Source organism: Notechis scutatus, chromosome 8 (genome assembly GCF_049901735.1).
Source record: "Notechis scutatus isolate UNSWTSFEM ecotype Mainland chromosome 8, rNotScu1.2, whole genome shotgun sequence".
Classification (NCBI taxonomy): domain Eukaryota; kingdom Metazoa; phylum Chordata; class Lepidosauria; order Squamata; family Elapidae; genus Notechis; species Notechis scutatus.
The window spans coordinates 18,025,743-18,169,426 of NC_142016.1; the positions used below are offsets into that span (position 1 = coordinate 18,025,743).

General features: G+C 44.4%; 2 protein-coding genes and 1 long non-coding RNA gene across 4 annotated transcripts; 2 read left to right on the forward strand and 1 right to left on the reverse strand.

Annotated features, from left to right (window-relative positions):
• Positions 1-13,516: 13,516 nt before the first annotated feature.
• On the forward strand, positions 13,517-64,241 carry NPHS1 (NPHS1 adhesion molecule, nephrin). 2 transcript variants are annotated; one of them, XM_026689780.2, is made up of 30 exons: positions 13,517-13,589; positions 14,689-14,892; positions 18,294-18,416; positions 22,010-22,141; positions 24,827-24,908; positions 26,167-26,270; positions 26,824-26,942; positions 30,451-30,622; positions 31,014-31,171; positions 31,412-31,553; positions 31,652-31,776; positions 34,991-35,065; positions 35,606-35,777; positions 37,056-37,185; positions 39,277-39,449; positions 42,122-42,262; positions 43,935-44,075; positions 45,824-45,939; positions 47,334-47,505; positions 47,718-47,874; positions 51,794-51,945; positions 52,056-52,167; positions 54,058-54,239; positions 57,374-57,430; positions 59,208-59,330; positions 59,509-59,533; positions 60,098-60,188; positions 62,365-62,425; positions 62,555-62,691; positions 63,684-64,213. In XM_026689780.2, exons 1-30 carry the CDS (start codon positions 13,529-13,531, stop codon positions 63,810-63,812), a joined length of 3,768 nt encoding a protein of 1,255 aa, XP_026545565.2. In that variant the 5' UTR covers positions 13,517-13,528; the 3' UTR covers positions 63,813-64,213. The 2 variants fall into 2 exon arrangements, with proteins under 2 accessions (XP_026545565.2, XP_087826989.1); XM_087970863.1 differs by lacking the exons at positions 13,517-13,589; positions 14,689-14,892; positions 18,294-18,416; ... (1 more) ...; positions 24,827-24,908; positions 26,167-26,270 and adding an exon at positions 26,386-26,701 and having other exon boundaries at positions 63,684-64,241.
• A 277-nt stretch (positions 64,242-64,518) lies between these two features.
• On the reverse strand, positions 64,519-105,457 carry NFKBID (NFKB inhibitor delta). The gene is made up of 12 exons (XM_087970860.1): positions 105,276-105,457; positions 84,222-84,313; positions 83,192-83,225; positions 79,628-79,926; positions 77,817-78,022; positions 76,433-76,538; positions 74,847-74,993; positions 72,518-72,569; positions 71,463-71,608; positions 70,953-71,069; positions 68,353-68,517; positions 64,519-68,249 (listed from the first exon to the last, which is right to left on the reverse strand). The coding sequence occupies exons 1-12, from the start codon at positions 105,295-105,297 to the stop codon at positions 68,184-68,186; spliced, it is 1,452 nt and encodes a 483-aa protein (XP_087826986.1). The 5' UTR covers positions 105,298-105,457; the 3' UTR covers positions 64,519-68,183.
• A 19,646-nt stretch (positions 105,458-125,103) lies between these two features.
• On the forward strand, positions 125,104-141,650 carry LOC148129910 (uncharacterized). Its single transcript, XR_015750483.1, has 4 exons — positions 125,104-125,400; positions 133,673-133,696; positions 138,131-138,277; positions 140,895-141,650. It is a non-coding gene; the product is annotated as an uncharacterized LOC148129910 (long non-coding RNA).
• Positions 141,651-143,684: the final 2,034 nt, after the last annotated feature.

Genomic DNA, 143,684 nt, shown 5'->3' on the forward strand with positions numbered 1-143,684 from the left:
TACTCTAGGTGTGGTCTTACTGAGGCTTTATAGAGTGGTATTAGTACCTCCCTTGATCTTGATTGTATCCTTCTGTTAATACAATTTAGGATTGCATTAGCTTTTTTGGCTGGCTCCTATTTAGCTGGTTGTCCACTAAGACTCCAAGATCCCTCTCACAGTTGCTGCTATTGAGCCTGATTGTTACTGCTATTAAGCCTGGTTAGGATTAACCTTAATAATCGGATTAACCTTCAACCATCCAGCAGCAGAGCTCATCACCTTGCACAATCTCCTGGGGCCATTGCATCACCCTCCAGGCTTCAACCAAAGTTAGCTCAGACAACCTATAGAGCCAGCTATGACCTCTACAACAACCAATAGAATACATGTTCTTGCACAGGAAGTTCAAGTGCAAAGCCCAAGAGAAGATGTAAAAGCCCCACACGCTCAACTCCATATGGTCACCTACCCAGAATCGAAAGTGCTTGGTGGTTCTGCTTCATCATTAAACCATCTACTCTTTCCCACTCTCTCTCTCTCTTTTCCACCTCCAGTTCCAAGGACAGAAGACTAGCCATAGTTCTTATTACATCACCTCCCCTCAATTTCACAATTTGCTACTGTACATACAGAACACCCCCTCCACAACTCTGTAGAAGGAAAATTCCTCCAACTCATACAGTAACCTGGTGTTTCACTGTCTTAAAAAAGTAGATTAAGCCAGGATTGTAATGTTCTGGTTGATTTGGGTGAACATGGCTGCCAAATCCACCATATTTTTCAGGAAGAAGCTGGAGAAGAATCCACCATGGCTCTAACTGATGAGCAGAGAGGGTTCAAATCAAATGCCGGCTCAGAGATGGGCATATATTCTATGTCAGTAGTCTGTAGAGATTCCCAGTCATCTAGGTCCTGGTTGTCCTAAAGGTGCTTTTTTCAGGAGGCAACTGGATTTTCTTATTTTTTTCTTTTGAAGACCCTTTGCTTCTCATCCAAGAAGCTTCTTCAGCTCTCACAGGATGGTGGGGATTGGAAAGATTTACATTCCTTGCAGACAGCTGGTCATTTGCATCCTTTTAGAGAGCCATTGAGGCCACTTGGAGGTTTATCTGTGTCCTCGGGTCACTTTAGTGGTGCTCCTGGTTCCTGCAGTCTGCAATTCCACTACAGGAACCGGAAGCACTACTCAGGTGACCCTGAGGACACAGATAAACCTCCCAAGTGCTTCAAGGACCCTTTAAAACAGGGCTGTCAAACTCCTAGCCCACGGGCCAGATGTGTCACGTGCTGGCCACACCTACACCTGATTTAGCAAAGGGGAAAAAAAATCCCGATACGTCATGTGATGCCGCCATGATGATGTGTGTTTGACACCCCTGGCTAAAATGATGCAAATGACCAACTGTCTGCAAGGAAGATAAATCCTTCCATTCCCCACTATCCTATCAGAGCTGAAGAAGCTTCTTGGATGAGAAGCGAAATGTCTTCAAAAGAAAAAAACAAGGAAGTCCTTTGGGTTCTGAGGCAGTATTTCTCAACAGCAGCAACTTTAAGATGTGTGGATGTCAACTCCCCAATTTCCCCAGCCAGTTATTCAGGCAGTTGATCTTAAAACTGACAAAATTGAGAAACATTGTTCTATGGGATTAGGGAAAGTGAGTTTCTCCTCTAGTTGAATCCACATGGCATGCTTAACCTGGTTACTGAATTAACCTATTTTCTGAGTTCACATACTAAATCAAGTTGTGAGCTAACCAACAGGTTTGATTTGCAAGACATACTAAGCCACACACACAAAAAAAATGCAAGCATGGTTAGGCCTAGCCAAAGTTGGTAAGCTGAACAGACTCAATTAAATGTGTTGTATAAACACAACTTCTCTCTCTTTTTCTCTCCCAGGCTCCCTGGGAGGTTCTCAGAACAACCATGAGAAGCAAACTGTTTAGAAATAGAAATAGAAGAGTATATAGGAGTGCAGAAATTAATAATCACCCATTAATTCTGTGAAGAAACACCTGCTGTGGTATAAATTTTGTTTCATTGCATCCACTCAAGAAAATGAACAAGTAATCTGGATTTTTCCATCAAAAGTTTTCTTCTTGAATGACAGGAAGGAGCCGTTTCTGCTCTACAATCACATCTCTGTAAATCTCTATGTGTGTGTTTGTGTGTATGTGTGTGTGTGTTTTGTTTTAAGCAGAACGCAGCTTACCAACCATGGCAATGGCTCACTTGAGATTAATAAACTGCTGAGTTTTGGTGCTTGGTGGGACTGCAAAAACTGTAGCAGGGGATGGGGAGTAATTGTCAAGCATCTGGCAGACCACAAAACACAATTAAAAGCTTGGGTGTGCCTTGCTGGGTCAGAAATCTTTCAGGTCTTTTCAAGACCTGACCAAGAAACCGAGCCAGTATCATGGAATGTTGGGATCGCCAAAGTAACGTTTATGGTTCCATTCATGGACCTTATTTACCCTCATTGATTTAATTTTTTAAAAAGTCTAAAAAGCACTCATACCTCTCTTAGGATGGAAGTACTGCTTTAGTTTCTGTTGAGCTACTTTTTCCCCCGGCCTCCTAGAAACAAGAATCTTCTGGATCTGGTCACATCCATCAGATGTCTTTTGATTTGTCCACAACTCACATTCAGGAATCCAAATGTGCTTAGCGGGACATAGTGTGTCAGCCCTTCAAGAGAGACCAATGCCGTGTAGGTCAGACTCAGGACTACATACTTTTATTGTAAAGCTATAGTACCAGAATCTTGCAAGTCTGGATGTGTTTCCCACTCTCTTCTTTTATCTTTGGGAGAACTAGCGGGAGGCTTATCTGAGATGTTTACTCGCATTACATTCTTGGCCTGGGCTCAGACCCCTCTCATCTGCCCCCTTGCAGATAATGTAGTGGCTCTTTTCCCACCCTTCAAGGCCATTCCCTCTGTCCTCTACTGACTGTGGGATTGACCAACCCGCCTTCCAACTTCTACTCACTCCCTGAGATTATCTGTTCTCAGCCAAGACTTGGCTGAATTCGCAAGGAGACTCTCAGCTAGTTAGGAATTTGGATTGCAGATTTGATCAAAGGCCAATCTGTGAAGGAAGGGTTTTTAAAAAATAAAATAAAAAATCACAAAGGTCACTGAGACCATGCGATTGAAGCTCAATTCTCTTTAAACATGCATCACAAATGAAAAAGGAGATGGGAATTTTGATTATATAGGCACGGCTGCCATCCTGACATTTTTGATCTTCTTTTGAAAAGGCAAATAAAACAGATGATTGCCTTCTGTCTACCCCTGGACTGGGATTTTCCTCTTGTCCCCATGGTGGTTTAAACCAGTGGTGGGATTCAATTTGTTTTTACTAGCGGTTCTGTGGGTGTGGCTTGGTGAGCGTGGCAGGGGAAGGATACTGCAAAATCCCCATTTCCCCTCCCCACCCCACCAACCTGCTTTCCAGCTCCGTTCTCCTGTGCAGGGCAACAAAAGAAGAAGACCCAGCTGATCAGCTGGGACTTGGGAGGCAGAGAATAAATGGGGCCAGGGCCAGTCACAGGTGGGACTTGCCGGTTCTCCGAACTACTCAAAAATTCCGCTACCGGTTCTCCAGAACTGGTCAGAACCTGCTGAATGCTACCTCTGGTTTAAACCCATTGCTTTTTTCTTTTCACCCTTCCGCCAAAAAAGTAAACTCTTTGCATATGTAGTGATAGCCTTGAAGTCAAAAGGTTGTTAAATGTTCTCATAATTGTTATTTGTGGCTTGGGAATGGCTGCTCTCAACTCTTTTCCTCCTAAGTTAGCCAACCTTTCAGGGATGTTGTGAGGATAAGATATTGGAAGTGGAGAACAGAGCCATATTATATATTGCCTTCTTTAAGCATTCTCTGTACCATTTTTATGGCTGGGGGCTTCCCTCATGGTTAGCAAAAGAAATATGTGGAACAAGGAGGAGTGACTTTTAGAACTGGGTTTAATGAATGCATTTAACCTGGCTTCCGGATTAATCCACTGTCTGGATTTGAATGATGCCCTGAAACATAAACTAGCCAAAGAATTTGGTTCATAGAACACACTAAATAAACCAATCAAAGCGAAACCAAATTGAGCTTACTATAGGATGAATGCAGCTGTTGGGTTTGCCACTGGTGCATTGATTGCAAGAGCAACCTTGGTGTAAAGTAAATGCAGGTCACCTTTGGGTAGCTGGTAGGGGGAAGTCACACGGATCTTACACATTTTTGGGGAAAGCCAGGGCCAGGGTGGCTAAGATTAGATTATGTGCTTGAGCAAAGCTCAGGATTTTCTGACATTTGTTTCCCCCTGGATTTCTGGACGGGATGGGGATTCTGGGTTTGGGTGTTGTTGTTTTTTTTTAAATGTCCTCTTTCTCTGAAACGATAACCATCAGTAGCAGGAAAATGGTTTAGCTCCTATTTGCTAAATATCCCTGGATACACCGCTTGAATTTCTCCCATATGATCTGTGAAGGGCTGTTGTTTCATTGCACATATTGGAAGGTGGAGTAAATCACAGCCCTTTACTTGAGAGACTGGAGTGGGAATAAAACTTTCCCCTTTGCTTGACACTGAGAGTGCCTGTGGGTTCTTGCCATAATAGATTGGCACTCTCCTACTGTCCTTTCGCATCACAATGACAGACAGTTTGCCAGAGCTGAATACAGATCCAGCTTGCAGGCCAGCCAAGTTTATTTGAACGGAGTGGGATGGCTGGTGCGCTCTGCTAAGGAGTATTAAAAGTGGACAACTAGCCAGCTCTTCTCCTGTGTAAGATTCGCATGTGCTACCAACCAGATCATCTTTTAGCGCAGGCTTGGGTTGGGAACTTGCAGCCCACGCAAGCCTCTCGTGGCTCTTAGGACTCTATGAAGCACCCTGCCCAGCAACCATGCTCTGGTTTGGCTTGAAATAAAGCCTCAGAGCAGCGGGAGCCGTTCTGCGAATGGGAACGATAGCCTTGAGTGTCATGATTATTTTAATTCTTTTCTCCATGATTGTATTTTGAATGATTGAATGCCACCCACGGGCCAAATGAATAGGGGCGGCGTATAAATATGGTTAAATAACACACCAATAAATAGCAAGCGGGCAAGCAGCCAGCCTGGGAGAAAAAATGGGCATCCCAATTCTATTTTCACAGCATGGATGGAAGGTGTGTGCGTGTGTATAGACACACACATACACAGATCACCCCTACATAAAAAGAGAGGCTGAATTCACACCTTATTCTAAGCAAGTGATGACAAACCTACAAGACACATGTCAAATAGGACAAGCCACATTTTGGGTGACACTCCAGTATTCACCAACACCCAACTATTTTCAAAAGCACGCGCTGTTCTCATGTAATTTTAGGAAGCTGTGCAAGAATGGGGTATACTCTAATGCGACCTTTGGAGCCTCTGAAAATCACATAAGACCATGCTGGTTTTTGGATGCTGCAGAAGAGCATTTTCTGAACCCACTTCGAGAATGAAGGCCCCGTGTGACCTGGAGCACCTCAAGTAGGCTGCAAGGGCCTTTCCATAGGAAGAGAACATTGCCCGAAGATAAGTGGGGTGTGGTAGATCTTGGGGAGGGGGCGCAATGGCTCAGCGGTTAAAGATACTGAACTTGTCAGCGGCAGAGCTGACATCCTGAGTTCAAGACCTGAGCTTTGCGCAATGGGGGTGAGCTCCTGTTACTTGCTCCAGCTCCTGCCAATCTAGCAGTCCAAAAGCATGCAAATGCGAGTAGATAAATAGGTACCATTTCAGCGGGAAGGTAACAGCATTCCATGGGCACCATGCTGGCAGCACGACCACAGAAATTGTTTTCGGATAATGCTGGCTCCCTTGGCCAAGAAATGGAAATGAGTACTGTGCCTAGAGTCAGACACAACTCTGACAGGGAAATCTTTACCTTTATTTTAGATCCTAGAGAGCACTGCGCTATGGGGGCAATTGGCCTCTTCCTCAAAGCTTGCTTACCTTGGAGAACAGCGTGAGGCAACCTTTTTGAAAAGCAGTGGTGGCACTAAGGCTGAATTCAAGGCCTAAGCCTTTACCTCAGGCCCAGCCTTGGAACTGATGTTCAGGGAATGCCTAGATAGAAAATTGTTTCTTTTGTCTCCCCACACTCTGTGTGTGTGTGTGTGTGTGTGTGTGTGTTGTGTACAATATGCAAGCAGAGTCAAATTAGGCATTATCCGAATTTTTGACACGCTGAGCCCAAAAGTTTTGTCTTCACTGTTCTAAACCATGATGTAACAAGATTGTAAAATCAGGCATGGTCACGTGATGCCTCATTAAACGACAGCACCACTTAGTGAATTTTGTTGATAACATTGGTGAAGGTACGCAGGATCTCTTTCCTAGTCAAAAAGGGGACGAAACATTTCTGAAGTTTAGAGCGGTGAGGTAATGTTTGGAAATACCACAGGCAGACACTTCCCTAATTCATGAAGTTATAAAGACGGGGGAGGAGATATAGCATTTGCAAGATTGTGCTATTACACAGTTTAGTCAATCTCAATAACAGTAGTTTTTTTTTTAGCCATCCTATGGAATTGATTTCCTGGTCTGGTCTACTTAAAGAGGCTGAGATACAGGGACTTAAGGACATGCCCTCCGAGAACAGAGTGAAAGAATTTGAGATGTTCGGTCCGAAAGAAAGAAAACTTTAGGGAGAAATGGTAGCTGTATTCAGACCCCAGAAAAGGAAGCTACGAACCAGAGCATTTTGATGTGCTTCAGACATGCGTCATTTGTACTGCCTTATGAATAGCTCAGGAACCCCTATTTGTCTGGCTGAAAACATGTCCTGGGGTTGAATCCACTGCTGGAGGCCACCCGCCAAGATTAATGTGCCTTCAGCAGGGTGCTAAATCTGTTGTATTTGGAGATACTTGGCGGAGCATTTCAAGATGACAAGCCAAAGGCCATGCTGTTACTCGTGTCCTGCAGGTCTGAAACGAAAGGTAGGGAGAGTGGGAGGATGGCCCCACATACATATTAATGAGATGCACTGCAGGATGACCTGGCTTGCGCTGGCTGTTTCCTGCAATCCATCCAGATCGCTATTAGGCGTGTGTGATTATGTCTGTACTGCAATGCAGATCGCTTACATTGGTGATGAAGCAGACCCCCCCACACACATACACACATCTTGTAGTAGCACGGAAACTGATTGTGCAGGCAGTCCGCAAATGACAGGCCGTGGTGGATATGGGTGTCAAATGACAGGCCGTGGTGGATAAGGGTGAAGCGGCCGCTTAAAGTTGCGGCAGGTTCCGCCAAGGAGAAGAGGAGAGTTTGTTGTTCTCAGCCTCTGAGTCGTGATTGCAAATTCTACATCAAAAGCATCTCATTTCTCACTTGGTGTTGAGAGCAGTGGTAGTGAGACCTTGGAAAGAGATTCATAGCGGCGCCTTCGTTGTTTCAGTGCCGACAACATTTGCTAGAACCAACCTTGCCCCTGAAGCGGTCACACTTTCCACTTTGTCCCTTAGCCAGAGAGACTTTGCTAGAGTCCCCTTCTTGGTGCTTAGTGTGTATGTGTGTATGTGTGTGTGTGAAGTGCTGCTGCCCTCTGCTGTCTACAACCTGCTTGCCTTCCGGGGTCTTGTGCATGTGGGTGTGTTTCCTGACAGCTTCACTAGGTATTAATTAACTCAACAAGGTCTTCCTTTCTCCAAGTTCTGCTATCACCTCCCATTTTGCAAATCCGAGGACATTCCTTTCAGTCTTACTTACCAGAGATAACAATCGGGCTAAAAAAACAGCCACAAAAGAGCTCTGGGTGATTCAGAAGGTTTTAAAGATTAATATACAATTGAGACCAGAGCTTTTTAAAATGTTCCTGGGGACAAATAGTTGGGGGAAAAAAAATCCACTGATCTTTGTTTTTGTACATGGTACCTGCAGTGAGGTTATTTATTGTAGGCACAAAGATGGAAATACTGGTGCATTACCCACAATGGAGGAAGGGTTGGTGAAGGCGATGGAATTTGCTGAGGTGGCTAAATTGACTTGTTTGGTTAGTAAAAAGACGCTATCTATAGTTACTGCGGACTGGAAACCCCTTGTGGACTTTTTTGGGTGTGAAACAGAAAAAATGAATATGATTTATGGCTTTGATGATTAGATAGGGTAGATTATAGAAAGAAGAGAGTTGTAACCATAAAGTAAGGGTTAAATTTATAATTATACTTATAGCTACTGCATACAAGATGGGAAGCTATTTTCTATTTGTTTTCTTTGTTATTTTTCTTTTTTCCCCCCCTTTCTTGAACTTTAGCTTCCTCTTTTATTTCATTTTCTTACTTTATATTGATTTGTATTAGTTTCGATCTCCCTTTTAAAAACAGCTTTAATTTATATTATTATAGAAAGATAGATGATAGCTACACATACACACAAACAGCGAGAGACACACACAAAACTTATCTCTCTTTTTCTCAACAAGAAGAGCTAGTGTGGTTTAGTGGTTAAGGCACCAGGCCAGTGGTGGGATTCAGCATTTTTTTTACTACTGGTTCTGTGGACCTGGCTTGGTGGGTGTGGCTTGGTGGGCATGGCAGGAGAAGGTTACTGCAAAATCTCCATTCCCTCCCCACCCCACTAACCTGCTTTCCAGCTCTGTTCTCCTGTGCAGGGCAACCAAAAAAGACACAGCTGATCAGCTGGGACTCAGGAGACAGGGAATAGATGGGGTTGGCAAGGCCAGTCAGAGGTGGTATTTGGAGGTTCTCTGAACTACTCAAAATTTTTGCTACCGGTTCTTCAGAACTGGTCAGAACCGGCTGAATACCACCTCTGCACCAGGCTACAGACCAGGAGACTGAGTTCTAGGTCCGCCTTAGACATGGAAAGCCAGCTGGGTGATTTTGGGCCATTCACCGGGAGAATGTGAGTTATAGTCCTGCCTTAGCCAGACTTTGAGCCTCTCTCTCTCTCTCTCTCTCTCCCTCCCTCCCTCCCTCCCTCCCTCCCTCCTTCTAGCCAGTCAGTCAATTTCTGCCCCAAACAATGCAGCAAAACTCTGTTGATTTAAAAACAAAAAATAGATAAGAGCTTTGGGTGGTATATCAGCTGCATGGCCAGGAATTTCTATTAAAGGGTCACCAAAGAAAACTAGCAACTGTTTAGTGGGAAAATAACACTGTGATTAGGTGTATACATCATGCTTAGTCATGATCTGTTAGACCTTGGCTTCCTAATTACTTCACAATTACCTAGCATCATGCATCACGCTGAGCTTAGCACTGGGCTTGGCCAAACCCAGACAGAATATCTTATCATTTTTTTCCCCTGCATAGAAAAACTGGGAAATTGTGTGTTCCTATTTTGATGATTTAATTCTGAATGCAAAGCAAATGGAGAAGGAGTTTTGCAGAACCAAACGTTCCCATTGAAAGAAGCCTCCAAGGACACTCAAAAGAAAATAACAAAATAAAAATAATGTTGTCGATGATGATGATGCAGGAGGAAGAGGACGAGGAAATGTAGATAAAAAGAATCGGTTGACAGTTGTTCTATACTGAAGAGTTGCTATGATCAGTTCAAGATCTCCAGCCAAGAGAAAGTTTCTATCATGGTGTAGTAGGTAGATCTCTCTCTCTCTCTCTCTCTTTTTTTTAATTTCCTTACATTCCTGGAAGGCCTAGAAGTGGGAAGATCATATAACACAGTTATGTGGAGGAGGGACAGAACTGGAATGCCAGCCATCTCACTGACTTGGCAGTCCCACTTCTGGAGTGGCTGTGAACAATCAACCTGCGGCATCGAACACACTGAAGAAGGTAAGAATGAGGGAAAAATGGGCTGGTGCTTCCAGAGAACATCAGAAGATGTTCTGATGCTAGTTTTATAGGGCTTAAGTCAACGGGAGTTGACTAGTTTTATTGGGCTTAAGTCAACGGGAGTTGACTTGAGCTGGAGAAATGTCTTAATGGTGGTGGGAAATTTAGAAATCTAACAGGCAAGGGATCTTCAGGAGAGACCAACCTCTCCCTTGCTGGGATCTTTAAGCAGAAATAGAAGTCAGGAAGGGGATCTTCTACCTCTGCATGTCTTGTAGTAAGAAGACTCTCTCTGATCTGTTCTCCCCTTGATGTATAAATTTAGGTTCCCTACCTTTGCAGTAGCTTCATTTGTCCATGCTTTCTATGGATTCTTCTTCACCTGGAAAGACACTTGTTGGAAGAAATGTCCTTCTGGGTTCAGTTCCAAGTGGGGGAAAAGACACTGGAAACATGGAGGCTGTTTGGAAAGATGCTTTAATGGTGGACAGGATCACATGCCTCGGAGGTCTTGGGCGAAGAGAGTCCCTGGGTTTTGTGCCCTCTCTGGGCTTTGAACTTCCCAGGGCACAGGAAGAGTATTCTGATTGGTTGCTGTCAGAGGTCATAGCTAGCTTTGTAGGTTGTCTGTGTGATAATTTGGGTTGAAACTTGGTGAGTGGTGCAATGATGGGCAATTGAACGGATCTGCCTGAAGGAGGCAGATCTTTGTTATGTAGAATAGACTGGCCCAGGCCTTAATGGCCCATTAACAAAGGTGGATGGGGGCTGAGTTTCTGCCTTTTTAGTATATCCTAAAATATTTCGTTTTTCTAGGGGAGGGGTGGGTTTTAACTTCCAACACTGTGAAGAAACAAATTTGATATCTAAGATAGATCAGAAAGGTTGGATTCAGACCCACGACAGTTCCATGCCCCCTCCCAAAAACAGATTCCTTCTTAAATACCCATCGGGGGAAGGGTAGGAGTGTATTAAAATCTCCCCTGTTCATAAGATTCCAGAGGGCCATTCTTGGAAAAATCGGAGAAATATTAAAAACAAACAAACCCAATTTCTTCCTCACTTTAGTTGCTCTACAGATAGGTTTGCCTAGTTATGAAGAATTTTCAGCTGATGTGGCCAAATTTCTGGGGGTTGGTAGGGCAAGCCCTTGAAAGGCAGATGTTTGGGGCAGAGGTGGTATTCAGCAGGTTCTGACCAGTTCTGGAGAACCAGTAGCGGAAACTTTGAGTAGTTCGGAGAACCGGCAAATACCACCTCTGAGTGGCCCCACCCCCATCTCTTCTCTGCCTCCCGAGTCCCAGCTGGGGGGCTTGGCTGGGTCTTCTTTGGTTGCCCTGCACAGGAGAACGGAGCTGGAAAGCAGGTTAGTGGGGTGGGAAGGGAATGGGGATTTTACAGTAACCTTCCACTGCCACGCCCATCAAGCCACGCCTGCTAAGCCATGCCCACAGAACCAGTAGTAAAATTTTTTGAATCCCACCACTGCTTTGGGGGAAAGCTAGACTAGATATTAAATGATTCTTTTCTTCTGATATTTTCCTCTTTTAAATTGTGTGTAGTCTTCTCCTTTGAGCTGTAACTCTAAGTTCCATCTGCTGAATCAGAGGCTGTGTGGTAATGCAACACACTTAACCAGGTCAGCTACAAACCTTGCAGATGCAATTTTTCCTCCCTAGCTTGGGGCTAAATGAGAGCCCACTGCACAGTTTTAAATATGGAGAGTTCAAGGGTAATTGTAGACCGAGCTGACTTTTCCTTTCTCATCAGCTTGTCTTCTGCTTCTGATAAATAATTATCCAGAGAAAATTAGCAGGTGAAGTGTTGATCCCTCCTCCCAGAATGAAAATAAGTAACAACCTACTGCACAGTTTTAAATAGATGTAATAACCTGAAGTTAGCTCCATTGTGCTCAATAGGACTTACTTTTTTTTTTTGTGCCTTTGACATTGCAGCTTGACTAACTAAGTCTCTGTGGATGAGATGGCTGTTTGAGACTCAAGAGCAGAGCGGGGGTGGAGGGATAGGAAGAGCTGACAACACAGTTCTTAAAACAGTGTAAAGATTCATTTGGTCTCTCCAATTCTGGATAACAGGAACTTATAACAGATTCTAACCTTCTGCATTCCTTTTGGTTTACCTCCTTCCCACTGCTTGGTGCACTTGCCATTTCTGAAAGAAACAAAGGAATAATTTGAGAATCGCAGCTCGTTGCTCTCCGGAAACCTGCAGTGGAAGTATCTGTCAATTTATTCAGATTTAATCAGATGCCTTTAAGGAGAAAGACAGACAGACAGACAGACAGACTCACTCCGGGAAGCCTATTTGCCTGCAATCTCAGAAATACCTGTTCTTATTATTAATAACAATTACATCCTAAATAAATGGCGCAGAATCCCACCTTTCTGAATGATTTCTGCGGGATAATTACAAGGTGTTTTTAGACAACAAACTCGGCTGGGTTAGTTAAAGCAGCAGAGGTGGTATACAGCCAGTTTTGACAGGTTCTGGGGAACCAGTAGCGGAAATTTTGAGTAGTTCGGAGAACTGGTAAATACCACCTCTGGTTGGCCCTGCCCAGTGGTGGGATTCAAATTTTTTTACCACGGGTTCTGTGGGCGTGATTTAGTGGGCATGGTGTGGCTTGGTGGGCATGGCTTGGTGGCCATGGCAGGGGAAGGATACTGCAAAATCCCCATTCCCTCCCCACCCCACTAACCTGCTTTCCAGCTCTGTTCTCCTGTGCAGGGCAACCAAAGGACCCAGCCGATCAGCTGGGACTCGGGAGGCAGAGAATAGATGGGGCGGGGCTAGTCAGAGGAGGTGTTTTCCGGTTCTCCGAACTACTCAAAATGTCCGTTACCGGTTCTCCAGAACTGATCAGAACCTGCTGAATACCACCTCTGGCCCCGCCCCCATCTATTCTATTGCCTCCTGAGTCCCTACTGGGTCTTCTTTTGTTGCCCTGCACAGGAGAATGGAGCTGGAAAGCAGGTTAGTGGGGTGGGGAGGGAATGGGGATTTTACAGTATCCTTCCTCTGCCAACGCCTACCAAGCCACTCCGCACCCACCAAGCCACACCATGTCCACCAAGCCACAGAACCGGTAGTAAAAAAAATTGAATACCACCACTAGTCCCCAGCCCAGACTCCAGGCCATGGATCAGCAGTGGTCCATGGCATACCAGAAACCAGGCCACACTAACAAGCGAAGCCCCATCTGTGGGATGCAGGCAGCACACAAAACCACACACCCCTGCAGATCGTGAAAAAACCCCACTCCATGGAACCGGTCTCTGGTGCCCAAAAAGGTTGAGGGCTACTGAATTAAAGACTTAGCAGCTTCATTCCCAGAAAAGGCTGAGTTTAGGGTTAACTTTGAGCAAAGGTCTTCAAACTTGGCAAGTTTAAGACTTGTGGACTTCAACTCCCAGAATTCCTGATGATTGGAGGAGGAATTCTGGGAGTTGAAGTCCAAAAGTCTTAAAGCTGTCAAGTTTGAAGACCTCTGACTTGGAGGATCTCCCTGTGCCTCTGTCTCCATCTCACATATCATGTTATGTGAACTCCAGCTAATTGTTTTTTCAATATATTGCATGGATCTTGATACTGTAAGTATTTTTTTTTGAACACAGAATGTGCCGACTGCTTTCATGTCCACTATTTGCTCAGTCAATTTGTGCCTGACAACTGTTTGCAGGATTGTTAACATCTGGTTTCTTAATCTCCAGATCATCAGCAAGTAGAAATGGCATATTGTGGCTTGCTTGTTCCCCTCAGCTTCTACTTTATTCTGGATGTGAACAAAGGTGAGAACATTCAGCAAAAAAAAAAACCAGCAAAAGGCTGGGACACTATTCTATGTTTTGGTCCTGATAAGAGGCACAGAGGGAGCATTTATACCTGGCTATATATATAAAGATACAGATGTGGAAAATCCACGCAGAGTGATATTTTCAGGTGGTTTGCTTTGCCTTCTTCCTAGGGCTGAGACAGAGAGGGACTGGCCCAAGATTACCAGCTGGTTTCGTGTCTAACGTGAAACTAGAATTCACTGTCTCCCACTTAATCTAGTCCATTTCCTTTAATCACTACATCAAACTGGCTACCAGTGTGAGCGCTTATGGCAGATAATATTACTTAAAATGATAAACGAAGGAGCAAAATGTAAATTTGCATTGGGCAAGTGCATCTTGCCTGTCTCCAATTTTTTGATCTTTCTCCAGCAGATCAGATAGTAGCAGGGAGAAGTATGACACAGCTGACAGACCAAAGGAATAATGTTTGAATGTAGGGTTTCCCCCCTCCCCCTCTTCCAATTTTCTCCTTTCTCTTTAAGCAGACTTTCTCAGCTTTTCCAAATTAAACATTCTTACACAGTTTGTGTGGCGCTTGGAACAGGATAGGCTGGCTTTGAATGAGCATCTCAACTGCTGAATGTCAGGTTTCCAAGTGATGAAATCCATTTAAAAAGAAAAGAGCAAAGCCCATCTTCCAAGACAATTTCTTTTATTTAGGAAAGCATCAAATTGGCAAAGTCTGTTGTAATTCCGGATCTGACACAACCTGGAATTACACCACATAATATTGGAAGTTAGAAACAACCCCCAAAAGTCACATTCCCCAATAGAAGTAAATCAATGTTGCCTGGTGTCATCAATCTCCACCTCCAGGTGTCAGCAGGGTCAGATTTTGTTCCCACGGGAAGAAGAACCACCTAGCCTAAACAACTCTCTCTATCTCCACTCCTCCCACCTTAGGAATGGGGCAAGCCCGAAACCCTTTCCCCCAACACCAGCAAAGAGAAAGAAAGAAAAGGAATATATAATAAGGCTAAATAAAATGGCTACGCATATGTCAATTTCGAGCTTGACACTGAGATTCATCCATGTTTTTTGGGCCTGGTAGGTTGCCAAGCAGAGGTGCTTCAGCAGGTTTTCCGCGTGGAGCCAGAGAACGTCACCGTTCTGGAAGGGGACACAGCCCTGCTGAAGTGTGAGGTGGAGAACCCTACTGGCACCGTGCAATGGGTGAAGGATGGGCTTTTACTGGGCCCCAACTGGACCATCCCTCGGTTCCCCCGTTACAGCATGGTGGGCGACACTAGCAAAGGTGAGATTTTGTAGAAATACAAATTGGCTTCAAACAAAAGTTCCAACTAGGCTGGAAAGTTCATGTAGTTTAGAGGTGGGTATTCAGCTGGTTCTGACCAGTTCTGGAGAACCAGTAGCGGAAATGTTGAGTAGTTCGAAGAACTGGTCAATACCAACTCTGACTGGCCCCGCCCCCATCTACTCTCTGCCTCCCGAGTCCCAGCTGATTGGCTGGGTCTTCTTTTGCTGCCCTGCACAGGAGAACGGAGCTGGAAAGCAGGTTAGTGAGGTGGGGAGGGAATGGGGATTTTACAGTATATCCTTCCCCTGCCACGCCCACCAAGCCGCACCCACCAAGCCACACCACGCCCACCAAGCCACACCCACAGAACCACTAGTAATTTTTTTTTTAATCCGACCACTGATGTAGTGTGCTGGAGCCTGGGCCCCCAAATTGGGACAGCGTTGTCTTTGCAGGCTAAACCAGATTGGAATCACAATCAGATGCGCCACTTGTACTTGATTGTAAACCTACATTGAGAGAATTTTGAAAGCCTGAAAGTACAAATCTGCCCCCACCCGTCTGCTTTACCCTAGGGAGAATTCCTTTTTTTGTTGAGTTTTTTTTGTGTGTGTGTGTTTCAAATTTTATTATTAATTAATATAAAATACCAAAACACAAAAAGAAAATAGTGGGAAAGTAAGGAAGGGTAAAGGGAAGAGAAAAGTATACGGCAAAGGGGAAAAAAAGAAAAGAAAAGGCGTTGGCTTCTGACTCCTTTTGGTGTAGTAGAATCTATATATATATAAAGCGAAATACCACTCAGGCATCATCACAAAATCTCCAGAACTGTAGAGCCTACAAACTTGAAATTTGGCACGTATGTTCCTCTTGGCTTCTAGGTGCTCACTAAGAAAGGATTTTTCTAAATGGCCATCAGAACATTAGTATTTCATGTATTATTATTAACACGCTCTGATGCTAAGGAGTTCTACTTCCCCTCCCCACCTGAAAAGAAATCTGTTTCAAATGCAAAACACAAGCAGAGAAGAGTTTCAGTTTCAATTTCACAGCACCAAGCAGCTTTAGTACAGAACAGTTGAGCTAAGCCACGCCCAGGCTCCTTGCTGTCTCCTTCTTGCTCACACAGAAAATACTGTTTCAGTTTCCAAACAGCCCTCAACTTTCCTCACACACTGACAGGATGCTAGCCAGATGAATACCGATGGAGGCTGGTAGGCAGAGGCAGAATTTTTCCCCTCTTATTTTCCTCCCCAAAAACTAAGCCCAACCACATAGTTTCATAGCGAAGCATGGGTATTGAGCTAGTAAGATAATAATTTTACTTTTATATAATAATGTATACTAGCCATTTCTACAACAACAAACCTATCTCACTAGCAAAACCCAAAATTAAAGTTTCATTTCCCCCCCATCCCAAGCACAAAGTCCAAAAGCAGTTTCCAAGGAGAGATAAAATTAGTTGTGTTCTATTCTTTAATCAGAGCAGTCAATCTGGCCGTCTTTGCTAATTCCATCAACTTTTGTAGTCATTCATCCATTGTGGGAAACAAAGTGTACTTCCACTTTGGGGCATAAAATAATCCCCACTAGGGAGAGTTCTTTCTGGGCCTCTTTTATTTTTATTATTTTATTATTTTTAATCCCTCAAACAAAAATTTACAAATTTGAACAAGCAAAATAAGAAAATTAAAATGCCATGGGGAGGATAGGCTTATCAGTGCACCTACACACGCCCCCTTAGGCACCTATTAAATATAGAGTGACATGCACAGAAGTCAAATTAGAATGAAAACAAAGTTAATAGCTGAGATAAGTGAATCAGGTATTCCAGGCTTTGACATCTCTGTTACAAATATTGAATTTTTTACAATCAAGTTTAGATCGGTTTACGTTAAGTTTAAAGCAATTGTTTGCATGTGTTACATTGATTAAACCTTAAAAAAAAAAGCCATTTACAAGCATTATGTACAATAGTACCCACCCAATACCCAGCTGTGGGCTGTGCTGTCTCTTATCTGGCCATTTTCTCAGCACTCGGTCTCCTAAAATGTTTCCTACATACCATCACCGATTGTTTTTGGCTGCTGTATCCTTTTATAGAGACGAGGTGGCTCAGTGGCTAAGACGCTGAGCTTGTCGATCAGGAAGGCTGGCAGTTCGGCAGTTCGAATCCCTAGCGCCGTGTAACGGAGTGAGCTCCCATTACTTGTCCCAGCTTCTGCCAACATAGCAGTTCGAAAGCAGGTTAAAAAATGCAAGTCGAGAAATAGGGACCACTTTGTGGGAAGGGAACAGTGTTCCATGCGCCTTTGGCCACATGACCATGGAAACGTCTTTGGACAGCACTGGCTCTTCGGCTTTGCAACAAAGATGAGCACCGCCCCCTAGAGCCAGAAACAACTAGCACGTATGTGCGAGGGGAACCTTTACCTTTATCCTTTTATATTTTGTGTTTCTTTTTTCTTTTTTAAAGTTCACTTTAGTATACATTTTTTTATTTATTTTAAACTTGTGAACCTTTGAGCATGGATCCTATGGGATACACTTGAGATATTTTTTTACTTGACAATTGTTCACAACCTTAATCCTGGAGGCCATTTATGACCTATCCAAAGCTTTGCTGAACCCCTCAGAGTCCTCTTAACCATTGCTTAATTGGGCCACCAACTGTGGCAGCAGTCATGAATAACTAAGTTCCGGGGGGGTGGGTGGGGGCACCCCAATGCCATTAATCAAGGCAACCTAAAAAAAGAAAGCCATTCTGACTTTGTGCTTACAGCCCGGCCGAAAGCTTTTCTCTCTCTCTTTCTAAGCAACATGCAAAACCGTTTGGGGATCCTCAGATTATATTAGGCAAGAATAAAAACCTCATTCAGGAGTGCTGCTTTCCGGTCATACTATTCCAGCTTTGATCGAGCACTTCCAGCCATTCCCTTGACTTCCTTGACTTTCCCTGCAGATAGCCTCGGCTTGAAAGCTCTTCTAAAGCAATCTTTGCCCAGCTTCCCATTACTTTGGCGAGAAAAAAAATTTCAAAGAAGACAGATGGGAGAGTGAGAAAAGGTTGGGAAGCCTTTCCTAAGTTTGACTCAGAAGTTATGAACGCTGGAAAATAATTGCTCGATTTGCTTTTGAACTGAGCAAATGAGTCCCAGTAATGCAATCCATTATTTCAGAGACTTAATGTTCTCAGGCCCCATACCTCCCATTGTAGATATGCTTCACCTCATTTACTTCACAGGAGGATGAGTTAGAAGTAGGTTGGCCTGTTGTGATTGGAGAGGAATCTGCCCCAAGGTTGTGTGGGCAAGAATTATGCTAGGGGTGTAACTCATGAGTAGAATTAATATGAACCAAAATGCACTTATCTCTTTGCTTGTGTCTTGTTGCTTTAGGGATATATAACCTGCAAGTGATAAAGAGCCAATTGGAAGATGATGCCATGTATGAATGCCAGGTTGGACCCACAGAAAAAAGCCCTGGCATAATTTCCAATAGGGTGCAACTGACAGTGCTTGGTAAGTATAGCTGGAGTCACACTGCCTTAGGAAGATCTCTGGAACTTAACTTTGATTATAGCAGGGGTGTCAAATTGGATTTCTTCGAGGGCCAGATCAGCATTATAGTTCTCCTTTGTGGGCCAGCGGAGGTGGGGGGACAGGGAGGAAGGGAGACGGGACGGATGCCTCCTGCAGCACCTTACTGGTCAAAATGGGGCACGTGGCAGCTGTGCGTGGCCTTCCTGCACCCTGTTTTCAGCCTGGACTGCAGCAGAGGTCTCCATGCTGTTGTGGTCCACTAGTGGCCAGCGGAGCTGGCAGCAGATTCAGACAGTGAGGAGGTTGGGGAGGAACGTGGGCCAGTTCTGGAATCTGGGGAAGGCTCTGATGAGTGCTCTGCATCAGAGGCAGAGATGGGGCCAGGGCTGCCGGACAGTTATCAGCTGCTTTCAGAGTTGGAGATCAGTGGGGAACAAGAATAGCTGGAGCCTGCTCCCGACGTGCGCATGCACAGAGCTGCCAGGAGAAGGGAACAGCTAAGGAACAAGGGTCAACTCGGGAGTAAAGGCACAGGTAGACGGTGAATGGCCCCTCCCATAGGGAATAAAGAGGAGCGAAAGGGGAGTGGTGTTTGCAGGAGACAATTAGTTCATTTAATTAGTGTGAAGATTTGTTCGTGACTGTCAGAGACTCCTTGCCAAGTATTTTCTTGTACAGCATTGCACTTGTAGACTATTGGCCTGGCAGCTCTCCAAGCCTGATAGATCTGTGGTTGTAATTCACCCTTAAAAGATGGTTTGCCAGGACTTTGCTGGATGTGAATGATAGGAATTCACATTAGCCTAATAAAAAGGGGTTTTGCAGACAAGGAGTCTGCTTTGTGATTTCGTGAAGCCTGGGTCAGAACACACGTGGCCCATTTTTGGCCAGCAGAGTGCTACTGGAGGTTGAGGAGGCCAAAAACAGGCCACGTGGGGGCATCCCGAGGCCTCCATGCGGCCCATTTTGGCCAGCAGAGGCACCCTGGGATGCTCCTTTGCTATTTCCAGGCCAGTCCCGCAAGCCAGATTTAAGTATCCCGTGGGCTGGATCCAGTCCACGGGCCTTGAGTTTGACACCCCTGGATTATAGGAATCATTGTTAATATGAGAGATAAAGAGAAACCACAATGACTTCTACTCAGAACAATGGGTTTAACCAGATCAGTGACCAATCTAATGGCCTGCGTTGCATCACATGCTCTGCTTTGGTTCGTTTTAACTTAGATTAGTTTTTGCGACCTGGTGTGTTGTGCAGGACATTTGGCCAATTTAAGGATCATTCAATGTCATGAGAAGATTGGCTAATTCAATGAGTGGATACGTCTGTGGAGCAGCCACAACCTTCAGAGGGCATCTAAGGGGCTTTGGTATCTTTGCTGTCCTATTTAAATTAGAACTAAGGAGAAATTTCTTGACAGTTAGAACAATTAATCAGTGGAACAACTTGTCTCCAGAAGTTGTGAATGCTCCAACATTTGGAAGTTTTTTAAAAGTTGTTGGATAACCATTTGTCTGAAGTGGTGTAGAGTTTCTGCCTAAGCAGGGGGTTGGACTAGAAGACCTCCAAGGTCCCTTCCTTCTATTCTATTCTATTCTATTCTATTCTATTCTATTCTATTCTATTCTATTTTCTAATCATTCTATTCTGTTCTATTCTCTATTCTATTATATTCTCTCTTCTCTTCTCTTCTCTTCTCTTCTCTTCTCTTCTCTTCTCTTCTCTTCTCTTCTCTTCTCTTCTCTTCTCTTCTTACAGTGTCCTCTCCCAGGATTCAAGAGAAACCAGTTCAGCACGACAGATAGTTCAATATATCACCTTCTCCTTCTCAATCTCCTCCAGAAGATATTCAAATCTTCTGCATCATTAATTGGAGGGATATTTTTAGAGGAGCAAAGGAGGTGGAGCTGAAAAAGCTCCACTCAGAATGAACAGGCAATAGTCTGCAGGCAATCTTTTATTTTTTAAATTTCCCCCGGAACTACTAGGATGACATCACACACCCTTTTTGGGCAGGAGACAAATAAAGTAGACATGTGAAATTTCTGATGGGCTTAGCACACCTTATTCACATTACGCTCACCTACCCTTTAGATGGAACACATCCAAACATTACCTCATCGTTGGGCCTTTGCTGCCAAAAGAAGTGATTTAAAATGTGCAACCGCCACTGCCAAAAGGTTGCTTGTCTCTGTTTTAATATAATCTAACCTAACCTAGTTTAACCTTTATTAAGTCTTCTGTGTTTCTACAGGAAAGTGATTTGTAGGAATGCCCACAGAAATTGAGCAGAAAATCCTTTTCTCCTTCAATCCAATCCAGCTAGAAATTTACAAGGCTCTAGTTTCAACGATAGCATACAGGTAGCGTTCAGCCTTGCAACCATTCATTTAGCAGTTTGTTGTTGTTTTTAACTTTTTTATTATAGAATAAAATATGAAAATATGAAAGCAAATAATAGGACACAGTAGGGAGGAAGAGGGGGAAGAAAAAAATGTTTTTTTAAAGTTAATTTTTTTTTAAACAAACACAAACAAAAACAAAAAAATACATTAAAAACATTGAACATGGTACAATCCTCCTAACCCACATCTTTGTCTTACATTGCTAAATCACATAGTAATAATACATGTTTACATAATGTATATATATATGTTCTTAAGTTTTCGTGGGTATTTATATGTGTGGTATTCAGCTTTGTTCGGGTATTTTTCCACGTCATTATAGTTGTGCTTTTAAAGTTGTAGCAACGTTTCGGCAGAATCTCATCTGCCATCATCAGGCTTCTGTATAGTGTTCGTCTGTGAGTCAGACTTTCACAGCCATTTCTGTTTTAAATTTAGTGCTAGCCTACTGCTGTGCCAGAATGGTTTTTTTCTTCATCCTGATTGGTTGGGAGTCTTGGTCTGTGTTTATTGGTCTTGGAGTTTGCTGTGTTCTGCTTGATTGGTGTTTCTAATATCTTCTGTCTGTTTTGTAGCTTTTTTTTGTCTTGACTGGCTGGCAACATTGTGTTTCCTGTATTGGAGGCTTTTAGTGCGGCTTGGCTCCGAGTAAACGGACGGCTATCATTTATTAGGAAGCTAGGTTTCATCTGGGTGCCTGGTTGGGGTGTGTTTGAGCTGGAGGTATCGGGGGCGGGGGGTGGTGTCTGTTTGTGCCCAGGTGTTTGCTTGGCTTGTGGTGTGGAGATTTTTTGTTTGAGAATGCAGGCTTCCAGATAATTGACGGTCTGGTGGAGTCATCTCTTCGTCAGACGAACACTATACAGAAGCCTGATGATGGCAGATGAGATTCTGCTGAAACATTGCTACAACTTTAAAAGCACAACTATAATGACGTGGGAGCAACAGGCTGACTCTGTAAACCGCTCAGAGAGGGCTGTAAAGCACTGTAAAGCAGTATATAAGTCTAAGTGCTATTGCTAGTGCTGTTAATTAGCAATGGAAATTCCCCTCTCAATTATGGTCATAGGTCAAGGACTAACTGTACCATTTAAAAATAATAATAATAAAACCAGAATTTTAAGACAATCATATACCAATCCTTCACTTTGCTTCTTTTTCTTGCAGTTCTCCCCAAAAGCCCACTTTTTGTAGAGTACGAAGCTAACAGCCTGGTGACTTGGATAGCTGGCACGGAATACACCCTCTGCTGCCAAGTGAAGGATGCCCGACCACCAGCTGAGATTACCTTCTCCAAAGGTGAGCCCATCGCTTGAGCATCCCAGACACCGTTTCCTTCCCTCGCCTTGCCTTTTTTCAATTCATGTCAGTGGCTACATAAATTCTTTCATAGCCGGCAGGAATTGCAGATCTTGCAAAAGTTACCAAACGTCAGTAAATTTTTCATGGGCATTTTTGTGCAAAACACAAGGGGACCTGCTGAGTTTGTGTGGGGTGAGAAGTTCAAGACAGATACAGCAACTCATAGTTACTTTGCAGAAACTGTTACTGGGGAAAGTCACGCTGCAAGCCGTCCTTTGTGGATTCAAAGCCTGAGGTAACAATTTACACCAGGGGTGTTAAACTCCAGACCCGTGGGCCTGCTACGGACCGGACCAAGAGGTGCTTAGTTCTGGCCCTGGAAACAGCGAAGGACCGGCTCACGGTCCTCTCAAGTTCCATTTTCACTAGCAGAGGGTTGCCGGAGGCCATCGCAGCCAAAAATGGAGCTCGCGAGGGCCACACGCAGCCCTCCTGAGTTCCGTTTTCACTGGCAGAGGGTTGCTGGAGGCCGTCACAGCCAAAAATGGAGCTTGGGAGCCCCTTTTCACTGGCAGGGCACTTGGGCCACCACAGGTGCCCCAGACACAAGTGACATCGAGCTGGCCACACCCACCCTGGTCACACTCACTCTGCCCCCCCCCCAAGGTCAAACACAACCCTGATGTGACCCTCAATAAAAAATCAAGTTTGATACCCCTGATTTACATCATGGAAAAGGCCACCAATGAACCAACTGGAGATCTAATTCCACCGAATGTTGACATGGGACATCGCTCCTTAGACATCGCTATACCTTGTATTAGCAGAACACAAGCAGAAGGTGCTTCATTCTGAGAAGGCATGAGCAAAACAGCCCCTGGCAATGACTTTGCAAAACAATGCAACTTCTTGCTTCTACAGGTAACAGCCACTGGATTGCTTCTCTGACTTCCTCTTTCATCAGTTCCAGATGCTGGAGGAGGCATCCGGTCAGCTACTGGAAGCATTAAAAGAAAGTTCTGACTCTTCCAACAATTTGGAACTGCCTGTTGAGGCTCTGAGACAAGATGACTTATCTTGTTGAGGCAAACACATTGTGTCATGCCCCTGAATCCGAGGAGGAAGATGAACAGATGACAGGGAGTAGGAGTGTGGCTCCCTTGGCTGTGGAGGAAACTGGGGAAGGGCAAAGTCTAGCTGGGCAGAGCAGGGGAGAGGTAGAACAAGGGAAAGGGAATTTAGAGGAAGACCCAGGCCCACCCCATCCTAGGGCATGCAGGGAGGAACAGAGAAGAGAGCAATGTGGGTTGCGTGGCTTACGGGGGAGGAAAGGGCCCTGATTCCCTTCATTAGCCAAACCTGGGAAGAGAGTTTAAAAGAGATGCATGCTGAGTGTGGCCTCTGCTGGGAACAAACGTGAGTTTATCTTGTGTTGACTTTGGTTATCTGCATTCCTAGCATCCTCCCAACTGGGTTCCTTCACATCTGGAATTCCTTATCTTGCCCTGCCAGGCTAATTACCTCATTTTGCCTTCTTTGGACTTATAGTTACAGTTTTTGTTAACCTTGTTTGGACTTGATTCTCTGCAGCCAAAGGCTGTTCCTGGAAGAGTTTTTCTCCAGCCAGAAGGTGACCAGGACATTGGGGGCAAAGTTGGAACTAATAAAGGGACTCCTACTGACTGTGTTGCCTTTGTGCCACACCCCGAGTCATCACACACTGCCTTTGTGCCCTTATGAGGAGACTTGCGTGGAAAATGCCTCACTGAGATGAATCAAAGCTGTCTTGCACAGGCCAAATAAACAGGCAAAGAAGGATTGTGAGGCAGAAGTTATCTCACAAAGCAATGCAGGCAATTTACCTATGGCTGTCTTTTCAATTTGAGCTAACTCAATCTACAAATATTTTCAAGCCCTTCTCTTTCACTCACATTCTGTGGCTCAGTTCATATAATATGTGGATTAGATTAAAATTAGGTTGGATGATTTGGGGTACAACATCTTCAGCTGAATAATTGAATACTAGATGAAGTAAAATCCAGTGCCTCACTGGATGTGTTAATAATGAAGCTACACAGATATTTTGGACATCAAATGGGTCATTGGGGAAGACTGATGCTTGCAAAAAAATCAAAGGCAATTGAAAAAAGAGGCCAACAGAAAACAAGGTGACTATTTCTGATGATGCAAGCAGGTGCTTACAAGACACAATAGTCAATCCTGGAGAAATAATGTCCATCAGGTCACAAAAAGTTGGAAGTGACTGAGTGATTATATAACAAGTTGTGGGAACTCACTCGTTGTCTTAATATGTTATAGTAACATTGGACGTTCATGTGAAGCCAAAACATTTAATTGGGCATTGCATGTTATATGAATGTAACAATCCTGTTTTCGTAGTGCAAGTCTGATATTTAACATGTTACCTGGTTTCTCTATCCTTATCCTTAAAACTGGCAATAAGATGTTTCTGTGTAGAATTTTCAAGCCTTTTTGAATTCTTTCTTGGCAGATAAAATGACCATTCAGGAAATGGCCTGAATGACCTTCATATCAACTTCCTAAGAATTATAGGAATTACTCTAGTACATCTGGAGGGCACGGGCTTATAGAAACTGTAGCTACAAATCTGTAGTCTTTAATGTGTGCAATCTGGAATTTTACCTATTTTTTTTAATCCAGCTGACAAAGAACTGGCAGATGTGACATCTACTATCATACCTGGTTCTGCAGCCAAACTCTTCAGCACTGAGGCCACGTTGAGGTAATAAAGAGCTGAATAAAGGTTCCAAGGAGATTGACAGCTGTTAGTTTTTCTTACCCAGTTGGTGATATTTCAAGTTTTTAAGAACCAGAAGATATAAATTCGTATCTCATGTTTGCCATGAATTCCACGACAGGTCTTCATGAAAGCAGCCCTCAGTTGAAGCTTACTATTCTTTTGCAAAATGGAAAGAAGATGTTTAAAAGAAAAGGGTTGTCCAAAAAGACCAAGTCAGAATCCATCAGTTCAGGCCTACTCTTGCAATACTAATGTGGAAAGCCTCCCCTGTGAGAAATTGTAGGTGACACTGGGACAGGATTGTAAAGGAAAGCGGAAATAAACTAACAGGAGATTTAAAAAATGAGGCCATTGGTGGTTTATCTCATTACAACTCAGTCCAGGTAGTGAGAAATCCAGGAAGAAGCAGCATTACAAATCATTCAAAACATTCTCCTTTAATTAGCCCACTATAAATGAGGCCAGGAAATTCCAAAACCAGTGTTGGAAGAAATATCCATTTGTTTCACTTCCAAGCTGGGAGAAAAACGCTGGAAACAACATGGAGGCTGATTGGAAAGATGGTTTATTGAACAGAGCCACAAAGACAGTTCCGGGTCAGCTGAACAACTGGTTGAATGAGTGGATGGATCTTTATAGGTTTCTGTGACTCTGATGTTTGAACTGTTCTGGGGGTGGTGCAAGAAAGGGGCTTGTGTTCTGAAAGGGTGTTGGGCAATTCCTATTGTGGCTAAATGGCTTTCATGATCCTGTGTTGGATCTTGGGTGAGGGGCTGCTCTCTAATCCTTACCATTCTGTCTTTCTTAGCTGTCAAACTTTGCTGCAAGGAGTTTCGAAATATCCTGTCTTGAATGGGCTTCTGCTGGCAGTACTTGCTTTGCTTATGAATGGAGCCATCTAGATAGTTGGCTTCCTCTTTCAATAAGCTCTTTATCTCCTTAAGTGCTGGCATCTGCTGAGGGCTATTAAGAAAGACTTGGGGGGCTGCTTTCTGTCTTTAAGAGCATGTTTCTCCATTTCTCTTTTAGGGAAATATAATATTTTTTTAATATTTCCCAAAATATTTCATTCTTCTAGGAGGAGAGGTGAGGAGCTTCCCACACCTGTTTCCAAGATTCTGTGTTTACCTATAATCTAGCACTAAATATCCTTTATTGAAATCTGCGTAGGTCCTTGATTTTTCCCAGCATCAAGGGCTTTATACCACACAACTAATTTTTTTTTTATGTTTCCTTCCAGGTTCACCCCCCAGAGTTCAGACAACAAGGAACTGCTGACCTGCAAGGCTGCGAGCCCAGTGACTTTAACACCAGTCTTTGTCAGCTTCACCATGAACATCCTGTGTGAGTTGTGTGGAATGCTTTGTCAGGCATTTTACCCAGGATTAAGGAAGTGTCATCAAAATAACTGCACAAGTGCTCAAGGCAGCTCTTATTACAGTGTTAATAAAAAACAAACACAAAAGGAAGTGGGCTGGGGAGAGAAGGAGGAGGAGGATGTAAGGAGGAGACAGACAGGAGAGAAATTACTCTAAGTGAATGTAATGTAGAAGGGGACGAGTACCAGGAAAGTAAAGGAACCAGGAAATCTAAGGAAAGTAAATGGATAAGATCAACCAAGGAAATCACTGAGATTACATGAAGGGTGTTTTTGAGACCATTCTTAAAACAGCTGGCTGGGGAATTCTGGGAATTGACTTTCGCATATCTTAAACTTCCCAATGCTGAGAAACACCGTTCTAATGGATGAAAGGTTCCTCAATCTTGGAATACAGGTGAAGCTTTGGGAGGAAATTACAAGGTGCATCGCACACACCAAGCAAGATGCTAAGAACTTCCAAAGTTCAACCTCCCAGATTCTAAAGTGCTAGTGGGTTCTCTCTCTTTTTTTTGATAGTCCCACCTCAGCTGCCTGTCATCATGGGCTACACTGGAGCAATTGTAAAAAACAAGGAACTGAAACTGACCTGCATTTCTACAAGTGGAAATCCTCTTGCTACACTGCAGTGGTTGAAGGTGAGCGGAAGAAGTTTAATAAAGTATATGAGTTTGGGATTGATGGAGTGCTAGCTATGTGAATAAAATCCCCAGCTTGGAATTCTGGACTGAAACCCAGTAAGGGAGGGAATAATAATGACAGATATGGATTTTTTCCCTTGGTGCAAGAATTTTGCTTTAGAGTGTTCGCATCAGAGACATGCCTAAATTAGAATATTTTTATTTAAGGGATGCAATTACACTTATCAGTAATTGCATTCCTGAGTACATGGCTAGATTGGCACAAAATACTTAACTTGGTTGCTGAGTTAACCAGTATGGTTATTGTCTTGCAGCAATGGCATTCAAAGCTAGGATTAATCACCTACCTATAACTAGTCTACACGTGGTTTAAACTGTTGTTTATTTGTTTTCATAAGGCTTCCTTTGTAATGCCTCCAATTTACTGTTTTTTGACTCAATGACTGAGTGCATAAATTGTGTTTAACTTGTTTCATTGCCTTAGTCCATTTTGTGTTATTTGCATGTTGAATCCTACCAAGTTCATACAGTACATTTCTTCAGGTTCTCCCATTGTGCCAAACACTATCCAATAATAAAACTAATCTTAGCCTATTGTGAGAATGCAGCTGCTGCTAAGCCTTTAATTGATTCACTTAAATATGTCTTACAAACCTAGTTATTTGGGGCACATTTCATCTGTGGGGAAATTCATCCAAGGAAGAATAATTCATGGGGAAGGGCATGTGCAGCTTGCTTAAACTGCTGAATGCCAGCATGAAGTCCTCAACTTCTGACTGGCTGCTTAATGAATATTCATTAATGCTCGGCCACACAAAAGGGGACTTATGATCCAAGTTTGAAGTTTTTGACATCTGGCCCACCTACACCGTTGCAGTCATTTGACCTCATTTTGGGCGATCAACAACCAACCTGACTTTTATGGCCGTTTGCAGCATCCTGGGATCATGTGACTGCAATTTATGATGTCTCTTCTGGAAACTGACATTTTTCTGGAAAAAAAATGTCCCACAGGGAAAAATAGTTCAACTTAACGACCATGGTGTTTGCTTAACGGTTACGGCATTCGCTTAAAGACTGCTGCATAAAAAGGCTGTAAAATCAGTATACCGTCATCAGATGACCTTGTTTTATATCCCTCATGACTTATGGCTGAAATTGTGGGCTCAGTTACAGTTGTAAATGGAAGACGATCTGTAATACTAAAAGGGAAAGAGGCAAGCATCTTTTAGTAGAGAGAAGACAACATTATAGAGGAAGGACAAGCAAAGAAGGCAAGAGACTGATGGAGACGAGATTGCATCTGATACAGATACAGATTAAGAGAGTTGGAAGGGACCTTGTAGGTCATCTTCTCGTCCAGCCCCCTGCCCAAGCGGGAGACCCTACACCATTTCTGACAGATGGCAGTCCAGTCTCTTCCTGAAAGTCTCAAGTGATGAAGCTCCCACAACTTCCGAAGGCAACTTCTGTTCCATGGGTTGATTGTTCTCACTGTCAGAAAATTCCTCCTTATTTCCAGGTTGAATCTCCCCTTGTTCAGTTGCCATCCATTATTCCTTGCCTGGCCATTGGGTGCTTTAGAAAATAGCTTAGCCCCCCTCCTCTCTGTGGCAGCCCCTCAAATATTGGAAGACTGCTATCCTGTCTCCCCTGGTCCTTCTCTTCACTAGGCTAGCCAAGCCCACTTCCTGTAACCGTTCCGAACCTCCCCCAAACTGTTGGAAGTGTAACTGCGTCCAGGGAACACACTTCCATATGTAGTGGACATGTCCATATGCTCAGAAGTTTTGGAAAAATATCAAAAATTGGATTCTAAATATAATTAAACAAGAAGTAAAAGTTGAACCCAAAACCTTTTTGCTGGGTATGATAGACTCACAAATAGAAAAAAAATATCAATATTTAATCTTGCACATTATAATGGCAGCCAGAATAAGTTATGCTCAAAATTGGAAACTGTCTATTGTCCCTTAAGAAGAGATGGTCATTAAAAAAATCCATGAGTGTGCAGAGATGGACAGCCTAACCAAATTACTAAAAAACAACACAGATAGTGAATACTACAAAGTTTGGAACTGTTGGTACGAATGGTTAAAGAAAAAGCAACATTTGACAACTGAATAAGTTATGAAGGACGTGCGTTTAATCATAAAGTATTCTGTGAAATTAAAACATTAAAAGACGAGGAAGGTATTGTAACACGGTAGATCACGTCAATGTTATGGGGTAAAAGAAAAAAAGAAAAGAAAAATGTAACCAATGCTCAATACCTGCTGCAAAATGTATATATGTATATACAGTAAATATTTGTTTATATTTTTGTTTCTTTCTTTTTAAATGTTTTAAATATATGAAACTTAAATAAACTTTATTTTATTTAATAAAAAAAAAGAAATACAAGGGAGGGAAAGAATAACGACTTTCACTTTCCTTGTCTTCTCGTTCTGTAGAGTGTTGCATTTACATATCATTAAAGAAAGAAAGAATGCTACTTTGCATAACATTTACATGTGCAAATGTACAGAGATAAATTAATGTAAATAGAAGTCAACTTAGCTCCCGGTCGTGGGGGTGCGGGGTGGAGAAACCCCACTGGCTGTCTCTGTTTGCTGACTGTGTATCAGCTACATTTGGTGAGATTGGACTAGACAGTTCGTCAAACAGAGGATGCTTTCATACTATTAATGGCCCCTTGTAAAGTCAGACCCACAAACCTCTAACATGTTACTTCTAGGCCAGGGGTGTCAAACTCAAGGCCCACAGGCCAGATCTGGCCTGTGGGGTGCTTAGATCTGGCTCATGGGGCCGCCCTGGAAACAGAGAAGGACTGGCCCGTGGTGCCTCGGACAGTAAAAACATAGCTCAGGAAACTGCACGCAGCCCTCCTGAGCTCTGTTTTCATTGGCAGAGGGTTGCTGGAGGACGTCGCAGCTGGAAATGGAGCTCAGGAGCCCATTTTCACTAGCAGAGTGCTTGGGCCACCACAGGTACCCCGACATGAGTGCCATCAAGTTGGCCATGTCCACCCTGGCCATGTCCACCCCAGGCCCCTGAGGTGAAACACAACGCTGGTGTGGCCCTCGATGAAATGGAGTTTGACACCCCTGTTCTAGGCTCTTTGATGGGCCTGCCTCCATCCTTGAGGTTTCAGACCAGGGGTGGGATTCTACCGGTTTGACCCGGTTTGGCCGAACCGGTAGCTCCGAGGGTCATCTGTGAGTGAACCCATTCACTCCGACGATCAGCTGTTGGGCCTGCCCTCCCGCCCCGGCTCTCTTCTGACCTTTATTTCCTGGTTTTCAAGCTCAGCCGCTTCATGCGGCGCAGCGGATTGCCGCACGCCAGCTGTTTAACACGCAGGGAGATTGCAGGGTTGCAGGAGAAGGGTCAGTAGCAAATCCTCTGCCCATGCTCACTGAGCCGGTTGTTACCCTGGTTGAATCACACCCCTGTTTCAGACTCATGGTTGGGCATCTCAGGCTGATGGTCTTTTGCCTTTCAGAACAATGAAGTCATCTCCAGGAATTGGGAGACAGATGACACCAGCCAATTGTCCCGAAGTTCCTTGAGCCTGAAAATCACACCAGAAGACAACCTGGCCGTAGTGAGCTGTCAGGCCCTGAACCAACTTTTATCTCTGCCCTTGCAGTCCAGCATTGTTCTGAGCGTAACCTGTGAGTTCCAGCCAGCTTCTTTAGCAATGCTGTCCTTCTTCTCTCTACGCCTGTATTTAAGGCTTCTTCCCCAGTTAATTTCTACAGCTGATGTCTCCAGTTCTCCTTCTGTTTCTCTATAGAAAAGGTGGTTCCTGGATGCATTAGGCAGTCTTATAACTGTGATTTTTTTTTTTTCAAACAAGGAGATAGATACACTCTAACGATGTGCCTCAGCCTCGTTGTGTTAAAAGCAATGGCTTTGTTCTTTTTGTAGGAAAGAAAGATAGACTGGGTATTGTAAAAATGTCCACCCTGTGATGGCGGGGGGAGGGGAGAGAGTTGGGGTGTCTCTCCCATAACAACGGACCACTTTCTTCTTTTCCCTCCCTCCCATATTTCTGAATGGCAGTTCCCCCCGAGCAGGTGAAAATCACAGGCTCCAGCAGCACTGAAGAAAACCAAGAGATCTTTCTGACTTGCTCCACTTCCACAAGCAACCCACCAGTGATGCTACGCTGGTGGCTGGGATGGAGAGAGCTCAATGCCACCGAAACCACCATTTCAGAGGTAGGCAGGATCAAAAAACTGGAGGAGGCAAATGAGGCAGGTGTAGTGATTCCCTCGGTAGATCTGACTCACTTGGAGATCGATTTTTTTCCTGGAGACTGGGGATGTTCAAGGACAGTGTTGGCTCATTCTGTGACAAAACAAGGCCCTCAAGCAACAGACTGGCTACATAGATATCTTTTTTTCCCCTCCTTCTTGGCAAATAGTAACCACGGAGTAAAGTTTGCTTTCCTCTTGCAGGCAGAGTATGGAGGAATGGTCGCTGTATCCAATCTGACATATATAGCATATCGAGAGGACAACGACCTTACCCTGATCTGTGAGGCCTTCAATGAAGCTGTCATGTATACAACGAGTGCTTCGGTTACTCTCAGAGTAACATGTGAGGATGGGGACCAACAGGATTATGTTGTGTTTTAAGCCTCTCTTCTTCCTGCTAATTGTTTTTTTTTTGTTTTCCTGTTTTTTTTTATATCTCAGATCCACCTCAGAAAATCTGGCTTAATGTGCCACCACCAGAGACATATTTTCGAGCCGGTGTTGAAATCAAACTCATTTGTTTTGCCAGTGGTGGGAACCCTTTGCCTCGTCTTGATTGGTACAAGGTACCAAAGCACTTTAACCAGTTGGTGGGATTCAATTTTTTTTACTGCCGGTTCTGTGGGCGTTCTGTGGGCATGGCTTGGTGGGCATGGCATGGCAGGCATGGCAGGGGAAGGATACTGCAAAATCCCCATTCCCTCCCCATCCCACTAACCTGCTTTCCAGCTCCGTTTTCCTGGGTAGGGCAATAAAAGAAAACCCAACCAATCAGCTGCGACTCGGGCGGCAGAGAAGAGATGGGGGCGGGGCCAGTCAGAGGCGGTATTTGCAGTCAGAGGTGGTATTTGCTGGTTCTCTGAACTATTCAAAATTTCCACTATTGGTTCTCCAGAACTGGTCAGAACCTGCTGAATACCAGCTCTCTTTAACTAACTGACTTTAATGAAGGTTCTCCTTCATGGTCCTTGAGACCACTGCAAGGTTTTTTTTTAGTGAAGATATCAAAATCCCCTTTCCTCTAGCAATAGCAATAGCACTTAGACTTATACACCGCTTCACAGTGCTTTTACAGCCCTCTCTAAGCGGTTTACAAAGTTAGCATATTGCCCCCAACAATCTGGGTCCTCTTTTTACTGACCTCAGAAGGTTGGGAAGGTTGAGTCAACCTTGAGCGTGGTGAGATTCGAACTGCCAAATTGCAGGTAGATGGCAGTCAGCAGAAGGAGCCTGCAGTACTGCATGCTAACCACTGCGCCATTTCAGCTCTTAACTTCTAGCTCAGGGGTGTCAAACTCGTGTCATCATGGCGGTGTCACGTGATGTATCGGGACTTTTTCCCCCTTTGCTAAACCGGGTATGGGCGTGGCCAGCCACTGTGTGAGGCATCCGGCCCGTGGCCTGTGAGTTTGACAGCCCTGTTCTAGCTTAACTGCTTATATATGCAAGAATGCAATAATTCCTTGCATATATAAGCCCCTCTCTTAATTTCAGAGAGAAGATTTGGGCATTCTTACTTAAAACCTATCAAGATTTCAACTCAGGATAGCAAAACGAACCCTACAGTTTGGGGATCAGCTTTATCCATGATTTAAGCATGGCTTGATTTAGCATTAGCAATAGTTTACATCACTGAATGCAAAAACTTTTGATGACAATTCACAAAACAAAAAGAAGTTTATTCTGCTTCATGCTGTTGTTTCCAAACTCCATCCATATTAGCTACATCACTCCCCCTCATTTTGCCAAAATAACTTACTTCTCCTTCCTGGAGAAACCACCTTTGCCAGGTGGGCTGTCTCTGGTTTTCAGACTGCATAATACTAAGCGACTGGGTTTTTTTTTTGCAAGCCGTGGTTTATAGTTTCTACCATGGGTTCTACCATAGATTTTCAGCCTTGGCAACTTTAAGATACGTGGACTTCAACTCCCAGAATTCCCCAGCCAGCATGCTGGAGTTGGAAGTCCACACATCTTAAAGTTGCCAAATTTGAAAAACACTGGTTTAGACCAATGAGCAATGAGCTTCTCTGGCTCATTTTTAACAAGTCATGCTTGAAGCAAACCGAGGCTTAAAGTGATGTTTGTGTGCTGTTTCCATTCCAGAGTTGATTGGGTAATCCATCTCCTGTAAAGTACTCCAGATCAGACCCAGAATGACAATCATTGACCCACTTTTTACATTTCAGGTCAGCTCTAATCAGTCTAAGGCAAAGCTGTGTGCCTGATTTGGAAAAAAAAAAAAAGAAGAAGCCATGAATGAAAGTTGCAAACTTCCCTTTGCCTGGAGCTTATTTCCTATTATCAGCTCCTCCTGCAGGCATTTTTCTTTGAGCCAGACTTAGATTTTTTTAAAAAAAATGTAGCAGAAGAAAATACAGGTAGAATCCTCTGCTTACAACCAGAATTGGAACTGGAACTTTATTAAGTGGCTCATATCTGATTTCATGATTATTTTTTTTACCATGGTCATTAAACAAATTCAACTTTCTCTATTGACTTGGCTGGCCAGAAGCTTCCTGGGAAGGTCATAAATGTTGATCACATGACCCTGGAGTGCTGCAACTGTTGTAAATGCCTATCAACTGCCAAGCACCTAGATTTTGATAATGTGACCACGGTGTTGGTCATAAGTCCAAGGTGCAGTCATAAATCACCTTTTTCAGCATCATCATAATTTTAAACAGTTGTTAAAGGGTCATAATATGAGAACTACCCATAAACTACATTGCAAAGAAAGGGTTCTGTAACGATTGTGTTCTGTAACAATTATGAAAATATTTACAGACCCCTCACATCTTGGACATAAATTGTTTCAACTCCTACCCTCAAAACGACGCTATAGAGCCCTGCACACCAGAACAACTGGACACAAGGACAGTTTTCCCCCGAATGCCATCACTCTGCTAAACAAATACTGTCAACTATTTACAAAGTCTGCACTACTATTACTATTAATCTGCTCATCACTCCTTATCACTCATCCCCTCCCATTTGTGACTGCATGACTGTATAACTTTGTCGCTTGTATCCTTGTGATCTATATTGACTGTTTCCTAGTATGATTTGATTGCTTTTTGTACCCTATGACTATTATTAAGTGTTGTACCTGATGATTCTGGACTCTTGATGAATGTAACTCTTTTATGTACACTGAGAGCATCTGCACCAAGACAAATTCCTCGTGTGTCCAATCACACTTGGCCAATAAAGAATTCTATTCTATTCTATCTATTCTATTCTATCTGGTCAGCCCTTCCCACCACCTACCATCTAAGCCAGAGATCTCCAAACTTGGCAACTTTAAGACTTGTGGACTTCAACTCCCAGAATTCTGAGAGGTGAAGTCTACAAATCAAAGTTGCCAAGTTTGGGAATCCCTGATCTAAGCTTTATCCATGATTTAAGCATGGCTTGATTTAGCAATAGCAAAAGCACTTATATACTGCTTTACAGTGCTTTACAGCCCTCTCTAAGCGGTTTGCAGAGTCAGTCTATGGCCCCCAACAATATGGGTCCTCATTTTACCCACCTCGGAAGGATGGAAGGCTGAGTCAACCTTGAACCCAGGTGAGATTTGAACTGCCAAATTGCAGGCAGCCGGCAGTCAGCAGAAGTAGCCTGCAGTACTGCACTCTAACCACTGCACCACTGTGGCTCATTTAGGATTGGGGTTAAAGGTAGGGCCCACTGATCTACTATATCTGAAGATATTGTTTGCTTTAGTATAGACAAAACAAACTTAGTTTTCCTAAACAGGCTTATTTTTATCATTTGTAGGTGACATGCACGCTTGCTGGAGGAGTTCGAATACAGCTGCAGAGTGAACATTCGAAGCCTTGTCCTGGCAAACAAGTGAGTGAAAAATCCAGGGCTGGGAAACAAATGTGGCTTTGAATGGGACCTCCTGTGTTCTGGTTGGTTGTTTGGTGGTGGGGTGGGAATCAATGCTCCTCCTTGTTATGAAACCTCCTTTGATTGTTTTCTGTGACGTCCTCCACCCCATCCATTTGCTTTGACCCCTTTGTGGTTGCCTTCAATCATGCAAAATTGGAATCTGACTGAGCACAGCATTCTCAAACGATTGATGGCCTTCCCGTTCTCTAACTGAGATTCTCATATCTCCACTGTCCAAAATAAGTTTGGTTATGCACAGGGACTTCAAGGAGAAGTCTGCTCTGAACCAGAGCTCTTAAATGGTCAGCTCCTGGAAATGATGTGACACGATACTGGATATATCGAGGAATATCCCTCTCCTCCTTTTCCAAGGCAGGCAGTAGAGTTTTTTCTTCTCTTTGTCAGAGTTGATTTATTCGATCTGAGCCTGCTGAGAGTCAGATTAACAGTGTTTTAACTGTTCCACTATGCTTACTATAATATGCGTTGCTTCCACAGGATATCAAGTTAGTGAGGGAAGGAACATCCTCAGCCTCATCTGGGAATGTTATTTCCAAGGAGTTAGTCTTGATTACGACTCCAAGTGACAACATGGCGACCTACCGTTGCAATGCCACTGGTCCTCCCAGGACTGCTGCACTCACTGCATATACTAGTTTATTGGTCCAGTGTAAGTTAAAACTCAGCATACAATGTGCACATTCACAAACACACACACACACACACACACACGCCCAGAATGGGAAGGGATAAAGGGGTGAGTGGAGAGATAGAGAGACAGAGAAAGATGGATAGAATACTTTTAATATAGGAATTGTATTATTAAAGATTAGAAAAGAGAGTTAGAAATTAGAAATTGGGAAAATATCATGCATACTGTCACACAATATAATTTACTCTAATTACTATGTATATATAAATGTTAGAAGTTGGAAGATTACTCAAAAGGTCATTAAGTGTTATAAATATTAAAAAGAACCAGAGATGATGGATAGCATACCTTTCAATATGGGATTTATTTCATTAAAAATTAGAAAACACAGGTAAAAATTAGAAATTGGGAAAATATTATTATGCATATTGTTATATAAATATAAATTACTACAATTACTAAGTATATGTAATTGTTAGAAGTTGGAAGAGTACTACTATGTATACTTAAATAGTATTATTATTGTTATAAGTATTGTGTATAAAGTAAATTAACCCAGACAATATACTGTTCACCAAGTAATCATGTATGTGAAAGAAAAAACCATAAATAAAATAATAAAAAGAGAGAGACAGAGAAAGAAAAAGATGGACAGATAGGTATGGAATTTTTGCTGCTCTCCAAGATTGGCTGTTTGCTTGCAGACGTTACCCAATGAGGTAACAGTGTGAATGTATGTGGGGCTTGCTGGCTGGGGAATTCTGGGAGTTGAAGTCCAGACATCTTTTCAAGTTTCCAAAATGGAACTAGCCTGCACTAGACAAAATTGGGGCTGGGTAATTTGTAGTACGATGTGTCGAGAAAACACATCAGGAGATGCAGATCCATCGCGAGTCCAGAAGAAGCTGGCTGTTATGCACTGAAAGCTAGCATGTTATGGAGAATACTAAATGGGGGCATCTTTCTTCCTCCATGCTATCTAATAAAGGATAATATTTGTAGTTCTGGGTTGGAATGCTGAGCTATGCTAGCACTGATGCTGTTACCTAATTTGGGTAATGAAATGTCTGCAAGAAAACAACCAAGTTCAGAGAACACCTGGGGCTCCTCGATGCAAATCTTTTCACATACAAAATATCAATCGATTTAAACAAGCTGTACTGCATTTACTTTCCCCCTGAATGTTTTGTCCCCAAGAGCTGGGAAGGGCACTGTAAGTGGAAAAATAGGAGCTGAATGTGAAACAGATGGGTAGAGGGTGACAATGCAAATCTGAAATATTCCTTCCTTCCCTAGTTCCACCTCTGCATGCCACCATTATAGCCACAGACAAAAAGGTGAGACGTGGCCAATCGGTGACGCTGACCTGCAAATCGGGCAGCAGCAACCCTCCTCCTCATCTCACCTGGCTCAAAGATGGAAAAAAGTGAGTAATTCTTCCAATGACCACCTTCTTCAAACTTCTCTGATTGTCTTTGTAGGTTTTGCCTCTTCCTGCCAAGACTGGCTTAAATAGCAATAGCACTTAGACATATATGCAGGGGTGGGATTCTACCAGTTCGCACCTATTCACTAGAACCAGTTGTTAACATTCTAAGCAGTTTGGAGAACCATCTGTTAGAAGAAATTACTGGCCTAATCCTGTAAGGAAGGCAGGAAGGAAACATTCTGGTATTGCTTACAGAAACTGCTTCTCCGTTAACTCTTATTACATTCTTGGCAGGACTAGACTTCCTGTCACTGGAACCTCTCTGGAGTTTTCTTCCCTCCTTTGCTGGTACTTTGCTTGTGTGGAGTGACCATTAAAAAAAGTGACTTATGACCGTTCTTCACACTTACGACTGTTGCAGCACCCCCACAGTCACGAGAGGCCAGGCAAGGAGATGCATGCCTCGATGTGAGTGATGTTGAGTTGGCCACGCCCAGCCAGTAACATGACTGCCAAGCCATGCCCACCCAGTCACATGACCACCAAGCCACGCCCACCAACTAAGCCACGCCCACAGAACTGGTTGTTAAAAACTTTGAATCCCATACCTGCATATATGCCGCTTGCTTCACAGTGCTTTACAGCCCTCTCTAAGCAGTTAATAGAGTCAGTGTATTGCCCCCAACCATCTGGGTCCTCATTTTTTGCAACCACAGAAGGATGGCAGGCTGAGTCATCCTTGGACTGGTTAGACCAGGGGCGGGATTCTACCGGTTCTCCCCGGTTCGCTCGAACCAGTAGCTCTGAAGATCATCTGGGAGCTAACTGGTTCGCTCCAACAATCTGCTGTTGGGCCCACCTGCCCACCCGGGCTCTCATACTGACCTTTATTTCCTGCTTTTGAAGTGCAGCCTCTTTGCGTGGCACAGCAGATTGCCACGTGTCAGCTGTTGAAGACACAGGGAGAGTGCAGGATTGCAGGAGATGACTAGGAAAGCCTCTGCACCTGCGCAAAGCGTGCGTTTGGCGTGCGCGCCTGTGCCAAGTGTGTGTGTGCATGCACAAAGCGCACCCACCAAGCCACGCCCACCAAACCAATGGTAAACCACTTTGAAACCCACCACTGACCGGTCAGGATCGAACTCCTGGCAGTCGGCAGAGTTAGCCTGCAATAGTGCATTCTAACTACTGTGCCACCACAGCTGTTAAATCACTCGGGCCTAGCAGATGAAGGTCATTCCTTTTGGGTTCTTCCAGTAGCATCAAGTCACTGGGTTTGGGGCTCTTATGTAATTATTGGATAGCCTGCGGAGCCCCAAGATTAATTTTGCATCCGGGGTTGTTTTCAGAAAGAAAAGGTCAGGAGGGCAGTTGTATATGGTGTGATGGAAGCTGCGCCTGCTTTTTTATGTGGGTTGTAGATGGAGCTTCACTTTCACCATCCCAATTGCCTCTTGACTTTCTTGACCATATCCCACGGACACCCTTGGTTGCATCAAATCAAGAATCTGTCCTCTCGTATTAGGAGGAAAGTTGGTTTTAGGGGGAAAAGCTTTTTTTTTTTTTTTTTTACATTCCCTCCAGATTAAGTTTTGAGGACCCCTTAGATATGCCAGATGCTTCTTCAGCATGCCTCATGGCTGGCGTGGTTTGAATCCATTTGGGTCATGCGTCTTTCCACAATGTCATCAGAACAACAAATCCAAGAAGAAGGAGAAGAAGATCATCTTTGCTGTACAGAAACACTCTTCAGCTGTCACTTTGTATTTCCACCCTTGTTCCTCCGTCCTGACCCATCACGCTTCTGACTTCCCCAGGCTGAGGCTGTAACAGTCAACAGAAGAACTGGACAGCTGAATCAGTCCCAAACTTCATTCAGTCCTGCTTTCTGTTTCTGACAGCAGCATGATGCAGGCCTGTCAAAAAACTTGCAAGTGAGGCTATAAAGGCATCAGGTCTTGTCTCTTGTTTATCCCCGGCAGCTGAGCTGTGTCAGTAGATTGTCTCTGGATATAGAGCTTCGTCTCTGGACTCTTGTCAGAAGCATTAAGTTCGGCTGTGATAATCTTCATGCATTCTCGCCTTCAGGCTAGACGGCATCAATTTAGGGCAGAGGAAAGCAGAATATGGAGGTTTCTCTGCTTCAGAAAGAGTGACTCTGGTGGTGTCATCTGCAGATCATGGGAAGAGGGTGGAATGCTATGCCTACAGCTCTGTTCTCTCCGAAGGTGTGAACACCTTCTACCAGCTTACCATCCTATGTAAGTATGGAAACATCCCTTCATTGCTGTTTATTTCTTGCTGGAAGTTCAGCTCTGACAATAAAAGCTTTTTGTTCAATGGATTTGTTCAGCTGGCACAGAATCCAGCGGTGCAGGCAGTTCTGTGTGCTCCCAGAACAGCACATCTTACACCTCTGCTCCACTGCATCTGTCGCCCGTTTGCTTCTGGGTACAATGCAAGCTATTGGTTGAAATCTTTAAAGCCCTTCGTGATATGGGAGCGGGCTATCTGAGGGCGCCTCCCCCTAGTTACCCATCCCATTAGATCAGGCAGAGGAAGCCTGCTGCGTGTACCATCAGAGGGGGACTTATATTTGGTGAGTCCCAGGAGATGTGTCTTTTCGACCATAGTGCCTGCCTTATGCAACATTTTCCCCCTCCAAGGTTAAGTTAGTTCCATCCCTTCTGACATTCCAGAAACCCCTCCAGGTCTGGTTATGTTAGCCGGCCTGAGGCTCCCAAGGAACCAGAGGCAGGCTTAGATGGCTCCATTGCTGGGCAGAGGTGGGATTCAGCAGGTTCTGGCCAGTTCTGGAGAACCAGTAGTGGAAATTTTGAGTAGTTCGAAGAACTGGTAGCGGAAATTTTGAGTAGTTTGAAGAACTGGTAGCGGAAAATTTGAGTAGTTCGAAGAACTGGTAGCAGAAATTTTGAGTAGTTCAGAGAACCGGTAGCGGAAATTTTGAATAGTTTGGAGAACTGGCAAACCCCACCTCTGACTAGCCCCACCCCATCTATTCTCTGTCTCCCGAGTCCCAGCTGATCAGCTGGGTCTTCTTTTGTTGCCCTGCACAAGAGAACGGAGCTGGAAAGCAGGTTAGTGGGGTGGGGAGGGAACGGGGATTTGGCAGTATCCTTCCCCTGACACGCCCACCAAGCCACGCCCACCAAGCGATGCCCATAGAACCAGTAATAAATTTTTTTTGAATCCCACCACTGTTGCTGGGGTTACCATTTTTTATCCTCTCTTTGTGTCGACTTTTGCCTACATTTTCATTTTTATAATCTTTCTCTTTTAATGTGGATTTTATATATTTTAAATACTTGTTTTATATTTGTTTTATTCGATTGTGGTTTGCCTCCCTAGCGTCGCTTTCTGTGAGATAGGAGGCTATGCAAAAGCACATTGCACTCATGTCAGAAGCCCCGAAGCATTTCTGGGTGGAAAGGATTAGCTGGTGACATCACTGTTGCCCAGGGGATGCCCAATTGGGGGCTCCTTTCATGTGCCTGGCAGGAGCTGGAGCAAAAGATGAGAGCTCAACCCCACCCCACGTCAGCACTTGGGTCTCGAACGCGGGGTTGCTAACTTCCCCAACCCAGCATCCCAACCCCACAAAGCCGCCGTTCTCCTGGATGCTATGCAAATTTGATTAATAAATAAGTTTTTATCAATCCTTCCCTACAACTGATCTGAACAGGGTCATGTTCAGGCAGATTAATATTCTTCGTGCTTCGATAATAGATCTTTAGTGTGTTCCTTTGGATCATTTTATGAGCCAGTTGGAAAGTAACTGGCATTTCTTATGTATATCTGAGATTCTATAAAACCAATCCCTCAATAGACCTGCAGGCTTTGCTGTGGACGCTGACATTGCCCTGCCTTAAAAATGATGCTTGATTGCTAGGATAACACACGGATGGAAATCTCCAGGAAACCCCAGAGTTACAGGCTGTGAAGGCTGTGAAGTTAAGAAAACATCCTGGAGGAAAGCAATGGAAGATCATCATCTTTTGTTGCTAAGATGACTTGAGCTTGACTTTGGTGGGCAGGAGAAGGGATGGTATTTTCCATACTTTGACAGATACAGGCAAACAGGAAGTCCTCAATGTCAGGCTTCCAAGTAATAACTCCATATCAAGCAAAACACCAAGGCAGGTAGATTCCTCAAAGAATAGCTTTATTGGGAATATCATATTGGTACAGATCTGGTGAAAACCGACTCTGAAAACTCCCGCGGTTTTCACCTAATGAAAAGTTTTCCCACTTTCCCAAAACAATCAGTCACATGGTCCAATCATGGTGCAGTCTGGTTGCCAGGTGACATCCCTCTGCCTTCCTCCGACCAGGTGTGAGAATGTCCTTGGTTCCCAAGAGAAAATATTTTGTTTTGGCGACAGAATCCCCTCTATCTCAAATCCCTCAGCTCCAGTGTGACAACACTGAAGTGGTCAAAAATGGCCTCGGTCAGCTCAACTTCAGGGTTGACACTCAACACGACCATTCATTAAGCAACAATTTGAAGTTACGGTGGCCCTGAAATAAAGTGACTTATGCCTGGTCCTTGCACTTATGACTGCTGCTGCATCCCTATAGTCATGTGATCGTGGTCCACATGCTTGGCAACCAGCTAGCAATTGTGATCAGTTGCAGTGCCCTGCACTCTTGTGATCACCACTTGTGATCTTCCCTTCTGACAAGGAAGTCAAGGGGAGGAAGCTGGCAGGAGATCGCAAGTTGCAGTCTCGCTTAACGATGACGCTACCTAACAACACACATTTCCTGAACTTTATTGGTCATAAGTCGAAGACCACCTGTAGACCAATGAGCCAGAAAGGGGGGAATTGTCTCAATTAGCTATCCTGGCTTTTTTAAGCATCTGATGGGCCTGGCCTCCAAAAAGGTGTGCCTTCATTTTTTTTCAACACAGTTCCTCCAGAGTTCTCCCCTGAGCAGACACACCTAGTGGAAGCTGTGGAGCATGGGTCTGCCCAACTGCCCCTTTTGGTTTCTGCCTATCCTCCTGAGATTACCTATCGCTGGAGTTTCCTTGGAGAGATGATCTTAACAGGTGGGTCTGACACCTTAGGGTGAAAGCCAAAGAACCGAGAACTTCGGTAAGGTGAGAATCAATGGATATCCTCTACCTGCTGCAGTCTATAAAATAACCCAGCCCCACCCCGCCATTTTCTACATGCCTGCTCTTTGCTTTGTGCATGCTAATGCACATGCTAATGGCCAAGCTGCTTTTAGTGTCCTACCTATTGGACTTTCTTGGGAGACCACGGAGGGAAAAGGAGACAATGGGAACAGGAACAAATGAGGAGAATAAGCTTTTAGTTCTGTTTAAGCCGGTTTTGATTTAGTTCCAGCAGGGTGGGAAGATGAAAGGTTTGTGTCAAGCATTTTGAAAGGATTGGAAGGAAAAGAAAAAGAATCGGGTGTTATAGGTGGAGCCATTAAAAGAAAGAGCCAGTGGGCCTTCAGACAGTCAAGATAAGTGGTGGACAGGAAGAAGGAAAGGGATCCACAGAGATAAATCAAGATATGAAGGTAGAATATCCAGGAGGAGCCAAGATAATAGACGGATAGGACTGATAGGAGCCTTTGGGGGCTACAACTTAAAAAAAAAAACCTGGCTGGGGGTAAATAACCAGATAGAAGAGGGAATAATCAAAACTTGATTTAATATAATTTGTATGTAAAATGAACCATGATTATATACTCCCCTAATTTGATGCAAGTGTGCTGTATTTAATATTTGCTCTTTCTGGTAGCCAGCATCTGATGGTGTCCTGAGGTGTCAATTTAGAGCATCTTTGCCATAAAGCATTGTAAATGCATTAAATGGCAGTGTTGAATTATATTTACCGACAAAGAGAATCTAGTCTAGAACTGTTTCAAACTATTTAACTCTCATCAGATAGCCATACTTTTCTGGGATGCTACTTGCATATTAAGTAGATGTATTAACCTCTAAGCCACAGGCTCTCCTCGCTTTGTTGGCTATACCAGGGGAGAGATGAAGTGAGACCAATGAGACCAGTCTATCAGGGCAACCTGGTCTACCCAAGCATGGGACAAAATAGTTTGTCACGAAAGTGGCTGCCTGCAAAGGCTCCTGGATTGGGGCTGAAAGGCGAAAGCAGAAGCAGTTTGCTCGGTCCCATGTTTGGATAGACCAGGTTGCCCTGAAAGACACTTATGAAATGGCAGGTTTCTTATTCTTGGATTTTCTTTCTCCTGTCCCTTCCTGTGTCAAAGGTCTTCATATTTAGCGAAACAAAAAAATGGAGACTAGCGATGTGTGAGCTATGCAGGATCCCGAACTTTAGAACCATTGGTGTGAGAGATTTGAAGAATCAGAATCAGAATAGAGCTGGAAAGGACCTTGGAGGTCTTCTAGTCCAGCCCCTGTTCAAGCAGGAGATCCTATACCACTTCAGACAGGTAGCTGTCCAGTCTCTTCTTAAAAACCTCCAATAATGAAGCAGCTACTCCATCGGAAGGCAAGCTGTTCCACTGGTTATTTGTTCTCACTGTTCGGAAGTTTCTCCTTCACTGCAGGATGGAATTAGGAATTAGGATGGGAGCAAACCTGGATGCAGAAGAACCTTTGAACATTGAATTGTTGATCACGGTTGGCTGGACCCATGAAATCCCTCTCCCCTCCCTTGCCCTGGTGCTCCAAGTGCTTGTTTCTTTGTGGAACTTGACTTGTGATGGATGGTCTTCTGTCGTAGAGGGTTCCCCACGGTACCACTTACGGGATGGTGGATCTCTGGAGATCTGGAATGTGACTCGAGCTGATGCCGGCAAATACAGGATCTACTGTGAGAATGCAGAAGGACAAAATGAAACCACCATCACTCTAAACGTGCGCTGTAAGTAACACATTCGGAGGAATATTTTCCCTGTCTTCACACTTCTATAGAGATGCAACGAAGAAAGGTTTGGTTTAATCCATCCTTTCCCAAGCTGGTTTCATCCAGATGTGTCCAGCCAACTTACATCAGGCCCAGCCATAATGGTTAGTGGCCGGGGATTATGGGAATTTTTGTCCAACATTTCTTGAATGACTCAGATTAAAGAAGGATGGAGGTTTTTTCACCCCATGTCCTATTCAATTTTATTTTTTACAGTTTCTTCTAAGATGGTTTATTTCAAACTTGATTTCATCGAGGGCCTCATCAGCATTGTGTTTGACCTTGGAGGGCTGGAGAGAGTAGCATGGCCATGGTGGGTGTGGCCATGGTGGGCGTGGCCATGGTGGACGTGACATGGGACTCATATGGGGGAACCTGTAGTAGCCATATGCTAAGGCAGGACTTCCCTGAGATCCTCATTCACTCTCGTTATAATCTTCCTTCCTTCCTTCCTTCCTTCCTTCCTTCCTTCCTTCCTTCCTTCCTTCCTTCCTTCCTTCCTTCCTTCCTTCCTTCCTTCCTTCCTTCCTTCCTTCCTTCCTTCCTTCTCCTTTCTTCTTCCTTCCCATCTTTCCTTATTTTTCCTTCCTTGCTCTCTTCCCATCTTCCCATTTTTCCTTTTCCTTTCTCCTTTCCTGTCCCTTCTTGCATGCTCAAATGCAAAAGGGGAAACATTTCTCCTTTTGTTTTGTGTTTATAGCCCTCTGCCAGTGAAAATGGAGCTTGGGGGTCCCACGCATGCTCTATTTTTGCTGGCAGAGGCACCGTGGGCTGGTCCTTTTCCAGGCCGGTTCTGTGGGCGTGACTTGGTGGGCGTGGCAGGGGAAGGATACTGCAAAATCTCATTCCCTCCCCACCCCACTAACCTGCTTTCCAGCTCCGTTCTCCTGTGCAGGGCAACCAAAGAAGACCCAGCCGATCAGCTGGGACTCAATGGGAGGCAGAGAAGAGATGGGGGCGGGGCCAGTCAGAGGTGGGATTTGCCGGTTCTCCGAACTACTCAAAATTTCCTCTACCAGTTCTCTAGAACTGGTCAGAACCTGCTGAATGCCACCTCTGTACGCACGTATGCACGCACCTCCTGCCAGGCAGCTGGTCTTTGGGTCTCTGCTGCACATGTGCGAGGGGCAGGGCGCATGTGGGGTCTCACAGGCTTGCGTGGGGGCGGGGGCAGGGCCCACACATGGGGGGGTCATGTGCCCATGCATGAGGTGCAGGGCACACACTTGGGGGTGTGGGGAATCACCCGTGCATGCATGGGGGGCACGGGAGGCCTCCCGCGCATGCATGGGGTGGGGTCATCTGCGCATGTGTGTGGGGCATATGCACGGGGGACACGCATGCTTTGAGTCCTTGGTGCTGAAAAGATTTGCCATCACTGGACTAGAAGTTCTCCAGGTTCCTCCCAACCCTGGGATGCTCTGGTTTAGCAACATCCCATGTTAAGGCCAGTGCCAGGACACCATCTTTCTCCCTTCAGGTTTCTCAGGCGTTGGGTCTGATCTGTGCAACTTTGCTAAGTTAACACAACCGGATGTGTTTGCTTAATCTGCATAATACACTAAGCATTACACTCACACAGCCGCCCCCCAGCCAAAACTAAAATTAACGGAGAGCTTAGCATGTTGTAGAAATGCAGCTGTCAAGGCAGCTTGAACAGATAACTGTATGAACAGAGTTATGCTTTTTTTCTGCCCTACAAACAGATTCGCCCTCCATCCGCAGCATTGCAGATCCAACTTACGTGGACCTGGGGGAGACCGCCGAAATTGTGTGCCAGGCTGATGCCAACCCTGTACCAAATTTCCAGTGGAGGTGGCTGGTAAAGTTTGTAGGGCTAAGCCTGGAGAAAGCAAGGGGAAGGATTGGCATTGGTTTTGTATGCTGACTCTATTGTGATGCCAGCAGGAGAACGTTTCTTAGTGCAATTAAAACGGATGCAATGTGGCCACGTCAGGCGAGATTACCTTTTTTTCCAACCTCCGTTACAACTTGATGGCTAATAATGGTTCTTTAATGGCCACTGACAAGTAGAAAATACTTCCTTTAAAGGCTTTGGTAATGTAGCTCCTAACAATCAGACATATTGCACGGACTGGGGTGCGTGGACATTAAAAAAACAAAACAAAAAACGTAAGAATGAGCTTTGCACTTAATGGGCTGGCAGGAATCTTGCATTACGCCAAGTTTATGAGGCTGTTTTGCAGGAGCTGATGCTTCTTTAGAGACTGACATTATGTGGTTGGTGGTTTGCTCCACTTTTACTCGATACATAAAGGTAAATAAGAGTTGGGGATTTTTTTTCCCCCAGCCCAAGAGGTTCTTGGTTTAATGTTCCAGGGGCTACGTGCCAACGGTAAGTGGTGCCAAAGACAAGCGTAGGCAGAGAAAAGGAAAACCACACATATACAGCAGTGGTGGGATTCAATTTTTTTTTACTACTGGTTGTGTGCGTGTGGCTTGGCGGACGTGGCCTGTAAAATCTCATTCCCACCCCACTCCAAGGGTAAGGTTACTGCAAAATCCCATTCCTCCCCACTCCACTAACCTGCTTTCCAGCTCCGTTTTCCTGTGCAGGGCAACCAAAGGAGACCCAGCCGATCAGCTGGGACTCGGGGGGCAGAGAATAGATGGGGGCGGGGCCAGTCAGAGGTGGTATTTGCTGGTTCTCCTAACTACTTAAAATTTCCACTACTGGTTCACCAGAACTGGTCAGAATCTGTTGAATACCACCTCTGATATATAGGCAGATGTGAGATATGCTCTGTGTAGAAACCAGTGGGCTGGACTGAAGGATGGGAGTGGCGGGGTAGATAATCTGTGAGAAAGAGAGTTGTTAATTACAGGTAATCCTCGGTTTACAATCATTTACATACAATAAGAACCGTGGAGGTGCTGTGGTTAGAATGCAGTATTGCAGGCTAATTCTGACGACTGCCTGAAGTTCAAATCTCACCAGGTTCAAGGTTGACTCGGCCTTCCATCCTTCCGAGGTGGGTAAAATGAGGACCCAGATTGTTGGGGGGCAATTAGGCTGACTCTGTAAACCGCTTAGAGAGGGCTGGTAAGATTCAAACTGCCAAATTGCAGGCAGCAGAAGTAGCCTGCAGTACTGCACTCTAACCACTGCGCCACCACAGCTCAATGGGAAAGGGTCTCCATCTGCTGGTTGCATGGCTTAATACAATCTTCCTGTTATTCCGGCCTCTTACGCAGGGCGATTTGGAGCGCAGCCTGGAAGATTTGGGTTTTAAACTATTGTCTGAAGGATTGGTAGGCACCCTGAGGGTCCAGGGAGCCCAACGAAACCATTCTGGGTTTTATGAGTGTCAAGTAGATAATGGCATCTCCCCAGCAGCCAAAAGCAGTGCTCGTTTGATTGTGCGATGTAAGTATTAACACCAGTCAACTTTTCATATATCCTAGACTTAAAGACTCCGTTAAAATCCGATGTTTTACTTGTCATAATTGCTTATCACCCACCGCTGGAGTGTTTGTTTCTCTGAGTCCCTAGATGCCATCCCTTTCTTTGCTTTTCTTTTCAGCCAGCAGTTTACACATGCAACCCAACTTTAACCACACCTCTCTCTTCCCTTCTAGACCCACCAGAAATCATTAAAGGCCCCGGGCAGAGGAAAGTGGCCGCTTCAGGTGATGGAAGAAGCCAAGCCGTGCTTCAGTGCAGCGCTCAGGGTGTGCCCAGCGTGCTCTTCAGCTGGGCCAAGAATGGGGTCTCCCTCGATCTCCAAAGTCCCAGGTGAGATTCCCCATCAGGAGGTGAAGTAGTAAAAATAATGAAGATAACAGATAACGGATGATCAGAGTTGGAAGGGACCTTGTAGGTCATCAAGTCCAACCCCGCCGCCCAAGCAGGAGACCCTACCCCATTTTTGACAAATGGCAGTCCAATCTCTTCTTGAAAGTCTCCAGTGATGATGCTCGAACAACTTCCGAGGGCAGCTTCTGTTCCATTGGCTGATTGTTCTCACTGTCAGAAAGCTTCTCCTTATTTCTAGGTTGAATCTCTCCTTGGTCAGTTTCCATCCATTATTCCTTGTCTGGCCTTCAGGTGCCTTGGAGAATAGCTTGATCCCTTCCTCTCTGTGGCAGCCCCTCAAATATTGGAACACCACTATCATGTCTCCCCTGGTCCTTCTCTTCGCTAGACTAGCCATGCCCAGTTCAGTGGTGGTATTCATTTTTTTTTTACTACCAGTTTTGTAGGTGTGGCTTGGTGGGCGTGGTGTGGCTTGGTGGGCATGGTGTGGCTTTGTGGGCATGGTGCGGCTTGGGCATGGCAGGGGAAGGATATTGTAAAATCCCCATTCCCTCCCCACCCCACTAACCTGCTTTCCAGCTCCGTTCTCCTGTGCAGGGCAACCAAAAAAGACCCAGCTGGGACTCGGGAGGCGGAGAATAGATGGGGTTGGTGGGGCCAGTCAGAGATGGGATTTGCTGGTTCTCTGAACTACTCAAAATTTCCTCTACCGTTCTCCAGAACGGGTCAGAACCTGCTGAATGCCACCTCTGCCCCAGTTCCTGCAACCGCCCATCATATGTTTTAGCCTCCAGTCCCCTAATCATCCTGGTTGCTCTTTTCTGCACTTTTTCTAGAGTCTCATCACCTTTTGTATAGTGCGGTGACCTAAACTGGATGCAACATTCTCGGTTGAGTTTGACTTTGGATGACTGCACAGACACAATCACACAGGTTGTTCATGAACACAATGGGGACCGGAACTTCCATTGCTAAGCAAGGGGGCGTTGTTAAGTGAGACACGCCCAATTTTAAAATCTTTTTTTTTTTGCCATGGTTGTTGAGCGAATCACTGCCATTGTTAAGTGAAGCATGCAATTAATGAATCTGGCTTCCCCCGATGCTTTGCTTGTCAGAGGCTGGCTGGGTAGGTTGCAAATGGCAATCACACGACCCCAGGACATTGCAACCATTGCAGATATATCTGGCTGCCAAGCGTCTGAATTTTAATCATGTGACCGTGGGGATACGGCGCTGGTTGTAAGTGTGAGGACCGCTAGTAAGCCATTGTTTTCCAGTTGCATCATAGCTTTGAACAGTCACTAAAGGAATGACTGTAAATCAAGAATTACTTCTACGTAAATAGTTTTTCCAGTTCAGACATGGTGCTCTGCTTTCCCACCAAGTCCTAATCAAGTATGACCCTGCTTAGCTTCTGAGCCCAAATTGCTCAAGTGCTACATACCTGTTGAGCATCATATGAGCCACGGTGGCGCAGTGGTTAGAGTGCAGTACTGCAGGCTACTTCTGCTGCCTCTTGGCTTCCTGCAATTTGGGAGTTCGAATCTCACCAGGCTCAAGGTCGACTCAGCCTTCCATCCTTCCGAGGTGGGGAAAATGAGCACCCAGATTGTTGGGGGAAATAGGATGACTCTGTAAAACCGCTTAGAGAGGGCTGTAAAAGCATTGTGAAGCGGTATAGAAGTTTAAGTGTGACTGTTAGGGAGGGAGGGGAGCAGAGTTGGTATTCAGCAGGTTCTGACCAGTTCTGGAGAACCAGTAGCGGAAATTTTGAGTAGTTTAGAGCAGGGGTCCCCAACCACCGGTCCGCGGAACAACTCCTACCGGGCCGCGGCTTGCTGGGCGCCGCCATCTTTTTCATGAAAAAGTGCTTCCGGTGAGCTTTTCCGGCAGAAAGCTCACCGGAAGCACGTTTCATCAAAAAGATGGCGGCGCCAGCGCTCCGTGAGCTTTTCCGGGAAAGCTCACCGAAGCACGCTTCATCAAAAAGATGGCGGCGCCAGCGCTTCAGTGAGCTTTTCTGGGCAGAAAGCCATTTCTACCCGGAAAAGCTCATCGAGCGCAGCCGCTATATTTTTTGATGAAAACGCGCTTCCGTGAGGTCACTGGAAGCACTTTTTCATCAAAAAGATGGCGGCGCCCAGCTGATGCCGGTTCCAGGCAGCTGATGCCGGTGTCAAAAAGGTTGGGGATCACTGGTTTAGAGAACCGGCAAATACCACCTCTGACTGGAGATTTTACAGCATCCTTCCCCTGCCACGCCCACCAAGCCATGCCCACAGAACCGGTAGTAATTTTTTTTAATCTCACCACTGGAGGGGAGGGAGGGCGGGAAGGGAGGGAGGCAGGGAAGGAAGGAAGGAAGGATGAGGAGAAGGAAGCAAGCTATAGTGCCGTGGTTAGAATGCAGTATTGCAAGCTAATTCTACTGACTGCCAGAATTTTGATCTTAATGGGGCTCTAGGTAGACTCAGCCTTCCATCCTTCCGAGGTGGGTAAAATGAAGGCCCAGATTGTTTTGGGGGCAATAAGCTGACTCTGTAAACTGCTTAGTGGGGGCTGTAAAATTACTGAGAAGCGGTATATAAGTCTGAGTGCTATTGCTATCAGCATCTAAGCATTTTATTGAGGTCAACTTACATCCCCCAAAATCTTATCTCCTGGTCCCTTGTCAGCTTCATTTTGGTTGAAGCCCATAACGCTCTGCAGATCAACTATACTGCCGTGTCACAATGCAAACCACACAACTTACGCACTTTGCTCCAACATTGGGATACAACTGTGAAAGCCTCTCGTGATGCATGTTTATCATTTTTGGAGGAGGTCATGATTTGGGCACCAAATATCTGTGTTATTGTCTAATTTGCTTTTTATGACGTTTCCGCAAGTCAAGTATGTTTTGATTTCAGTTAGGCTGCGAGGGCAGGAATTATATACATAAGTAAGCAACCCTGTAAATCTTTGCTGAATCTCCTGTCTCTCACCATCAAATTAAGTTTCCCTGCCTTGGAAAAAGGGCAGTGGAAGTTCACCGTTGCTTACAGACATTCCCAAATATTTGCACTCAGCTTGCAAAGGCTTAACTCCTTTTGGGGCAAATGGGGGTTGGGGATGAGGATTAAGCATCTCACAGGAGTTGAATGCTTACAATATTCTGTTCAGTTCTAGTTGGAATTAAATTTGTAACTTAAAAATTGTTCCAACGTGGCTGGGGGCCAACCTAAGCCAGCCGAAGTTTGATCATCAGTTTGGCACTCGTTTGGATTCAGTTTAGTTCCAGTTGAATTGGGGAAATGTTACAAATGCATTTTTATCTGCAAGAGAAGAATGGGGAATGGAATGAATCAATATGGTGAATTTGCTATATTTAAATGTCAGAAATCACACATAAGAATAGATATGATACTGAAAAGATTCGTTTATTTTCTCCCAATCTCCCTCTCCTTCCCTCCCTCCCTTCTCTTCCCTTCCCTTCACTGCTCTCCTCTCCTCCTCCTCTCCCTCTCCCTCCCCTCCTCTCCCTTCTCCTCCCCTCCCCTCTCCCTCCCCTCCTCTCCCTTCTCCTCCCTTCCCCTCTTCCTCTCCCTTCCTCTCTTCTCCTTCCTCTCCCTTTCCCTCCCCTCCCCTTCTCCCTCTCCCCTCTCCTCTCCCTCCCCTCCCCTCCTCTCCTCTTCCCCTTCTCCTCTCCCTTCCCTCCTCTCCCTTCCCTTCTCCCTCTCCCTCCCCTCCTATCCCTTCTCCTCCCCTCCCCCTCCCTCCCTTCTCCTCTCCTCTCTTCCCCTCCCCTGGATTCCTCTTGTTTTTCAGTGTGTCTCTGCAATTTCATTTGTCAACTATTTAATGATGACTGAGCTGCATCACTTTTATGAACATAATTCACGATATTATCTTTCCCCAGGTATAGTGTGGTCACAAGCTATGAGGATTCTTTACACACCAGCACCTTAACCATTGCCAATGTGAGTGCAATGCTTGACTATGCCATCTTCACCTGCACGGCCAACAATGATCTGGGCACAGATGCCTTTGACATCCAGCTACTTAGCACGAGTAAGGAACAGCTGGAACCTGGATGTCCATCTGGCGAAATTTGAAGATTAAAAAAAAATATCCTTGTATCATTTGAATTAACTTGAGCTACTTTGGTCATTTCTTGCCAGGTCGTCCTGACCCACCAACAGAGTTCAAAGTTGTCAGTGTAGCTCATAATTGGTTGGCTTTGGAGTGGATCCCAGGTTTTGATGGAGGCCTGCAGCAAAGCTTTCGTGTCAGGTAGGTCTTATGGAGATAAAAGTCCCATCTGTCAACACAGGGAAAGGTACTTTAAATTAATGTAACTCTCATGGTTCCATATAGGAATTCTTGGGAACAACTATCACCTGGTTAAGCTGTTGTTCTTAGGAACTCTGAGAAGTGCCAAGCCCAAAACAAAAAAAATGACGTATGGTGATTCTTCCGTTATGTGGTCCTGTCCATATGTGATTCTTCCATATGGTGAATTCTATGTTGTTTCCACACCTACAGACAGAATCTTGCCAGACGAAGCACTCTGCTATCTGCATCTACCATATACTCTGTGAACTGATAGGAATGGGCTTTCTTTGCCCTCTTTCTTGCACGTATCAAAATATCAGGCTGAGTTTTCTCTTATTCCTCTGCAATGCACCCCCTTCCTCCTGGGAATGCAGCCTACTATATTCCATCACACTTGGCATCTTTAAGAAGGGTGGACTTGAATTTTCAGAATTCTGGGAAATGAAGTCCACACACCTTAAAAGATACCGAGGTTGAGAAACACTGTCCTAGTGAGCAAGCCTTGCTATGTATTGTGGGTGAAATAAGTACATTCATATAATAACTCTGGAATGATTTCCTCCTGAGAGAGTTGTGTGACAGCAATAGCCCTTAGGTTTGTATACCACCTTTACAAGTGCTTTACAGCCCTCTCTAAGCAGTTTTCAGAGTCAGCCTATTGCCCCCAACAATTTTGGGTCCTCATTTTACCCACCTTGGAAGGATGGGAGGCTGAGTCAACCCTGAGCCTGGTGAGATTTGAACTGCCAATTGCCGGCAGCCAGCAGGCAGCAGAAGTAGCCTGCAGTACTGCACTATAACCTCCTGCCACCATGGCTCATCCCATCCTTGTACCATTCTAGAAGCCATTGAAGGTCTGTTTATTCTCCCAGGCCTAAGGATCACAAGACCATGAAACCCCCTTTCTGTTTTGTTCTGTTTTTGTTTTGTTCCATTTTGGTTTAGCTTTGGTATCTTGGTCTTCCTGTCCATCATATGCATGTTTTTTTTAGTTGTAATGCTACTGTTGGAAGAAATATCCTTCTGGGTTCAGTTCCAAGTGGGGAAAAAGATACTGGATTCATGGAAGTTGCTTGGAAAGAAGGTTTAATGGTGGACAGGATCACATGCCTTGGAGCTCCTGAGCGAAAGGGGAAGAGATGCTGAAAATCCCTTGGTTTTATACCCTCTGTTGGGCCCCACCTTAGTGTTTCCTGTTCCTGTGTAAGAAATGTATCCCATTGGCTGTCAGACTCCCAGGGGCGGGGTCTTAGCTAACTTTGTAGACTTTGTTTGGACCACATGGCTTCACCTGAATGCTGGCTGATGCAACCTTCCTAGATGGGCAGAGGCCTTTGTTATGTAGAATACTCTGGCCTAGGCCTTAATGGCCCGCCAGTTAACAAAGGTGGGGGTGACCTTCTGCTTCTGAGGTGAGTTTCTGCTTCTGAGTTTCTACTTCTCTTTTTAGGGGAAATATCCTGCCTTTTTAATATTTCCTAGGATATTTCATTTTTCTAGGAGAGGGGTGGGTTTTAACTTCCAACACTACACAGTTGCTTCGGAGCTGGATGGCCTAGACGTGAAATATATAAAGACGTACTGAAATGTCCTTGCTACCAAGTGACAAACGTAGATTAGATATTTAGGCGAAACCATTAGGGAAAAGCAGTTAGAAAAAGAGACAATGTCAGCGCAGAAACAGATGGAAGTTATTAATTTGAATAATCCACATTCAGAAATTATCCATGCTTCCAAGATAGACATGGATTAGGCAGGGTGGGCCCGATGCCCCTTCACACCACACATTATGTGTTTAATGAATTTGTTCTTCTCAGCAGCTTTTTATCTCCACTTGCTTTCACTCAGATATCATTGGCCAGGGGCTCCCAGCTTTCTCTACGTGGACGTCTTTCCACCGCAGTCTCCAACTTTTACGCTGACTGGCCTGCAGCCAAACACTCCCTATAATGTCTCTGTCAATGCACGCAATGCTCTTGGAGAGAGTGATTTTGCGGATGGGGGTGGAGGGCTGAGCATCAGCACAGAAGGTAAGGGATCTCAAGGTAGCCCAGACCAGAAGCTCAACAATGAATGCCAGCTCTGTCTTTACTGCAAGCTTATACTGACGGAATCTTGCAAATCTGAAAAACGAGGGGAGGTTTCCTTTTGAAATGCTTTCCACATCCTCCCTCCTCCTGTGCAGTGATGGGGTTCCACATTTTTTAGTTTAATTTTAGTTTAGTCTACTTTATTGTCATTGCACTTCATACAACGAAATCAAACACCATCTTCAGTGCACATCATGACCGTGAAAATAAACACAAACACACCTCCTTCACACTCCACACATTGAATTGAAAACCACCAACACTGCACTATACAGTAGAATTCAACAGAGCTACTGCTTTGGGATAAAATCTATTTTTCAGCCTCTTTGTCCTTGTTTGTATTCTGTACCGTCTGCCAGATGGTAATAGTTCAAAAAAAAGGGTGCCCAGGATGAGATGCATCTTTGAGAATGTTTGAACTTTCTTAAGGCAGCGGGAGCTGCCAGTTTTCCTACCAGTTCTATGAGACCGTGCTTTGCACATGCACCTAACGTGTGCTTTGCGCACGCGCAGCACTGAAAAACCGCCCTCTGTGTGAGCACTGGTGAGGTGAGTGTTTTTTAGCTCAGCTGAGGTGTTGCACGAATCAGGTGAGCTAAAAAACAAGGGAATAAAGGACAGGAAAGGGCAGGGGCAGGTGGGTGGGGCCAGCCAGAGGTGGTATTTGCCAGTTCTCCAAGCTACTCATAATTTCCGCTACCGGTATGCCAGAAACCGGTCCAAACTGGCTGAATACCACCTCTGCTCCTGTGGGCTTAGACATCTTTTGCAAGACAGTTGCCTAGTCTGCAGCTCTTCTTCCTGACTTCCAAGGTCATCCACACATATCATTACAGGAACAAGAGCAGAGCCCACCAGAGGAGCATGTGGACATGCTTATATTTTAAGGAGCAAAAAGGCAGTGACTGTATAGTAGACATAGTGCTGGGCATGGACCATAGAGATGAAGGTACGAAGCTGAATTGGATTGAATATTTTATTTGACTGTGTGTGATTAGACACACAAGGAATTTGCCTCTGGTACAGAAGCACTCCGTGTACTAGAAAGGCAACTAAGAAAATAATAACACCAATAAAAGGGGGATGTAAAGAAAATAATAAAAGGGATAAATAATAAGACTACAGCCACACTCTATGGGTTGATATACATACACATTAGACAGAACTTGTGAGAATTAGATGTTTAGTAGTATGATGGCACAAGGAAAAAAACATGCCTGTGTCTAGTTGTCTGGGAATGCAAGTTCTGTGAGCCCTGAATTTCACAAAATAGCAATAGCATTTAGACTTATATACCGCTCCATAGTGCTTTACAGCACTCTCTGAGCGGTTAACAAATGTCAGCATATTGCCCCCAGCAATCTGGGTCCTCATTGTACCAACATTGGAAGGATGGAAGGCTGACTCAACCTGAGCTGGTGAGGATTGAACTCCTGGCTGTGGGCAGAGTTTGCTTGCAATGCTGCATTCTAACCACTGTGCCACCACAAGTGAGTTTGAGCCAGCTAGTCGCTTAGCTTAGCATACCTGGTTGTAAAGACAATAGAATAGAATTCTTTATAGAACAGAATAGAATTCTTTATTGGTCAAGTGTGATTGGACACACAAGGAATTTGTCTTCGGTGCATATGCTTTCAGTGTACATTAAAAAATACATTCGTCAAGAATCATAAGATACAACACTTAGTGATAGTCATAGGATGCTAAATAAATAATCAAATCATACTAGGAGACTAAATAAAACAATGTAAATCTTAAAGATACAAGCAACAAGGTTAGAGATGTAAGTGGAAGGAGATAGGTAATAGGAAGGATGGAAAGAATAATAGTAATACAGTCTTTGTAAATAGTTTGTGAGAATTATTTGTTTAGCAGAGTGATGGCCTTTGAGAAAAACTGTCCTTGTGTCTAGTTGTTCTGGTGTGCAGTGTTCTATATCATCATTTTGAGGTTAGAAGTCGAAACAAATAAAGATAGAGGCAAGTAAATATGCTACTCATATTTTTAGAAGAAGGAATACTTGAAGAGTAGAATAAATAAGGTAGAAAAACCATCTGTGGAATCATATCTGGATTAAACACAATACTCGGATAAAATAATCCATGAGGTGGAGTGATGATAGTGTTGTTGTTGAACTGGTGGTAGAGAGGCCCAGTTTCTAGTCCATTCTCATCCACATAAGCTCCTTGGGTGATTTGGAACCAGTCTGTCCCTCTCAGCCCAACTCACCTTACAGGGTGGTTGTTGTGGGGGAAATAGGAGAAAGAAAGAGCCAACGTTTGGTCTAGTTTGGCTCCAAACTAGAAACAGGAGACAAGTGAGTTATAGTCCAGTTTTAGCCATGAAAGCCAGCTGGGTGACTTTGGGCAAGTCGCTCTCTCTCAGTCTCAATGTATTTTACCTCATAAGCATTGTTGTTGTGGGGAAAATAGGAGGAGGACGACAGTGTGTTGTTGGATACAAACAAACAAACAAAAAACAAATTAGATATGTTCTCTGCCTTGAGTTGTTTATAAAAATAAAATAAAAATAAAGGCAGGATATAAATAAATTAATTAAAAAAAACAAGAGCCCATGTGGTGTAAAGGTGAAATCCTGGACCAGGAGTGTGGAAACATAGCTCTAGTTTACACTCAGTCATGGAAACTCAATGAGTAACTTAATCAATGGGCCAATCACTCTTCTCAGTTCTACTTTTTTCACTGGGTTATTCTTGAAGGGAAGATTAAGGATTGAGGAGGGAGGATTACATGGTTACACTGAGGAGGTGGTTATACAAACATGTTTTCACAATTCTGAAAAGTTCATGGGGGAAAAAAAAATCCACATTGTTCAAGTAATTGGTGAGTGTTCCTTGCACTTTCTGTTCATTTCCCCTAAAGGCACAAGATTCTGTTTATGCTTTCTGAGTCTTCCTATAAGGAAGTTAAAAAAGGGAAGCAAAACTAAAAAAAAAAATGTACCAAGAAACGTGGCACTTTGGGCCCAATCTCTTTATCAGGCAACTTGTCAGCTATCCAATGCTATTAGAATTTGAATAACACACTGTTATAATTTTCCACATTTCTTTCCAGAGAGAATAGAAATACCAGTTGACCAGGAGCCAGAGATTCCCTTCTCATTCGAACCAGGTGGTCTATTCTAGTTAAACCCTGCTTTCGTATGATAAACTAGCTTGATACCCGTGCTTTGCTACGAAACTATGTGGTCGGGCTTAGTTTTTGGGGAGGAAAATAAGGGGAAAAAAATCTGCCTCTGCCTACCAGCATCCATCGGTATTCATCTGGCTAGCGTCCTGTCAGTGTGTGAGAGAGTTGAGGGCTGCTTGGAAACTGAAACATGGAAACTGAAACAGTATTTTCTGTGTGAGCAAGAAGGAGACAGCAAGGAGCCTGGGCGTGGCTTAGCTCAACTGTTCTGTTGCTGGCTGCTGCTGTGAAACTAAAACTGGAACTGGAATTCCTCTTCTCTGCTTGTGTTTTGCATTTGGAACAGATTTCTTTTCAGGTGGGGAGGCGGACTAGAACTCCTTAGCATCAGAGCATGTTAATAATAATATGTATGAAATACTAATGCTCTGATGATCATTTTGAAAAATCCTTTCTTAGTGAGCACTTAAAAGCCAAGAGGAACATATGTGCCAAATTTCAAGTTTGTAGGCTTTTACAGTTCTGGAGATTTTGTGATGATGCGTGAGTGGTCTTTCAATTTTATATATAGAGATATGGCTTTGGTATCTTGGTTAAGGTAGCCACTATCTTTTATTAATCCCTGCTATTAAATTAGAATGGAGACTTTGGAGCTGTTGATGCTTCTTTCTATGCTGTGAATACTTGTTGATTTTGTATTGTCAAAAAATACCAAGGCTGCCCATGCTACTCCATTTGATCAGCTGGGGACATTACTTATGGATGCCCACAATATTGTGAGTGATGTAATAATAAACTAAATGTCAGAGTTCCAAGCAACACCCCCATAGCAAACAGAACTCCATGGCAGGTAAATTCCTCAAAGAACAATGTTATTGGAAATATCATATTGGCACTGACTGGTGAAAACCAACTCCGAATATTCCCGCAGTTTTCACCTAATTAAAAGTGAAAGTCTTTCCCCCTTTCCCAAACAGTCACATGGTCCAATCAAGGTGTTGTCCGGTTACCTGGCAACTTCACTCCTCCTCTCTCCAACTACCTGTGGAAATGCCCTTGATTCTCAGGAGAAAGTATTTTGTTTTTTGTTACAAACCCCAGCTATCTCATTTCCCCCCTCCCTATCCCTCAGCCCCAGTGTGGAAGCACTGAAGTCTCAAAAATGGCCTCGATCAGGTCAGCTTCAGGGTTGACATTAAAGTTTAAATTTAAGTTACATTTGTATATGGGCAGTTACAGTAGTGGAATCCTGCCCTGGGCAGAAAGTTGGACTAGGTGATCTCCAAGGTCTCTTTCCATGCTGACACATTGCAATTCTATGACAATAAGGAGTTGATGGGATGCGGTGGCCCAGTGGCCAAGACGCTGAGCTTGTCGATCAGAAAGGTTGGCAGTTCAGTGGTTCGAATCCCTAGCACCGCGTAACGGAGTGAGCTCCCGTTACTTGTCCCAGCTTCTGCATGTAAAAATGCAAGTAGAAAAATAGGGACCCCTTTGATTCAGCGTCCTGTGAGCCTTCGGCGTTTAGTCCTGCCGGCCACATGACCACGGAGACGTCTTCGGACAGCGCTGGCTCTTTGGCTTTGTAACAGAGATGAGCACCAGCCCCTAGAGCCAGAAACGACTAGCATGTACGTGCGAAGGGAACCTTGACCTTAAGGAGTTGATGCTGGGTTCTTTTGTTATTTGTGGCAAAAATGATAAGAGGGAAGAAAGCTCATTTTATCGACTTTCACTTTTTAAATCTTTCTTTCCCTAGAAAGTTCCATCTTGCCGCTTCCCGTTGTTTTGCTCCTTGGTGGTCTAGGAGGGTTTCTGCTCATTTCCAACTTGTTTTTGCTTGGCTGCCTCATTTCCAGAAAGAGAGCTCAGGCTCCCAAAGGTAAGCGTAGATCATCACTTATAAATAGGTCACCAGTCAGGGGAAATTCCAATAATCTGCTCTGCTTTTTTCTGCCTCACCAGGAAAAAAAAAGATCATTCTATGCAGATAAAGAAATCCTTTCATCTCTTCTGTATTGGTATAATTTCTTTTTCTTGTTTTTTTCCCCTCCTAATAGGAGATGGGATTGAAGGACCCACCAGGTGAGCCTAACTGGGCGAGAGGGCAAGACGTGTGGGATTAAGTTTATAACTTGGGGATGCTTTCTTTTCTCTTTCTTTTTCATATTGATGCCTCTAATGTTGAATCATTTGAAAAGCTGACGTTGTCAGTCATGCAGAGATGGGGGCAATTTCCTTGGTAACTGAGAAACGCTTCATAAATTCATCACTGTGCAGGGGTGGGATGCTACCGGTTTTGTTCGGTTCTAAAGAACCAGGAGCTCTGAAGAGCAGCAGACACCGAACCGTTTCGTGTTTGCTGCTGTTTGGCCCACCTGCCCACCAGGGCTCTTACCTGTCCTTTATTTCCTGCTTTTTCAACCTCAGCTGATTTGTGCGGCACAGCTGAGGTTGAAAAAGCAAGAAAAAAAGTGGCTTTTCAAACGCTGTGCACCTGCGCACAGCGATTTTCAGCTGTCGGGGTGGCGCAGCTGATGTTTTTTTTACACGTGCACGCAGCAAAACACAGTCATCGCACCACTAGTAACACCGGTTGAATCCCATCCCTGTTGCTATGTTTTAACCCAGCGTGGTGGTTCATTGCAGGGGGAAAGTGAGATTCGGGAACAGCTACACGGTGAGCAAATGGCTGAAGGTTGGTGGGCAACCAGCACAGCTGGAGGGGTACAGTTCAGAGGTAAGTGCATCTATCTAGTCAGAGGGACTGTGGGTGCAACACCTGAGTGACCACAATGGTTGCCAAGCAAGGAAATAGAACTGGTTTGTATGTTAAGCATACAAACAGTATGTATGTTTAGAATAGAATAGAATAGAATAGAATAGAATAGAATAGAATAGAATAGAATAGAATAGAATAGAATAGAATAGAATAGAATAGAATTCTTTATTGGCCAAGTGTGATTGGACACACAAGGAATTTGTCTTGGTGCAAATGCTCTCAGTGTACGTAAAAGAAAAGATACATTCGTCAAGAGTCAAGAATCATCAGGTACAACACTTAATGATAGTCATAGGGTACAATCATCAATCAAATCATACTAGGAAACAGTCAGTATAAATCGTAAGGATACAAGCGACAAAGTTACAGTTTGTATGTTAAGCATACAAACAGTATTACATACAAACCATAGAACTGGTTTGCATGTAATCCTGTTTTCAGAATGCATAGGAATTGGATACAGATAGTCCTCAACTTACAAACATTTGTTTAGCAACTATTTGAAGGGTCCCAGGATCACGTGATCACCATTCGTGATCTTCCCAGCCAGCATCCAACAAGCAAAATCAACGGGGAGAAGCCTGATTTGCTTAATGACTTTGTGATTCACTTAACGACTGCAGTAATTTGCTTAACCAATGGCGAAAAAAATATTGTAAAATTGGGCACCATTCATTCAGCCTTGCTTAGCAATGGGAATTTTGGTACCATCTGTAGTCATAAGTTGAGGATGACCTGTAAATGTGTGGGATGGTGGTGGTGGAAGCATAAAACTTATTTAGTAGAAGAACAAAAAAAAATCCCTCTTTTTTTTTTATTCCCCAAAGCTTTTTGAAACTTGCTTTTTCCTCCCAAGGAAACTTAAGTCAAAGCAGCTGGTTTTACTCAGTTGCTTCCTCCACTCAATGTCAAGATTGCATCCTTTGGAAATAAGGGTACATTTTGCAGTGCCTTTGGGTTCTGTCCATCTCACAGAGTCCCGGTGTTCTCGCCAGTATCAGTGAATCCAATTTCAGTAATAAAGAGAGAAATTATGTCAGCTGGAGAAGATTAGTCGAACTGACTCACTTAGCCTCCATCATAATGCAACTTAAGAGTGTATTGTTACGGTTTTGGAGAGTGGGTGGGATTGGGGGTTGCTAGGGAGCAAGGAAACTTGGGGAAACTATAGGGAAATTCCCCAGGAGCACTTAAGAGAATCTTTTCTGCCTCTGTCTGGAAAACTTTATGCAGCTCTGCTTCTGTTTCTTATTAGCAGAAAAAGATAGGGTCTAATATCCTAGACATCTGATCCTTTTTTTCAAAAACAGAGGGCATAATCCTGACATTTTGAGAGAGTCAGCCTATTTGAAAGCATCTCATTTGTCAATGCTTGTTGGGGGAAAAAAAAGAGAGAGTTTCTCTAGCAGAAGGTGAAAGGCTGGAAACTCCTGGAAGAAATGGGGGGCAGACTTAGATATACAAATATTGGTTGGTTGCTTGGTTGCTTGGTTGTTTGGTTGTTTGATTGTTTGGTTGGATGGATGGATGGATGGATGGATGGATGGATGGGATGGATGGATGGATGGATGGATGGATGGATGGATGGATGGATGGATGGATGGATGGATGGATGGATGGATAGATGGGTGGATGGATGGATGGGTGAGTGGATGGGTGGATGGATGGATAGATGGGTGGATACCATAAATAGGAAGCCCATCCAAGGCTTCGGGAAAAGTATTTTTAAAAGATTGCTTAAAGATAGGGGTTGTAAAAGTCATGGGGGGAGGAGGGATGCTGCTCCAAAGAGTAGGCTCACTTCCTGGGTCCTGCTAGATAGTACTGCTTAATCAACAGGACCCAGAACAAACTGTCAGAATTCATGTGATATGCTGGTACTAAAGGAGATGGATAGATCCTCAAAATGCTAATCCCAATGCTACATACGACTTTATAAATAATAACTAGTGTATTGAATTACATCCAGAAGCTGAATGGTAATCATATATGATATTACATAGGCATGGGGCCGCTTCTCCATTACTGCTCATATTGCCCCATTCTGGACTAGAGGTAGTTTCTGAATGGCTTTCAAGGCCAGATATTTCCGCCCCCCGCTGCTCCTGACATTGTTGGTTGGCTCTCCCTCCAGGGCAGTTCTACTAAGACATCAGCCACTGTCTCCACAGCCACCACAGATACTAGTGTTACAGGTAGGTAAGAGCTGATAGCATTTCCCCCCCTCCTCTCCGTTGCAGTCCTAATTCCACATTCAGGCCCATCCTTGGAATGCTTTGAGGGCAAACCTGTTGCCAGAAGGAGAACTTCCGCTTTCTTTGCAGGTCCCAACATCCCTTGGCTGGCCTCTCAAGAGCATCATGAATATGAGGAAGTAGGAGCTCCTAGGAGATTGGAGGACATGGGACCCCTGTATGATGAATGGAACCCTGACGATGAACCATGGATCAATGAATATGCAGTGAGTACCTTGAGAAGAAGGGGAATTCTGAAATAGTCCTGTTGTGTTGTACTCTGCGGTTTTTGATCAAGGGTACAGTAGGTTGTTTTATTAATGGAGTTTTTTTGATGGATACTTCAATGGAAATATTTAATCAGCTTGCCTCCAGAACTTGTGAATGCTCCAACACTGGAAGTTTTTAAGGAGAGATTGGACAACCATTTGTCTGAAATGGTATAGGGTTTCCTGCCTGGGCAGGGGGTTGGACTAAAAGACCTCCAAGACTTCCAACTCTGTTATTCTATTCTATTCTATTCTATTCTATTCTATTCTATTCTATTCTATTCTATTCTATTCTATTCTATTCTATTCTATTCTACCCTACCCTACCCTACCCTACCCTACCCTACCCTACCCTACCCTACTCTACTCTACTCTAGTCAGTGGTGGGATTCAATTTTTTTTACTACCAGTTCTGTGGGTGTGGCTTGATGGGTGTGGCAGGGGAAGGATACTGTAAAATCTCCAGTCAGAGATGGTATTTGATGGTTCTCCGAAATACTCAAAATTCCCACTACCGGTTCTCCAGAAAAGTTCAGAACCTGCTGAATACCACCTCTGATTCTAGTGCTTAATACATATCATGTGGTCTGCATATATAATTTGCTTAGCAATACAAATTTCATTCTTAATCTTCACCCCCTTTTCCCCAACCATTGGTAAAATAAATTCCATGTTTGATAATATTCTACATCCTCTTTCTGATTACTTTTCAATGTCAATATCCATTTCTGCACAATCTAGTATTTTCTTGACTATTTCTTCATCTCGTGGTATAACTTCATTTTTCCAATATTGTGCAAAAATAATAGTTGCTGCTGTTAAGACATGTAATATTAAATCCTATTCCATTCCATTCCATTTCCAGTTCTATCCCATCCCATCCCATCCCTTCCACCTTAATACTTTAAAAATAACATGGAATCTTATCAAATCTTATTCCTTGTGTTTAGCACGTCTACCAAGGATTTGGAAGATGGCCAGCTGCCTCCACAAAGACAGCACCAATCTATGACTCGGTAGCAAACTATCTGCCCCTGGACACAGAGCTGCCTTTTGAGCAACAAGGGGAACTGGTCTAAGTAAGCTGCTCTGTGTTTCTTTGACCCACCGTCCAAAATTGCATTGTCTCCTGGCAACTCTTAATTCCTTCTTTTTATGCTACGTTCCTTATCCATGTAGAGACACTAAATCCAGCGGTGCGGCCTTTGGGTGGATTCACACAACATAACTAAGCCTGGATTAGCGAGACACAATTGCTGAGGTTTGCAAAAAAAAAAAAATGGTGCGCTCAACCTACAAAGGATAATGTGACACCTTTGTTTTGACTGCTGGTCGGATTCTTACAAATCAAGTGTAAAATGTTTGGCAAAACAGCCAAGGGCTAGCCTTCTCCTTTTTCCCTACTGGAATCCGATGCTTCAAATCCTCTCCAGCTGTTACTTTGCGTGGCTAATTCAACTGTTTTAATCTCAGCTGGGTTTAATAAAAGCTGCAACTTTAAGACTTGCTACCTAGGCTTGAGGGTTGTTGCTGCTGTTTTTTCTCCCCTTCCCCAACCTTCCTCTCCCTTCACTTGTGTGTGTGTGTGTGTGTTGTCTTTTGTAGCTAAACCTCAGGGCAAGGACATTTCCACCACTCAAACTGGAGTTTTCTTTTGGCTTAAAAAGCTAGGTCCAACATGCAAGAAATCCATAAAATATAAATAAGCCGAAGGCAGACCACACATGGCTCGCCCGGGGATGGAAAGGATACCATAAACCAGAGACAAGTGTAGAGTTGTTGTTGTTTTTTAAAAGGAGGTTTATTACACTTCTGCTCCAATAGCATATGTTCCATTGTAAAGCCAGCTTGATCTTTCCTCTGGTCAAGTTGTCTACCCTTGCAAGCTTTCATCATGTCGAACACAGAGGGATGCATAGGAGCATAGCAGACCCCAAACAGACGGGGTGAAAGCACAAGACATCTATTCTCAACCATGACAAGGTTAAAATGATGAAGCAAAGCGTCTTGATGCAAACCCTGCCCTCTCGAAACGGCGTTGTGGGATCACGACCGAGGGCAGAGTTTGCAACGCGACATGATTTCATCCCTTGCCCTCCCCCCTCTGTCAGATGCCGACGGCCGAAAATACCTTGTCTGCTTTGCATTGCCGGGCGATGGTCACACACTGGAGGGTTAATTAAGGTGGCTACTAAATGAACCCACATTGTGGGTTGGCATTCTTGAGCTGGGGTTCCTACGGGTACCCGTTAGATGTAAAGAACTAACCCCAGGGAAAAGCTAACCAAGCATTGTCGGCTGAGGTAGTCCTCAACTGGCCACAGTTCATTTAAGTGACCGCTCAAAGTTACAATGGCACTGAAAAATGTGACTTACGACCGTTTTTCACAGTTCCTGTCAATCCTGAAGGTGACCTGACGAAAGCCATTTTTTTACGCTTCAGTGTTGCCACACCTGAGCTGAGGCTAGGGTTAGGGTTAGGGTTAGGGTGGGATTTGAGATAGAGGGTTAGGGTTAGGTTAGGGTTAGGGTCAGGGTTAGGTTAGGGTTAGGTTAGGGTTAGGGTTAGGTTAGGGTTAGGGTTAGGGTAGGGTTAGGTTAGGGTTAGGGTTAGGGTTAGGGTGGGATTTGAGATAGAGGGTTAGAGTTAGGGTTAGAGTGGGATTTGTGATAGAGGGGATTCTGTAGCCAAAACAAATAATTTTCTCTTGGGAACCAAGGACATTCTCACACCTGGTCAAAGGAAGGCAGAGTGATGCTATCCAGCTGTCAGTCTGCACCGTGATCGGACCATGTGACTGATTGTTTGGAGAAAATAGAAAAACTCTTACTTTTAATTAGGTGAAAACCGCAGTAGTTTTCAGAGTCGGGTTTCTCCAGTTCTGTGCCAATGTGATCTTTCCAATAAAGCTGTTCTTTGAGGAATCTACTTGCCTTAGATCAGGGGTCCCCAAACTTGGCAACTTTAAGACTTGTGGACCAATTCCCAGAATTCTCCAGCCAGCTATGCCATGCTGGTTGGAGAATTCTGGGAGTTGAAGTCCACAAGTCTTAAAGTTGCCAAGTTTGGAGACCTCTGCCTTAGAGTTTTGCTTGCTATGGATCTATTACTTGGAACCCTGACAGTTGTGACCTTTGCAGTATCCTCACAGTCATGTGATCACTTGGCCACTGGTTCCTATTTATGATGCTTGCAGTGTCCAGAGGTCACGTGATCCCCTTTTGCAACCTTCGGACAAGCAAAATCCATGCAAAAGCCAGCTTCACTTAACAACCAGGTGACCAACTTATCAATGGGGCAAAACTCACTTAACAAAGCCAGATGGGAAGGTCACAAACTGGCAGTCACGTGACCCCAGGATGCTGCAATTGTTCTAAATGCATGTTGGTTGCCAAGCATCCCAATTTCGATCATATAACCATGGGGGGAAATGCGATGATCGTAAGTGTGAGGAGCGGTTGTAAGTCACTTTTCTCAGTGCCATTTCTAGTTTTAACTGGGTTGCTAAATGAACCTCGAGGACTCACTGTAATTCCTACCAGATACTGGGGAGGACAGGAAGTGAGTTGGGGATTGGAGAAGGAAAAACGGGAATGATTCTTTTTCCCACGTTGTGGAGATACAGCTTTCCGAAATGGAAGGAAGATAAATGCAGTCTCGGAGAAGGGCTCAAGACTGCTTCTTTGGCCCATGTAGGGTTTTAAAAGCAAGCCAGAGATCTGGCTACAGCTGTCTGGACACAGATGCTGTGACAGGGTTCAATGCAGGCCAAAAGCCTAAATAATAATCACAATGAAAAGTAACTTCCAAAGAAATCCTGGCAGTTCTGAACACCCCCACTTTCCTTTAAGGATGCTTCTGAACTACCAAGGATCACAGTGCAACTGCCTTTGCTCGCCTCTGGCTAATTGGAGGCATAAGGAATAGCAGTGCCAGCGGTTCTTCCTCTGTAAGAGGACTCTTCTGCCTTTAAAAGGCTAACTTGTCATTAACGCCAACTTAATAACGATGTTATCCCCATCCCTGGGAGGAATCCTGGGAATTTCCATTTGCTGGGCATTGCCAAGACTTCCACGAGAAGTCCCAACCCTGCTCACAAAATAATGCTTCCTTGGATTCTCCAGGTTGCACCAATCTGGATTGAATCCAATTTCATTCTGAATGAAAATACATACATACAATAACATTCCGCAAATGCCTATGCTGTGAAAAGAGACTTTTTCCCAGGAGTCGTTTAGACATTGACGTGCTTGAGTCATTCTTAAGAAACCCCACAAACCCCCTCTTAGGGATCTGTTTCTTGACTGGATTCAATGGGGGTGTTAGTCTAAAATGGATTCCGTCTTAGATCTACTTCTGAGGAGCCAGCCCAATTGAATACAACTGGCCTTGCCCCCCCCTCGAATACCCATATATAGAATTGCATTGTCGGTTTTGCTTTAAGTAATCACTCAAGCTGGACTCCCTACGATACAATCCAAGTAATCAATGAACCAATATGGTTCAAGTAAAAGAAAGTTCAGAGGTTCAACAAACCAATATGATTCAAGAATAATAACAACAATAAGGGCTCAAGGGTTCTGCGAACCAATATGGTTCGAGTTAACATCCATTTCATGGAAATGATTAAAATGTAGCGGATAAGGAATAAGGAGGGTTGTACAGACTGTCAAGAGGACCAAATGAGGGAGGTAGCTGGATGCAGAATTCAGATCAAGTTTTCTTCAAATATGTGGAGTGATGGATTCCAACCTGGACGGACCCAGGAGGGTGCCAGGTTGGAGAAAATTGACCCAGATGCTCAGAACATCATTCTTGCTGGTGACATGGAACCTCATGGGATTGTGTGGTGTGGGTTTGCATCTGGGATGCCATCAGCCTGTGGTGGAAGCAGTTGTGATGGAGGAGATAAACCCGGCCTTTCCACTGATGGTTTATGGTTACAGTGGGTCATCTCTGCTACTGACCCATGGCACCCACATCTCCTAGGAGAAGATGCTTTTTGGTGTAAAGCCATGAGGTTCAGCTTGGTGTCCCAATCTTTATCATCATCTTCTTTTAATGACCCCGTAATCCCTTGTGGGGTGGAGTCTGGGCAACTGATTGGAGTGGAGTGTTTAATGGCCAGCTGCCCTTCCTGTCACTAATGTGGAGTTTTGTTCAGCAGATAAATTCTCATCGTGCCCAGAGAGAGAAATATCTACCTAGGATCAAACTCACAGCCTCCTGACTGTGAGGTGAGAGCTTCACTTCTAGGCCACTGCGCTACTCTGGTGTCCCAATCCTTATCCAATAACTTAATTAAATATAGCAAGCAGAAGATAGCAGATTCCATCAGGGGTGGTGGGGAGAACAGAAAGGAGAAGAAAGAAACAGAAGACATTCATGCTTCCTCGCTCTTCGAGGTGGAGAAAGAGACAGGTTGGTTTCCCCCTCTCCAGGATGGCTGTCAGGTGAAGGATGGGGGATACACCAACCCAGGGCCTGAGCGGCGGCTTCGTAGCAAAAGACGCAGCTAGAGAGAAGAGGAGACAAAAGAGTTTGTCAAAGCTGCACGTTGCTCTTCCACCTTTTGCCTGTTCCCAGCCCTACCTGGATCATTCAAAAGCCCAACTCACCTGCTCGGCTGCTGGTCCTGTAGTCAACAGGTGAACGGGCTGCTCGTTCTCTGGGTTGCGGGCAGTGGGATCGGCCCAGTGGTCTAGCAGGAGGCGGACAATCTGTTCTTGATAGGGATGGCCATGTAGACCAGCGGCCATGTGCAGAGCTGTGTTGCCATGGGCCTGAGGGTAGAGAAAGGCCCTTGATCGTAAGGCAATGCTCAGCTTCCTGTTGTCTTATCAAGAGAGGCAGATCAGGCAGGGCAAACACTGGAAAAGTCTACGTGATGACATTTGGGTGATGAACGTGAACCTGCATAGCACACCTTCTTTAGGGAGAAAGACTCCCATCCCCGTCTCAGTTCCATATGCAACATGAACGTTACGGCTCTTGAGGTACAGCAAGATGAGAAATTCATTCATGCATCTCGAATACCACTGCCAAGCCACCCACGCAGTTCTCATCTGTTTGACTTCTGCACCACATGTTGTTGAGATAGGCTTTCTTTTCCCCTCTTGCAGCTGAGCAGGCAAATGGTTTTTAAAAGGAGAAGTACCTTGTCCAAGACACCATGCCTCAGCAGTCATTCTCTCCCTCCCTCCTCTCCTCTCCTCTCCCCATGCTCTTTCTCTCCTCTTCTCTCTCTGTCTCTCTCTCTCTCTCTGTCTCCTCTCTCTGTCTTTCTGTCTCTCTCCTCTCCTCCCTCCCTCTCTGTCTCTCTCTCTCTCTCCTCCTTCTTTCTCTCTCTCTCATCTCCTCTCTCTCCCCCCTCCTCTTCTCTCTCTATCTTTCTGTTCCTCTCCTCTCCTTCCTCCCTCTCTGTCTCTCTCTCTCTCTCCTCCTCCTTCTCGCTCTCTTTCTCTCTCTCATCTCCTCTCTCTCCCTCTCCTCTTCTCCTCTCTCTATCTTTCTGTCTCTCTCCTCCCTCCCCCCTCCTCTCCTCTCTCCTCTCTCCTCTCTCCCCCTCCTCTCTTTGTCTTTCTGTCTCTCTCTCTCCTCCTCCTCTATTTCTTCTTTCTCCCCTCTCTTTCTCCTCCTTCTCTCTCTCTCCTCCTCCCCCTCTTTCTCTCTGTGTGTCTGTCTCTCCTCTCTCTCTCTCCCCCTCCGCTCTCTGTCTTTCTGTCTCTCCTCTTCTCGTTCTCTCTTTCTCTCTTCTGATCTCTTCTCCCCCCACACTCTCTCTGCCTCTGTCCCTCTCCCCACCCTCTCTCCCTCTGTGCATTTTTCCTCAAATCAAATGCCTTGCAGATATTCTTTACTTGCTGCTTCCAAGACCTGCAGCATTGACATGTGCTAACTTTAACTGATGGCAGTTATACGGACAGTCCTCAATGTACATTAGCATCTGTTCAAAGTTACGATGACACTGGAAAACAAGTGACTTACAACTGGTCCTTGCACTTATGATTGTTACAGCATCCCCATGGTCACATGATGAAAATTTGGGTGCTTACATGTGTTTACAAGGTGTTTACAAGGTGTACAATCTGTACAATGTGTTGCTTACGTGTGTTTACAATGGTTGCATTGTCCTGGGGTCATGTGATCATCATTTGTGACCTCCCCGGCCAGCTTCTCACAAGCAAAGTTAATAGGGGAAGCCAGATTTGCTTAATGACTACATGATTTATTTAACCGCCATGGCAAAAAAAGGTTATAAAGTTGGGAGCAACTGTCTTGCTTAGCAACAGAAATTCTGGTCCCAATTGTGGCCATAAATTGAGGACTACCGGTAGACACAGGTTGGAAGCTATAAGAAAACACAGTCACACCCTTCTTTGTGCTCAGCCTTGGGGACAAGGCTTGTGAATGGGGGAATCCTAGTTGCTATTGATGGTTTTCTTAGATTATAATGTAGCATACAAGGAAAATACAAAAGCAAATAACAGGAAAGATAGGGAAGGAAAAAGAGAAGAGAAAAGTGGGGGAAAGAATAGGGGGGGAAAAAGGAAAGGCTTTGACTTCTGACTCCCTTCGGTGCAGTAGAACAAAGCACTACGTAAACCAGTGGTCACCAACTGGTGGGCGGGGGACCACTGGTGGGCCGTGAGAAAATTTTGATGGTCCGCAGATAAATGTCCCCCCAAAGCAATTAATCCAGGCTGCATAGGAACACAAGGTTGCACCGCCCACGTGGCCCGTCTACCTGCTGGCCCCCACCCTTCAGCCGAGCACAAACCTTACCTTGAGTAGAGCCATGCGAGCTGAAACTGGAAGGTAAGACCAACGGTGGGGATGGAAATCCACCCTGGGGTGGCTTGCTGACATTGGTGGGAAAGTCGGTCCCATATTCCAGAGCTGCAGTAGTCACAGGACTGGCCCTTTGGTCATCCCAGAGCAACTTCTCCAGTCCATGGCAGGCTGGTGCACCCAGGTGGAGGAGCAGCTGCTCTGGGATGACCAAAGGGCCAGTCCTGTGACTACTGCAGCTCTGGAATATGGGACCGACTTTCCCACCAATGTCAGCAAGCCACCGTCAGTCAAAATTCATATCAGTAGATTTAAAATTAAGAGTTTGGTGGTCCCTGAGGTCCAAAAAGTTGGCGACCCCTGATGTAAACTATTATGTAAAAGTAAAAAAGTTGAGGTTTGATGTTAATGCCTAGTTAGTGCATACCTTAATGTTCACAAAATTCTGACGTTCTTGTCCAGGCAGTTTGAGAAGGAACTGGACCAAAGGCAGGTTTGCAGCCTGAACAGCCAAATGCAGGATGGTTTTACTGCTCTTCAAGTCCTAGCCAAAGTCCAAGGAAAACAAAGGTCAGATACCCAGGCAGTGGTGGGTCCTAGGGAATTTTCCATTTTGGTCTAAGGCAGGGGTCTCCAACCTTGGCAACTTTAAGCCTGGTGGACTTCGACTTCCAGAATTCCCCAGCTGGCTTTGAATTCTGGGAGTTGAGGTCCGCTAAGACTTAAAGTTGCCATGGTTGGGGACTCCTGGTCTAAAGGGGGGGGGCTTCTTTAGATGGCTTCCAAATAGGGAAAGTCAGATCTGTTGCACTGATGTCCATCTTCTGGTGGAAGGCCTGGTCTTTTGCCTCCCCATCTTTCCTTCTGGTGCTATTGTAGCCACTCTTCCTGGAGAGCCGGGAATCCGTCTACTTTGCCCATAATATGAATCGCTTACCTGGCTCTTGTAATCAGCACCAAGTTGCAAAAGCCGCTGAATACAGAGCAGTAAGGGCTGCAGGTGATGTTGGGACAAGGGCTCCATGTTTTGGGTCTGGAAGGCAGCGTTGTGAGCCATGACGGCACAGTGCAAAGGAGTGAGACCTGTACAAACACCATAGAAAATGTGTCAAACAGCATGCCTCTCTCTCTGTCTGTCTCTCTGTGTCTCTGTCTCTCTCTCCTCTTGATAACTTGATTCGCAACTAGTCCCTGCAGGTTTTTTTGACAGGATTTTGGAAGTGGTTTGCCACTGCCTCCTTCCTAGGGGTTGGGAGAGAGGGAACGGCCCAAGGTCATGCAACTGGCTTTGTACCTAAGGTGGGACTAGAACTCACAGTCTCCTAGGGATTGGCCTAAAGTCACCCAGCTGGTGTTCATGCCTATTGCCTAAAGAACTCAAGTCTCCTGGCGACTGGCCCAAAGTTATCTAGCCAACTTTCATACCTAAGGCAGAACTCGGTCACACGTTTTGCTGGTTTCTAGACGGATACCTTAACCGCTATACCAACAAGGCTCTGAAATGTACTCCAGCTGAAAATGGTTTTGAGAAAAATCAAAAGCTTTTATCATCTTGACATCATGGTCGGCTCCCAGAGAGCTATGGATTCAGGAAGCCATTATGTAGGCAGCCAACTGCAAGCTTCTGTATTATCAGAGATGAGGCATCAGAATGTTGGGGGCCATAAGCTGACTCCGTAAATTGCTTAGAGAGGGCTGTAAAGCATTGTGAAGCGGTATATAAGTTTAAGCGCTATTGCTATCTGCATCCTCACTGGATCAGAAGAAGACGGCTAGAAGGAAAATCAGAAAGCTCCCTGCCCTAAGCTCCAAGTGTGTGTGTGTGTGGGGTGGGGGAATGACTTTAAATGTGAAATGGTTCAGTGGCTGGAAGTTTTGTAGCCCTGGCCTCTTCTCAATGAATCTTGCTAACGGGGAAAAATATATATGAATGCTTGGGGGAAAAAGAAATCACTTTTGGTTCAGGCATTTGCCAAAGAACCTGACGCTTACCTTCAAAATTTCTGGCCTCCACGTTGACAGGAGCACCCGTCATCATGACAGCCTAGAAAAGAAGCCGGGGGTGGGGGAAATAATAAAGCTGATGTGTGTTTTGGAAAAAGATTTGTTTGAGTCATGAGATTTTTCCATGCTGGCTCAGGATATCTAGGAAACCCACTTCCAGTATATCAGGAGCTCCTGGAGTTTGTGCTATGCAAAGCTTTAGTGGGGGTCACTTTGAGGGAGATGCAAGCCAATCAGAGGTGGGTATTCAGCAGGTTCTGGCCAGTTCTGGAGAACCGGTAGCAGAAATTCTGAGTAGTTCAGAGAACCAGCAAATACCACCTCTGACTGTCCCCGCCCCCACCAATTCTCCGCCTCCCGAGTCCCGTCTGATTGGCTGGGTCTTCTTTGGTTGCCCTGCACAGGAGAACAGAGCTGCAAAGCAGGTTAGTGGGGTGGGGAGGAAATGGGCTTTTGCAGTAACCTTCCCCCAGACGTGGGGAGGGAATAGAGATTTTACAGTATCCTTCGCCTGCCACACCCACCAAGCCACGCCCACCAAGCCACACCACGCCCACCAAGCCACGCCCACAGAACCGGTAGTAAAAAAATTTTGAATCCCACCACTGAACGCAATCACCATGTTGAAACAGATAAGCCAAATCAAGCAAAGTGGCTTTTGTACTAGCCAGGTTAGAATTGCCCTGCCAGTTTAACAGATAGTCCTTGACTTATAACCATTTGTTTAGCGAGCAGAAGTCACAACAGCACTAAAAATAATAATAATAATGGACTTAGCAGGGCCAGTCCTCGCATTGATGAGCATTGCAGCATCCATCCAGTTCCATGATTAAAATTTAGGTGCTTGGCAACCAAGGTATATTTACGGTTGCAATGTCCCAGGATCTTGTGATTGTCATGTGTGACTTTCCTTTTCCATCCGGTTTCCATCAAGGGAGGGTGGATTTGCTTAATGACCATGTGATTCACTTAACAATGGCAGCAGATTTGCTTAACAACCATGGTTAAAAAAAGGTCGTAAAAATGGGGCAAGACCCACTTAACAACCACCTGGCTTAACTGTGGAAATTCTGGTCGCAATTGTCGTAATTCGAAGGCTGCCTCTTACTTCGGCTGGCTTATCAGTGGTTTTCTAATCATGTCCCCAAACTGCATGGATTAGCAGACCAACCCCACTTTAGTGCTTCTCTGATGCTTTGCTTGGAGCACCGAGACAGGTAGTCTGCTAAAGAGGTACTGGTAGTCCTCGACTTACAACAGTTCATTTAGTTACAATAAGTGCACTGAAAAAAGTGACTTAGGACCTTTCATGCCCCTGTCAGAAGGAGGAAGATGAACAACTGACAGGGAGTGAAAGTGTGACTCCGTTGGCTGGGGAGGAAACTGGAGAAGGGCAAAGTCCGCCTGGGCAGAGCAGGGAAAAGGTAGAACAAGGAAGAGGGGGTTCAGGTGAAGACCCAGGCCCACCTCTCTTCATCCTAGGGCATGTAGGGAGGAACGGAGAAGAGAGCAACGTGGGTTGCGTGGCTTACAGGGGAGGAATGGGCCCTGATTCCATTCATTAGCCACATCTGGGAAGGCAGTTCGTAAGAAAGGCAGGCTGCATGCGACAGCTGTTGGGAGCAAACGTGACTTTATCTTGTGTTGTCCTTGCTTATCTGTGTTCCTGGCATCTTCCCAACCACGTGAGTTTTGCCATGCCTTCAAGTCTGGAATTGTTGCTCTTGCACTGCCAAACTATTTATCTCAGTTTGGCTTGATTGGACTTAAAATTACAGTTTGTGTTGACCATGTTTTGGACTTAATTCTCTGCAACCAAAGGCTGTTCCTGGGAGAGTTTTTCTCAAGCAAGAAAGTAACCTGGACATTGGGGACAAAGTTGAAGCTAATAAAGAGACTCTTATTGATTATCTGACTTTGTTGCCTTTTTTGCCATGCCCCAGCTCATCACAGAACCATTTTTCACAATTACGATAGTTGCAGCATCCCCGTGATCCAAATTCAGACGCTTGGCAGCCGGTTCATGTTCATGACCGTTGTTGTGTCCCAAGTTATGTGATTTCTCCTTTTGCATCCTTCTGACAAGTCAATGGGGAAGCCAGATTCATTTAACAACCAGGTTACTAGCCTGTACTAACTGCAGGGATTCACTGAACAGCTGAGGCAAGGAAGGTCGTACCACAGGGCAAAACTCACTTAACAAATGTCTCTCTTAACAATGGAAATGGTGGGCTCGATTGTGGTCATAAGTCGAGGACTATCTGTATTGTGGCTATTTTGCACAAGGCTGTTCTGGGGTGGAATACGCCAGCCTCACCTCAATGACACTGGGCAGCCCGTAGGTGGCGCCAAGGTGCAGCACAGTCTGCCCCTTTTGGTCCATGGCATTGACATCTGCTCCCAGCAAAATCAGGTCCTTCACGATCTTTGGTTGATTGGCTGCAGCCGCCACTAATAATGGAGTCTGGGCACAAAGAAAAAGAAAATTGAAGTGAAGAAGCTTCTTGGATGAGAAGCGAAATGTTTTCAGAGAAAACATTCCGTTGTTACATCCTCAAAACCCCCAAAACTTTAACTTCAAACTATCTGCTGTGGACCTCACTCCATTCCTAAGAGCTATGTAAGGGGGCGTGCATAAGCGCAACAGCGTGCTTATCGTCCCTGTCCCGCTGTTCCCATTTATTCATACTCATTTATTATGTATAGACTTAGACCTGTTTATACATCTGTTTATATGTTATGTTCATACTTATACTTGTTTTCTCATACATGCTTGACAAACTAAAATGAATGAATGAATGAAAGAATGAATGAATGAATGAAAAAGCAAGACAATCCAGTTGCCTCTTGGGAAAGCTCCTTTGGGACAACCATGATCTGGATGGCTGAGAATCTCCATAGACCAGAGGTCTCCAACCTTGGCAACTTTAAGACTTGTGGACTTCAACTCCCAGAATTCTCCAGCCAGCTCTGCTGGCTGGAGAATTCTGGGAGTTGAAGTCCACAAGTCTTAAAGTTGCCAAGGTTGGAGACCTCTGCCATAGACAATTGATTGTGGGCACAATCTTATCTTAACAGGTGGCCCGTATAAGGCAGCCGCCCAAATGGCAGCTCATTATGGAGGCAGGAATGGATGGAAGCGGCATCATAAGCTTTTGTAGCTCAATATCTTTTAGCTCAATATCTGTCTAGCTCAGTGTTTCTCAAGGTGAAGATGTATGGACTTCAGCTCCCCAAATTCAACTTCTCCTAGTTCCCCATCACACCAACTCCCCCCCCCCAAATCAATTCCCCATAGCTGACTCGAGAATTCTGAGAATTGAAGCCTGCACATCTTCGAGCGGCCGAAGTAGAGAAACAGGGATTGCTAGCTTGTACAGCTGGTGGTTTGAAGGGAGCCCTAGGCACAGTGTCATTAGGGGATGGATGACCCTTGCTTCCGGCTGCTGCCCTGATCTGCCTATCCTGAAAGTGAAACTCTGAACATCGTAAAAAGAAAAAAGGCACAATCTAATATTTACATGTCGTGGGAACATGTGTCCAAATCTGCTTCCAAATGGCTTTTTTTTAAAAAAAGAAAACATTGTAATCTCAGATTCTTGAAGGACAAACGCTGATGCTTTCCCATTCCAGTGTAACATTTTTTTACTACCAGTTCAGTTGAACCGGTCCAAACCGGTTGCATACCATCACTGCTTTAGCAATATCTGTGGAGGGGTAGAGATCTTCCAGCTAATCCATGGACCAGGAGCCTTCAAACTTGGCAACTTTAAGACTTGTGGACATCAGGTCCTAGATAATCCCCAGACAGCATGGCCGGTTGGGAATTTCTGGAAGTTTACGTCCACAAGACAAGTCTAAAAGTTGCCATGTTTGGAGACCCCTGTCGTAGAACGCACTCACCTTCCCCCTGTGTTCCTTGACATCCAACTGTCCACAATCTCGGAGCATTTCAGCTGCAGCGTACGACAACGGACGGAGACCTTGGGCCACAAAGAGATGGAGCAACCTGGAGAAGAAGGGCTCAGAATGATCAAAAGTCCACCACCCTATTTGGACAGCCACTTCCCATGTCAACATCCTTACCCTCGCTCTTTTTTTTTAGAGTACTCTGACTTGAGAAACTTTTGTGAGTGAGAATTCTCACTCACCAAGAATTCTCCCTCCCTTCCCCCAATGTTTTAAGCAACTTGCATTCTCTCATTTGCAAACTCGCTGGCTGCATGTCTTATTTTATCATTTGAATTTTGAAAGGTTGCCAAGTTTCAGTCTGTTTCCAGATAAGGGATCACAGGAAGGAAAAACAAGGTCGCTTTTGAATTCATAAAGCCAACTGTGCAGATGAGAATTGTTTAACCTGATCATAGCTTTCTCCAATACAGTAAGGTATGTACTACATTTTTATTTATGATATCCTAAACAGCTTCTTATGCCACACATTTAGTGGCATCTAAAGGTGAAAGAAGTGAGGATGATTTGCAAAGATAGAAGGCTATAGATTCTAATGAACAGTATTGGCGTAAATTAGATTTAGCTGTGTATCTTTTTCCTTCTTTTCTCATGTCATTAACTGGCAGAATTTTGCTGCTGCTTATGTTTTTCTTAACCTTGGCAACTTGAAGATGTGGCCTTCAACTCCCAGAATCCCCCACCACAGCATGAAGTCCACCCATCTTCAAGTTGTTGAGATTGAGAAATACTGCCTTTTGCCTTTTCTCTGTGGGTATAACATTACTTACTTGAAATGGAATAGCATGTGGGATATGATAATCTATTATTAGGGATTAGCACTATGCTAATATATATGCAAAGGAATTATCACAAGGACATCTACAAAGATTTAACATATAAAAATGCAAACAGTAAATCTACTGGTTGCCTTTGTTGTTTGGCAACACTTTGTTGGCCAACCAATTGCCGTGTTTTCCCCCCTACCTGATTCACTCTAAGTGGCAAGAAAATGACACAGCTGCCACCATTTAATCCTATTTTATGCTGCAACCATGGATGTTTTCCCAGTGTGATGCATTCCAGATGTGATACAACTATATAACACTTGGCATTTCTAGCCTGTAAGGTCTTTGGCTTTTCAAGCTGGAAATTGCAGGGGTCTCCTATCTGGAAAGCACCAGGTTGGGAACAGATTCCAGTCCCTTTCCCAGTTGGTTCCTATGAAGCCTGTTTGTTATCTGCTTTCCAAAATCGTTTATCTTTTCCCACCACCATTTCCAAACAAGAATACGGAATGAGTTTCTCAGTGGGACGGTGCCCCAGTTGTTCCACTTACGTGTCGCCGTCTTCATCCTGTTGCAAAAGATGAGATAGACCTATATTCTGGATCTCTGCCCGAGCTTGAGTCAGTTCCCCCGGATCTACATCCACAGATAAGTCTGCATAACTCCCAGGAAGGAGGAGACAAGCATTGTTTTGTTCCTGTCCCAGCCAGGGGGTCTCCGAGCTTGGATAAAGATGGACAGCTTCACTGGCAACCTTCTGGATGGAAATTTTTTTAAAAAAGGTAAACAGGTGTTGGAGTGAAGCTGATCTAAAGGTGGGTGTTTCTCTACCTTCTCTATCTCTGTCCATGATCCTTGCTAACCTTTCATGCCTAAGGAAGGATTAGAACTCACCAATGAAAATGAATAGACATGTCCCTGGATAATGTTGCAGTATCCAATCTGAGTCAGTCATCAAGACCCAGAGGTTTTGTCTTGAGCTTTTGGAATCATGCTGGAGCCCATCTTCAAGGAACTTCTCCCCAATATGAGTCTGAAAGCTCAGAAGACAAAACCTCTGATCCCGGTGAGCGACCCAGATTGGATATTGCAAGATTAGAACTCACAGTCCCCTGTTTTCTAGGGCAGCATCTTAACTTGTCATGCCCCTGTTGGAGTCTGACTCCAAGGGAGAGTTGGAACAGCTGACAGAGAGTGGGAGTATGGCTCGGGTGGTTGTGGAGGAAACTGGGGAAGGGCACAGGCCAGATGGGCATTTAGAGGAAGACCTAGGCCCATCCCCTCTTCATCCTAGGGCATGCAGGGAGGAGCAGATAAGGGAGAAACGTGAGTGGCGTGGTCTATGGGGGAGGAAGGGGCCCTGATCACCTTCATGGGATATATTGAGAGAACAAAAAAGGCATTCCATGAAGTTGCTTTCCATAGAGTTACCATTGGGATGAGACAACTTTCTGTAGCCAACACACCCTGGCTGTCTTGCCCTGGCTGATTCCCCCTGGTCAGTTCACCGCGGTCAACTCGCTATGGCATAATTCAACATGGGATAACTCAAGAGAAGAACAAGTGAATCGCAGTGGGTTTTGTCTTGTTTTAGGTTTGAACCTTGAACCTAAAGCAAGACAAGGCCCTCTGCAATTCGTTAGTCCCTCTCTTGAGTTATCCTGCATTGAATTGTCCACAGCCAGATGACCATAGCAAATTGTCCTGTTGTGAGTTGGCCGGGGCAAGTCAGCGGCAGTGAGTTGTCATAGCCCCAGCTACAGTCATGGGTCTTGTCTAAAACCGGCCTTAGGTACCAGATCCTACACCTGTTGCTAGTATCTTCTGGAACTGCTGTCTTCATGGAATGCCTTTTTGTTCTCCCAATGTATCTTCTGGTCTTATCATCCTTCCTTTGCCTTCTAAATATTCCAGGACTGATTCCGTAGGGTTTATTTTATTTTTTTCTTAAGTTTCCAGGTGGGTATTCAGGAAAAGGAATGGATGCTTGTCCAAACCAGCACCATATTTTCTCCTCCATTCTACAGTAGTTCAGCTCATCTGGATAGCACCTGGATAGGGAAAGCGAGCCCAGACTTATCTACTTTGCAAATACATCTGGGCATCATTTTTTTTTAAAAAAAAGAGATACATAACATACTGCTTTCTCATCGTCCTTTCCAAAGAAAAGATGTGAATTGCACTTTGGAAAGGCTCCTGGCACATGTTGAAAAGATCACATCTGCACATAATTCTCAGGATTCTCTTTTGAGAAGCAAGTGGCTTTTTACAGCCAGCTTGAGACATAAATATGGATCCACTGCTAAATACTCCCCACCTCCAGGAGCTCATTCTATCCCACTTCCATCTCTCCTCATCTCACCTCATAATTTACTGATGATGTTATCTTGGAAGTATACACTTCCCCGGGACCTCCGGGACCTGCTGCCCCATAAATATTGGTTTCCAAGGGAGGGCAGGGGCTCATCACATCATACTGGCTCCCTTGAGGCTGGAGATGGAAATCGTTGCCAGGGTCCACACTCGGGTAGTGGAAATCTGGAGAGTAAGCTCCTTGGCTGGAGGCATCTGGTGGCCAGGCAGGAAAGGCAGCAACTGGATACTGAGGAACTGTAGACTGTCCTAGAGTAGAAACCCCTTTTTCTATTGTTCCATGGGGGTCTAAGAAAAGAGATTTGGGGAAGTTAGTGTATAAATTTGATTTCTTTGGAGAAGCACTCTGTAGAGTTGTAATTGCAGGAATGTTATTATCTGATGGCAAACCTCAGAGAAAAGAATGTTTCCAAGCAAATACAACTCAGGCAAACAAAGTTACTCATCTAAAGGAGGATTAGAGAGAGGAAGTGAACATATGTTGGACTTGACTAGAAATCATTAATTGTGTTAGTTACTATGCTGAACAATAACGAAAGTCAAGCAGAAACCAAAGTTAACCAATGTTAGAGGATTACTAAAAATGTGTATAAATGCAAGACTAGATTCCAATAAAGATCATCATGAATCATTTGATCATGATCAAACACCTCGACTGCCTCATCATTACAACAGCACTCAGATCACTGTACTCAGGCCCACATTTAAGACCTTAGTTATCTGTTGCAACTGTCTAACTGTCTATATAACCGTCTTAGTCAATGAGTCTGAGTGGCTTTACAATTCCATATATATATATATAGAATTGTATATATATATTCTCTCTATATATATTGAATTGTAAGCTGCTCAGGATCATTGTCTAAGACGGGCAGCTGTAGAATTTGAATACATACCTACATACATAAATAAAGTCTTAAGTCTACCTTGCAGGACTGTTGCAACGTAAAAATGCACCCTTGGAGGAAATGTTATTAAATACATAATAGTTAATCGATAATCCTAAGTAAAGACCTAATGGAACTTTGAGCAATAAATCTGCAATAAATCTATCTGAATAATAAATCTTGCCCCGTGAATAAGTAATACAGGACAATCTCTGTATTTTAAATAGTTTTATTGGGATTTTAAACAAGAAATATAGAAACTAATAGAAACCAATGCTTAGAAGGAAGAAAAGTAGGAAGGAAAAACAAAGCCAGAACTGCAGGGGGAAAAAAAACTTCTGATTTTCTTTTACAGCAGTTATAAGTGGAAATTAACTTCTTACTTGATGGTTACAGCATGGCTCTCCCTTTTTCTATAGTCATATTTTTTAATCATCAAAACCATATATCAAAAGTTCACCCCCCCCGCCATTTCATGCACACATGGTCTATAAGGATTTTCCAGTCAGCATTAAACTTAATGTTTTTACTCTGATCAAAGGTGTCAATTTGGCCAATGACCTTAGTGTGTTTGATAGACAGTGCAGGAAGCACAAACATGAGGCTGAGATAGCTTTCTCCAATAAAGGATAATTAGTTTAGCATTCACAACTGTGGTAGCCACCAGAGACAGTCTTGTTATTGTCTTCCAACTGAAAAATCCCCCTCAGCAAATCATCCATCTCCACTTTTGAAGTTAGACGTGGCAACATCTGCCTGGGGCCCTTAACAGTCTAACCAGATCTTAAGTGGGCAGAACTTGTGGTTCATTTGAACATCTTCCATTCTGAGGGGTCCTTTCCTGCAGACGTTTCATTATCCAAACCAGTGGCGGATTAAGGCTCACTGGTGTCCTGAGCACTGACAAATCTTGGTGCTCTCCTCCTTTGTGCATACAGTACAAAGGAAGCCAAGCTTACTCTACCTGACTCTGTGGTTTCTTCCCCAAACCCCAAAAACTTTAACCTTAGACTGTCTACTATTGACCTCACCCCTTTCCTAAGAGGCCTGTAGGGGGCATGCATAAGCGCACCAACGTGCCTACCGTCCCTGTCCTATTGTCAGTGACAGTATCCTTCCCCTGCCACACCCACCAAGCCACACCCACAGAACTGGTAGTAAAAAAAATTGAATCCCACCACTGACCAGAAGTCCAGTTCCCCCACCATAGCCTCTCCTCCTAGGGCAGCCTCCTTTTCCCTTTACCTATCCTAACCAAAAGCCCTATCAATTGTGGAGCTGACTGGTGACAGGGAGCCACAGCAGAGGGATGAAAGAGCCACATGCAGCTCCAGAGCCTCAGGTTGCTGACCTCTGCACTATACCAATTTGACAAAGGTGGGATTCATTTTTTTTTACTACCAGTTCTGTGGACGTGGCTTGGTGGGCGTGGCATGGCTTGGTGGGTGTGGCAGGGGAAGGATACTGCAAAATCCCCATTCCCTCCCCACCCCACTAACCTCCGTTCTCCTGTGCAGGGCAACCAAAGGAGACACAGCCAATCAGCTGGGACTCAATGGGAGGCAGAGAAGAGATGGGGGTGGGGCCAGTCAGATGTGGGATTTGCGGTTCCCTGAACTACTCAAAATTACCGCTACCGGTTCTCCAAAATGGGTCAGAACCTGCTGAATACCACCTCTGCAATTTGAGTTCCCCAGGCAGCCTGAGGATTATTGAAAATTCTGGTAGTTGACAGTCACCCAGGCTGGGAAGTGTCCAGGTTTAGCAAGACATGCTGAAACAATGTCCTAACCTTATTGTCCTAAAGCAGAGAAGAAATCAAGAATGACTTGGTGTTCTCCAAGAATGTATTTTCCTTAGCAGCGAAAGATCTAGGTTAGTCCTTGACTCAAATCACAATGGAGCCCAAAATTTCCGTGACTAAGCGAGGCTATTGATAAGTGAGTTTTGCCCCAATTTTATAGCCTTTTTGCCACAATTGTTAAGCAAGTCACTTCAGCCGTTAAGTGAATCCTACAGTCATGATGTGAATCTGGCTTCCCTCATTGACTTCGCTTATAGAAAGCTGGCTGGGAAAGTCCAAAAAAGCGATTATATGACCTTGGGATAGCGCATCTGTCCTAAAATACTTGCTAGTTGACAAAGGGGATTTTGACCAGGGGGATGCTATGACGGTCATAAGTGTGAAACCCAGCCCTAGGTCACTTTTTTTCAGTGCCATCGTAACTTGGAACATACTGAATGAATGGTTGTAAGTTGGGAACCACCTGTAGTGGCAGTGCCATTTTGAGAACCAAGCAATGATTCTGCAACTGTAAGAACCAGGAAATGGATTAGAGAGATTAATAGCTCGAGATTGAGAGATAAAGAGATAGATAATGAGTTAAATCTGAAACTGCTTGGAAGTTTATTAAGTGACCTAAGCCCCAAATAAATTATTCTTGCTGCAATTTAAGTGGAAAACCTTAAGTACTTCAAAGACTTTGCATAATCTGTTAACCTCCAGATGCACTGGAAAAATCTCTGCTCTGTTGGAATTGCTGGAGTTGTTAAGATGCCAGCTGGAGGGTACCATGTTTAGAGAAGCTGATGGAAAGCTAAATTCACAAGAGCATTTGTGACAGAGATAAAGCAATTACATTCCCAGATGTCTTGAGTCCACTCACCTGGCCAGCTGGCTTCTAAAGCTCCTGGCGGGATCTGAAATGGGAATAGAAAGAGAGAGAAAGTAATGAATCTGAGAAAGGCAATAAGACCAGGAGGGATCAACCCTCTCTGTTCAAATGCATTTGAGGAACAAGACGAATGAAGGCACAAATAGTTCAGTGATTCCACAAAGAACCTAGAAAGAAACTGAGTTGTGTCGGTGAAGTATCTCAGTCATCCAGGAAAAGCAGTGGTGGGATTCAATTTTTTTTTACTACCGGTTCTGTGGGTGTTGCTTGGTGGGCATGGCATGGCTTGGTGGGCATGGCAAGGGAAGATCCCATTCCCTCCCCACCCCACTAACCTGCTTTTCAGCTCCGTTCTCCTGTGCAGGGCAACAAAAGAAGACCCAGCCGATCAGCTGGGACTTGGGAGGTGGAGAATAGATGGGGGCCATGCCAGTCAGAGGTGGTATTGGCTGGTTCTCTGAACTACTCAAAATTTCCATTACCAGTTCTTCAGAACTGGTCAGAACCTGCTGAATACCACCTCTGAGGCAAAGGTGTCTAATGGGACAACTCACTACGGCCAACTTGCCATGCCAACTTGCACAACCAATTCACTACAACCAACTCACCATGGCTAACTTGTCACAGGACAACCTCACTGCCGAACAATTCAACAATTCAGTTTAATTATTTTAAATAGCTTTAAAAATCTTTTCATTTTTGCCCTTCACATTTCAGTTTGTCCTTCCTTCGGCATCCTTTCTTATAACGGTTCTATTCCACTATTTCTTTGATATTGGTGTAACTCTTGTCCTGCAGCAAATTGGCCATGGCGAATTGTCCCATGGTGAATTGGTCGTAGAGATTTGGCCATGTTGAGTTGGCCGTGGCGAGTTGGCAGGCAAAGGTGCCTGAAGGTTGAATCATGGCAACTGGACAAAATTGGTCCAGTTGCCATGATTCAACCTTCAAACTCAGTTGTGGTTTGGAGAAGATTGTGCATGTAATGAGGGTGTCCAGGTGTCTTCAGCAGGTGACTCACCAGGGGTGCCGTGCTGTGGCTGAGAGCAGCTTGTTGTTGTCTTCGTTGCTCCAGTAACTTCCGCACAGTCTGAGGTGGTGGCCCTTTGCAGCCTGTAAGCAGACCAAGAGAATTGGGGTATTAGAACTGGGGTATGTATGGGGATCACCCATAATCTTCCCTTGAGGTATATAGTCTTCTGGGCAACTGCCCAGTATCAGACTTTAAGCTATACAATTTGGGATGAACACCCTTTGAATAGGGTGGGAGGAGAAATGGATTTCCAGAGATAAAATGGCAGACTATAGGAACCATTAAACACTACTCAGGTGACCCTGAGGACACAGATACACCTCCAGGTGCTTCAATGACCCTCTAAAAGGATGCAAATAACCAGTTGTCTTCCAGGAATATAAATCCTTCCATTCCCCACTATCCTGTCAAAGCAGGCCCTCTTCTCAGCTCCTGTAGCCCAACAAGAGCAACAAAGATGATTAGGGGACTGGAGGCTAAAACATAAGATGTACATTTGCAGGAACTGGGCGTGGCTAGTCTAGTTAAGAGAAGGACCAGGGGAGACAGGATAGCAGTTTTCCAATATTTGAGGGGCTGCCACGGGGGTGGGGGTGGGGGGTGTTCAACCTATTCTTCAAGGAAGGAAGGACAAGAAGCAGTAGATGGAAACTAATCAAGGAGAGAAGCAACCTGGAAATAAGGAGAAATTTTCTGACAGTGAGAACAACCAACCAATGGGACAGTCTGCCTTTAGAAGTTGTGGGAGCTTCATCACTGGAAACCTTCAAGAAGAGACTGGGCTGTCGTCTGTCATCTGCTTGGGGGGTTGGACTAGATGACCTCAGTAGGGATCTGAGCACTTTTTTCCTGAAGTTAGTAGCACAATACAGAGTTTGTTAGGGGAGGATAGTTATGTAGTAAACCAGGAGGTGCCCCATAAAAGTCTTTTAAACCAGCAAGTTTATATTTTAGGTGGAAACTGATTGGCAACCAATTCCATGCCTTGCACGACCGGTGTCTTACCATCAAAAGAACTGCAGCCTTTGCCCAATTATTTTGCCTAATCTTTCTCCCAAATAACTCACATCTGTTTATTTCATGGCTTCAGTTTCCATCACTGTGGATTCTTGAGCCTAGGAGTATGATGTCTGCTACTTGTTCAATTTTTTTGATTGCATTGGGTTGGTATTGTCTGTTGACATAATCTTAGATTTATTTTTATTTTTAATATTGAGTTTAATATTAATCCTTCCACCTTCAATAGGATTCTCTCTCTCTTTCTCTCTGGGTGTGTGTAATTTTAATTTAATTTATTCAATTTTTATCCTGTCCTTATTATTCTATAAGTAACTCAAAGACAGGAAACATACATAATACCTCCTCTTCTTTCTCACAATCTCCTCCATGAAATTGGGCTCAGAGGGAGTGATTGGTCCAAAGGCATCCAGGCATCTTTCATGCCTGAGGTGGGACTAGAATTCACAATCTCCTGGCAATTGGCCCAAAATCACCCAGCCATCTTTTGTGCCTAAAGCAAGACTAGAATTCACAGGTCTCCTGGTGATTGGTCCAAAGTCACCCAACTGGCCTTTATACCTAAAGTCGGATTAGAATTCACATCTCCTGGTTTCCAGGCCAGCACCTTAACCATTACTTTCATTGAAAATTTTAACAACAATAGCAAGAACTAATGTAAACTAAAATAGAATGAAAAAGAATAAAAGGTGAAATAAAAGAAAAAATCTAAAGGTGCAGAAAGAAAATAGGTAAAAGTTGAGAAAAAGTAAAGAGATATATAGAAGACACTTGCAATCTTCTTCACAGCAGTTATAGGTATATGTTTTAACCTCTCTCTAAAGTTACATCATAGCCCTCTTCTTTCTATAATCTATAAATCTCATCTACAATGTATCCTGTCTAATCATCAAAGTCATAAATTACAAGCTCACATTTTTCTTTCTTGCACAAAAAGCCCATAAGGGGTTTCCAAATCACAGATAAATGTTATCTTTTCTCTAATCAAACCAGTCAATTTAGCCATTTCAACAAGTTCTGTCATCTTCGCCAACTATGTCCTCTGTCGTAGCGATTGCCAAAATCTTTCCATCTTTGTGCCTACCATAATCTTGCTTGCAGGTATCGTATCTAAAAACAGTGCTCCGCATCTCTTTTCTAGCTTTTTCAATCCCCGGAGGAAAAGTTATGGTTTCAATTGAATGTTAAGCTTTAAAATCCTCTGAATCACTGTATGTGTTTAAGCTTTCAGCAAAAGATGCTTTAAGACTTCCGTTCCTCCAGCCCTTGAAAAGTGGTATCATCAGCATGTTTGAGGTTGCTGATGGTTGCTCCTAGCAATTTTAATTCCGTTCCAATCACTTCTATTCCAACCCTTTCTCATGATATATTCTGCGGATTAGTCAAAACAACCAGCGTGACCGTGTACAATGTTAGGTAATACTTAATTCCCAATTTAGAACCATTTAATTGCTCCACATTCTGTTCTAACTGTTTCATCATACCAATTCTTCAATAGACAGATTAGATAGCCTGGCACTCCCATGTTTTTGAGGGCTATTCAGCATTCATTCTGGTGTACACAATCAAAAGCCTTAATATATTCAATGAAGCATGAAAATAATTTTTTTTTTGTCTCTTCCAGTAGCCATCAAATGAGAGCAACGAGATTTCAATTGTCCCAACCTCTTTGTGATCCACATGTATAGCTGGTACTTCTCCTTCCAAATATAAGGAACTTAGAATAACTTTAGTGTCACTTTGAATGTACACTAACCGGCATACATTAAAATGAAATTTCGTTGCATACAGCTCTCAAAGGGTTACCCCCTCCAATATAGCAATCGCATTTAGATTTATATACCACTTCACAGAGTTTACAGCCCTCTCTAAGCAGTTTACAGAGTCAGCCTCTTTCCCCCAATAATCTGGCTCCTCATTTTACCGACCTCGGAAGGATGGAAGGCTGAGTCAATCTGGAGCCTGGTGAGATTTGAAATGACAAATTGCAGGCAGCCGGCAGTCAGTAGGAGTAGTCTGCAGTACTGCACTCTAACCACTGTGCCATCGAGGCTCATATACACTACATACACATGACAAATAAATAAATAAATACAAAATGATGCATATGACACACAGCCTAGTTTGGATGTGGATGTATACATGAATATGGTGAGAAAAACAACTCTTATGAGTTTACCAGTTGGGTAGCACAATAAGGGAACAAAGCTGTTACAGAATCTGGTAGTCCTGCTAGAAATCTTGTCTGAATGCTTCATATGCTGCCCATTTCTTACACCCCACTTAATATTGCCACGCACACAATGTTCCTCCAAAAAGAGGGAATGCGACAGGGCAATGCTACCGGATCTGGGACTCAACTCCATTTGAGGTTAATGACATTAAAGGAATTAACATGGATACATTTGTTTGCCCAGGCAGAACCTGAGATATTAGAAGTTTAATTCCTTCTTGGCTTGTCTGAACTGCTAATTGCATTTCAGGAAAGTTGATTCTGGTGCTCTTGGGGCTTCTTTGCTGTGCAAACAGCATTTTTCTATGTCTTACTTTGCAAATAGCACTTTCTAGAGGGAGCTTTGTTTGAATCCATGTAGTAGAGAGAAGACACAGCAAGAAAGGTAAAAGTTACTTGGTTTCTTCACTCCCTTCCATCAGTGGTAGCATCAAGAATGGCCTTTCTTCTTCTTCTTCTTCTTCTTCTTCTTCTTCTTCTTCTTCTTCTTCTTCTTCTTCTTCTTCTTCTTCTTCTTCTTCTTCTTCTTCTTCTTCTTCTTCTTCTTCTTCTTCTTCTTCTTCTTCTTCTTCTTCTTCTTCTTCTTCTTCTTCTTCTTCTTCTTCTTCTTCTTCTTCTTCTTCTTCTTCTCCTCCTCCTCCTCCTCCTCCTCCTCCTCCTCCTCCTCCTCCTCCTCCTCCTCCTCCTCCTCCTCCTCCTCCTCCTTCCACCGTATCCATCATCAAACATTAGCGATCATGTTGGCGATCCTATTTTGATGAACAGCCGCACGAAAAAGTGCTGCTGAGTTTTGTCCAAACCAGTCCCTTCGATTTTGAAGCGCTGATGTTCTTCTTCTGCCTGGATCTCATTTGCCTTCAATCTTTCCTTGGAGGGTTAAGTGAAGTATACTGTATTTTCCTGGTTGCTGCACCACATGTCCAAATATTCTAACTTTTGCTTTTTCATGCTTTTGAGGATTTCCTTGGGCTTTCCTAGGTGGCTTATCACGTCCTCATTTCTGATTTTCTCAACCCAACTTACAGGTAACACCGCTGTAAATCCACATTTCAAAAGCTTCTAGTCTCTTCAAGTGGCTTTCTGTCAGAGACCAGCTCTCCATTCCATAGAGCAGGATGGAAAAGATGTAGCCTCTGGGTTTTCGCTAACAGAATGGGCTTTTGCTAACAGAATAACAGAGTTTGAAGGGACCCTGGAGGTCTTCTAGTCCAACCCTCTGCTCAAGCAGGAAACCCTATACCAATTTAGACAAATGGCCATCCAATCTCATCTCAAAAACTTCCAGCGTTGGAGCATTTACAACTTCTGGAGGCAAGTTGTTCCACTGATTAATTGTTCTGGCTGGAAATGTCTCCTTAGTTCTAAGTTGCTTCTCTCCTCTATTAGTTTTCATCCATTGCTGCTTCTTCTGACTTCCGGTGCTTTGGAAAAGAGGTTGACCCTCCTGCCACCTTCTTCTTTATGGCAGCCCCTTAGACATTGGAAGACTGCTATCATGTCACCTCCTAGTTCTTCTTTTCATTAAACTAGACATACCCAGTTTCTGAAACACTTCTTTGTTTGTTTTAGTCTCCAGCCCTCTAATCATCTTTGTTGCTCTTCTCTGCATTCTTTCTAGAGTCTCAACTTCTTTTTGATATTGTGGTGACCAAAACTAGATGCAGTATTCCAAGTGTGGCCAAGTATGGTCAAGCTAAGCAATCTGTTTTTTTCTCTTTTATGTTGAGGGCTATCCAGGGGTGGGTTTCGACTAGTTTGCACCTTTCCGCTAGAACGGGTTGTTAACATTCTAAGCAGTTCGGAGAAACGGTTGTTAGAAGAAATTACTGGCCTAATCCTGTAAGGAAGGCAGGAAGGAAACATTCTGGTGTTGCTTACGGAAACTGCCTCTCCGTTAACTCTTATTACATTCTTGGCAGGACTAGACTTCCTGTCTCAGGAACTTCTCTGGAGTTTTTTTCCCCCTCCTTTGCTGGTACTTTGCTTGTGTGGAGTGACCGTTCGAAGTTACAATGGCACTGAAACAAGTGACTTATGACCGTTTTTCACACTTATGACTGTTGCAGCATCCCCACCGTCATGAGAGGCCAGGTGAGGAGATGCATGCCTCGATGTGAGTGATATTGAGTTGTCTACGCCCAGTAAATAACATGACCACCAAGCCATGTCCACCCAGTCACATGACCACCAAGCCACGCCCTCTACCTAAGCCATGCCCACAGAACTGGTTGTTAAAAATTTTGAATCCCAACTCTGGGGCTATCCAAGTAGTCATAGAAGCAGAGAAAACAACAGAAAAAGACCTAGTGGACAATCGAATCTGCCCTTTTAGTTTTTGTTTCTTTTCTGCTGTTGGTTCATTTATTACTTTTATTTTTTATTTTTTTATTCTTGTTGGATGAAAGGTCGATCCTTGACCTACGACCGCAATCAAGACCACAAAATTTCCATTGCTAAGTTTGACAGTTGCAATGTATGGCTGTGAAAGTTGGACCATAAGAAAGGCTGAGTGCCAAAGAATGGAGGCCTTTGAACTCTGGTGCTGGAGAAGAAGACTCCTGCGAGTCCCTTGGACTGCAAGGCCATCCAACTGGTCAATCCTGGAGGAGATCAACCCTGACTGCTCTTTAGAAGGCCAGATCCTGAAGAGGAAACTCAAAGACTTTGGCCACCTCATGAGAAGGAAGGACTCTCTGGAGAAGAGCCTTATATGCTGGGAATGATTGAGGGCAATAGAAGAAGAAGGGGACAACAGAGAATGAGGTGGCTGGATGGAGTCACTGAAGCATTTTATGACCTTTCTTGCCATCGTTGTTAAGCGAACCATTGCAGTTGTTAAGTTAGTGAAACAGTTGTTAAGTGAATCTGGCTTCCACCTGGACTTTTACTTGTCAGAAGGTCGCAAAGGGTGATCACATGACTTTGGGACACTTCAACCATCATAAATATGCAACCAGTTGCCAAGCATCTGAATTTCGATCATGTGATTGCGAGGATGCTGTGAAAAATAGGGATAAGTCCCTTGTTTCAGTGCCGTTGTAACTGTGGACGGTCACTCAATGAATGGCTGCAAGTCAAGGACTCCCTCTATTTGGTCTTTGCATGCCAACCTTGGAATTACACTCCAAACAGTGGACAAGAACAAGGCAAAGAAAGAAAGGAAAAGGCAATGGGATTTTATGCACAACTAATTTAAAAGTATATTAAATTAACCAGATCTGGTAATGATGATATTAAATTTATCTTTATGCATTTAAACGTTCATTCCACATTAAATCCTTATTTCTCCATTATTAATCTTTATGATTTTTATCATTGCCCTCTGGTGCCCCATGATAAATTGCATTTTGGCAGCTGGGGTCATCTCTCAGGTTTTCAGGAGGTGCAGGACCTCAAAAGGTGAACTTCAGATTGAGAGAAAATATATTTTTTTCCAAACACTGCTGGCTGGGGAATTCTTAGAGTTGAAGTCCAACACATCTTAAAGCTGCCACATTTGACAAACACTGATTTAGGGTGACAGTCAGGAGGACGTCAAAATGAGCAAGACTGACGCACCATATTTTGAAGGGAGTGAGTGATAGGTTGTAGTGTAAGGTGCGAAAACCATGGCTCAGAGGCCATAATGGCCCACCTGCATTTGCGCTGTCCTAAGTCCTAGAGGAGGCCAACCCTGACTGCTCTTTAGAAGGCCAGATCCTGAAGAGGAAACTCAAAGGCTTTGGCCACATCATGAGAAGGAAGGACTCCCTGGAGAAGAGCCTTGTGCTGGGGACGATGGAGGGCAAAAGAAGGAGAAGGGGATGGCCGAGGTAGCTGGATGGAGTCACCGGAGCAGTCGGTGTGAGCTTAAATGGACACCGGAGGATGGTAGAGGACAGGAAGACTTGGAGGAACGTTGTCCATGGGGTCGTGATGAGTCGGATACAACTTCACAACTAACAACCGCAAAAGGCAAGTCTCAAAGCTTCCTCTCAAAATGTAGACAGGCGCAAACCTTACCGTCCTTTTGTTTGCATTTCTAGAGTTTTGAGATCAGATTCTTAAAAGATCAAGCTGTTGCTTTTGCTCTTACCATGGCATCACAGCATAATTGGAAACAGCTCCAGCCCTCCCGTAAACCCTGAGGTCCTAATACCCACTTTGGGGAGCGTTGTGGTAATTTGGTGTGCAAAGCCTGGCCTTTGAGCTGATAGGAGTTGTACACTTCTTTCATTATTTCAAGAGGAGATCCTTCTACTTCCAGTTTCTTCACTTCATCGTTTAGTTGATTTGGGGTTCATATTTATATAGAGTTTATGGCAGTTTATGGCATCTTTAAAATGTGACCTTTAATGACAATTCTTTTTTTTAAAGAATAGAATAGAATAGAATCCTTTATTGGCCAATCCTTTATTCTATGCTATTCTACGCTATTCTACGCTATTCTATTCTACGCTATTCTATGCTATGCTATTCTACACTATTCTACATTTCTGTTCTGTTCTATTCTACTCTATTCCATTCTATTCTATTCTATTCTATTCTATTCTATTCTATTCTATTCTATTCTATGCTATGCTATGCTATGCTATGCTATGCTATTCTATTCTAATTTCTGTTCTGTTCTATTCTAATTTCCATTCTATTCTATTCTATTCTATTCTATTCTATTCTATTCTATTCTATTCTATTCTATTCTATTCTATTCTATTCTATTCTATTCTATTCTATTCTATTTTAATTTCTGCAGGAACAATCTGAGCATCTCAGCCCCAAACAATCCGTTCCACCTTGAAACTCTTGATCGATGCCTCTTTGAGGGCCTTGCACACGCACACACACGCACACACGCTGATAGAAACAGCTGGTTTCCGTTTCTCAGACCCGCACCTGACTCTGCAGCTGGAGGCTTCCCCTTCTCCAAAAGCCCCCTGGGTGTGTCCCCTCCCAACACGGTCTCCTCAGCTCCCTCTGAAGAGCCACGGACCCCACCAGGGAAAATGGCCAGGCTAAGAACGGCTAGAGCAGCATCACCCTTCACACAAGACGTCCTGGATCAAGTCTTAACAGGCACGAAAAGCCCTGAACCAACGTTTTAACCTCACCTCCCCTCCGCCCCCATTTTTCCCTGCCCTTGTCAGAGTTCAGTTCTGTTGGCGAAGGAGGAAAAAAATAATCACATTCTGCCCATGAATCATGATTCCCCTCTCGCTGGCCTTTCGTCTCATCCCCTGTAATGTTCCATCTCAGCACGTGCGCACACACACACACACACACACACACACACACACACACGGTGTTTTCCAAAGCAGGTGATGACAATCCCCCCCCCTCCCCTTTTATTTTTCCTAAAAGCAGACCAGCGCACGCTAATAGGGAAAGGAGAGCAGATCAAGAATAGCAAAACCGGTTCACAGGTCGGTGGCGTGGTTGCCAGGCAGGCTGACTTGGCTAAATAGTAACCCATGCCACTGCTTCCGTGATGGAAGACATGACAGCCTCTGGAGGAAGTGAGCTGGAAGAGACGTTTCAAGCCCGTGTCGTCAGGCTTATCTCTCCACTAAAACAAACATTTCCGAAGCCACAAGTTCAGGTTATTTCCGATTGCTCTACGTTATGTAAGTCATTTCAAGAACGAAGCTGAGTGTCGAGCAGCAGGAGGAAATAGTAGCACCTACTCAGCCAGGTCCTCCTGCTAGCAAGGGGATTGATGTAATGGGCAGAAGGAATAACCTTGAGGAACAGGAAGAAGTATCTCAGAACCAAGACAAGGATCAGATTGGAGAAACAGGAGTCCAGAGCAGAAATGTAGTTTAAGGGGCTGCCCCAAAGAAGAGGGGGTGTCAAGCTATTCTCCAAAGCACTTGAAGGGATGGAAACTAATCAAGGAGAGAAGCAGCCTAGAACTAAGGAGCATTTCCCGACAGGTAGAACAATTGAACAGTGGAACAACTTGCTTCCAGAAGTTGTGGTTGCTCCAACACTGGAGGTTTTTAAGAAGAGACAGGACAACCATTTGTCTGAAACGGTATAGGGTTTCCTGTTTGAGAAGTGGGTTGGACTAGATGACCCCCCAAGGTCCCTTCCAACTCAGCTACTCCGTTAAGAAAATATGACTGTCCTTAGATCTCATGAAGCTAAAGGGAGAGAGGGGGCAACATACTTAGACTTACAATAGAGACTTACCTTAGATTGACCTTAAAATAAAAGCAGTAGCTTACATGTCTTTGCTTTCCAGGTTAGATCCACCTGACACTTATATCCGTCCCATGACAACCTGTGGCCCTCAACAGTGCTTGCATCTTTTGGCTGAAATGCAAAGCAAGGCCTAATGGCAGCTGGAATCTTTCCACCCTGAACTGCTCAGAAGCCAGGGATTTAGAAATTGGATGGGATAGCAGGGAAAGAGAGGAGAAAGGGCAGCAAGGGAAGCCAGAGCTGTAAATGTTATTCAGGGGTCTTCAAACTTGACAGCTTTAAGACTTGTGGACTTCAACTCCCAGATTTCCTTCTTCAGTCATGTTAGCTCAGGAATTCTGGGAGTTGAAGTCCACAAATCTTAAACTTGCCAAGTTTGAAGACCCTTGTTATAAATGAATAGACGGACAAGCAGGAAAGGACGAAGTGGCACGAGAAAGAGGCAGTCCTGTTACATTCCCCATTGCTTTGACAGAAACAGGAGGAGAAAGAGGAGAAGAAGGAAAGAGAAGAGCTGCTAAGGGAAGTGAAACAAGAACTTGGTCCCGGGAAAGTGGACAATATGAGAAAGTAGCCTTGCCTTGATTCTCTTTGGCATAAGACGAGGTGAAAGAAACACTGAGCAACTTTCAAGGTTCTCCTATTATTGCCCAGAACAATACAGGAACATTTCTGGAGCCCTTGTGGTGTCTGTTTCCAGACCAGGTTTACAAAAATATCCTTAGAATAACGCCCCACCATCTTGGCACTTTCCTGGGGGCACCCAGGTTATCCCTGTCAGAATGGGCAACAATTTTCAGGCAAACGTTTGCTTGACATCTTGGAGAGCCACTGCTGGTGGTTGCAAGCCGGCAAGCCATGGTCATAGTTAGGCTTGTTTATAAGATGGTATACACCGTATGATCTTGGGGGAGGGAGCAGCTTGCGGTAAAATCCCACCCACCCACCCCCGACCATTATTAGTGTGAAAGCAAGCCTCCATGAACAGGCATCTATTCCTCACTTAGACACCAGCGCCTTAAGACATGTGCCTCTCGACACAGCTGTAACTTTCACATCCTTGACAGGGTCCCCCTTTTCACTAAACCTGTCTGCAAATTTCACACAGCTAGAGAAGACACAGTACCAACACAAAAAAATGTTAAAAGGTTTCATTAGGCATTTCGTGTTTTTTTTTAAACTCCTCCTTCCCTTAAAACGCTAAGAAGCTGGCATACAACCTGAAATTATTACCTCACAGATTAAGAGTTGGAAGGGACCTTGTAGGTCATCTAGTCCAACCCCCCCACCCAAGAAGGAGACCCTACACCATTTGTGACGGAGGGCAGTCCAGTCTCTTCTTGAAAGCTTCCAGGGATGAAGCTCCCAGAACTTCAGAAGGCAATTTGGTTGATTGTTCTCACTGTCGGAAAATTTCTCCTTATTTCCAGGTTGAATCTCTCCTTGTTCAGCTTCCACCCATTATTCCTTGTCTGGCCTACAGGTGCCTTGGAAAATAGCTTGACCCCTTCCTCCTCTCTGTGGCAGCCCCTCAAATACTGGAAGACTGCTATCCTGTCTCCCCTGGTCCTTCTCTTCACTAGACTAGCCAATTCCAGGTCCTGCAACGGTTCATTGTATGTTTTATCCTCCAGTCCCCTAATCATCCTGGTTGCTCTTGTTGGGCTACAGGAGCCGAGAAGAGGGCTTGTTGGGTAGAAAGTCTGGAGCTTGGCTCATATGGGGTTAAGATGGTTTACAAATTGCTTGCTTTGAGTAAGGTTGCCAAGACAGTCCTTTTCTGCTGTGTGTTTAAGGTCTACAATGTCATTTTGCTGGGCTGTTGACGATTTTCATGTAATTTGAAGAGTTGGAAGGGACCTTATAGGCCATCTAGTCCAACCCTTCACCCAAGCAGGAGACCCTACACCTTCCAGTGATGAAGCTCCCGCAACTTCCAAAGGCAACTTCTGTTCCATGGGTTGAGTGTTCTCACTGTCATAAAGTTTCTCCTTATTTCCAGGTTGAATCTCTCCATGTTCAGTTTCCATCCATTATTCCTTGCCTGGCTTTCAGGTGCTTTGGAAAACAGGTTGACCCCCTTCCTCTTTGTGGCAGCCCCTCAAATATTGGAAACAAAAATACCTAGAAAACAACTATATAGGTAGTCCTTGACTTACAACAGTTCTTTTAGTGACACAGCACTCTTTTGACCCAAACCCTTTTCCAATAAAACAAACACGAACCAAAGGGAACAGAAACCTTTTAATGATTCTTATGAATCCCCAATTAAAAGGCTGCTGCAAACTAATTAACTTTGATAAGCACGAGCCTCATCAAAACTGTGTGAGGCTGCCAAGAATAACAGATAAGGTTATCTAGAAATATTTTACAACACAAGAGTCTTCAAATACCAACTAAGATACTGCAATGTCCACGAGGCTTGAGTTTCAAAACATTTTTGCTTCCTGCAAAGAACATCCGATTCACAGCTGGCTTTTATCCTCTCGTGAGAGGGGCCATTACCTTGCAGCCTTACTCCCGAGTCGCCCATGCTGTTGCAGCTGCTCTTTCCTGTGAGCAATCCTGTGCGCACACACACTTGGCACATGCCCTTCGGGAACCTCCTCATCACTGCTGCCAGCCCCCACAATCTCTGAAGGCAGCAGTCCACTCCCCAATGGTCCTGGCCCCTCATCTGAGTCCTTGCTCTCCTCAGCCGTCATCACCTACTGCTGGCTAACCACAACAGACACTGAAAAAAAGTGACTTATGGCTGTTTGTCGCACTCACAACCATAGCCTCTCATGGCCACGTGATCAAAATTTGGACACTTGACAACTGACCCATACTTATGACGGTTGCAGAGTTCCAGGATCATGTGGTTCCCCTTTTGCAATCTTCAGCCAAGTGAACTTGGAAGCCCAGTTCATTGAACAACCATGTTACTAGCTGAACAACTGCAGCAATTCGCTTAATAACTGTGGCAAAAAAAGGTCGTAAAATGGGACAAATTCACGGAACCATCTCACTAAGCAACATACATCTTGGGCTCAATTGCAGTGGTATGTCGGGGATTACTTGCCATCATACACAAAGGCATAATATAGAAAGAAATGTTAAAAACCACTTCAAACTGCAATCGGAGGAATCCCCTCTTGCTGGCTTTCTCAATCTTGGCAACTTTGAAGAGGTGTGGACTTCAACTCCCAGAATTCCCCAGCCAGTTTGGCTTGTGGGAGTTGAAGTCCACACCTCTCTTCGAGCTGTCAAGGTTGGGAAACGCTGCCCTTTTGGATTTTCCCTTGCCTGTGTAAAATAAACTGTTGAGCAAGTGTTGGAAGTTAGCACCCACCCCTCTCCTAGGAAAATGAAATATTTTAGGATATACTAAAAAGGCAGAAAATCTCCCCTAAAAGAGTAGTAGAAACTCAGATAGGCAGAAACTCAGACACTCTCCCACCTTTGTTAATGGGCCATTAAGGCCTGGGTCAGTCTATTCTACATAACAAAGATCTATCTCCTTCAGGCAGAGCCATTCAATTGCCCTTCATTGCACCACCCACCAAGTTTCAACCAAACTTAGCACACAGACAACCTACAAAGCTAGCTATGACCTCTGACAACAACCAATCAGAATACTCTTCCTTTGCCTCGGGAAGTTCAAGGCCCAGAAAGGGCATAAAACCCAGGGACTTTCAGCATCTCTTCCCTTTTTCTACCCAGGAGGAACCCATCCTGTTCATGAATAAACCATTTTTCCAAGTGGCTTCCATGTTTCCAGTGTCTTTTTCCCCATTTGGAACTGAATCAGAGATGGTATTCAGCAGGTTCTGACCCGTTCTGGAGAACCAGTAGCAGAAATTTTGAGTAGTTCGGAGAACCGGCAAATCCCAGCTCTGACTGGCCCCGCCCCCATCTATTCTCCGCCTCCCGAGTTCCAGCTGATTGGCTGGGTCTTCTTTTGTTGCCCTGCACAGGAGAACGGAGCTGCAAAGCAGGTTAGTGGAGTGGGAGGGAATGGGATTTTTCAGTAACCTTCCTCTGCCACACCCACCAAACCACGCCCACCAAGCCAGGCCCACAGAACCGGTAGTAAAATCCCATTAACTGAACTGAACCCAGAAGGCTATTTCTTCCAACCACAAGGAGAAAATGTTATCCTCTTCTCCTGACGAGCCGAAAAATCATCCTTGCAAGAAGGAAGGATTCGAGTTCAGCATTAAAGGTCTTCCAACCTGCAGATCAACACGTTGATCCCCCTCCCCATTTCTTTAAACCCTTATTTTTTGTAAGGCCCCATCCTTCCTCCACCCTAGGCTGCCTCTTACCTCTTTCTGGAGATCGCTGCATGCCAGGGAGCCGGGGAAGGATAAATAAATAACCAAATGGCAAGAAATCACAGTGACATCTGAGCTAGAGTTACATTCCCAGTAATAACTTGCTGTAAATCACGCTGGGTGTGGAGGGCCCATCATTCTTCTCCCCGAATGTCTTCCGCTGCGATACTGGAATTTGGAGTCATGAAGTGAAATGGATTGGAAAGGCGTGGACAGATGCACAGGAATATTTCATACAGGTGAGGAGGAACACATGGAAGGCCAAGGTAGCCTTCTGCAGACCCAGCCATAGGGATCCAGGGCCTCAGTTGGAGAGGTACTTTTATAGGTAGCCCCTGAATCACAACGGCTCATTTAGTGACTGTTCAAAGTTACAACGGCTCTGCAAACCCGACTTATGACCATTTTTCACACTTATGACCATTGCTGCATCCCCATGATCATTTGATCAAAAATTGAGATGCTCAGCATCTTATGACAATTGCAGTGTCCAGGGGGGTTATGGGATCGATCCCCTTTTGTGATCTTCTGACAAGCAAAGTCAATGGAGGAAACCAGATTCACTTAACAACCGGGGGCAAGACAGGCCATCAAATGGGGCAAAACCCACTCAACAAATGTTTCACTTAGCCGTTCTTACAATGCATCCTTCAAACCGTGCCCAGGTTCCAATGTGGACAGATGGTCTGGCTCTGCTCAACAGCTAAATGTTTTTACAGATTTACAGAGTTGGAAGGGGCCTGGTAGGTCATCTAGGCCAACTCCCCACCCAAGCAGGAGACCCTACACCATTTCTGACAAATGGCAGCCCAATCTCTTCTTGAAAGTCTCAAGTGATGAAGCTCCCACAACTTCTGAGGGCAAGCAGTTCCATTGGTTGATTGTTCTCACTGTGAGAAAGTTTCTCCTTATTTCCAGATTAAATCTCTCCTTGTTCAGTTTCCATCCATTATTCCTTGTCTGGCCTTCAGGTGCCTTGGAAAATAGCTTAGCCCCCCTCTTCTCTGTGGCAGCCCCTCAAATATCGGAAGACTGCTATCCTGTCTCCCCTGGTCCTTCTCTTCACTAGACTAGCCATGCCCAGTTCCTGTAACTGTTGTTTATATATGTTTTAGTCTCCAGTCCCCTAATCATCCTGGTTGCTCTTCTCTGCACTTTTTCTAGAGTCTCAACATTGTTATAGTGTGGTGACCAAAACCGGATGCAGTATGTTCCTCAGGGACTTTAGGAATCTGGTTTGTTTGAATTCTGAATTGGGCAAGGGAGGGGAAGAGGAACCCCCTGGCCCTGCTAGCTGAGAATGATGGGAACGATAGTCCGGTTTCACCCGAAAGACACCTGGAGGGAGATGGCCGCATCCGAAAGACGTTTGTTTGGTTCTGTTTTCAGCAGGGGGTTAAAATATTTCAGTCTGAAAAGAGCTCAGCTGCAGATGCCAGGGGGACTTTTTAGCACTTTAAATGTCACGATGGTAAGTAAAAATAAAGCCACCCTGTGGCTCCTAAAAGACCAGATCGTTTTAAAGACTGCTTAAAACAGGGTTTCTCAACCGCGCCAGCTGGAAGATGTATGGACTTCAACTCCCAGAATTCCCCAACCAGCGTATGCTGGGAGTTGAAGTCCACACCATTTTTGAGCTGCCGAGGTGGAGAACATTGCCTTAAGGCTTATTTCCAATGTCCTTTAAAATACTGTTGTTGTTGGTTTTTTTTTGGCTCAATAAAGAAAGGGTTACAAAAATCACAAATCACTCTTGGGACACTCATTTAACTGATAAACTTTGCTGCCTGGCATGAAAAGCAGCCATCTGTGTGATCATGTCAAGTGCTCCATCACACATTCCTCCTAAGGCAGGCTCTTCAAACTTGACAGCTTTAAGACTTGTGGACTTCAACTCCCAGAATTCCTCCTCCAGTCATGTTAGCTCAGGAATTCTGGGAGTTGAGGTCCACAAGTCTTAAAACTGCCAAGTTTGAAGACCCTTGCTTTAAGGCAGGGGTCTCCAATCTTGGCAACTTTAAGACTTGTGAACTTCAGCTCCCAGAATTCCTCAGCCAGCAAAACTGACTGAGGAATTCTGGGAGTTGAAGTCCACAAATCTTAAAGTTGCCAAGTTTGGAGACCCCTGCTCTAAGGCACTGTACAAGGTCAATTATAAATAAATATATATTATTTTTTAAAAAATGGGTTATAATTTTACAGAGGGTGCTTTGTTGCCCATGGAAAGACAGAATAGAAATGTTTTAGCTAAACAACAGGGATGGTAGAAGACCCTCCTCGTTCAATGACAGAGTAGCTGTGAGCTCTAAGTAGCTCTTGACTTACAACCCTTTCTTCAAAAGAACGTTCCATTTCTACATAGAATAGAACAGAATAACAGAGTTGGAAGGGACCTTGGAGGTCTTCTAGTCCAACCCCCTGCTTAGGCAGGATAGCCTACACTACCACTGCAGACAAATGGTTGTCCAATCTCTTCTTAAAAACTTCCAGTGTTGGAGCATTCACAACTTTTGGAGGCAAGTTGTTCCACTGGTTAATTGTTCTAACTGCCAGGAAATTTCTCCTTAGTTCTAAGTTGTTTCTCTCCTTGATTAGTTTCCATCCATTGCTTCTTGTTGTGCCCAAACCCTCTTCTTTGTGGTGAAAAACATGGAGATATTGGAGCACTGATAATCATGTCACTCCTAGTCATCAAACTAGACATACCCAATTCCAACAACTGTTTTTTTTTTTTTTATTAAGTTTTAGCCTCCAGTCCCCTAATCTTCTTTGTTGCTCTTCTCTGCCCTCTTTCTAGAGTCTCAACATCTTTTTTTACACTGTGGTGACCAAAACTGGATGCAGTATTCCAAGTGTGGCCTCACCAAGACATTATACAGTGGTATTAATAAAGTGACATTTTTAAAGAGGTATTTGTTTAATAGCTATTTGAAATTACATCAGAACTGGGGGAAAAAAAAAAACGACTTATGGCTGGCCTTGGCATTTACGACCCCTGCAGCATCCACCCATTATGTGATTGAAATTCGGGCACTTGGCAAAAAGGCCCATATCTACAACGGTTGTCGTATCCCAGGGTTATGTGATTACCCTTTGAGATCTTTTCTCAGGCTGGCTTCCCACAAGTAAAGTAAAAGGAAGGGGAGCTGGTTTCCCTTAACGACCGTGTGATTCACTTAACAACCAGGGCAAGAAAGGTGCAACTATGTTAAGGACGACCTTGCTTAGCGAGAGACAATTATGGCTGCAGGTTGAGGGCTGTCTGTCCTGTACATTAAAGCAAGACTTCCTGGAATCAAAGGGCCCCAGGAAGAAGAACACATACACCTGTGCTCACCTTGACAGGCCCTTGCTTGATCAGCCAAGATGGAACCTTCCGGAAGAGATCAAAGTGGATGGCTTTAAGGACACTGCATTCAACAGCAACCACAGCCTGTTAACGGGGAGCCCTGCACCAGGGGATGAGCTCGGTCTAATATTTTATGAATGCCATTTTAAAATAAAATAAAATAAAATAGTAAAGTAAAAGAATAAAATAAAATAAATAAAATAATAAAGTAAAGTAAAGTAAAAGAATAAAATAAAATAAAATAATAATAAAGTAAAGTAAAGTAAAAGAATAAAATAAAATAATAAAGTAAAGTAAAAGAATAAAATAAAATAAAATAGTAAAGTAAAAAAAATAAAATAAAATAGTAAAGTAAAGTAAAGAAAAGTAAAAAAATAAAGTAAAGAAAAAATAAAATAAAATAATATAAAGTAAAAAAAGTAAAGTAAAAAGAAAGTAAATAAAATAAAAAATAAAATAAAATAATAAAGTAAAGTAAAAGAATAAAATAAAATAATAAAGTAAAGTAAAAGAATAAAATAGTAAAGTAAAGTAAAGTAAAGTAAAGTAAAGTAAAGTAAAGTAAAGTAAAAGTAAAGTAAAGAAGTAAAGTAAAGTAAATAAAATAAAATAAAATAAAATAAAATAAAATTCTGGAAGTAGACGTGGAGAACCATCTCAGTCCTTGGGCAGATTTCATGAAAGAGCATCGCAAGTGCCTTAATCTTCCTCGCTTGGGGTGGGGTGGGGTGGGGGAGAAGAAAGTGGGGGGAGGCAGAGCCTGCAACGCAGCCCATCAAACTGGGTCTCCTAAAAGAGGATTCCGTGACTTAAGAAGGGTAAGAAAAGCTGAGCTCAGGACGTAAAATCCCTCCCAGCTGGCGGATGGGCGAGTCTTCTAAACCCAACGGTAGTTTTTTTTTGCTTGAAGCGACTGGTGGGGGTCCCCGTTTTCCCCTCCCCTCCCTTGTTTCAGGAATCCCCCGGAAATCACCGACCGGCTGTCCGCAAAAAAGCCGCCCTTGCAAAGCCCCCCTGTCCCCCCTTGCGTGGGCCGCACCACCAGCGTCCCCCGAGAGTCAGGGTTGCCTCTTAAGAGCAACTGGGGACATTCCTGGGCAAGCCGTCGGAGAGGGTTGCGGCCGGTGGGGATTCCGCTTAGCAAGCGAGGCGCGACCGCCAGGGAAACGGCCGATTGGGCCTCCCCTTGGCCTCTCGGGGGCTGCACCCATGCCCTCCCCCGGCCCCCGAGAGCCAGACCAAGCGTGGCCCGCCCACGCCCGCGCGTAGCATGGAATCCCCAACGACGCGTCAGTGGGAAATCCCCCTCGGACATTTCTTCCTTGTTCGAAGGTAGAAGCTGCCGGGCGATTGCTAAACTTTGGACTTGGCCCGATTCAGGATCTCGGGCGGTGAGGATAGCCCCCCCCCCACTCTCCCTCTGCCCCCCTCCCCATCCATCCCCAGCCCTTCGCCATCGCTCACTTCCCCTCTAGAGGTCTATGGAGGTTGTCAGTCCTCCAGGTTGTCCCAAAGTTGCTTAATTCTTTCTTTCTTTCTTTTTGCCAAAAAAGGCAACTGGGCTTTCTTTGTTTTGCCTTCAGAGGCTTTCGCTTCTCATCCCAGAAGCTTCTTCAAGTTTTGACCACTTGACTTATAAGAACTTGAATGTTGACTGTTGCACTGCAAGAACCGAAGAAGCTTCCCGGATGAGAAGCGAAATGCCTTCAAGCAAAAAGCACAAAGTCCAGTCGCCTTTTGAAAAAGCACCTTTGGTTCCTCTTAAGTGAACCTCGGGAAGATAGTCTGTGGAGGTTTTCAGCCATCCAGACAATCGATGATTGTCTCAAAGATGCTTTTTGCAAAAGGCAGAAGGTTTCAAAAAGTTTTCTCCCCCACCCCAGGAAAAAAAAATAGTCCGATTGCCTTTTGAAAAAAACACCTTTGACTGAGTGAACCTCCGAATAATCTCTGTTTTCACCTCCCCTTCTCTTCTCCCTCCCTTCACACGTCCTTTTTCTATATCTCATCCTGGCCTAAAAGTTGCCAACTGATCAAGGAAACGCTCCTGTGCTGCAAGGGTCTCTTCTGACCCTACTAGCAATGCTTCACATGTGGATTCCTGGGTAGGCAGCATTTTCCAGCCCGCCAACAGGACATGGGCAAATTCTCACCTTAGGAACCGAAGGGTGAGATATACAGATGGATTCTTACTACCGAAACGAAAGTCCATTTGCTCCATTTCCTGACTTCTACAAATGAAATGTCACCTCCCCACACAAGCCCTACAGAGGCCCTAGGAAAAGAAGGGGATAAATTAATAACTTCTGTTTTTAAAGATGGAAGGGAAACAACAACAGGCGTATAAATATGATTAATCATGATTTGAGCCTGGCAGGACAATGGCTTTGCTTCAGGTTCCAATCAAAAACCGGGCAGCTATGACCAACTAATTATTTTAGGCAATGATCGCTTAGATGGTGCACTTAGGAGAGAGAGCATTTAAATTTTCGAGCACGGAAGTGTTTCTCTCTTGGCATTTTAAAAAATTCTGTAGCAACATGACATTCCAAAATAAATACATACATACATACATACATAAAAAGGCTGGATCTAAATAACCCTTTCTCCTGCTTCTGATTTCTGGAGAGCAGTGGGCTGTGGTTCCCAAATTATTTCTTTTCTCCCTTGGGGTTGACAAGTACACTGGGCACAGCGATTAATGATGGGCATTGGGATGAGTGCATGTTGGGAGGCGTGCAGAAGACTACAATCCAAGCTAAGCAACAGCTGGCAGTGGAGGGGAAAAAAAAAATCTGACATTCCTTTTGCCCAAAGCAAAAATCAATGAACTGCAGATTGGAGAACTTTATTGCCAGCAGTTTTTTGGGGGTTTTTTGGCCGGCTGTTTTGATCTTAAACAATATTCTCATTCACAGGAGGTTAGCTTATTCAAACGGCAGCGTTCAATGCACTTACGGATAAAGTAAACCCAACTGGAACAGAATGGGCCTTGCTCCAGAGTATTATGCTGTATATGTTTGACAATGTCGGGTAGAGTTTGACTATCTCCAGGTCAGAGAGAGTGGGAAGGAAGAAAAAAAAAAACCCTCCCTTTCACCAGATGATTAATATTTGATAGGCTGATATTAAAGGCAGAGGACTGAATCCATTAAAAAGATATTTCAGCCCTGGGTGAAATTCCTTCAGAGGCCAAGAGTCGTTTTAGGAAAAATGAGATTGGAATATCACATAAAACCCCCAAAGGCGTTTGGGCTAAGATGTATGGTCTTCCCTGCTCTCCATCACAATTTTGTGAAAGCATTCTGTGGGAGACATCTTGCAATCTGCCTGGACAGACCAACATCCCATTAGGGCGGGCCTTTTTCAAACTTGGCAACTTTTAAAATGCGAGGACTTCGAATTCCCAGGATTCTCCAGCCAGCAATATTACCTGGAGGAATATTTGGGAGTCAAAGTCCGCCTGTTTTAAAGTTGCCAGATTTTAAAAAACCAACCAACCAACACTGCACTGCAGATTCAAACCCAATAGCCATAGCACTTAGACTTATATACCGCTTCACAGTGCTTCACAGCCCTCTTTAAGCGGTTTACAGAGTCAGTGTATTGTCGTCATCCCCCAAACAATTTGGGTCCTCAAATGCTGCCGATAATGACTTTTTTCTTCTTCAAACAGGCCCAAAGTTCAGCTAAAAGGGCTCCTGGCTGAGACCAGAGAAATCTGCTTGTAATTGCAACTGCAGCCAGACAGAAACACCACCAGGAAACCAAACAGCAACTATATAACGACAGAGAGAACTTCAGCTGCAGCTCTCGAGCGAGGCTGAATTCTTCCTCTGCTCCATTCTAATGGAGAACCAGACATTTCCATCTCTTAGGACAGCCAAACCGTTGCATATCAATCCGGCTGGGCACTTTGGGGAAAACCAAAATCTTTCGCCTACCTTTTGGAAATCTCATTCCCATCTCTAGCCCTCGTGGGGCACCAGAGTTACTGCTGTACTCCGCCACCTTCCTCCACGGCGTCTTAAGTCAATGTGCTGTTCTGACAAAAGCACGCTTGAATTTATCAGGAGGAAGCCGAGCTGTCGTTTATACCAGGGAGAGGAAGTGCTTGTACAGCCCTTTGGGAAGACCCACGCCCCTCCCACTACTAACAAGCTGCTTGGAACCGTAGCCTGCAGGGCAGGTGACTCACCGCGAAGCATCTTTGGCACAGACAACAAATACGGTTCACGGGGCCAGTGGGGAAATTCAAAAAAAAAAATGTTCGATTTCCAGAATTTCAAAACCAATAGCTTCATTTCTCTTTGTAGTTTTGGAGTTAGTGATATCAAGGTTTATTTATTTATTTATTTGTTATTTATTTGATTTGCCAATTGTTTACAAGATAATAAGTATAAGTGTATACATAGTTGTGAATACATGAAATGGGTACATATAAGAAAAATAAAAGAAGAATAAGAGAAACAATAGGACAGGGACAGTAGGCACGTTGGTGCGCTTATGCACGCCCCCTACAGACCTCTTAGGAAAGGGGTGAGGTCAATAGTAGACAGTCTAAGGTTAAAGTTTTTGGGGTCTGGGGAAGAAACTACAGAGTCGGGTAGAGTATTCCAGACATTGACCACTCTATTGCTGAAGTCGTATTTCCTGCAATCAAGTTTGGTGCGGTTTACTTTGAGTTTGTATCTATTGTGTGCTCTTGTGTTGTTATGGTTGAAGCTGAAGTATTCATTGACAGGTAGGACATTGCAATGTATGATTTTATATACCATGCTTAAATCAGACCGAAGATGGCGTAATTCAAGGTTTTCTAGTTCTAGAATTTCAAGTCTGGTGGCATAAGGTATTCTACAACGAGTACTCTGAGAGGATTATCTCACTGGTTGGAGGTGATGGTGATTAGTAACTGGAGGACATTCGGTGGAGGCAGAATGGGTAGCAATCAGTGGTGGGATTCAATTTTTTTTTACTACCGGTTCTGTGGGCGTGGCTTGGTGGATGTGGCAGGGGAAGGATACTGCAAAAACCCCATTCCCTCCCCGTCCCACTAACCTGATTTCCAGCTCCGTTCTCCTGTGCAGGGCAAACAAAGAAGACCCGGCCAATCAGCTGGGACTCGGGAGGCGGAGAATAGATGGGGGCGGGGCCAGTCAGAGGTGGGATTTGCCGGTTCTCCGAACTACTCAAATTTTCTGCTACTTGTTCTCCAGAACGGGTCAGAACCTGCTGAATACCACCTCTGGTAGCAATAACAAACCATGATTAAAACAGGAGATTGGCTTCTCCTTGTAGGGAGATGCCAATGCCAGAACGACTCTCTAGCTTCCAAATTGCTCTATTAAATATTTCCCAATGCACAGAGATCTTCAACTATCTTCTAACTTAACAGTTTTCCAACTTTTGTTTTTCTCCCGTGGGGAAAATAAACATAGGGTCTCATTGGACTCTTCTCTTCCAAATATCTTTGTTGGATATTTCGTTCACACACACGTACAGGGCATCTTAAAACCATTTTCCTATTCAATGGCTTTCACGTGTTTTTCCTCCTGGGAGCAAATAAATTGGGGGTCTCTTTAGACTCTTTTCCAAATGGCCCCTGTTGGATATTTTGTTTGCATGGACAAGACGTTCCCAGCTTTGTTCTACTTCAACAACTGTGAAACTTTCTTCTGCAGTGGGGAAAATAAACCAAAGGTTTTGTTGGCGTATTCAATCAAGCTTCTTTGCTGTTCCATAAATGAGTGAAAATATGAAATCCCACATGGTGGTGTTGAGAGAAATATCCACCTGGTTCAGTTCCAAGCGGGGAGAAAGACACTGGAAACATGGAGGCTGATTGGAAGGATGGTTTATTGATGGACAGGATCACATGGGTTTGAGATCCTGGGCAGCTGACCACATGGAGAGGAGAGAGAGAGAGAGAGAGAGAGAGAGAGAGATTTATACCCTCCCTTGGGCCCTGCCCTTGAGCTTCCTGTTCCTGCGCAAGAAATGCATTCAATTGGCTGCTGTCAGACTCCCATGGGGCTATGCAGGGGTCCTCATAGCTGAGGTTATCTGGGCTCCCAGGTTTGGTTGAAGCCTGGAGGGTGATGCAATGTCCAAGGTGATTTTACAATGCAGTGAGCTCTGCTGATAGATAGTCCTATTATGTCCTGGAGGGTCATGTCTTAATCCCATCCAGGGGTGGGCTTCCAAAAATTTTAGCAAAGAGTTCCTCTGCCCGGTGGCTGAGTGGGCGTGGCCAAGGTGGGTGTGGCCTAGTTGGCCTCCTGCATCACGGAGGGGGGGCATTTTTGCCCTCCCTGGGCTCCGGATGCTTTTCTTGAGCCTCCAGGAGAGTTAAAATGGCCTCCCCAGGCTCCGGAGGCTTTCTGGAAGCCGGAAACAGGCCCATTTCTGGCCTTTCCGAACTTCTGGGAGGCTGTTTGTTATCGTCCCCGAGCCTCCACCACGCCCTGCACTTACCTGCATCCAAAACGGGCCATGTGGGGACTCCTGGGAGGGGTGGGTGGGGCGGGGCCAGCCAGGAGTGGGATTTGGGGGTTGTCCGAACTGCGCAGAATCTTAGCTAGGGGGTCTCCTGAACCCCTGCGAACCCCCGGCAGCCCCACCCACCCTGATCCCATCACCCTGGAGCTAAAAGTTTTTTAATTTTGTTGATAGGCTGGCTCAGCGCTTCTCAATGGGCACCAAATACCTGCTGCGGGCAGAGTGCTGAAGTTCTTGAGTTTCTGTCCTTAGAAACATGTTTCTCCTTTAGGGAAAATATAACATTCTGCCTTTTTTTCTTTTTAACATTTCCTAAAATATTTCATTCTTCTAAGTGGGGTGAGAGCTAACTTTTTTGTACAGTGGGAATAATGCCACAAGGGCGTCAAGAAAGGTGGTCAAATGAGGCAAAACCCCCTTAAGAAATGTCTCGGTTAGCAACATAGGTTTTGAGCTGAATGGTGGTTGTAAGTGGAGGGCCACCTGGGCTTAGGAAGGGAATAAAGGACACTATTTATAGCTCAGAGTGGGAAGGAGGGGTCCTCGTTGCTCTCTGCGCTTGCTTGTTTTCCTGCAGACGTTTCAATACCCAAACTAGGTAAGATCATCCCTGCTGGTCCTGTTAATGTTACCTATGTTACCTAGAGGGAGTAATGAAACGTCTGCAGGAAAACATGCAAGCTCCTCAGAAAGCACCTTTTCTGACCTGGCCCCCAAACATGACAAGTACACTGTTTTTAACTAAATGTCCCCTTTATTAGGAGCGCCAGCAACCCCGGCAAACCCCAGTCTTTCTCTCTCCCTCTCTCCCTCCCTCTCTCTCCCCCCCCCTCCCTCCTTCCCCCCTCTCCCCCCTCTCCCTCTCTTCCTTTCTCCCTCTCTCCCTCTCTCCTTCTCTCTCTCCCCTCCCTCTCTCTTTCTCCCTCCCTCTCTCTCCCCCTCTCCCTCCTTCCCCCTCCCCTCTCCTCTCTCCCCTCTCCCTCCCTCCTTCTCTCCCTCCTCTCTCTTTCTCCTCCCTCCCTCTCTCCTCCCTCTCTCTTTCTCCCTCCCTCCCCTCTCTCCCCTCCCTCCTTCCCCTCTCTCCCCTCTCCTCTCTCCCTCCTTCTCTCTCTCCCCTCCCTCTCTTTCTCCCTCCCCCTCTCTCCCCCTCTCTCCTCCCTCTCTCCCCTCTCCTCTCTTCTCCCTCCCTCCCTCTCCCTCCTCTCTCTTTCTCCCTCCCTCCCTCTCTCCCTCTCTCTTTCTCCCTCCCTCCTCTCTCTCCCCTCCCTCCTTTCCCCTCTCTCCCCTCTCCCTCTCTCCCTCCCTCCTTCTCTCTCTCCCTCCCTCTCTCTTTCTCCCTCCCTCTCTCTCCCCTCCTCTCTCTTTCTCCCTCCCTCTCTCTCCCCCTCTCCCTCTCTCCCTCCTTCTCTCTCTCCCCTCCCTCTCTTTCTCCCTCCCTCTCTCTCTCCCCTCTCTCTCCTTCCCGCTCTCTCTCCCCCTCTCCCTCTCTCTTTCTCCCTCCCTCTCTCTCCCCTCTCCCTCTCTCCCTCTCTCCCTCCCTTCTCTCTCCCTCCCTCTCTCTTTCTCCCTCCTCTCTCCCTCTCCCCTCTCCCTCCTTTCCCCTCTCCCCCTCCCTCTCTTCCTCTCTCCCTCCCCCTCCCTCCTTCTCTCTCTCCCCTCCCTCCCTCTGTTCTCCAGTTAGAATTTTGCGCGGCAGAAACTTCAGTCACCTAGAGTTACTATCTTTGAAAAACTATTTGTGGAATGCACTTTTGATTTCCAAGCTGCCGCACTGCTCTTTCAAACCCCTTTCCCCCCTCCCTTTCTGTTGGCAACTCTAAAAAGACCATAGAAATATTTTATGAGTTGACACTCTTGCTAAATTAACTCTAGGCTCCCTTTTTGAACATCTGTACTCCTTAATATGCCAGGGCTAAATCAGATGGCAGATATTTTGACAAACTGTAAAATCTACAGAGGGGTCCATGAAAGGGTTGATGAAAGACGTTTGCTGAGCTCTCATAGCATGTAATCTCCACAAAGAGAAACCTGCGATGGCTTATCGGAAGGTCTTAGTTTAGTCATGCTTTGATGATGGCTGAAATCTCAGAAGACACTCAAATGATAAATCCCTCAACCTTGTTTTAGCCTAGCCTGGCAAGTGGTAGAAATCCAGCCTAATATATTTCATATTAACAACATTTATTTCCTTCCCTTGAGCGGAGATTTTGGCTAGAAACCTAGAGCTGTGTTATGAAATGGATTTTCTTCTCCAGAAACAGAAGATCAAGAACATTTCCAACTATGCTGTACCATTTAATGTTTACTCCTAACGGAACCGATGAATTACAGTTTGAGCAACTCTTATCTTATTTTAGGCTGCGAGAGCTAAGCTGCAAACGTTTAGATGTGCAATGGGGGAAGGGTGAGTGATGCCTGCTGCCCTCTGCCAATCCATCTGGAGTTTTGCAGCCCTGACCAAATTCTGGTACCCTGTTTATTTGGACTTGACAAAGACCTCACTGGGAGAATGGCCAATAACATCCTTGAGAATATTCAACTTCTTGTCATGCCCTTGATAGAGTCAGACTCTGAGGGAGAGGAGAAACAGCCGACAGGGAGTGGAGGTGTGGCTCCGGAGGTTGGGGAGGAGGTTGGGGAAGGGCAGAGGCTGGTTGGGCAGTCCAAGGAAGAACCAGGCCCATCTCCTCTCCATCCTAGGACATGCAGGGAGGAACGGAGAAGGAAACAACTTGGCTTACGAGAGAGGAAGTGGCCATGATCCCCCTCATTGGTTGCAGCTGGGGTGTATATAAGAGAAACGGTTAAAACACAGTGTTGCCAGAAGCAGAGCGTGTTTTATTTGGGGCTGAAGTTATCTTGGTTGGCGTCCTTCCAACAGACTGTGCCTTGTTATCTCCTTGAAGTTGGTAATTACTTATCTTGGTCTGTTGTGAAAATTTCTTCATTGTAGTTTGGTTTTTTTATCTCACCTCTATCTGTTCATTAAGTTCGGACTGTATTGCTTTCTTTTGAAGACTATTTTTGAATACGTTTTATCTCCAACTGAGAATTATTGAACAGTGGGGCCAAGTTGGAGGCATGAAAGGACATTTATTTACATTTTGGATTTTGGATTTTTGTTACGTTTGTGTTACACTCCGGGTCATCACACTTCTGGTGAATATTAGGAAAGCCTCCCAACATCCGCTTAAGGAAAGATAGCTATTAAGACCCAAGGAACTACATCACAGCAAAAGGTCCAGAGAAAGAGTTAGAAGGTGCAGAATCCCATTGGCAGTTTGCATTGAGTTCTTCGAGCTTTGCAAGATCCAATCTGAATTTTACAGCAAACGTCTCGGTACTGGCATATATGCTTTGGGCTAGTCAATGAGTCGTATTTATGTGGTGTCTTCCTATGGGTTGATTGGTGTGCAGATTGGCTGTTGCTTCCTGGTGCTGCCAAGTCCTCGGCACCTAAGTACAAGGGAGTCCACAACTTACAAACAGTTCATTTACTGACCGTTCAAAGTTACAACGGAAAATATGACTTGTGACCAGGGCTGGGCTGCTGGGGGGTTCACAGGGGTTCAGGAGAACCCCCAGCTAAGATTCTGTGCAGTTTGGAGAAACCCCAAATCCCACTCCACCCTGCCCCTCTCCTCCCAGGAGTCCCCACGTGGCCTGTTTTGGATGCAGGTAAGTGCAGGGCTTGCACGGGGGCTCGGGGAGGGTGAAAAACGGGCCTCCTGGAAATTCAGGAAGGGCGGAAATGGGCCCGTTTCCGGCTTCCAGAGAGCCTCCGGAGCCTGGGGAGGCTGTTTTCACCCTCCCGGAGGCTTGAGGAAAGCCTCCGGAGCCTGGGATCGCCCCCTCCCCCATGATGCAGGAGGCCGACTAGGTCACACCCACCATGGCCATGCCTACTTAGCAACTGGGCAGAGAACCCCTTGCTAAAATTTTTGAAGCCCGCCCCTGCTTATGGCCATGTTTCAGAGTTACGAATATGAGTAACTGACTCCTATTTAGGACGGTGGCAGTGTCCCAGGGTAATGTCCATTGGGAAGCCAGATTCACTTAAGTGTCTTGCTTAGCAACAGAAATTTTGAACTCCATGGTGGCTGTAAAAGGAGGACTATCTGTAAGTGTTTTTTTTTTTTTCCCCCTTCCCTTGCGTTGAATATTTCCACAAGTGATCGGAAGACTAAACGGCCTCAGAATCGGGCAGATCCTGAAATCCAGTTAGCCTTTTAAGGTCAACCAGGTGGCGATAAAAGCCACCATCCTTGTATTAATGGCTTCTGTGGAAATGGGAGCTTTGCTTAATCCACCTTCACCTTTGCCACATATCGAGGGTTCACCCAAAAATGTTTTTTATGCAGGTTTTCCAGTGCATTGGCTCTCAGAAGGAACCGCCTTCTCTTTTATCTGCCCTAGAGAACAGCTTAGCAAATGTCACCAGTGGAGTCTGAAAAAAAAAGCAGTCATTAGAAAAACAAAAAAAGGCTGCAGGGATATTCCGGTAAGGGGGGAAGGCAGTCAGGATGAATAACTATTACAAAGCAGAAGTTGGCAAGTCAGTGAAGTTAGTGGGAGCAGACAGACCCAGGCCCATAATGAGGCCAGAACATTTGTTTTATAGTATTTGTTTCTTTAAAAAAAAAAGTCTTGCCTTTATTGTTTACAAATAATTCAAGGCAGCAAATGTAGGTAATAACTGTTTCCTCCTCCTATTTTACCCACAACAACAACCCTGTGACACTCAGGGAGGGAGGTTGGGGAGGAAGAGGGAGGGATGGAGAGAGGGAGAGGGTGGGAGGGAGAGAGAGAGAGGGAGAGAGGGAGGGAGGGAGGGAGGGAGGGACAGGAAGAGAGGGAGGGAGAGAGGGACAGGGAGAAGGTGAGAGGGAGGGAGGGACGGGGAGGGAGAGAGGGAAGGAGTGAGGGACAGAGAGAGAGGGAGGGAAGGAGAGAGGGAAGGAGAGAGGGAGAGGGAGAGAGAGAGAGAGAGAGAGGAAGGAGAGAGGAAGGAGAGAGGGAGGGAGTGGAGAGAGACAGACAGATAGGTGATGATAGATAGATAGACAGACAGACAGACAGACAGACAGACAGGATAGATAAGATAGTGAGAGAGATAGGATAGAGAGAGATGAGGATGAGGATGGTAGAAAGAGATCGATCGATCGATCGATAGATAGATAGAAGCTCAAATTCACCCAACGCCTTTTTTTAGGGTTGTTATTAGGGTTGAATGTATGCTTTTGTTTTGTTTCATTTAGTTTGTTTGTTTTACTCTTTTGTATTTTATTTCTACAATAAAACAATAAATAATATATTTTTTTATTTAAAAAATTCACCCAGCCAGCCAGCCTAGTGCTGATGGGAGGACTAGAACTCAGTATCTCCCCATGTCTAGCGCAGCACCTTCCCCGCTACCAGCTCTCAGTGTGGAAATGAATTCCCGTTACGCTCGTCCTTTCCTCGGTCCTCTTTCAGTTTTAGCCAGGCATGACCCTGCTTAGCTTGGCCACCAAAATCAGCAAGGATTTGGCTTTAAGAAGGAAACAAAACAAGAACCCAAACCTCCCCACAGAGTGCAGCAGTGCTCAATACTGCCCCCCTGTGGGCATGGATGTGAACTTTTAACACAGTTCAAATCAGTCAGGTATTAATGTTCTGCCAGAAACTTCTCTGCGGTATTTCAGAGAGGCTTCCGTTTTTCTGCCTTACTTTCAGTGCGCTTGCAAATTTCTTGGATGTTTCTCTTGGGGATGCTTCTGGAAGCGGTGGAAAGACGCTAGTGATGTTGCCATGGCTGCCTTCTGTTACCCTCTACAATGGTTACAGGCGACCACCATTTCTGTGGTTAAGCGAGACATGGTTACGGGTTAAGTGAATTTCGCCCCATTTTATGATCCTTTTTTTGGGGGGGGCACAGTTGTGAAGTGAATTGCTGCGGTTGTTCAGTTGGCCATACGGTCACCAAATGCATCTGGCTTCCCCACTGACTTTTTGCTTGTCCGAAGGTCACAAAAAGGAGACACTGTAACCGTCATAAATATGAACCCGCTGTCAAGCATCCAAATGTAAGTCACGTGACCTGGGGAATGCCGCAAAGGTCACAAGTGTTGAAAAATGGCCACAAGTCCCTTTTTCCAGGGCTGTCACTAAATAGAATAACAGAATTGGAAGGGACCTTGGAGGTCTTCTAGTCCAATCCCCTGCTTAGGCAGGAAACCCTACACTACTTCAGACAAATGGTTATCCAACATCTTTTTAAAAAACTTCCAGTGTTGGAGCACCGATAATTTCTGGAGGCAAATTGTTCCACTGATTAATTGTTCCGTCAAGAAATTTCTCCTTAATTCCAGGTTGTTTCTCTCCTTGATTAGAATAATAGAACGGAATAGAATACCCTTTATTGTCATTGCATTCCACGAATACAGTGAAATTTGAAAGCTACTCCAGCACAGCACAATCACACTACAGGGTTTTTAAAAATTAAAATAATAATAATAGGACTGGATCACAAATGCACTGTTTGATTCAAGACAATTACTGCCTTGGAAAAGAAACCGTTTCTCAATCTATTAGTCCTCATTTTAAGACACCTATAACGCCTCCCTGATGGTAACAGATCGAAATATGAACGTCCAGGATGAGAACGGTCTGTGGAGATTTTTAGTATTCTAGAGAGGAGTCTGGTCTTCGCAATCTCTTCCAAAGAAGAAAGAGAGCAACCGATGATTTTTTTTTATAAACCGATGTGTTTATAACTCTCTGGAGCATCTTTTTATCCACTGCAGAGCATCCAGCATACCACACCGTTACACGGTATGCCAAAATGCTCTCGATGGTAGAACAGTAAAAAGTAACCTTCATACATTGCAATGTCCTACCTGTCAATGAATACTTCAGCTTCAACCATAACAACACAAGAGCACACAATAGATACAAACTCAAAGTTAACCGCACCAAACTTGATTGCAGGAAATACGACTTCAGCAATAGAGTGGTCAATGTCTGGAATACTCTACCCGACTCTGTAGTTTCTTCCCCAAACCCCAAAAACTTTAACCTTAGACTGTCTACTATTGACCTCACCCCTTCCTAAGAGGTCTGTAGGGGGCGTGCATAAAGCGCACCAACGTGCCTACCGTCCCTGTCCTATTGTTTCTCTTATTCTTTTATTTTTTTTATATGTACCCATTTCATGTATTCACAACTATGTATACACTTATACTTATTATCTTGTAAACAATTGGCAAATCAAATAAATAAATAAATAAAAACTTCTCACCCAGCCCACTCTTTAGTTTCCACCCATTGCTTCTTGTCCTGCCTTCAGGTCAGGGGTGGGCTGCTACCAGTTCGCACCGGTTCATGCGAACCGAATATTAATTTTACATGCGGTTCACTGAACTGGTAGTTGCAATGACTGGCTGGCCCTGCCCACCTCATCCCACCCCTCCCAGGACTCTCCACATGGCCCATTTTGGATTCCAGGTAAGTGCAGGACCTGCATGAGGCTCAGGGAGGGTGAAAAGGGGGCCTCCCAGAGGCTCTGGAAGGCTGGAAACAGACCCATTTCTGGCCTCCAGAGGGCCTCTGGAGTCCAGGGGAGGCCGTTTTTGCCTTCCTGGAGGTTCGAGGAAAGCCTCTGGAGCCCCGGGAGGGCAAAAACACCCGTTCCCCACCATGATGCAGGAGGCCAACTAGGCCATGCCCACCATGGCCACACCCATCCAGCAACCAGGCAGAGAACCCGTCGCTAAAATTTTTGAAGCCCAACCTGAAACCCTACACCGCTTCAGACAAATGGTTATCCAATCTCTTCTTTAAAACCTCCCAGTGTTGGAGCATTTACAACTTTTGGAGGCACGTTGTTCCACTGATGAATTGTTCTAACTGTCAGGAAATTTCACCTTAGTTCTAGGTTGCTTCTGTCCTTGATTAGTTTCCACCCATGGCTTCTTGTCCTGCCCTCAGGTGCTTTGGAGAATAGCTTGGCTCCCTCTTCTTTGGGGCAGCCCCTGTGAAAATGAACTTTTTAAAGTCACGGATTACCTTTATAGATGATAAGAAGATAATATATACTGCCCATCTCACTGTCAAGCATATGCAAGCAGGAAGAAGACCACAGCATGAGCTGAGGAGGGAGGAGGAGAGGTAGGAGGAGCAGCAGATGGTGAGGAAGCAGGCATGAGGCAGAGATAGTTGCTCCTGGGATCTTTGTGCCAGGCCTTTCCATACTGGCACTGCCTCCTTTTCTGAAGATACAGCAGCTTGAGGGACTCCATCTCTGGTGATACAAGGCTGGGCCGGCCTGGGTACCAGTGGCAGAAGGAACCACCCACACAAGGGCGGGGGAAGGAAAGCAAATGGGAGAAAGGAAAAAAGTTTCACTGTTTATTTTTAGTTTAAGAACACTACTAATGCATCTATAGAGGCCCACAGGCAAAGCAAATACAACAATTTTGTAGCTTTTGGCCTATATTGGAGCATGAATATGCAAGGGCTCCTCAAGGCCTGAAAAACATTTCAAGGGTTCCTCCAGGCTCAAAAAGATGGAAAAAGGCAGGTCTGGTCCTCTGAAGTTGCCCCGAGAAGCCTCTAAGGCTACCGACTGGTAGAGAGAAGATTTACATTGGAAAATACAGGCGTGTGTATGCATGCAAATATTATTTGTCTCAAAGGTGCTTTTTCAAAAGGCAACTGGACTATGTTTTTTTTTCCTTGAGGAAGAAGACATGTTGCTTCTCATCCAAGAAGCTTCCTCAGTTCTGACTGGATGACGGAGGGGATGGAGGGAACTGTATTTCTTTGCAGTCATCTGGTCATTAGTATTCTTTCTGAGAGCCGTTGAGGCCACTTGGGGGGTTTATCTGTGCCCTCGGGGTCACCTGAATCAGAGTGCAATTGGTTGTGGAATTGTCAAGCGCTGGGGAAATCAGGAGATCCGGGCAGGTCAAATGGCTATAAAGATTTATGGCAAACTTAAGCACTGTACAAGAACCTGAACTACTAACAGTCAAAGCAAATTGGTGGTAGATAAGAGTAGAAGGAATTCAAATTGGGCTGGACTTAGATCTCTTGTGTGCACAAAAGGATTCAAGACTGATGATGCATTTGACCCCTCTTTCAGGCTCATCCTGGTCATCTCCTACAGCAGGGGTGTCAAACTCAATTTCATTGAGGGCCACATCAGGGCTATGGTTGACCTCAGGGGGACAGGAGAATGTGGCCAACTGGGTGGGTGTGGCTGACTGGGTGGGCGTGGCCAGCTTGATGTCAGTCCCCAAACATGCTGGCATGTTTCCACTTTGCACTGGGTAGATTGGGCTGAAGTGGTATGAATAGACTGGGCTGAAGCCACACTGGCCCAATGTTTCCTTTTTGCACTGGGTAGACCAGGCCGAAGTGATGCGAATAGACTGGGCCAGAATAGACTTTTTTTGTGAATATATGTTTTATTTTTATTCATAAACATTTTGAATACAGTGTATTGTCAGGTCATATCATTTACAAAAAAGCAAAAATAAAAAACAAACAGACATATCAACATATGTACTAATAATAGTGATGATAGCGTAACAAAATAATTTTCACTGCGTTTCTTGTATTGGCTTATTTGTAATTCTATTATTTATATCAACATATTTCTAACTGTCAACCCTCTTTGTATTTAATTCTTACATAACAATAATCTTTCTTCACCTAATTTCTACCTGTTCTCTCTAGCCACTCGTAGAATATATTCCATGCTAAGTAATATTCTGCGTCTTCTTTATCCTTTATTTTTAATGCCAATCTATTCACCTCTGCACAGTCTAGTATTTTCCAAATTGCACCCTCATCTGATGGGATGTTCTCATTTTTCCAATGTTGTGCAAATACAATCCTTGCAGCTGTCAATACGTGCAACGTTAAATATACAGTCCCTTTGTTATATCCTTCAAGTTGTGACAGGGCTGCTCAATTCTAATTTAACTTATGTGCTTGCATTGGCTGTCCAGATGCAGTTCCTTGCGGTTTATGACTAGCGCTGCTACAAGAAACTTTTACCTAGCTACACCAATGCACCCACCTCCTCACTCGCTATGTACAAAAGCACCCCACTCCGTCTGCACACAATTGTTTCCCCAAAGCTCTCTGCTCCTTTGAAGTAAACGGGGAAAGGAAATGCTTTCAGCAAATGAACTGAGGACTTGTAGAGGGAGGGGGGGGAAAAAAAGGAAGGATTTGTCTTTGTGGCATTCCTATGAACACATATGGCATTGATTAAAGTGATGACACATTCAAAGCTACAGTGAAAGGATGCTTTGCTTTTAATTTCTAATAAACAATATCATTTGGAGTTTCCACCCCCCTCTTGGCAATAACAACTGGGCTGGGTGAGGGTGTATATTCAAATTTACAAATGGGCCTCCACCTTTACTAAGAAACCAATGACCTAAACCATTGTGTTTCATGATAATTAATTTTCTTTCTTGTCACAAACATGTAAGGTTTCTCTAGAATCAGAGAAATATAGGGATCAAAGAAAGGGGAATTACGTCTATAGATCCAAGTCAGTCTAAAAAAAAGGAAAGAAAGAAAGAGAGAGACTTGTGGTTAGGTGTGGTTGGTTATATCTAACACTGGCTCTATATTTTGGACGTAACGTTTTCTAAAGGCTGCCACCTCTTGAAAAATAGATATGCTGTTTTATTTGATGGCACCATCCAGGCTACCTTAGTTTGTCCTCTATTTTTTATGACCCTTATCCACAGCTCTATGCCTGTGCTTCGCTATGAAACTATGTAGTCGGACTTAGTTTTTGGGGAGGAAAATAAGGGGAAAGAGTTCTGCCTCTGCCTACCAGCATCCATTGGTATTCATCTGGCTAGCGTCCTGTCAGTGTGCGAGAGAGCTGAGGAAACTGAAACAGTATTTGCTGTGGGAGCAAGGAGACAGCAAGGAGACAGCAAGGAGCCTGGGTGTGGCTTAGCTCAACTGTTCTGTACTAAAGCTGGTTGCTGCTGTGAAATTAAAACTAAAACTGAAACTGAAACTCCTCTGCTTGTGTTTTGCATTTGGAACAGATTTCTTTTCAGGTGGGGAGGGGGAGAAGAACTCCTTAGCATCAGAGCATGTTAATAATAATATATACAAAATACTAATGCTCTGATGGTCATTTTGAAAAATCCTTTCTCAGTGAGCACCTAGAAGCCAAGAGGAACATGCGGGCCAATTTTCAGGTTTGTAGGCTTTATGGTTTTGGAGATTTTGTGATGATGCCTGAATGGTATTTCGCTTTTATAGAGAGAGATAGAAGGACAGGAAAAATGTTTGATGCTCCAGTGAGTAAGTATCCTTATCCCCAAACACAATTAGGATTTCTATGCAAACATGTAGATTGAAACCTCTTGGAGCTGTGTTTCTCAACCTCAGCCCCTTTAAGATGTGTGGACTCCAACTCCCAGCTGGGGAATTCTGGGAGTGGAAGTCCACACAGTTTAAAGCAGGGGTGTCCAACCTTGGCAACTTTAAGACTTGTGGACTTCAACTCCCAGAATTCCTCAGCCAGCAAAGCTGGCTGAGGAATTCTGGGAGTTGAAGTCCACAAGTCTTAAAGTTGCCAAGGTTGGACACCCCTGCTTTAAAGGGTCTGAGGTTAAGAAAGACTGCCTTAGAGGCTAGAAAAGTGCTACTTATGCTGTTTCTAAAACTTTTAATGTCACTGCTGATGTTATTAATGTGTAAGAATTTATGATGCTGTTGAGCATGAAAAAAAGAACTCGCCTTCTCAGTTTCTTGGAAAGGTGGGACTTTTCCTATGCATTATTTTGCCCCAGGGAAAGTAACTTCTAAAGTTTTGCATTATCATATCAAGAAAGACAGAACGATCCCCAGTGGCTGCTATGGCAAATTAATCATTCTTGTTTTTTTTGAACAATTTTGGATTGTACATAACCATCTGAGAGTTTAGCCACTGTTTTTCATGACCTTTCAGTGAGAATATTCTTTAGAAACTACCACATACAAACCTTTAGGTCCCAAAGAGATGTAAACACTGTACTACCTTTCCCATGTACCGAGGCATGTATGAACACATGTGCATCTTGCAATCCGAATGGTTTGGATCTTGAAAAACGTGCCGTGTATTCGGTGTCAGAGGCAAAAAAAAAAATGAAACAGAACCTGGGTTCCACTCAACATCTTGATTTATTTATTTTATGCTCCCCCCCTGCCTTGCTTGTCTCTGACTGCAATGAAGCAGAATCTGGTGAATTTCTTTAGAAGTTTATATGAAAATATCTTCTAGTAAGGATCCTTCAGTTGTTGATGGGATTCGTTGTCTAGTTCTGAAATAGCAATAGCACTTAGATTTATATACCACTTCACAGTGCTTTACAGCCCTCTTTAAGTGGTTTACAGAGTCAGCCTATGGCCCCAAACAACCTGAGTCCTCCTTTTACCCACCTCAGAAGGATGGAAGGCTGAGTTAATCTTGAGCCCAGTGAGATTTGAACTGCCAAATTGCAGGCAGCTGGCAGGCAGCAGAAGTAGCCTGCAGTACTGCGCTCTAACCACTGCGCCACTGTGGCTCACCGTGGCTTGTAAATGACTACAAGTCAAAACTTATAAAATAAAACAATGGTAATTTTATAGACTACTTTGCAAAGAGGGTGCACCAGGCACACACAGGTACAGTGGACACACCTTAAGCCATCAATATACTTTCTTTATATTCCCTTTCACTGTCGCAGGTTTACCTCCCACCTTTTCCTCATTGGCTGAGTACTCAGGTCCTCACAATCCACCCAAGGTGCCTAAAATGAATATTTTTTCCCTGCTCCTTATTTACAATTTATCTCGAATAACTATTAGTTTCTGGGGGATGTCTCTAAGTCAATCACCACGTCATTAAATTCTAGTTAAATCCAGTTTTGGTCCTAACAGGGTGCGCTTTCATTCCTTTATTCCTACATCCAACTTCAGGTTTAAACAACATGTATGACGTTAGATAAGTACGTAGTATATTCCTTATGTCCTTCTACAATTTCTGTAAAAACAATACTCCTTTCTCCTTTCCCACAATTTGATCCAGCTTTGGCACCTAGCAAGGAATGGTATTCTAAATCATCAGTGACATAATAGGCCACAGAAACAGAACATGGGCTGCTGTTAAAGCAGGGGTCCCCAACCACCGGTCCGGACGGACCGGTCCACGGAACAAGTCCTACCGGGCGCTGGTTGCTGGCGCCGCCATCTTTTTTGATGAAAAAGTGCTTCCGGTGAGCTTTTCGGGTAGAAAGCTCACGGAAGCACTTTTTCATCAAAAGATGGTGGCGCTGCGCTTCGGTGAGCTTTTCCAGGTAGAAATGGCTTTCTACCCGGAAAAGCTCACCGGAAGTGCTGGCGCCGCCATCTTTTTTTGATGAAAAAGTGCTTCCGGTGAGGTCACCGGAAGCACTTTTTCATCAAAAAAAAGATGGCGGCGCCCAGCTGATGCCGGTACCGGACCACGGCGCCCAGCTGATGCCGGTACCGGGCCGCGGCATAAAAAAGGTTGGGGATCACTGTGTTAAAGGCCTGCATCTGACCCTCTTTATACCATTTAAATGTTATTTATTATAACATTTACTTTATGCAATCAAAGCGTTGTATATAGTGTTCTTGCTTCCTGTTTTTCCTCTGTGCAATGGATTGGGCTGAGGGAAAATGGTCGGCCCAAAGTCCCACATCTAGCCTTGTAGGGAGAACTAGAACTCACTGTCTCCTGATTTTCAGGCCAGCATCTTCATTCCTCCATCAAACATGCTTCATGCTATAGATCAGGGGTCTCCAACCTTGGCCACTTGAAGCCTGGAGGACTTCCATCGGAGTTGAAGGCTCAATGCAGATGAAGACCCTGCAGTATAGATAAAGATGGGGGATGAGATGGAGACAAACTAGAAACAGAACTGAGGTAAATGGTTGCCAAGGTCTGTTTGTGTCTTGGTGAGATTCAAATGGGGGAAAGGCCCTTTGTGAATGGGAGTAGTCTCTTGTGAAAAAGGGTTTCTGAATCAAAAACAAGATATGTGGACTTCAACTCCTGGAATTCCCTACTGGCTGGGGAATTCTGGGAGTTGAAGTCCTCCAGGCTTCAAGTGGCCAAGGTTGGAGACCCCTGCTAAAGATGGGGGATGAGATGGAGACAAACTAGAAACAGAACTGAGGTAAACGGTTGCCAAGGTCTGTTTGTGTCTTGGTGAGATTCAAATGGGGGAAAGGCCCTTTGTGAATGGGAGTAGTCTCTTGTGAAAAATGGTTTCTGAATCAAAAACAAGATATGTGGACTTCAACTCCCGGAATTCCCTGCTGGCTGGGGAATTCTGGGAGTTGAAGTCCATATATCTTCCAATTGCCAAAGTTGGAAAACCCTGTGCTAGTGAAAAGTTGAGCATCCAATTGAGATAGATTAACCTCGTTCCTTGGCGAGAGGGAGAAGACACGTCTGCCAAAGCAAAATGCCTCATGGAGACAGATGGCAGATAGTCTGCACAGCTCTTCCAAACAGTATTCTTGATGGATTTCTCTAGAATACGGATGCACAACTTTTTTTAAAAAAAATATATTTCTGGGCTGAGAGCCATATTTGGCCTCGGCGAAGAGGGCCAGAAATTCTGCCCTCCAAAAAAAAAGAAAAGAAAAGAAAGAAAGAAAGAAAAAGAAGTAGTGAGCGAGACAAGGACAAAAGCTAAACTTGGATCGGTTTCATTTCCATAACGTTGGCAGTTAATTGAACTTAAATATATGAACCTGATCCATCTCTGGTTGTGCCCTGAATAATTTTTCTCTGCTGTCACGGTCGACATTTCAATTTGGTAACAACTGCGAGAGATCGCTGGTGGCCACGTTGAAAAAGGTTGGGGACCACCGTTGGTTGAAGGTTGCAGAAGAAGGCTCCTGCCACAGTGTTCTCTCTTGGCAAGGGCAGGAAAACAGCCCTGTTGTTATATATGCTGGAGAACTGCGAGCTTCATGCTGTTTTCATTAACCGTAAATGTCTCTGCATATGTAGGGCCTGAGGTGTTTGCAGAAAATCCAAACAGAGAGTAGCGCTAACTTCTACTCGGTTTTGGAAACCCGAGTTGGCTACCGCTTCCATCTGAGTTGTGTAGCTCGGACTGTTTATGCTGGTTCTGATTCTCCTCTATCTGTGGTTTTAACAATAGCCAGTTGAACAGACTTGGGTTTTTTTTAAATGGCTGCCCAGACTGTGAGGCGGGATTCGGTGTTATCTCATGCAGTGGAGGTTGAGTATGATAAGAGAACACAGCAAATGGGGAATTATTTCATTATTCCGGCGATGCATTTTTATAGACAGGGCGAGGGAAAAAGGTACCGGTGAGATTGCTTAACTTGGTTCCAAGAAAACGGGATTAGCCTTAGAAGAGCATGCATTTTCGCAAGGAGGAACAGCGGCAGAGTTTAGTCTCTCTGCCTCAACACAGCAAAGTGCCCTGGATTATCATTGCCTGCTGTGCAAATAGCTTTTGGACCGAGGGACTGGCCCTCTAACTTAAATCAGCCAAATTTTATATGAGGGATAATTATAGCGCATGCAGAAAACAGAGGGAAGTGATGTGTCACTGGTGAGAAGATGAATAAGAAATGGGAGTGGTGAGTGTGTGCATCTGGTGGTCTCTCACATTGTGACTGTGGGGGCACAGAGCGGGGGGGGGGGGAGGGGAATGATGCAACGTCAAATGTAGGAAGTGCTGTGCAGTCACCAAACTGTTGCAAAGAGATTGGGCAGAGGGAACACGAAAGCAGGAACAGGACCATTCGGTTTGGAAACAGAAACTTGCTAGTCTATTTTTTTTTTTTTTTTTGCTCACCTCTTTGACCTCCCAAATTCTTGGAAACAGAAACTTGATAGTCTTTCCCCCCCTCACCTTTTTGACCTCCCAAATTCGGGGAAGAAGTAATTCTTTTCTTTTCAGTGAATCTTGGTCTGGGTGTCAAATGCATCATCGGAGTGGACTTTCCTGGCCTTCAGGTTCTTTGAAGCAGAGCAGTGAATAGATCCTCCCCATCGGTGCTTTGAACCAAAAGAGGTCCCATCCAATGGACAGTTCTTCCGTGTAGTGAATTGGCCTAGATAGCTCCTCCGGTTTGTACCCACTTTAAGGTAGCTTGCTTGGGTTTAAAAGAAACCAAATAATGGAATAACAGAGGGACGTTGGAGGTCTTCAAATCCAACCGCCTGCTCAGATAGGAAACCCTGTATCATTTCAGACAAATGATTGTCTAATCTCTTCTTAAAAGCCTCCAGCGACGGGTCAAGTCATTCTACTGGTTAATTGTTCTCACTGTTAGGAAATTTCTCCTTCATTCTAGGTTGCTTCTCCCCTTCATTAGTTTCCACCCATTGCTTCTTGTCTTGTCTTCTGGTCCTTTGGAGAATAGATTGACTCCCTCGTCTTTATGGCAGCCCCTGAGATATTGGAACACTGCTATCCAGGTCTGCCCTGGTCTTTCTTTCCACTAGACTAGACAAATGCACTTCCTGCAACCATTTTTCATATGTTTTAGCCTCCAATACTCTAACCATCTTTGTTGCTCTTTTCTGCATTCTTTTTTTATAACATGTTGGCCAAAATTGGATGCAGTATTCAAAGTGTTGTTTAACTCTCTGAGGCTGGTCATTTAAACTGAAGTTTCAAGTTGGTATGAACAATAAACTTCGCCTGTTTACTCCAACTTCTGTGAACCATTTCACAGATAATGTGTGAGCAGCGCTATAGAGATAAATTTGTTCTCTTTTGCACTCTTATTGATCGTAACTCTTTTACAGTTTGAGTTACTGGATTTCTAATTTGTTTTTTTCTTTCTCTCTAACCAGTGAACTACATGTTGTATCTGGCTCAGGAGTGGCTGCTCTTAATTAAACCTACTCCAGATCTCATCATAGATACTTTGGGGGGCGGGGGGGAAATCCTCAGTTTAGAATCTCTGGACCAAAATTTCAGTTCTGTCCTATAGCATAAGATGGTGCAGTTATCCAAAACAGTCCTGGACTACTAATACGTCTTCTTTATTCACAGGCAGGGCTGCCAGTTGACCAGAAATAAAATCCGCTTGCCTTGCTTCTTTGCCTTCCCCAGCAACTTAAAAATCCTACAAAGCAGAAGACAAACTCCACTGCAGCATGGAATAAATACCACAACTTGCTGATGTGTGCAAGTCTAGCTGCAGTGAAAAAAAACCACAGGCCCTGAGTTGGTGGGCCCCACTGGCCATCCTTCGCAATGTTTTCTCAGTCTATTGCAAAGTAGACCTCCTTCTTCGGGCACGAGGGTTCAAATACATGGAAACTAGCAGGAAGTAAAGCTCCAGGGTTTTGAGGAAGTCAATGGGATGCAACTTCGGAGGTTAAACGTCTCAACTTGGTCCAGATGACATATGACTCCAGATGCCATCCCACATCCTGCTGACGGAGTGGGAGGAAGCAAGTATTTTTTTGGAAGGTCCTTATATTGGTTTGCTTCATTGAGAAACCTGGCTAGGGAAAAACCATGTGGAGCTTTGCTGTGTCCATATTCTGCCTCTTGACTGGTGAGTGTATTTTTAATGGTTTTTCTCAAGAGCCGGTGAGTAAATCTGGGGATTCTGATGTTTTGCATTTAGATTTCTAACTCTATTGTTTTTAGAGATAATTCAAGACAGCAAACATAGCTCATATTCCTTCCTCCTCCTTGTTGTCCCCATGATGACAAACCATGTGAGGTGGGCTTGGCTGGGAGAGAGAGAGAGTGACTGGCCCAAAGTCACCCAACTGGCTTTCATGCCTTAGGTGGGACTAGAACTCACGGTCTCTGGGTGATGGGCCCAGTAAGTCAGCTGCCTTCCTTGCCTAAGATGGGACTAAAACTCACAAACTCTTGGTTTCTAGTCTGGTGTCTTCTCTACCAGGGTTTATCTTCAGTCCAGGGTGCCACCCCCATGACAATAGAAGAGCCACTTCAACCTGGGATCTTCTAGATGAGTTGGGCCTATGATCTTCACCCTATCTAGACAATAGTGGGCTTGCTTTTTCAATCTCTCTCCCTCCAAGTTGGAAGGAGGCTGTTATAGATCTTTCCAGCTGAATCCTCTTTCCACTTTCGTGGGCTTTGTTGAGGAGTGTGGGGGAAGGACTGGCTCCCCAGTGTCAGCCTCTAGCACAGGGGTCTCCAACCTTGGCAACTTTAAGACTTGTGGACTTCAACTCCCAGAGTTCCTCAGCCAGCTAAACTGGCTGAGGAACTCTGGGAGTTGAAGTCCACAAGTCTTAAAGTTGCCAAGGTTGGAGACCCCTGCCACATAATGTGAAATAGACGGACTCGTTTAACTGGGGTGGCAGCTCTTCGGTTGGCTATATCTTTTTATTCCAAATCTTTCACACTGGATCACAAGCAGCTCTGCATTGGCTCCCCATATCGAGCCTCCAAATGTTGGACTACAAATCTCATCACTCAAGCTTAATATCCAAACCAGATGATGACCATAGGGAATGTAGTCTAGCAAATTCTGGGAATCACATCCAATGAATTAGAAAGCTCTGGGGGAAACAGAATGCAATAAGACTTCAATTAGTGCTTTAGAGATTGATCTATCTAGTCTATGGAGGCTAAATTTTACTTGCTGGAGTAATGCGGTTTCTTTTGCTGATTCTTTGTTAGTTACAGTCACTGTATTCACACACAAAGTACTGAACCATATCAGTTGCAAACATAATGTACCAAGCTTGGATAGCTCTTACATGGGGTTGTGTTGAATGTATAAGGGTTATATGATTAGTTACTGGTTCAATGTAACTGTGCAAACCCAAAGCATGGGTTCAGCAGTAACTAGGTGAAGTGTGTGGTTGTGAAACCAACTTTTAGGCCAAAGAAGATTCAGCAGAAATCTTATCTATCTAGAGTGCTACAGTGAACTTAGTCCAAGTAATATGTTGATCTCCATGTGAAGGTCATATGAAGGTTATCATTAGTTGTGAAGTTCCCTGGGTGTCTATTGTCTTCACTGATATAGAGGCACTAATGCTTCTACCAGATAATGGCTAGCTTCACATCACAGACTATGTACGTACACAATAACCCAACCCTTGTATGTTGAATTTGTGTGACCCTTCATAAATAAAACAAGCCCTTTTCTTGGGATTCTGTTCAGGCAAAAACTAAATATACCACTTCCTATTAATCATATATATATATATTTTATCTCTATCAGAAATGTTTCACTATGACAAGTGTCCGCTGGTACTTTGAAAGACAAAGGGAGGAGGCAGTTTTGATAGTATTCTCATTCCGCCTGTGCAAACTGATTCATTCTTTTTTTTAAAAAAATTAAAAAAAATGGACTCTTTCCTCTAATTTGGTCATGACCCTTTCTGAAACTCATAATTTCGGAACACTTGACTTAATATGATGGCCTGAACACATTGGCCTGAACACATTGAGGAACACCACAGCATTTCAATGTATCCATTATGATGCATGAACCTTAGGATATCTAGCTCTGGAAGATGACCCTACTGAACATAAGATTCAAAGCTGAGTTGCTTTAGTTTAGAGTAACAATCAAATAAAAGAGGGGGAACAGACATTATGGACTTCATAAACAATTCTGAACCACTGGGTCTGTCTCCTGAAAAGATCCTTCGTAAAATGTTTTCTCAGAGGAAGAAAAGAGGTGTATATAGGAGAGGACGCAGTGGCTCAGTGGCTAAGACGCTGAGCTTGTGGATCAGAAAGGTCGGCAGTTCGGCTGTTCGAATCCCTAGCACTGTGTAATGGAGTGAGCTCCCGTTACTTTTCCCAGCTTCTGCCAGTCTAGCAGTTTGAAAAATGCAAGTAGAAAAATAGGGACCACTTTGGTGGGAAGGTAACAGCGTTCCGTGCACCTTCAGCATTTAGTCATGCCGGCCACATGACCACGGAGACATCTTCGGACAGTGCTGGGGCTCTTCAGCTTAGAAACATAGATGAGCACTGCCCCCTAGAGCCGGAAATGACTACCATGTATGTGCGAGGAGAACCTTTACCTTTACCTTACAGGAGAGGACCTATATGGACCTATATTGTCCATATGGAGGGGGGGATCTTGGTGGTTATAAAAAGCTGAGCTTCCAGCAACCACCCAGAATTACTGATATTAGTTTTGTGTCTTCCTGCTGCTAATCATAGAACAATTTATTTCTTTTCAATAGAATAATGAGTACAATCTGGTTCGGTGTAATGTAAGAGAGCTGCTTATGGTGCTAGCATTCCAACCTGTCTTCAGAATGTGCCTTTTTTAAATAATCTAGAATGATAAAAGACAGAATAATCCTCAGCCATATGCTCCTTGTAATCATCACTGCAAATACCTGGCATATGGTCAACCTAATAAACGTATATATGTTTCTATTTATGTACGTTATTAACTTCTGAATGTAATACTGAGCTGTTAATTCTTGTGCATTCGATGTAAGGTGTCAATATTCAGCAAAAGAATTAGGTCTGATGTTGGGAGAAGGGTGGCTTCCCATCTATTTAGGATATTGGTGAGGTGAAGGGGAAGCTGCTTCATCAATACGCTTGCATGGGATCTCAGTGGAGAGATAGCTAAAAGCATAAGAAAACCCACTTGTTCAAATCTCAACCCAACCTTTTATGGCTTGTGGCAGCATCAGCGAAGGATTTCTAGGCACAGTTCACACGATCACAGTTCAGTAAAGGAAAATATCTGGCTACCACAAAGAAGAGGGAGCCAAGCTATTCTCCAATGCACCTGAAGGCAGGACAAGAAGCAACAGGTGGAAACTAATCAAGGAGAGAAGCAACTTAGAACTAAGGAGGAATTTCCTGACAGTGAGAACAATTAATCAGTGGAACAACTTGCCTCCAGAAGTTGTAAATGCTCCAACACTGGAAGTTTTTAAGAAAAGGTTGGATAACCGTTTGTCTGAAATGGTATAGGGTTTCCTGCCTAGGCAGAGGGTTGGACTAGAAGACCTCCAAGGTCCCTCCCAACTCTCTTATTCTATCAGGAGGGGTCATCTGCCCCTTAGGATTGGCTCACCCCATTTTGAGGTGAACAAAGTCACGCATCCTAAGATCAAGGGCAATCAACTTTATAATTGCCTAAGTCAGCTTTCCACTTGGTGAGCCACAACTGAGTAGATATCACCTTGCAGAATTCTTAGTAATAACCGCACTGGCTGGGGAACGCTCGGACTTCAATTTCACACAACATCTGGGCCAGCAAGTCCCAGGTGGACCATTATCTTCTCAGTTGACTCCAGCCAATTTGCAATTCTTTCAGCTTTCTTCGTGTGTCCCTTTCTCCCCTTTGGCTCTCTGTAATCTGGAAGTATTATAAATAATTGCATTCTACGTGGTCTTTAGGGACCTCACAATGCTCCCTCATTGGCTCCACGTGCCAACCTCATGTGGGAGGCTGAGCAGGGGGAGCTTGGCCAGATCACGTTGCCCAGATCGTTTTTTTTTTTTTTTTTTACACAAGTGAGTAAATGGGTATTCAAAGCCTGATTGGCCCTTTTCTGAGCATTTCACTTGCTCTTAAGTCCTTTATTCCTAATTACTGCTAATTTTCTCCAGCCAGTGCATGCAAACACACCCTGAACCCTCTGGAATGCTATTCTACGTGGCAGCAGTGTTGATGTGTTTGTGGGCACAGTTTGTGCAAACCCCTGATTTAGCTTGAAAGAAGGGGAGGGGGGTATCTCCTGTTTTTTTCAGAGGGCAGAAAGAAAGAGAGAAAGCTTGAATGAGGCTCAGAGGAACCGAAAATGCTGGCAGCCTTATGCAAGTATCTGGGGGCAGGAAAAGCAGGGGGAGGCGTGCAAGAGGAACTAGTAGTATGAATTTATCTGCAGGGGTGTATACCATAACCACAAACTTCTCCCCCTCCCCTTAGTCTTAGCAAAGTTCAGTAGAGAATATAGGCAACTCCGCTTCTCATTTCAAAGCTTTAGCATGCTTTGCCAGCCATAAACCCTCATCTTTAATACTTCACATTAAAGCTTTCCCGTTCATCAAATGGCAATAAAAACGGGCAAGACAAGCTGAACTCTTGGGTGTCTGCATGGAAGCAGCCATGCGTTTCTCTTAACCACTGCATGAAATTGAGTTTGGAATGCCTTTTCTGAGATATTTTTTTTAAAATTTCCTGATCTAATTTAATGGTAGGTGATGGTAGGTGGGAACTGCCTTGGGAGACAGGAGGGTAGGCTGGTAGACTAGGCCAGTGGTCACCAACCATTGGGCTGGGGACCACTGGTTGTCCGCGAGAAAATTTTGGTGGTCCACAGAGAAATGTCTCCCTCAAAGCAATTAATCCAGGCTGCACGGGAACATAAGGCTGTGCCACCCACATGGCCGGCAGGAACACAAGGCTTGCATCCCTTGCATTGCGAACAACACGAGGTAGTGAGGGGAGGAGGAAAGGGGCAGAGGGGGGGAACTTGCCCCATGCACCTCGCCTGGCCACCAGGTTGCTTCTTTCCGCCTCTTTCTTCTGCTTTTGGCTGCACACAAGGAAAGCAGCAAAGGTCTTTCTTTCTCTCCCCCAAACTCCACCAGAAATGAGTCTTTGGGACCCTGCAAGGCCTCCTGCTCCAAGAGGCTGCACCGGCGCAACAAGTCTCACAAAGACTCATTTCTGGTGGAGTTTGGGGGAGAGAAAGAAAGACTTCTGCTGCTTCTGCTGCTTTCCTTGCATGAAGCTAAAAGTCTCTCCCCCCTCTCCCTCCCTCCCTCCCTCCCTCTCTCTCCCTCCCCCTGAGAACAGAGCTAGAGATGGTATCCTGCGATCCCAAATAAAGAATGATCGATCGGTAGGAAAATGGGGTGGGGAATTTTCCTGCAGACTTTTTGGGGGATTTTCCCAGGGTCTCTGGTCCACGGGATTTAAAATGATGAGTTTGGTGGTCCCTGAGGTCCAGAACAGGTTGGCTACCCCCAGACTAGGCCACCGTGGTGCAAAATATGTCTCAGCCCAAAGAAGCAGAGAAGGCGTGGGCTTTTTTTTTTTTTTTCCAGAAGGGGCACTCCCTAGTTTTCCAGAGAATATAAAGGCAAAAAGAAAGGGTTTTTTGAAAAAATACTTTCAAGTTTCAATCGTGCAAGATTCCATTAATGTATCCTTACAATAAAGAGCGGTGGGGTGTGTGTGTGTGTGTGGTGGCTGAGTGGTTAAGATGCTGGAAAATCTGGCAGCCCAGGTGTGAGATCCGAGTGTCACAGGGTGAGCTCCCGTCTTCATCCCAGCTCCTGTCAACCTAGCAGTTCGACAGCATGCAAATGCGAATGGATAAATAGGTACCACTTCAGTGGGAAAGTAACAGCGCTCCGTGATGTCATGCTGGCCACATGACCATGGAAATGTCTTTGGATGGTGCTGGCTCAGTGGCCTTGAAATGGAGGTGAACACTGCCCCCTATAGTCAGCAAAGAACTAGCGGAGTAAAACCCACAGGGGCTACTTTTACCTTTACAATGAAGACAGGGTTAGTATTCATGGTTATGCTTCCTGTCTGAACTACCTCGAAAAGCTAACAGGTTTCCACTCAAGGAGTAACTAATTAGCCTTCACTTAGCTATTTTCAAGGTCAGCCAAATGTCTTGAGGTGCTGCCATTTAGCAGGTTGTTAAGACTTTATAATTCTTCCCTGTGTTTTGCTCACAATATGGATATGATTTACCACTGCTTACCCAGCCTGCTTTTGTTAATTCTACCAGGTAGACCAGACTAAGAAACCAATGCCCTAAAACTCAGTATTACTTTTATTGAAACAATACAGAATCTTGCATGTCAAAATGTGCTCCTTCTACTTTAGCCTTGTGTGAACTAAGGAGTGACTTATCTGAGGTGGTTTCTAAAGTTACTTTCTTGCCTTTGGTTCAATCCACTCTTATCTGACCATTGCTCTGATAGCAGCTCTTCCTTCTGTCCTACAAGTCCATTCTGTCTGCTCTCTACACTTTTATAGTCCTTAGATCTCCAGGTGGTCTCCTTTCCAAGAACAAACTCAGCTGTACTTTGCTTAGATTTTGGACACAACGTTTTCTAAAGGCTGCCATCTCTTGAGAAATATATATGCTCTTTTATTCGATGGCACCACTTTAGTTTCTCTATTTATTTATTCGATGGCACTACTTATTCGATGGCACTACTTTAGTTTCTCCTCTATTTTTTTATGACCCTTATCTATTAGCTAGCTCTATACCCATGTTTCGCTATGAAACTATGTGATCAGGCTTAGTTTTAGGGGAGGAAAATAAGGGGACAAATGTGCCTCTGCCTACCAGTATCCATGGGTATTCACCTGGCTAGCATCCTGTCAGTGTGTGAGAGAGTTGAGGGCTGTTTGGAAAGTGAAACAGTATTTGGTGTGTGAGCAAGAAGGAGACAGCAAGGAGCCTGGGCGTGGCTTAGCTCAACTGTTCTGTGCTAAAGTTGCTTGGTGCTGTGAAACTGAAACCAAAACTCCTCTCCTCTGCTTGTGTTTTGCATTTGAAACAGATTTCTTTCCAGGTGGGGAGGGGGAGTAGAACTCCTTAGCATCAGAGTGTGTTATTTATAATATACGTAATACTAATGCTCTGATGGTCATTTGGAAAAATCCTTTCTTAGTGAGTACTTAGAAGCCAAGAGGAACATACGTGCCAAATTTCAAGTTTGTAGGCTTTATGGTTCTGGAGATTTTGTGATGATGCGTGAGTGGTATTTCAAAGATAGATAGATAGATAGATAGATAGATAGATAGATAGATAGATAGATAGATAGATAGATAGATTCTGGGTAGAGTTGAAGTGATTGGATGGAGCTCAACATTTACCAGCCAGATGCCCTTCCTGACGCCACACGAAGTTTGCAGCAGATTTTTTTTTTCTTTGCACCCTAGGAGAGAAACATCTGCCTAGGATTGAACTCTCAGCCTTCCAAATGGGAGGCGAGTGTTTTCTCCACTAGGCCACCATGCCGCTCTGTTTGTCCCCTAATTAAAAGCATTAAAAAAATTGCAATAGCCACTTACAATACAGTGCACACCCCACACTTTTTGCAACTCCCCAAATTCACCCAGAATTCGCAGGACAATTTTTTTTTTCATAGTTTGAGGAAGTCTGCTCAAAACATTGGTAGGGTTGTACAATAGTAGTTTTTTTTTTTTTTTTAAGAGGGGAGAAAATCCATAATGAGACTTTGGACTCCTAGAGATTATATCACAATTTGTAATAATAAATGTGAATTTCTAAATGTTTTTTGTTGTGTGATTCAGAGCCTTGTGTGTGATTCAGAGCATCATATAGCAGCTTGGCATGTGTCCATTAATAACTCTATTTCATTCAGTTCCTGTATTCACTTTAAAAGAAGCACTTCAATATTAGGGGGCATCTTTCAACCAAAATTATAACATCCACTTTTAAACAAAGTTGCTCTCTAATGATGACTCCTCTAAAATATGCATTCCTAAAATTATTTCTGCCTTTTAAACGGTTCCTTTTTCTATTTTCTAATCATCGCCTCTGTTATATATTACAAAATGCAGTGCAGTTGGATATCCAAAGCAAACACTCAACAGCAGAAAGTGCGCTGATTCAGTCGGTTGACTTCAACCTGGGGTTCTCCCATAATTCCACTTCCCCAAATGCAAACTTTCTAACTCAACCATCTAACCTTTGCCCTCCAAACAGCTTGGACTACAATTCCCATCCCTGGTAGCCTCTCCAGCTTTGCAGTGGGAAATATTGCAAGGGAAGCAACTAGATTGAAGAAAACTGATTTTTTTAAAAAATGCAGAGCACTGTTTGTAACTGAGCTGTTGTTTCCTTTCTTTGCAGGATTCAGTGTTGCCGAGGGACCAGGTGAGGCATGCAAGTGGAACTGTTTGTTTTTTTTAAAATGATATTTTTTTTTTAGCAAATGATTCATGAGTAGTGAAAGAGCAGCCAGTTTAACCATGCATACGAAACAGCCCCATTTATTTCTGGCTTTGCTCTCCAAAACCCATGCATTTTCCCACCCAATAACACGCAAGGCCTCCCAGCAAATACGCATTTGGGTCTACCACTTCTGCATTGGGAAGAGTCATCCCAATTTGCATTTAAGCAAATATTCCAGGGTTGTTTATCACGGTACACAATGAACAAGAGCCTTTGGATTTTACAAAGCCGCCAGCTTTCGTTTTCATTTTCAAATATTTAAATCTGCCGCATGATTCAGAAAAGCTTGTGAGCAAAATAAAATAAAATAAAATTAAATAAAATAAAAAAAACAAACAACCCAGTGAAATGGCTCAGTGCAGCTCTGCTTGTATGAATGGGACATGCTTTCAGTGAAAAATTAAATTTGTTTCAGCTGTGTTTGGTTGAATTATCCCTCAACTGGATGGCTTTTTGTGTGGTAGGCTAAGCTTCATATCAAGGACTTAATAAGTTTCGGAGCCTTATGGGTACATATGGAGAATATTTGTCATGATAGGCCTGGCTATTAAAAATGCCCAGTTATACAAAGCATGCTGACAAAACTGCTCCCCACCACATCTTCTCTAGCTTCTCTGGAAGCAAGTTATGGCATCCATCCAGTTTTGAGCATGTGGGCCTGGCTTGCATGCACAAAGCGTGGTACCAGAGCACCACTCCAGTTGGCCTGGATAAGCTGCCTGTTTGTCCAGGCAGAACAAGAATCTTTTCTCAGGATAGCCTGATAATTTTGTGTATTTGGAAGTGTGAACTGCCACGTAGCCATTAATTACTTTAGAAGGTCCTGCATTTGCACAACCTAAGAACATCTCGCTTATCACAATAATGAATCCAGCCCAGAGGTGGCATTGAGCCGGTTCTGACCAGTTCTGGAGAACCGGTAGTGGAAATTTTGAGTAGTTCGGAGAACCGGCAAATCCCATCTCTGACTGGCCCTGCCCCCATCTCTTCTCTGCCTACCATTGAGTCCCAGCTGATCGGCTAGGTCTTCTTTGATTGCCCTGCACAGGAGAACGGAGCTGGAAAGCAGGTTAGTGGGGTGGGGAGGGAATGGGGATTTTGCAATATCCTTCCCCTGCCACGCCCACCAAGCCATGCATATAGAACCGGTAATACGTTTTTTTTGAATCCCACCACTGATCCAGCCACATGTTAAAGGTGAACACATTAATAGCAATAGCACTTACACTTATATACTGCTGAACAGTGCTTTGCAACCCTCTCTAAGCGGTTTACAGAGTCAGCTTATTGCCCCCAACAATCTGGGTCCTCATTTTATCCACCTCAGAAGGATGGAAGGCGCAAAAAAGGCCTGAAAAATGGCCTGAAAAAGGCCTGAAAACCACCTGAGAAACGGCCTGAAAAATGGCCTGAAAAAGGGCTGAAAAACGGTCTGGAAAAGGCCTGAAAACGGACTGAAAAAGGCCTGAAAACCACCTGAGAAACCACCTGAAAACGGCCTGAGAAACGGCCTAAAAAATGGCCTGAAAAAGGGCTGAAAAATGGCCTGGAAAAGCAGCCTGTTTTTTGGGCGATTTTTTGGCCATTTTCCGGCACTTCAGCGCCTGCGAAGACCAGCTGGCCAGAAACCAGAAGAGCAGCTGGCAATGGTGTGCGTGCCCATTGAGAGGGCTCTGCAATGCCACCTCTGGCATGCATGCCATAGGTTCGCCATCACAGATATATGGTGTGACCTCTCAGGAATGCAGCTGTAACTGAAGAAATGTAGAAAGGTTCCTCCTTGTTGTGCATCTTTGCACTGGATGCCAAAGCAACAACTGATGTTTCCTGTACAATTAATAGACAACTTCAAGTGAAGTTTCTGTGTAGTCAGCTCTCAGTGTCATCGCTGTTTTTTTCCAGACGTTTCCTTTTGTTTGAGCTAAACTGAACTCCAAAAGTCTCTGATTTGTTAATGGTTGGTGAAATTGGGAGCAGGACCTTTTACTGAATATTCTTCAGTGGGAGGTGAATTGGACAAAACCGTGAGCAGTGGGGGCTGCATTTCCCTTCTTCTTTGCTGAGGCATTTTTGTTGTTTCATTCTTTGTTGACATGGTCCGTGTTTGTGAATACCGATTCAAGGTGCAACAGAAGAGATCCCGAAGTGGGAGCCCAACTCTCTAATTTGCAGTCATTCATTCATTCATTCATTCATTCATTCATTCATTCATTCAAACAATTATTAGATAACAGGTATAAGTATAAACATGGTTATAAATACATGAAATGGATACAAATAAAAAAGAAACAATAGGACAGGGACGGTAGGCACGTTGGTGCGCTTATGCACGCCCCCTACAGACCTCTTAGGAAAGGGGTGAGGTCAATAGTAAGTCTAAGGTTAAAGTTTTTGGGGTTTGGGGAAGAAAACAACGGAGTCAGGTAGAGTGTTCCAGACATTGACCACTCTGTTGCTGAAGTCGTATTTCCTGCAATCAAGTTTGGTGCAGTTAACCTTGAGTTTGTATCTATTGTGTGCTCTTGTATTGTTTAGGTTGAAGCTGAAGTATTCATTGACAGGTAGGACATTGCAATAGATAATTTTATGTACTATACTTAGATCAAACCGAAGGCGGCGTAGTTTTGCAGTTTACACAATGTCTTGGACAAAACAGGTTCTTTTCAAGCTTGTTCTTCGTGACATTTGACAGGAGGTTGAAATGTTCCTGTGGCTTCTCTAATTGTCCTAAATGTCTTGTCCTTGCCATTTGGTTATTTTCTTGTAGTTTACACACGCATTGAGGCACATCTCCTTAAACACAATTTTACCATTGGAAGAACACACGAAGCTTTCTAGCTTTAAGATCTCCTCAGCTTTCTCCAATCTTCTCATAGCTCTTTCTTTTGCTTTGCTGATAGTCAGTGTGTCATTTCTTTTGGCTGGAGGAAACTGTAATATGACTATCTGTAGCCTCCTTTATGCGGGGAAAAAAGGCCTTTAAAAATCTTCATCCGGCTGTTCTTAGGTAATATATCGGGCCTGGGTAAGCAACCTTTTTTTCTCATTGCTACTCTTAACAGATCCTAATCTTAAGTGAGCATTTCTCTATCCAGAGGTAGTTAGAAATTCTGGAATTGCAATCTAAAGGCCTCTAGAGCAGGGATCTCCAACCTGGAAAACTTTAAGACTTGTGGACTTCAACTCCCATAATTCCTCAGCAGCTTTGCTGGCTGAGGAATTATGGGAGTTGAAGCCCACAAGTCTTAAAGTTGCCAAGGTTGGAGACCCCTGCTCTAGAGGGTATCAATTTGGAGAAAGCTGATCTGTTTTGGGTATAAGCACTTGAAGTGTGGGTTTACATACACATTTAAAAACCCATCTGGGAGAGGCAGTGTAAAGCTTCAGTTTAGAGCAGGGGTGTCCAACCTTGGCAACTTTAAGACTTGTGGACTTCAACTCCCAGAATTCCTCAGCCAGCTTTGCTGGCTGAGGAATTCTGGGAGTTGAAGTCCACTAAGTCTTAAAGTTGCCAAGGTTGGACACCCCTGGTTTAGAGTTTCAAATTAAATCTGTTTCACTTTCTGAACCTGGCGATCGGATGAGAAGCCTCTCAGTTGGAAGCCCTTTTTCAGGTCTGCCAAATTGGGGAAACCGATTCCGATGGTCAGGTAGGCTCACACCAGTGGTTCACATCAGTTCAGCAATTGAATAGATTCCAAGGGATGGGCCAAGCTGCACCTGGACTAGAACTGGATATGGGATCAGGGCATTTCTTCAAACGCCTTCTACTCTCTGTTCCAAGCAGAGAAATGCAGGAAAGGAACAGAGAGACCTGGTCTGATATTCTGCAAAATTGTGTTGTAATTGTGGCAGATCGTGTGGACCGTGGGTGGGATTAATTTTTTTTATTATTACAGGTTCTGTGGGCGTGGCTAGGTGGGCGTGGCGTGACTTGCTGGGCATTGCTTGGTGGGCGTGGTGTGGCTTGGTGGGCGTGGCTTGGTGGGCATGGCAGGGGAAGGATACTGCAAAATCCCCATTCCCTCCCCGCTAATCTGCTTTCCAGCTCCCTTCTCCTATGCAGGGCAACCAAAGGACAGCCAGCCAATCATCTGGGACTCAGGATGCAGAGAATAGATGGGGGCGGGGCCAGTCAGAGGTGGGATTTGCTGGTTCTCCGAACTACTCAAAATTTCCGCTACTGGTTCTCCAGAACTGGTCAGAATCTGCTGAATATCACCTCTGGTATGGACTTAGCCCCAGGTTGCCGAACGCTGCTGTCATTTTGACAAGAAATGATAAAAAGGCACCTTCTCTGTATTTCATACTTGTATCAAACCAAGGAAACCAACTGACCGTATGTCTGTTCTACAGGAAACCATGGAGACTGTTATCATATTAATACAGGCATCATGATTGGGATTGTAGTTGGAGATCTTCTTCTCACCCTCCTCCTCCTGCTCCCTGTTTATTGCTGCATCCATCAAAAAAGTGTGAAGAAGAAGAAGAAGAAGAAAAAGAGTAAGTGAACCATGCTTGACAATGAGTTTATTCTGGGGCCAGCAAAAAAGGAGGAAGGAATGGGGAGAATGGCCAATTGGACTCAAGTATTATTTCTGCCTGCCTAACCCAGCTTTCCTCAACCTGGGGCCCACCAAATATGCCACATTATAAATCCCAATCTCTTTATTATAAATCTCTATAAATCTCTAGTGATGTTCTGTAGAGATTCTCAGCCATCCACAGGTCATGGTTGTCCCAAAGGTGCTTTTTTAAGGAGGCAACTGGGCTTCGTTGTTTTTTCTTTTGAAGACATTTCACTTCTCATCTAAAAAGCTTCTTCAGCTCTGACAGAATGGTAGTGGGGAATGGAAGGGTTTATATTTCTTCCATTCCAGGAATAATGGATGGAAACTGAACAAGGAGAGATTCAACCTGGAAATAAGGAGAAATTTTCTGACAGTGAGAACAATCAACCCATGGAACAGAAATTGCCTTCGGAAGTTGTGGGATCGCCATCACTTGAGACTTTCAAGAAGAGACTGTCAGAAATGGTTGTAGGGTCTCCTGCTTGGGCTTGGACTAGATGACCTACAAGGTCCCTTGCAACTCTGATTATCTATTATCTGTTATCCTTGCAGACAGCTTCTTGGATGAGAAGCAAAGCATCTTCAAAAGAAAAAAACAAACAAGAAATTCCAGTTGCCTCCTGAAAAAGCACCTTTGGGATTTCCAGTGAAGCTTTCCTCTTTTAAGTGATCTTAAAAAATGCCCATTATTTGATGATTCACATAAGTGAGAGATCCTTGGTGCTCTTTCAAGCTTCATGGTTTTCTTGCAGACCTTTCTCATTACCCAAACAAGATGACATCATCAGTGCTAGTAAAGGGTGGGGTTTGCTCCCAGCTTATCGTCTAGTGGCACCTAAATCCTTAACCCTAACTTAATTCACATAAAATGTGATATGGTAAGTCATATCCTAATTATCCCAGTTACTAATAACAGGTCAGGTGTTAGGGTTTCATATCAGGCAAGACTCAGAGGGAGGTGAAGTCCTCAAGGAATAGCTTTATTGGAAATATCATATTGGCACACATCTAAGGGTGGGTTGCTACCGGTTCGCCCCGGTTCAGGTGAACTGGTTGTTAATTTTATGGCCAGTTTGGCAAATCCCAACCCTGGTTGGCCCTGCCCACCCCGCTTCTTCCCTCCCAGGAGTCCCCATGTGGCCCATTTTAGATCCCAGATAAGTGCAGGGCCCACATGGAGGCTCGGGAAGGGTGAAAAATGGGTCTCCCAGAGGCTTGGGAAGGCTGGAAATGGACCCGTTTCTGGCCTCCAGAGAACCTCTGGAGCCCAGGGAGGCCGTTTTCGCCCTCTTGGAGGCTTGAGGAAAGCCTCCAGAGCCCGGGGAGGGTGAAAATGGTTCCACACCATGGAGCAGGAAGCCGACTAGGTCACAGCCACCATAGCCACGCCCACCTAGCAACCAGGCAGAGAACTTGCTGCTAAATTTTTTGAAGCCCAACCCTGCACAATGTCACCTCTAATAAATCCTTTGAAGTGTTTTGAAGATTGGCTGGAGAATCATGATTTAATTAGGGCAATTGCTGGAATCCTGATAGCAAGCCAACTCTGGCATATGTAATTTACAGTCACCTAGTTACTATCTTTGAAAACATTTATGGAATGCAGTTTTGGTTTGCAAGCTGCCGTACTGTTCCCCCCTCCCTTTCCATTGGCAACTCTAAAAAGACCATAGAAATATTTTATGAGTTGACACACAGATCTGGTGAAAACAGACTCTAAAAGTTCCCGCGGTTTTCACCTAATTCAAAGTAAACGTTTTCCACTTCCCCCACAAACCCTCAGTCACACGGTCCAATCGGCATACAGTCCAGCTGCTAGATGACCTCAGTCTGCCCTTTCTTTTTTTTTTTTTTGAACACTTGCAGGAATGTCCTTGGATCCCAAGGGAAAGCATTTTGTTTTGGCTACAGCATCTCAGCTATCTCTATTCTCCCCTCCCCTCCCTATCGCTCAGCTCCAGTATGTGTCAACACTGAAGTGGAAAAAGATTTAAAAATGGCCTCACTTCAGTCAACTTCAGGGTTGACATCAGGAGTGCGCAAGGGAGATCAAGATGTTGGCTGTGGTCCCTGATAGAAGCCACACCTCTTTTTGGGCGCATGGGGAAAAGGGCGCCCCTTCAATTGCATTGTAGCCACTATTTGAACATGATTTCGTCCCACTGAAAATGTCCTCTCTATCATTGCATATTCAGTGAGCATATGTGGGCTTTTCCCCAGCCCCTGACCTTAACTCTCTATCTGTGAAATTGGCCTAGCAGCTATTGCTTTTACCGCAAATATGAACAGGCTGGCAAATTTTTATTATAATTCCTCTCCTAAACTCTAACCCCTGCCTATCATACAGTTACGTGTTCTTTGGCGAGAAAATGCCAACCTTTGTTGTTTCATTCAAAATTATTTTCAATTCATTTAAGTGCGGGCCATTACAACACTGTCCTTTGCATAGAGGTGGGTTTTTTTTCTAATTAAAGCCAGAATATTAAAGATTAAAAAAAAAAACCTATCAAAACTAATTGACACTCCCCCCCCCTTCATACTTTCTACAGAGGAACCAAGGAGTTACGTGAACATGATTGGAATACAGAAATGACCAACCCTTTCCAGTTGGAACTGCATTTGTGCCCTCTGCATCAAATATGGTCAGATCTGGGCTTCTGCAGAATTAAATATCAGAAAGCAGAAACTGGTCCCTAGGATCGAGCGTCAAAGCCTGGAATTGCCTCTACAATGAACTCTTCCTAAGTTTCTTGGTCACCTCGCCCATCAGAAATAGTTTGCAAATTGTCCAGCACAATATTTTCTTCCTTTCTGCCTTCCCTTTCTCTTAGCAGAACCGTTCATCAAGGAACCCCAAAGCCAGAGATGAGGTGACCCTCTGGCTGGTCCTTAAACCTTCAATATTGATTGGCATTTGGAACAGCATTGGTTCTTGGTTTGGTTTTTGAAAAATTTATTTCTATCGCTTTTAAAATAATATTGAAAAAAGGAAGAAACAAAACACAAAGAAAATTGTAATGCAAATACGTATGTGCATACAAGACACATAAAAGTGTCTTAAAAATGAAAAAAATATAGAAAAGGAAACAAAAAGAAACAAAGTATAATGTATTGTTACGACCATGAGCTGATAAAGTTCTCTATATATGTATATTTAATGTAAATATTATTCAAGTGCTTATATGTTAATTTTTTTAGATAACTATCATTCTTTTTAACCGACTGTTCTTTGTATAAATGAGTTCTGCACTTCATTATACTTGTCTGCACGAAATTTATATCTATGATGAACCACTTTTGGAAAATTTGGAAGTGGTTATTTTGACATCTGAACATTCCACAATGGGACATTTTCATCTCTGTTTGTGAACTGGGGACGATTGAAAGATCTAGATTGTTAAAAAGTATGGTTTTCATTTTTAAAGGGGGTTCATGGAGGTTGCTTGGGAGAGAAATAGAATAACAGAGTTGGAAGGGACCTTGGAGGTCTTCTAGTCCAACCCGCCCAGCTCAAGCAGGAGACCTGGCCTATACCATTTCAAACAAATGATTATCTTAAAAACCAAACTTTTTTACTACCAGTTCTGTGGGCATGGCTTGGTGGGCATGGTGTGGCTTGTTGGGCGTGGCTTGGTAGGTGTGGCGTGTTTGGTAGGTGTGGCAGGGGAAGGTTACTGCAAAATCCCCATTCCCTCCCCACCCCACTAACCTGCTTTCCAGCTCCCTTCTCCTGTGCAGGGCAACCAAAAAAAGACCCAGCTGATCAGCTGGGACTCAATGAGAGGCAGAGAAGAGATGGGGGCAGGGCCAGTCAGAGGTGGTATTTGCCGGTTCTCCAAACTACTCAAAATTTCCGCTACCGGTTCTCCAGAACTGGTCAGAACCTGCTGAATCCCACCTCTGGCGCTAGAGCACCCATAACTTCTGGAGGCTAGTCGTTCCATGGATTAATTGTTCTAACTGTTCCAATTTCTCTCTAGGTTAAGGAGAATAGATCTAAGGGAGGATTCTTGGGAAATGGGCTTTTGGAATTCTTATGTTATTGCTAGATATGTTTATATCATATCAAGCAACTGATGAAAATTCTGCTCTCTGGAGAGGGACCATCCAGCTTGCTGCACCATCCATACCGCATATAGATCTGAACTCTGTAACTTAAACTTAATACATGGAAATAGTTGGAATTTTCCTGTCATGGCATCTTAGACTTTCTACAATAAAAATGACTTATCAGGAGTTCCTGGATATTTGTCTACTTGTTTCATAGGTTCATGCCGAGCCTGTTGGAAGAGAAACCTGCCCTATGTCAATTCTGCTATGGGATTAATAACAAAATGCTTCTTTAAATCAGTTCAAGTTCACTGGCTGCTCAGATCTCTTAGTCTAGGGAGTCTCTATATTAGAATATAACTGTATTTCTCAGGCCAATAAACACTAGAGGTGCAATTGGGTGCACAAGATGCAGTAAATACCAATTATGGGTCCAATTCAATATGTTGGCTATCACCTTTAAAGCAGCGGGTATCTTCAAGATTTCTCACAATTAGCTCTCAACCATTTGTTTAGCGAATGTTCAATGCTACAATGGCACTAAACAAGGTGATTTACAACTGGTCCTCATACATATGACCATCGTAGCATTCCCCACGGTTGCAATGATCAAAATTTTGGGCCTTTGGTAATCAGCATGCATTTTATGATGGTTTGCAGCATCCTGGGGTCATTCAATTGCCTTTTGCATCTTTCCCATCCAGCTTCCGAGAAGCAAAATAAATGGGGGAAATTGGATTCACTTAATGACCACATGATTCACTTAAGAACTGCAGCGATTTGCTTAGCAACCATGGCAATAAGGTCATAAAATCCGGCACTAGTCACTTAATCACCAACTTGCTTCCAAGATAAGTTCTCATCCCCAATTTTGGTTATAAGTTTGAGGACCACCTGAATTCAGACATGAACGAGACTCTCTGCTAAGAGACAGGATTTGGGACTCTACAAAGTGTCCCATCGCTGGAGAAGCTCCATCTATGGAAATGCCATAGCACAGGGGTGTCAAACTCAATTTCATTGGGGCCGCATCAGGGCTGGGTGGGCGTGGCCGACTGAGTGGGTGTGGCCAACTGGGTGGGCATGGCCGTTTTGATGCCACTCACTGGGTGTGGCCAACTGGGTGGGCGTGGCCAGCTTAACACCACTCCCCAAACTGCTGGTGTCAGGTTCCAAGAAATGCAACCATTATAAAATAAACTCCAAGGCATTTTAATTCCTCAAAGAACAAGTTTATTAAGTTACACCATCTTGGCACTAACTGGTGGAAAGCCAGTACTGAAAGTTTC

What these genes read in the sequence shown, in the direction of transcription:
- NPHS1 (XM_026689780.2), top strand. Translation starts at nt 13,529, where the DNA reads ATGGCATATTGTGGCTTGCTTGTTCCCCTCAGCTTCTACTTTATTCTG. An exon ending in TATTCTGGATGTGAACAAAG is followed by an intron (nt 13,590 to 14,688) that starts GTGAGAACATTC and finishes TGGGCCTGGTAG; the next exon opens with GTTGCCAAGCAGAGGTGCTT. An exon ending in GGTGCAACTGACAGTGCTTG is followed by an intron (nt 18,417 to 22,009) that starts GTAAGTATAGCT and finishes TTTTTCTTGCAG; the next exon opens with TTCTCCCCAAAAGCCCACTT.
- NFKBID (XM_087970860.1), bottom strand. Translation starts at nt 105,297, where the DNA reads ATGGGAATGAGATTTCCAAAAG. An exon ending in GCCACAGCACGGCACCCCTG is followed by an intron (nt 83,226 to 84,221) that starts GTGAGTCACCTG and finishes TTCCCATTTCAG; the next exon opens with ATCCCGCCAGGAGCTTTAGA. An exon ending in GGAGGCCAGAAATTTTGAAG is followed by an intron (nt 71,609 to 72,517) that starts GTAAGCGTCAGG and finishes GTGTTTGTACAG; the next exon opens with GTCTCACTCCTTTGCACTGT.